At 38.1% G+C, this 133,432-nt stretch overlaps 7 protein-coding genes and 1 long non-coding RNA gene across 15 annotated transcripts in view; 3 read left to right on the forward strand and 5 right to left on the reverse strand.

Annotated features, from left to right (window-relative positions):
- Positions 1–758: 758 nt before the first annotated feature.
- LOC122072301 (alpha-glucosidase-like) lies at positions 759–6,940 on the forward strand. 2 transcript variants are annotated; one of them, XM_042636889.1, is made up of 5 exons: positions 759–1,057; positions 4,016–4,743; positions 4,876–5,106; positions 5,271–5,917; positions 5,995–6,940. In XM_042636889.1, exons 1-5 carry the CDS (start codon positions 825–827, stop codon positions 6,880–6,882), a joined length of 2,727 nt encoding a protein of 908 aa, XP_042492823.1. In that variant the 5' UTR covers positions 759–824; the 3' UTR covers positions 6,883–6,940. The 2 variants fall into 2 exon arrangements, with proteins under 2 accessions (XP_042492823.1, XP_042492824.1); XM_042636890.1 differs by lacking the exon at positions 759–1,057 and adding an exon at positions 3,487–3,766.
- Positions 6,941–9,106: 2,166 nt separating this feature from the next.
- LOC122072104 (F-box/kelch-repeat protein At5g60570-like) lies at positions 9,107–12,453 on the reverse strand. 4 transcript variants are annotated; one of them, XM_042636653.1, is made up of 3 exons: positions 12,171–12,453; positions 11,689–11,917; positions 9,107–10,771 (listed from the first exon to the last, which is right to left on the reverse strand). In XM_042636653.1, the coding sequence occupies exon 3, from the start codon at positions 10,761–10,763 to the stop codon at positions 9,417–9,419; it is 1,347 nt and encodes a 448-aa protein (XP_042492587.1). In that variant the 5' UTR covers positions 10,764–10,771; positions 11,689–11,917; positions 12,171–12,453; the 3' UTR covers positions 9,107–9,416. The 4 variants fall into 4 exon arrangements, with proteins under 4 accessions (XP_042492587.1, XP_042492588.1, XP_042492585.1 ...); XM_042636654.1 differs by having other exon boundaries at positions 9,107–10,752; positions 11,689–11,927; XM_042636651.1 differs by having other exon boundaries at positions 11,689–11,927.
- A 9,264-nt stretch (positions 12,454–21,717) lies between these two features.
- Positions 21,718–45,165, reverse strand: LOC122068616. The gene is made up of 12 exons (XM_042632491.1): positions 44,847–45,165; positions 44,289–44,703; positions 42,855–43,078; positions 39,316–39,393; positions 39,017–39,119; positions 36,090–36,178; positions 33,171–33,282; positions 23,805–23,858; positions 23,329–23,377; positions 22,655–22,749; positions 22,438–22,553; positions 21,718–22,347 (listed from the first exon to the last, which is right to left on the reverse strand). The coding sequence occupies exons 2-12, from the start codon at positions 44,691–44,693 to the stop codon at positions 22,005–22,007; spliced, it is 1,668 nt and encodes a 555-aa protein (XP_042488425.1). The 5' UTR covers positions 44,694–44,703; positions 44,847–45,165; the 3' UTR covers positions 21,718–22,004.
- Positions 45,166–47,064: 1,899 nt separating this feature from the next.
- On the reverse strand, positions 47,065–97,677 carry LOC122062955 (SART-1 family protein DOT2). The gene is made up of 13 exons (XM_042626622.1): positions 97,493–97,677; positions 96,059–97,126; positions 83,077–83,218; positions 82,914–82,968; positions 67,295–67,408; positions 67,099–67,195; positions 66,948–67,014; positions 66,286–66,345; positions 65,576–66,191; positions 64,484–64,845; positions 63,590–63,810; positions 50,859–50,943; positions 47,065–47,707 (listed from the first exon to the last, which is right to left on the reverse strand). The coding sequence occupies exons 2-13, from the start codon at positions 96,991–96,993 to the stop codon at positions 47,636–47,638; spliced, it is 2,826 nt and encodes a 941-aa protein (XP_042482556.1). The 5' UTR covers positions 96,994–97,126; positions 97,493–97,677; the 3' UTR covers positions 47,065–47,635.
- Positions 97,678–103,034: 5,357 nt separating this feature from the next.
- LOC122065539 (protein FAR1-RELATED SEQUENCE 5-like) lies at positions 103,035–106,690 on the reverse strand. The gene is made up of 2 exons (XM_042629353.1): positions 105,660–106,690; positions 103,035–103,371 (listed from the first exon to the last, which is right to left on the reverse strand). Exons 1-2 carry the CDS (start codon positions 106,688–106,690, stop codon positions 103,035–103,037), a joined length of 1,368 nt encoding a protein of 455 aa, XP_042485287.1.
- A 2,125-nt stretch (positions 106,691–108,815) lies between these two features.
- LOC122059647 lies at positions 108,816–111,112 on the forward strand. 2 transcript variants are annotated; one of them, XM_042622582.1, is made up of 2 exons: positions 109,062–109,244; positions 109,315–111,112. In XM_042622582.1, exons 1-2 carry the CDS (start codon positions 109,213–109,215, stop codon positions 110,855–110,857), a joined length of 1,575 nt encoding a protein of 524 aa, XP_042478516.1. In that variant the 5' UTR covers positions 109,062–109,212; the 3' UTR covers positions 110,858–111,112. The 2 variants fall into 2 exon arrangements, with proteins under 2 accessions (XP_042478506.1, XP_042478516.1); XM_042622572.1 differs by having other exon boundaries at positions 108,816–111,112.
- A 1,475-nt stretch (positions 111,113–112,587) lies between these two features.
- On the reverse strand, positions 112,588–120,526 carry LOC122087741. Of its 2 annotated transcripts, XR_006142822.1 has the most exons (3): positions 119,619–120,526; positions 118,177–118,243; positions 112,588–118,083 (listed from the first exon to the last, which is right to left on the reverse strand). It is a non-coding gene; the product is annotated as an uncharacterized LOC122087741 (long non-coding RNA). The 2 variants fall into 2 exon arrangements; XR_006142821.1 differs by having other exon boundaries at positions 118,177–120,526.
- A 10,974-nt stretch (positions 120,527–131,500) lies between these two features.
- Positions 131,501–133,432, forward strand: part of LOC122089818 (protein LSD1-like) — a 14,547-nt gene continuing 12,615 nt past the window's right edge. Inside the window, exon 1 of one of the 2 annotated variants that reach the window (XM_042659523.1) lies at positions 131,501–131,847. The gene's annotated coding sequence lies outside the window, so the exon portion shown is untranslated. The remainder of the gene's footprint in view (positions 131,848–133,432) is intronic. The other variant, XM_042659517.1, reaches the window with a different exon arrangement.

Here is a 133,432-nt window from a genome sequence, read left to right on the forward strand (position 1 = left end):
AATTCATTATTCTGAGGTGGTTTTTTGAATTCGTGCTTAGTGCAATGACATTTTGCTTTGTCTCTGGCTTCCTTAATAAAAACAACTCTTGAGATCTAATCCGGAATACATTAAAAAAAAAAAAACAAAACTCATAAGCTGTTAGGTTGGAAAACAGCGATATAGTCACTCTCCGTAACTTGAGAAACCTATGGTGCAAATCATGTTATTGAGATACACTTTTCAATTGCAAAATTGAAGTGAAATCTGTAAAACATCTAAATTTTTTTCTGAGATATGGAAATTATTACAATACTAATTTCTTAAGTACTACATCCTTGTTTAACTTATTGCTACTCTAATTAATTTAGACATTCACATACATATATTCATAAAATATATTTATTTATGTTAGCTTACCCCTACAAGAGCATTTAAACATTTAGTCTATTACATACATATAATTTCTCTTCCACCTAATAAATGGTCAATTGTACAGATTTGCACTCTTAAATAATAGCCTTAGCGGATGAGGCACTATCTTGAGGAAGAAATTGTTTAAAAGAATTACAAGTAAAAAATTATAACATGAAAATTTGTAAGAGTTGTTGGACAAAAGAAAAATAATTTAGATTACCAATTATAGGAAATAAATAAAAATATGGTGAATGTGCCATTTTTATCCACATACATTAGAAAAAATGTTTCTAATGTGATATATATATATATATATATATTTATATAATGTCTTCGTGAATTAATGTGTGTTGGAAGAAGTGCACTATCTATATATATAACCCTTTCTTTGTCTTCCTCTCTGACATCAATCCCAAGTGTGGAAAAAAATGAGTGAATATGCAACACCTCATCTTCTGCTTTGTTTCTTCTTCCTTCCTTTATTCTTCTTCTCATCTCATGGAGGTGGAGCTCAAGAGCAATCAGCTGGGTATGGCTATTCAATTTCAGCCCAATCTATCTCTGTCAATGCTACCACAAAGACATTGACTGCCAATCTCCAGCTTATAAAGAGTTCCTCCATTTATGGTCTAGATGTTCAGAATCTCAGCTTTGTAGCCAGGTAAAAGAAACACAAGCAGAAATATTTCAATCATTAAACCTTATTTTAGTTTCATAAAATTTGTGGCTCTTTACTTTCCAATGGATTTCCATGTTTCCTTGGAGAGCTTCAATGCTTCCTTCCTTTAGTACTACCTTTGATCTGTTAAAGGAGGCTTGCAGGACTAGCAAGTATTTCTTTCCCTTGTAAACTTTGTATTTTCAGTTTATGGAGTATTTTAAGTGTAGTGATCTATCTTTTGATGTGTGCACTTTACCCATTTCTGGAAATCTTGATTCTAGTGATGAGATCTCTTCTTGGGTTCTATAAATATCAATTGGGTAGATGGAATTTTGATGCCTTTAATCTGCCTTTGCCACACAAATCTCTGCATTCTCAAATAACATACTTAGAAGGGAACAGAAATGAAAGGATGCTGATTTCTTGATCGTACACTTGATCTATCCATATACTGGTGATTACCCAATTACATCCACAGTGCCAAGAATTGGAATCGAAATGATCGATTCTCGCCGATTCCTGCTTCAAAAAATTGGTTTTTTTCTCCAGGTTCAGGCTGATTCAGATCAATTCTGACCATGTCTAGCTAGTCTTTCTCTCTGAAATTTTCAATCATCTGCAAGAGCATCAATATAAAGAATGGGGGTGTATGGGGGTGATGGACTGAAAAGTCTTTCTCAATCATGGAGTTGCAGGTTTAGATCTGAGATCCTTTCTTAGTTCTAATACATTACCCATGTGTTAAAATTTTGATTTGAAGACATTGTTTTGAAATCCAGTTTGATTGGAGGAACCCAACTAAGTGATAGCTGACTCAATTGTCACTAGAATTGGGTATTAAAAAAAATTCTCTCACTAGCCCTCCCAGAGCACTTTCTTGGAAGTCCATGGTACTTATTTGGGGATTGAAGGTTGAAAGGTGATTGATGTTACTTTCCTTCACTTAGTGCAATTAGAGGAAGAAAATAAGTGCAGAACTCCATTTTCTCCTCTTCCTTCATCCTGTCTTCTTCTTACCACCAGCACCAACCCAATGGAGGTGGGATCTGAAGAGCACCTAGTTGGGTTTGCCCAGTCAACCTCCATCAATGCAATTGGAAAGTCAATAACTGCTGATTTGAAAGTCACAAAAAACAATTCCTCAATTCTATAGGGCCACCATCCACATGTTCAGAATCTCAACTTCACAGCCAGGTTAAAGAAAGACTGAAAAACCCATAAAGCAGATTTTCTGGGATAAGCACTAGTTAGGCTCCGTTTGGTATCGTTTCTGTTTCAGAAACGTCGTTTCGTGTCACAACTGAAATTTTCAATTTCTGTGTCAAAATGCAGTTTTTAAACGAAAAAATGGTGTTTCAAAATTTCAGATTTTTATCTGGAACTTTTTTTTTTTGTAAAATGGAACGAAACTGGAAAGACGGAACTCCATGTCCAATCTCGTTTTTTCAGTTTTTTTTTTCACTTTTTATTCCAAAAAAACAGAAACGGACCATAAGTGCACCAAACAGAAGATTTCATTTTTTCGTTCCAATAGAACGAAAAAACTCCAGAAATATTTTTTTAGAACGACACCAAACGGAGCCTTAGTTTATTTAGTCTTTCTTCCATTTTGTGGTTTTTGAAAGTGTTATGATAAGGATGTGGTCCAAGTAATTGGTCAAATCCATCAAAATCCCATATAAACAAATAGTTTAAATGCCTCGAAAGTGAATATAAACTACGAACTTATAGAAAGATTCCATTCCAAGTTTAGGGGATGGGCACTAGTTATATAATCATCAGTTTATTTCTGATGATCCAAATAAATCTCATCCAAGCTATTTTGGGGATTCGGCTCGCAACACATGGGCACATATCCTTAGATCCGCTCAACCGGTGGATGACTAATTGAGTGATCCAATAAATAAAGAGGATCAGGGATCAGTCCCCTCTTTTGGCAGGTTTAACATCCGTCAAATTGATCATGAGGATCACCCTTGGCCATGGAAACTCTTCACATATATGATATCCCCTCTTCTACTAAGCTTTTGAACTCTATTTTGGTTGTTAAGAAGATAGGTTTTGCAATTGGCACAGCCCATGATTTAGGAGGTAGAGATAGAACTACTTACTTCAATGGGACCCCTGCTGATAACCTTGTAAATATACTCTTCACATGAGCTGCATAGGAAACAACAGCACATGGAGCCAATGAGAGGATACACACCAGCATCTTCAGTGTCTCGCACAATGAGCAATGCTATCTTTTCGTGCACCCTATCTCTAAGAGTTTTCCATTTATTTTTCATAAAAAAAAAAATGAGGTCCACACTTCACCATTAAAAAAATAATAATAATAATTTAAAATAAAAAGGTCCACACTCCATGGGGTAGTGACAAGGACGTTTCTGTGGGGGTTGAGATGAACGGCTGCTTTATATTTGCCTTTTCTCTCGGCTTTCCCACTCGGCCCTCACCTTGCTCTAATTAGTGGAGAAAGAAAATGAGAGCAAAATCACTTCCTCTTCTCCTCCTCCTTTCTCTCTTCTTTCTTTTTTCCTTCTTCTGTCCATCTCATGGATATGGAGCTAAAGGAGCAGTTGGGTATGGTTATTCAGTTCAGTCGATCAACTTCAATCCCACTAGGAACTCATTGACTGCTCATCTCAGATTGATTAAGAACTCTTCTCTTTTCGGTCCAGATGTTCAGAATCTCCAGTTACTTGCCAGGTAACAAAGAATATATTCTTAGTTCAATCTTTCTCTCTTTCTTCCATTTCTGTTCTTTGATTATCCCTTTCTAGTGAGTCGTTGACTTTAGAAGAACTTACTCTCTCATCAATTTGAATATTCCAATTTAGGAACCCATCTTTTTAATCCAACAATGAACATCACAGATTAAAGATCAAAATCTAAAGAAAGCATTTTTTTTAGGTACTTTGTTTACTGAGTTTTGCTATTGTTTTAACTGTTTTGCAGCTTTGAGACTAATGATCGTTTGAGAGTCCATATCACTGACTCAAACAAACGGAGATGGGAAATCCCACAAGAAATCATCCCCCGACAACCCCTTCTCCCCCACCGATCTTTGCCGGAAAACCGCCTTTACCAATTGGAAAACAACCAATTGCCACTACAGGAAAACCACTCCTTTTCCATCCCAAGCTCCGACCTAATCCTCACCCTCCACTCCACACCATCCTTCGGATTCACCATCGCCCGTCGCTCCACCGGCGATGTACTTTTCAGCACTTCACCGGAGAAGTCAAACTCTGACACTGTGTTTGTGTTCAAGGACCAATACATACAGATCTCATCCTCATTGCCAGCAGACAGAGCATCCATCTATGGCTTAGGAGAACATACTAAGAAGACATTCCGTCTGGTCCCCAACCAGACATTTACAATGTGGAATGCTGATATTGCAAGTGCAAATCCGGATGTCAATCTCTACGGCTCCCACCCATTCTATGTGGATATCAGGTCACCTTCATCAGATGGCAAAGTTCCAGCAGGGAGTACTCATGGTGTTTTGTTGCTCAATAGTAATGGAATGGATGTAATCTATAATGGTTCTCGTATAACATATAAGGTCATTGGAGGTGTTCTTGATTTCTACTTCTTCGCGGGGCCAACACCAGAATCTGTCATTCAACAATACACAGAGCTCATCGGCCGGCCAGCCCCGATGCCATACTGGTCATTTGGTAAGCAACCAATGCTGATTCAGTGGCTAAATTCCACAGAATCTGAACTGAAAATCATCTTGGTATGCTATTAAATCAGATAATGTTAAGCAAGGAAAGAGTATTCATTTTTTGTTCTGATCTGTTGTTTAGGATTTCATCAATGTCGATATGGGTACAAGAATGTTAATGAACTTGAGGGTGTGGTTGCCGGCTACGCGAAAGCAGGAATTCCTTTAGAAGTCATGTGGACAGATATTGACTACATGGATGGCTTTAAAGATTTCACTCTTGATCCTATCAACTTCCCACCAGACCAGATGAAGCAATTTGTTGATAGGCTTCACCAAAATGGTCAGAAATATGTGGTCATAGTGGATCCAGGTGAGAAATAAAATGAAACTCCACACTCCACACCCCACACCTTTGCTGTAGAACTAAAGAAGATAACTGAACTTCCTTGGATGATCAGTTGCAGTAACATTTTTCTGTTCATGGTTCTGTAATTTTATCGTGTTATAATGAAGAATCATGCCAATTCCCTACAGGTATTGGCGTGAATGACACATATGGCACATACGTACGTGGTATGCAGGCACACGTCTTCATAATGCGCAATGGCACTGAATACCCGGGTGTGGTGTGGCCTGGTAATGTTTACTTTCCCGACTTCCTGAATCCAGCAACAGACACTTTCTGGGCAGGAGAAATTTCAGCATTCCACCAGGAACTTCCCTTTGATGGCCTCTGGATTGACATGAATGAGATATCCAACTTCATATCTTCTGCTTCTTTCCCCAGTTCTACTCTTGACGATCCTCCTTACAAGATAAACAATGCCAATATCCAGAGACCTATCAATGAAAAAACTGCCCCCGCAACATCTCTCCACTTTGGCAATATGACCGAGTATAATGTCCACAACCTATATGGCTTCTTAGAATCCAGATCCACAAATGCTGCCTTAATCAAAGCAAGGGGTAAGAGACCATTCGTACTTTCCCGATCAACTTTTGTGGGATCAGGCAAATACACAGCACATTGGACTGGTGACAATGCAGCAACATGGGATGACCTAGCATACTCAATTCCATCTGTTTTGAGCTTTGGACTCTTTGGAATTCCAATGGTTGGAGCTGATATCTGTGGGTTTATGCAAGACACCACTGAGGAGCTTTGCCGTCGTTGGATTCAGGTAATAGCACATAGACTTGCGTATAGATATGATATGTTCTCTATGGACTAAGCAATGACCAAAACTTTGTAATGCAGGTAGGAGCATTCTATCCTTTCGCCAGAGACCATGCAGAAAAGCAGAAAGCAAGTCAAGAGCTCTATCTATGGAAGTCGGTTACCATAGCAGCAAAGAAGGCACTTGGGCTCCGATACCGTCTACTCCCCTACTTCTACACATTAATGTATGAAGCACACACTAAGGGAACCCCCATAGCGAGATCTCTGTTCTTCTCATTCCCCAAAGATATCAAAACCTATGGAATTGATGCACAGTTTTTGATTGGAAAAGGTGTTATGGTCTCACCTGTATTGAAACAGGGAGCAGTTTCAGTCAATGCATACTTTGCCGCAGGCAATTGGTTTGACCTCTATAACTACTCACAGTCGGTGTCTGTAGCATCTGGGAAGTTCACCACACTTGAAGCCCCAGCAGAACATATAAATGTGCATGTCCATGAAGGTAATATTCTGGCCATGCAGGAGGAAGCCATGACAACACAAGCAGCCCGGAAGACGGGGTTCCAGCTTTTAGTGGCCATTGACAGCAGTGGTGGCAATACCACTGGAGAACTTTTCCTGGATGATGGAGAAGAGTTAGAGATGGGAGGAGAGGGAGGGAAATGGAGTTTCATGAGGTTTTATGGTAAGGTCGCCGGGAACGAGACAAGCGTAAGATCAGAAGTGGTGAATGGGGAATATGCAGTGAGTGAGAAGTGGGTTTTAACAAAGGTGAGTTTCATAGGTTTGAAGCAGACTAACAGGTTCAACAGGTATCAGCTTTATCTTAATGGGATAAAATTGAACAATAAAACAGGTGTAAGAGTGAACCTTAAGAAAAATGGAGGATTTGGAACTGCGGACATTACAGGGCTATCAGTGCTTATGGGGAAGAACTTTGAAATAAAGCTGCAATTGAGCCAATAGGCCAAATGATGAGAGAATTGTAATACACATTAATAACACAAGCAGAAAATTCAGTTTACTTACCCACTTGGGAAAATAAACATATATATAAAATAGTATGAGAAGTAGAGCTCCAACTTTTGGAAATGGGATCAAATTCAGGAGTCTAGATCAACCACTTTTCTATGAATAGTTATAAATAGGGGCAAGTAGTAAATTCCAAATATTTCTGAAACTGTGGTTTCAATAATTACATCAATGATATTCTTGGCTAAACATTCTGAGAAAAGTGAAAGGGTCTCCCCTTGTTTATGATATTGGAAGCATTTGTTATAAACAGAATAAAGCCGAGAGGGTCCTCATGCAGTTAACAACTAAAGAGTAAACATAAGTAACAAAAAATTGCCCTAGTTTCTGTGTTCTTTTTATTATTATTATTTTTGGGGGGGGGGGGTTTGGGGGGAGAGGGTTCAGGGAGGATCTCCTATGGTCCTACCATAAAATTGTTCTGCATAAAGTCTGACCCTTCTACTTAAGAGGAAGAAGAAGGAATCAACTATCCATATGCGAGATAACTAAAAAAAGTCGGCTTTTAAAGCGAAAAGTAAGCTCGCTCATGGTTAATTTTCAAATTAATTTCTCCTAGAAAAGGGAACCTGTAAGGATAAATATAGATTATCTTTCCTGAGATCACCATTCATGGCACTCTTGAGTCTGGACAAAGAGGGTAGAAATTAACAATTAGCCTTATCATGAATGAAGAAAGAAAAAAATGATAAAAAGAAAATTTTTCAAAAGGATTCTGGTACACCTAAGGGACACCAAAAAGCACTGATGGATTGAAGAACTGATAATTCCCTTAGAAATCATTTAGACCAGATCAAACATCCATTCTTGGACAAGGATATAGAGGAAGAGCAACAGTACATGCTTCAGGCTTCAAAGTTAAAAGAGTAAAGGTTACAGATAAACAGTTTGCAAGAGGAAACAAAGAAAAGCAAAACAACCCTAATGGTAGTAAGTAGCAATAGATTAATAGCCTGAGACGACCAACGGATTCACTTTAATACATACAGCTAGTGTCATTAACATATATACTATTGGATTCTCCTAGGAATTTGAGAAACACAAACATTTACCACTAAATCTAGGACAATGCTCACAATCAAGTTCCTCTTAGAATTTTGAAGGAAAATAATCAATAAGGATCAGTGATTGCAGACAAATGTGGTCACAGTATTCTTTAGCCCACTAAAATCTGGCCTAAATTGTAAGGAGAATCCAATGGCATACTTGTGACATCTAAGTTTTGCTCATAAAATGAGCAACAAGAGAGAAATCTACCAGAGATTATGGATTTGGATCTTAAAGGTTACTTCTGAATACCAAATCAACAGAATAGTGGAAGGATTGACAATACAATACACATCTTACCCCCAAAACAAGATACAGAATAACACTAAATGTAAATGAAATCACTCTGCTCTGGTCGCATATGATCACATGATTTAAAACTCATTGTTATGTGTTTATAGTCTCTCTCCTAATAACACGCCACTCGAGAAAGATCTCTCCAATAATTTGACAGAACATCCTGGTCCTCTGTGATTTGCAATCAAGGCAATGCAAAAGCTACTGGTCAGATTGGACATACCGTGCAAATCCTCCAACTACACCAGGATATTCAGATTACACACAGCTATACAACTCAATGCACCTTAACCAACATTTACCATCTAAAACATTTTCCTATTCAGGAAATGGAATTTCCTCCAGTAATCTCAATGAAAAATATTGCTGGTCAGAACTCAGAAGGTCTACTTAAAATCCTAATATCACTCGTACAAGAACCTCATTACTTTTCAATTTCAGTTTTGGGATCTGATCTGTTGTCACTCATTGGAAGCATCAAAGGATCCAATCTCTATGACCAAAGCATTATTCAAATAAGAGGTGTTTCTGACAAATGAAATACTGCCACTTCCAAATTATCCATAAAAAAAATGAAATATCACTACTTCTAAAATATCATTGAATCCAGTTTAACAGATTGATATTATAATTTACCCTCCATCGTGCTTATTACAATAAAAGGCAAAAAATCAGTGCTTCCAAGAAACTGAAAATGATTGCAAAGGACAGGAAAATGAAATATATCCATACAAATGACAATTTCCACAAATGGATGAGGATTTCAAAACAGGAAAAGTTACTACTAGCAAGGAAAAACATCATACCATAATCATACAAGCCAAAGACTTCCTCAATGATGTTGACTTTTACATGCTTTAACTTAATGAGAATTATAATAAAACAAGGAAAGAAGCCTCCATGTTAATTTAATGCCCTACTCTCTGATAAAAAAATTCATAGAGTCAATGAAGGGGCGGCGCCAGAGAACTAGAAATAAAAACATATAATATCAACATCAATTTTTTGGAGGTAAAAGAAAATTAAAAATAAGACCCAGACAACATCATGTTGCCACATAGTGAAGCATCTGAGTTTCTCGACTAGAAGGTTTAGATCCAACTCAGAAGATAGTGACGCAAGCATTAACAACCCATCACTGCACAGTTGTACACAAACCCACCTGCTCGCTCTCTGATGGAAAGCACATCCCACTCTAGTCCTTCCCTGTTCCCATCCTCCGGACGCCAAGAGTGCAGCACAATAACTTCACCATCAATCCGTCTACGTCCGCCAACCACAAGCAACTTATCACCACATGCCTTGAATGCTAAACCCCAACCATTGTTAGAGTCCGCCCTAACTGGCAACCTCTTCACAACATTCCATGTATTATTGGTTTTATCATATTTTTTTACCTCATTTGTAGTTAAATCAGCACCATAAAGCTGATTATTAACAACCGCCACCAGAGGGGGAGACTGCATGGGTCCACCCCAACCAGGGATCATGTCATTTATCCTCCTCCATGTCCTCGTTTCTATATTATATTCTTCACCACAAGTTAAACGGCCAGATTGGCTAGAAATGCCTCCAATAACATAGAATTTTCCATCCATAAAGAAGCCTGAACAAAGTTTACGAGGCAAGTTCATATCTGGCAAACTTTCCCAAGCACGCAGTTCGGAATTGTAAAGCTCAGCAGACTTCAAAATACAGCCATTCTTGTCACTTCCTCCAGCAACAATAGCAATTTCTGCAGAGCTACTTGAACCAAACAAACAACGGGGTAGGCTCATTAAGGGGCATCTAGACCATTGATGATTAAGCAAACTGTACATCCAAATTGCAAATCCAGATAACTCCCGACCAAAGACGAGCAGCTCAGTTCCTACAGCAAGAGATTCCTTGTCTGCATACGTGAAGCAATCATCACATGGCATTCTAGGTAACCTCATCCACCTATGCCTTGCAGGATCAAAAGCTTCCCAAGGCATATTACTACAAGCTAGATAAACCCACTGCTCAATGACACCCATTTGTCGCCTCAATTTGTAAAGATCCCCACTAGTAATCAATTCATGAAGCTTTTTACTCACACATGCAAGATTTGGGTAATCTGATCTACTTGCCCAAGTAAGAATATCCATTGCCATGTCATCATACAGACCAGGTATGAGACCATCACTTGATGACTGTCCAGTGGAATCTCCACCAGCTCGTGTAGAAACTGTAGGCTTCTTTTTCTTTAAGCATACGGAATCCACACCACCTGTATAGGCATACTTGTCGAATATAACTTCCCCAATATCCGTCACGTTTCTCAACATACAAGCTAGTAGCAATCGATTTTTCAGGAAAGATCTCGAGTCCAGATTGAAGGTACTAGAAATCTCTGAAATTACACATCCTTGTGCACCGACCATGGCTGGTGATTTGCAAATAGGTGTCTCCTTTCTCTTTTGCTCCTCGAGGGTATATCTACAAACCATCGATAATTCTGTAATAGATATGACAAAGAAAGTCTTTTAAAAGACAAACAAAAATTCATAAAACAATAAGAAGTTGTCAAAGGGAGTAAGAACCAAGCCAGACAACAGCTAAAACTTATGGGTTTGTAAAGCAAATATTTAAAATGTAAAAATAAATAAAGGAGTTCAAGTCATCCATCTGCATCAAGCAATGAGAAACGGAATATGTAAATATTGTCATATTAACTGAACAAAGGGCTTCCACATTTGGACGCGGAGGGGAGGACTGTGGTGACTTCAAACAAAATAAACAGAAGACAACCATGAACCAGAATTAAAATAGTTTTACATTGTAATATGTATTAACAAAAAGATTTTCATTTTTTCAACAAGAAAAAAGAATATATGGATAAACAGATAAAAAAATTTGTTTTCAAAAACTACTAATCCTTTCTTTCTTTGGCAGTGAAATGGCCTTGAAATATCAAATCAGGACTGTTGTATATCAAGACAAACAACTGATCATGGAATTAAGCACAGAACTATACATTTCGATCTAGGTGATTCTCTCTCTCTCTCTCTCTCTCTCGGAAACTAAGACAGACCAATTCCAGCAGAGCAACAGAAGTGTCAAAGCAAAGATTATGGACAAATCTAGCCTATAGGTAGCAGAGGGGCAAAAACTGATTAAAGAATCGAAAAGGAATCGCATGAATAGATCCATTTCAGACACTATCAGAACAAAAGCTCACACCAACATCAGGCTTACAAATATTTCCCCATCGCAGCAGCACAAAACTTGCTACTCAATAACAAACAACATAATCTGAACAGGATACTGAAGAAAATTCACAATAAGAACATGAACTGAATTTCATAATTTTATCTACCTCAATTGCTACAATATCCAAGTCAAGTTGCATTAAGAACTTCGAAGTCGAAATACCTGAATAAAATGAAACGGATAAATAGCTTGGATATATATGCAAGAGTATCTCAACAGAAAATCCCCTTCAACCTTCGATTGAAAGCGAGTAACCTAATCGAGACATGTTAAGAACTTGTCTAAATTCCAATGCAGCATTCCCACAGCGACCGAAACAGATCTTTCAAACTCTACAAATCGCTCTAGAGCTCAAACTTCATAAACCGCTCCGATCTCTCTAATTTTCAACCTGAAACTTGCTGAAATCCAGAAATTCTCCAGTGAGCAGATTCAGATACAAACCAAAAACCCAACTGTTACAGAGTAAAAGAAGAAGCTTTCATACCCAATAAAGCCAATAACACCGAAAACAAAGAAATACTAACAAGAGATACTCTTCAAAGTCCAATCAACCACTCAAATCAATCATCCACAACTCACAACATCAAACACCAAAACACCAAAACAAACAAACACACTTTCGTCTCTCTCCACAATCTCACCTTCACACGCTTGTAGAAACACAAAAATTCAGGGAAACCGAACTCTACAACCGATCGAACAAATCAACAACTGTGGAGAAACGGAAACTATGCATGGCAGTCCGCCGGAAACCGATCGGCAATGGAGATTTCCGGCGGATTTGTTCAACTCCGCAGCCTCACCAGATCTAATCCCTCTCAATCAATCACAGAGACAGAGTATGTGTTCAGAGCTTCTCTTCCGCAGTTTCTTTCACTTCGAGAGCTTCTTCTCACTCTCTCCCTCTCTCCCTCTCTCTTCTTCTTTATTCCCTCCCCATTTTAACGAGTGTTATTTGGACTTTTCTCTTTTTTACTTTTCTTTACTGCGCAGTCAAAAATTGTAAAAAATTTGAGAAAAGAATAAAACTGAAAAGCAAAAAAGTGATTTAAACGGACTCCGTTTTAACACGTGACGGTAGATCCCATCTTTCTCCAATAATAAACGCTTATCTCCATCTGTCGTTGTGGATAAGGATATAAATTTTTTAATAGTTTTTAAATGGGAATACTACAATCCTTCTCAGCCGACACTTCCTCATGTTCTACATCGATCCAACGACATTTATTAAGATTAAGATCTTCTATTTCACACTCGATTGGAATCTTTGATACTTTTGTGTAGCAGACAGGAAATATGTGGTGGGCTCGGAGCTTACCTTGCTTCTTCCGTCGCCACCAAGTTGCAAAGCCAGCTGTTAATAGCGAAGCTGTGAGAAATGAAAATGCCCTCCGTACCTTTATTAAATTACATAACTACCCTTTTGAGGCTTCTGTAGTTTTGCTAGCTGTCCTCGTCAGCCGATATGATCCTTCTGTTCCAAAGTCAAATTCATCCAACGATACATCATACATGTGTTAGATCCATGGAGTTGTGCAAGGTATCAGACGACATTTCGGAAACTGATACAATGCCAATATGGTTCAGCCGGTATGAGACCGTTTTGCCTCGGGCTTTACCAAATAGTTGGGTTTTTGGACAATTTTACCCTTTAGTCCAACCATTCCACCGATACAATTAGGTAACAAAATTTGTGGCTGACTATATCATGCAGTATCAGCCGATAACTGCCCTTTGAGGTTTTTTCAGTTTTATTATCTGTCCTTATATGGGATTGGGCCCTCCCTTGGGCGGTGATCGTTGTCCATATTTATTTAAGCAGTCGACACATATTTAAGTGATAATTTAATGGTTCTTAGTACAACATTTCTATTTTGATTGATAATAAAACAACCGTTGAATTACCGCTTGAACACATGTCTATCACTTAAATAACTATAGGATGACTTGATCGATTACCGTTCAAAAGAGAAGTCGATGCCAATATTATCCTCATGTTTCAAGTCATATATATCAATTATCAAACGATACATGTGTTTGATCTATGGATCAGTTGATATCAAACAAAATTTTCCCAAAATATCAGGTGGCTAGCGATACTGTGCAGTACCGCCCGATACCTTGAATCATTATTAGATCAAATCCAATCACAATAATCTAACAAATCAACGGCGTGTAAAGCGATGTTGCAGGAAACTTGTGAGCCCAGGACCAGGTCTAATTAATCGAGAACTAGCGAAGATCTGACAGATGAAAATGCCCTTTGAACCTTTTTTTAAATTACAAAAGTACCCTTTTCTTTTAAGGCTTTTGGGGCAATCGTAAACAAAAATTTTATTGACGATTTAACCCTTTTGCATGGACCGTACAACTCATTTAGTGGAGGATGACGTCAGCGAAAAGACACGAGTCGTCCCTCCACTGGCGCCGTGCTGCCCGTCAGTTACTTCGGGAAAGTAATAGATTCGAGCGGTTTTCGGACGTAAAAGTATATAGACTGTATTAGTTGAAGTTTTCAAAGTAGTTCGCTGAGATTTTAGGGTATGTTTTTATTTGACAAGAAATAAATAGAATAAGAAAACAAATTAAAAAAAAATTACTCTTTTAAAAATTATAAATCTTAGAAATTTAGAAGAAACGAAGGTGAAAATAATGTTTTTTTTGTAAAACTAGAAAATAATGCTACCTACACAACAACACATTGGTGGTAAAATGAGCCCTCTACCCTTCCATTGTCTCTATATTGGTACAAAGTCACACCACCAGATAGTATTCTTTCTCAAAATTATTTTATTAATAGTCAAATAATATAGTTTACTAATTTAGAAGAGGGTTCTATCGACAACATCGGTATAGAAGAGCACACCAATGAGGTAAAAAAAAGATGATTTTCTTACATTAGACTAATGGAGGGTAGTAAGGTCATTTCATGTGAATGAAAGTAGACAAAAAATGTGGGATTATACTCTACTTTGGCTGGCTTAGACAACGTATTAACTATCATTTTTTAAGTGACTTTTAAATATAAAAAATATATTCTTCTTTTTTTTTCATATGAGAAGAAGTTCGTGAATTGACAAATCATGGGAATTTGAGAACATGGTAGGGATAAAAAGCAAAAAAAAAAAAAAAAAAAACATAACGGTATTATTGATCCTTCATCAAATACGGGGGGAAGAAATATCTCATTGTATTCTACATCAATTATCTGATCGGTAAGGACTAGAAAAATTACCTCTTTAAAAAAAAAAAAAAAAAAATTCATTAATTTAGAAATTTTGAAAAATTGTATAGTTCCTTTGACCAGAAACTGACCAAAAACCTAGTTCTTTATGTATCACTTTAGTTATCAGAATTTCAAATTCAAACATCACCTCCTATAAAAGCATGAAACAAAAATGACTGAATTCATCAAGAGAGACACTTCAAAAAATAAAATAAAAACCTAAGACCAATTAGTTAGTTTCAGATCCATCAAGAGTTTTTGCATTCCGACCAAATCACACCAAACTTTCAAAATCCCTAATCATGATTCTTAGGGCCCATTTGATAATGTTTCTGTCGTTTCTGTTTCAAGAAACGGCAGAAACATAAATTTCAGTTTCTAGAAACAGAAACGGAATTGAAGGTGTTTGATAAATCATGTTTTTAGAAGTCGATAGTAACCAATGAAAAAATGGCCACAAGTCATTTTCAGAAACGGAGAAACTGGGTCGTTTCTTGAACCATAAATAAGTAAAAATTTATATTTCTATTTCTGAAAATAAGTGAAACGAAACAGTCTTATCAAACGCTTTTACTCCGTTTCTGCTGTTTCTGAAAACAGAAACGGCAGAAACGTGTTTCTTGAAACGTTATCAAACATGCCCTTAGTAATCTTCAGTCATTGAAGAACACTACAAAAGACCAATGTTTTCTCTTTTTTCACATTAACAAACAAAGATTTAAACAACAAAATATTTTTACCTTCTTTTCCTTTTTACTAATTTCTTCCCAAAATCACATGGCCTTAAATGCCTAATGGGACAATAGTGCAAGACATGCTTTATGTTAAAGGAAAAAAATAAAAAACACTCTAGCTTTTGTGCTGTAAGAAAAATAAGTACATGCTTTTATTTTTGGATAGAAGTACATGCTATCATTGTGTACTTCTGTTTCAAAGTCTAACTCTTTCTCTTCTTCTCTCTCATATTATTTATATATATATATATATATATATATATTGGAGACTATGCCTAAACAAAGGGGTGCAAAAAGACAACTGCACCCCTCATGGTTGATGTCTAACCGTGTGCTTTCAATGCCCGAGATATTGACACAAGGACCTCACTTCTGGATATATAACAATTTCCCTTATGTATTAGAAAAAAAAAAAAAGAGAGGAAGCTTAGACATGTCACCTGCATGTTGCAAGCTAGCGGCATTGTGTTTATCTCTCTCTTTCTCCTTCGAAATGACTCCTTACCACCTCTTGTGTGGTGTTACACATTCATTGATGCCATTACTAACATTTGATACATAGACAACATGCCTTAGCTCTCCCATATTTTAATATTGAGTAATTCTTTCTTCTCATTAAATATATTATTTTGATGCCCACTATTATAAAGATTTGAATCAAAGATTCTGAATTCACTCTTCTTTACCCTTTCATGTCACCCTTATCAAAAAAAAAAAAAAAAAAAAAGGAAAAAAGTGTGTCCCATAGTTCTCATGGGCCAGATGGGCCTAGGGTTTGTCCATGTGTGGTCTGTTGACATTTTTTGATTCTTCTAGAAAGATGCTTCTGTACAGTTGGCTGGCTCGATTTTTGGCTCAATTTGAGTTTGGACCAGGTTTGTGGTTCAAAGTCTTGGGTTGACTTTATAGGTTTGGAGTTGGGTTCTTTAATTTGAAATTTGGCGGCTAAGATTTTATGATCTGGATTCAGAATTGGATTATATTTATGGTTGTTCAAATTAGGCAAAGGTTTTTATACACGTCCGTACATGTGTATAATTGATATTACGATCATAAGTAAATTTTTATTTATATATTATTGAAATTGGTTTGTACGAACAATTCTATCAATATAGTATCAATAACTCTGGCCATTAGTACCAGTGCCAATATCTTGTTAATTCTTCAAAGCAACTAGGCTGGGGAGCCCCACATATTGAGATGCAGAAGGGTACGGTTCCTTAAATTTTCTAAAACCCTAAACCTATCTCGAACTTTATTTAGGTAAAACACCATACACACCTGCATTAGGGGTAGGGGCAAGGAGTCTCCTATGTAACCATGTAACCCTTAAGTTGTTACATATCATAAATTTGAAAATAACTTCCTACTATCAGATGTTAGATCCTACATTTATTGTGGTATGGTAAAGTTGTATATGATAATATTTTGTAAATTTTATTTCGTGTCTTTAGAATCTTGTATCATTGATGATACAATTGATATTTTTACCTAGATAGATGTTGATGTGAATATATCCACCAAATTTTGGGCTCTCATTAATTGTTTCTTTAAGGAAAATTTTATCATTTCCTACATAAATAAATGTATCTATAGAATTTTCAATCTTATGTATTAAAAATAATGAAGTTGTGCTTTGCAATGGAGACTATTAGACTTTAGGAGCTCCATAAGGTAATCTGATCACATTTTATCTATAAAATTCATGCAATTTTATATTTATCGATTGAAGGGATAAAAATAAAATTTTACCTCATGTCTACAGTAACTACAATGATGAACCTCATAGGATTGATACGAAAGATTGACCTAAGAATAAGATCAAGAAAAGATATGCCCTTAAATGATTGAATATTATAATTAATGATTTATCCAAAAAAAAAAAGACTAATCAAACCATCATGCAATCTTGTAGAATTAAATTAAAAATTGAAATCGTATGTAAATACGATGATTGTTTCATTCCCAAGAACAATCGAAAATTATTTTATTCAAATTACAAGGATGCATTGAAGTTCCAAAGTCCAAGAATTTTGAGACACCATTAAAATACCTAAAAAAAAATGTTCTAGAGTTATTGAATATTACAAATTCAAATCAATTAAGTGGTGAGTGGCCCCATGGGCTACCCTAGCATCATCTCACTAAAATTACAAGGATAATGCATCCGTGGTCCAAGGTACTAATAATGCTCTAGTTTTATTACATATATAGATGTAAATGCACATACACAAAACCCAAAAAAGATATACACTAAGGTTGAAAAGCAAAGATTGATTGCCGTACAAAAGACGTGGTTAAAATAGATCATAAGGAAAATGATATCATGTCTTAGCTCATCTTATAACGTCAGCCCTTACGTAAGATCCAATTTAATTATATTACTTAATGGTTTTTTAGGACTTAATGTTTTGTTTTTGGCGCATATATGTGTTATTAGACAGCTATCAAAGAAGAAATCGATTTAACAAATACACCTACTTTTTCCACATGAAAGAGCGATATAACAATTATAATCATTATATATCTAAAGAATGGTTCGGATTGTTCATGCAATAGATTTCAGATTCAAAACAACCATAACCTCTCATATCTATTGTATTTTGGAATCATTCATTTCGTTCTAATAATTTTTTCAGAAGTACTATTTTTCCATTTGAACTTCAAAAGTTCCTTCTTTTTTTTTTTCACTAGACTAATCATGCTTAGATTTTTAATTAAAAAAAAAAAAAGATTTTGTTTTAACTGAAACTTTACATAAGGGTATGGACCTTGGTGTCTCCTTGTCCAAAAATTTTTATATTCCATCCAACCTACCATGTGCTTGATATATGGGTCCATCCTATAAATCCTTCCTAAGTGGGTTGTGCAATATTAAAACATCCCACTCTTAATAACTGTTCCAAAATAATTAATTTAAATTTTATATACATATTATTTAAATAAAAACATGTGGGACCACCCTTAAATCATGCATTAGATACTCATAAGATGTGGATGGAATCCAATTTATGAGTGGATGTGGCTTTAGTGGACGACAAAGGCTTAGTGTTTAGTGGTATAGGACTTTAGGCTTGAAATTGTGATTCTCTTAATAAAAACTATACTCTCCATCTTTTTGTTAGAGTGAAGCTCACATGTATTGTATTAATTTAGAAAAAGGACTGCATCTATTCTTATGAAATCATTCTATCCGTACTTACTAAATATTTTTTGTTAAATAAATTAATTTGAATATAGGTTACTAAGGTACCTTAATCTAATTTAATTATTCATCAAATGAAGAGCTTCTATAGTTAAATATCCTAGTCAAGTCAGCTCCATACATCACTGATTTTGAACTTTTCGCGTAGTAATGATAGCCGTTAAAATTTCAAATTTTTTATTTAAGAAAATAAATAAATATGGCATTATTTTTCCAAATGGCACACAATTACCGGATGAAACTTATATGATAGGTGGAAGTGATAAAGATAAAAAATGTTTGAAGATTTCTTTTGTTTCTAATGTAAGATTCTTAGGTTATTTCCATTTTAGAATTAGCTTCATAAGTTTGTTTACATATTATATTTTGAAAACAAGGGGAATGGTTCTTTCTATTCTTGTTTTTTTGCTATATCCAAAGCCAAACATTCTTTTAATTTTGATACTTGCAAACTTACTTTGTTTCATAGTTGTTAGAATTATCCTGATTCCCTAATGTAACTACCAATCAGTTCCATCAAATTGATTCTCTAATCATAGTAAATTAATTCATAGAATGTGGTAAATCAAGTGAATCCAGTACACTTCCATAATTAAGACCAACTATCTGTCTCAATCATGATTGAATAGAACTAAAAAGAATTAATATATTCATGAATTATATAAAGATCAAGTTCATTAATGCATTTGATAAGAAAGACATTCATTAAACAAAGAACAAAAGCTATCAAATGAGCATCAAGTATCAAATAACCATAAACACCACAATACAAGCAGCCTCCATCAGATTAAAAACTAAGGTTCTGTTTGGTTGCAAGGAATTTAAAGGGAAGGGAAGTATTTCTAAACTTAAAAAGAAACTTTTGTAATCATTGCCCTATGTGATCCCATGTGATTATATAAAATATTTAAATATTTTTATCATTTTTTTTATGGGTATAGTTCCACAGGCCCATACTGACACTACAAACGCATAGACCGGATCATACCGTATCTAATAATGATAGATTTTATATGTAATTTTTATTTTACATTTTATGACAAGGGCTTTGGATGTAAAGTATAGTGGAATTTAGTAACTAAATATGAATGATTTGGAGTTAATTATATATTCACATGGCGTAATGATTACAAAAGTTTCTTTTTTAAGTTTGAAAATTTCACTTCCTTTACCTTTAATTCCCATTGCAACCAAATGGAGCCTTAGTATAGAAAAAGATCACAAGCATCTAGTATATATATCAAAATACAAAGTTAACTTTATTCAATTTACTTTTTTGAAACATTATAAACAGTCAAAGAGATCCCCTTAAGGGTTTTTTTCCCTCTTTGTGAAACCTAAATATTGTACTAGTTTTGATAGGTTTACCAAAATATTTTGTCAATTTTGAAATATTTGACAGAAATTTAATATAGCATCTAGGGCTGGATAGAAAGGAAAGCATATATGAACTGCAAGAGTTATTCCAATCTGGTTATATTAATAATGATTCCTTTGGTGAGGTTAATCTAATGGAAGAATAATTGTTGTCAATGGTGGATTGTACTGGAATTACAAATTTTTTTTTTATAGGACGTAATGTTTAAAAAAAAAAAAAAGGGAAAAGGGATGTAAGTATATTTTGTATCATTATAACATTGATTTGAAGTATAGATGAAGAAATTGAATACATAGCCACTATAGAGGTATCCTATCTTTTGGAAGGTATAGATAGGTCCTGTCATCTCTCCACTAGCTAAGGTGGGACCAATCTACCACTATTATTATTATTGATCTTTTTCTCCAAAATCTATATCTGCCAGCAAACAAAAATGGTGGTAGTCATTGTGAAGGGTGTATCTGATCGGTGTAAATAAATAGATAAGTGGGCTTATTGGATGCTGCATACCACATACTCTATTTTAATCTATTTTTTCTTACTTTTTCGTTAAATCTGTTTAGCCTGAATGGGTCTAAGCAATGATTATTTGATTCTTTATGTCCACCAATATAGTAAATGAACACCTTTGGTCTCCATAATCTGTAGAGGATTTTGGCTTACAATAACCCACCACATAGGATGGATGTATACATGGCCCCACCAAAAGATTTGCTTACACAGATGATAATTATATTGATAATGTCTGACCACATGATATATGCATTATTGAGCTTAAATTTTTTCATCTCTCTAATCTTTTAAAAGTTATTAAAAATATTAAAAAAAAAAAAAAAAAAAAAAAAAAAAAGAAAAAAGAGACAAAAGTTCTTTTAGATGATATCTCTTGATAGACAGAAATTTTCTGTCATTTTCTTCAATTTGATTTTATTTTGAAGTGGCATAATCCCGTCAGATTGAAATGTCAAGGAAAGGATAAGATATTCTAACAAATAGAAAAAATAAAGATGAATTTCATACATGCCATATAATGTGGTAAAGTTTGAATACCAAAATTGACATGTGACGTATCTAGTGCTTCTCTTTGTATGATTACAGTTCAAATTGGCCACACAAATGCTTTCAATGGCTTAGGGGATCCATTTCGTTACAACATGACCCTGATGTTGATGGAAAGAAATTTTATTATGTAAATTTTTTAGATGTAGTAAAAAAATATTTCATTTCATTATTCTCTCTTGCTCCCTCTCTTCTTTTTTTTTTTTGAAAGAAACTGCCAAGGGAACTTTACTCATGCACACTACAGGGAAAAGAGGATGATAGGAAAAGGGGGAAGAGAATTCATTTCATTACTTTCTCAGCATAGACAATACATTTCAAAAAAAAAAAAAAATTTATGTTTGTCAAGAAATCAACATCACCCCAACTTAGAGAGAGAGAGAGAGAGAGAGAGAGAGAGATTATTGGTGGATGTCATATCATGTTACATCATTTTTCTCTCCCATCCCAATCAAATTCTTGTTAAGTGGCTCCAGTGTAACATGGCTTTCGACGTACTAATAATTGCTCAAGGACTTTTCACGGTTATTGAAATCCTAGTAATGGGTCATTATCAATCATCATCATCATCCCTAAGAGGATCAAAGAAAAAGCAAAGCATCACATGGTTGAATACATTTACTGTCGCATTAGCAACTTCAACAATTACAATGGAAGGCCGCCAAATTCCCAGCCACCTTGATTTCTTATTTGATTTCAGGTTTATTGGAAGGCAGAGTTCATATTTCATATCATATACAACTTTTCTTCTCCATTAATTTTCATTCTCTTGGTGCTGGACTTGAGCATCCTACAGCTGTTAATTTTCATTACAAACAGCTTGAACTCATGCAATATAAATATTTAAGATAAAAAGACAACCGGCCACATGACCTAAAGGAAATTTCTTTGTATGTCTCCTGAAGAAAACCGGGAAGACAAACCCTGCATCATGTTTTCTGAATCTAATTTAACCTTCTGTCTACCAGCTGTTAGGTCATTTTCACGATCCCAAGGCTTCCATGGGTGCTTTCCCACCCACTCTTCTTTATCGGTTTGCGGCTTGATCTTTTTCCTGGAACGACTACTGGCCGACTCTTCTTGGTGCTTCTGAACCAGCGACTTTGAGCGTCTGGACTGATTATATTTGTCAACCAACTCTGCATCCGAACTTTTTCTTTTCTTCTCCTCTTCATTTGAAGCGAGTGCAGCAGCCTTATTATAAGCATCCAAGTAACTGAAAAGTAAGAAATTGTGTTATTCAATCCTTCCAACAGTAAGAAATGAAATGTCATGCAACAAACATGCTTTTTCAGATATATCATACTTCATTTTTGCTTGTTGGGCCCTGTCCATAGGAGTATCAGTCCAAACGCTGGTATCACCACGTCCTTCTTTAGTAGTCTTACTAAAAGATGTTGTCGAATGCATAGTCATACCTGGCTGAATAAAGAAAATGAAAACCATATAGTTTTTCAGAGGCCAAGCAATAGATCATAACAAACAAAGGACGTTTAACAATATTTGGTCTTTGGAGAAACTACCTTCCTTTCAGGTGGCAATGTTGTCATCCACTCATCCCTTCTCTGGGGTAGTTCGGTTACTTCTAGAAGCTCATCATCACCTGGCATCGATATACCTGCAACCATTACAATCTTCAACTAATATCATGACCGCAACAATTTACCATCACAGGGAGCATTAACCTATTTCACAGTAAGGAAAAACTTGATAGCGTCATAAAGGAGAGGAAAAACAAAGGTGTATGAGGGAACTCCCCTCACAGACCCAAGTCCAGGGTTGGTATGTCTACAACAGCGGATCATGGTGGAGTTTCTACCCTACTCTAAAGCATGGATGGACTATACATCAAACCTACATATCAATTGACTCATATTTTTTTCATTCAAAATATTCACATTCCACACCAGTCAAGCTTTGTTTTTTATTGCATGGTTGATTCATTGCACCCTGCAATTTCCCCCTCAAAGGATTCACAGTAATGTCCCATCAAGTGAACACTTCAAAAAAATATCGTCTTAGTACCATAGACCACTATTTATTATTGTTTTTAGTGAATGTGCACACCAGTTTGTAGTGAAGAAGCAATGGAAGCGCCCCCCCCCCCCCCCGGGGCGGCAGGGGCAGAGAGGAAGACCATGGAAGAACTAGAAATGGAAACCACCGACTTAATATCCCTAAGAAACAAATAGCTAACCTTGTAATCTTCGCCATTGTGCAGCTTCACGACGTGCTTTCAACTCTGCCTGCAGATGGAAATTAAAGAATATATCAAACCAGACTAACCTATTACTTGAGATCGTAACTGAAAAAGCTCTGCCAGAGAATAAAGTGGGTTACAAATGAGTAATTCAAAAACAGGTTTTGAAATGCTGAAGTTATGCCACAATCATACAACTGAAACAGAAAAGTAGAATAGACGAAATATGAAGTGAGTTATAATTTTCTTTAGAAAAAAGGAGACAGAATAATCATGTACATGGGAGAAAACAAACAGCTGGGCAGCTCAGTTAGAGCGTGTTGATGTTAAACACAAGGTCAAAGGTTCAACATTGCAAAGAAATGCAAATTGACCAAAAAGGAGAGAACAGATTTTCTGTAATGAAAAACAACCAAAAAAAAACTTTTGTTTAAGAGTGAAGACACCCGTGTGTGTTAGAAGCACATTAATACCTTGAATAACTCCTGCTCCTCCTTCAGTCTGATTTTATCATCAATCACTTTTCTCTACATGAAACAACAACATAAACACCAGATTACCAAAACCATGAAATTTTTTTACTAGAAGCAATACAAGGTAAAAATCGCAGCATGGGAACTTAACCATTAAAGAACAACATCAAACTTCTGATCATTAAATTTTCAAGCAAGTGGGGCCCGAATAAATTGAAATGGAAAAAATCCAAACAAAATGATGCAGATAATGATCCAAAAAAGGAAAAGGTTAGCTGGGGGTGGTCCACCAATTTAAGCTTTGACTCAGTGGTTCATCTAATTGTGCCATCTACAATGATGATGTGGCGATTCCAAGCATTGGATATCTTAGGAATGGTCTGTATAGACCATGTGCATAATTTCAGCCTCAAATTCAATCAATTACAAATACAAGTACGCTCATGCACCCTCCTGGTAGTCTCTGATTTTTCAATGCTTTGTTTTGCCACCTGGCAAACTCTGACTGAAACTTGACATGTAAGCAGGGGATCAGGGGATCCCCAAATTTCAGCACCATCTGACATGCCACTTGACAGAACTAGGTGAGCCACCCAACCAACCTGTGCCCAATTAGTAATACAAAAAAACTACATATTTTCTTAGAAAAAAAAAAAAAAAAAAAAAAACTGTTTCTACAAAATAAGATAGTATTTCTACCAGTTTCAGTAAAGAGTGTCTTAAGTTACACTGGATCAAATATCACTAAGCAGGCAATGTTTTACTCTCCCGAAATTGCCCACAAAACAGTAATTTATATTTTCAAGCTCAAGCAGGCACTCCAAAGTTATATAATATTATGAAAATTATTTGGAGAAAGAAAGAGACCTCAGAACAATAATCCAAATGGACTGAGAATGACCCACGCCCTTGCCCCCCTCCCCTCCCTTACCTGAGCTCCGGCCTCCATGGCTGCCCCTCTGCTGGGAGGCCTTCCCCTATTGCTACCTCTCCTTCTTTAAGCCCTGAACCTCCCCCCACCAACTCCGCCTTATCCCTTCATACCAATTCCCCCCCATAGCTAATGCTTGGAATTCTCATCACACTTTGACCGTCTCAGCTCCTGTGGATGGTCTGCCTCTTCACTTTGTGCCTCCCTATTCTCTGGGTGAATCCCTGTTAGCAAAGTGCCCGGCAGGCCTCCTTGACGATGAAGCCCCCAAATGGTCCGGCTCCCTTATTGGCCACTTCCTTGGCAATCGGCCTCCTTTTCACCTGGTTAAGCATTCTTTGATGAAGCAATGGAGGCATGCTGGCACGGTAGACACATTCTTGATGGATCACGGATCCTTTCTGTTCAAGTTTTCTAAGGAAAGCAATAAAATTCGCTGCTTGGAGGGAGGTCCATGGCTCGTGGGACGCAAACCTATTTTGCTCAGATCTTGGAACATACAACTTCTTTTGAATGCTCCACCATGCCCCTCTGGAGTTTGCCTTCCGGGTCTTCCTCTACATTTCTGGTGCAAAGATGGACTAAGCATCATCAGCTCTGTGATTGGCACCCCTATTTGTTCCGATGCTAGAACCAACAAGGACAGACTTGCATTTGCTCGAATCTGTGTTGAAGTGCCTGCTTCTGTTCCCCTCCCTTCTTCTCTCACCGTCTAGGATGGAGGTGCAGACTACTTCCAATAACCCATTCATTATGACTGGCGTCCCCCTCAATGCTTGTGTTGCAAGGTTTTTGGCCACGATACTGCGGCTTGTCTCCCCAAAGGTCCAGTGGCCTCTACCTTTGCTCTTGCCTCCCAGAGAGACCGTTCGCTCATGTCGGTTTTGGAAGATCGTCCATTTATTTCTCCTCCGGCAAGGGTAGACACCAGGCCAGGCAGCGCCGATCCCATCATTCTCCCATCGACCCATCTAGGTTGCGACCAGAGGTCTCTGAGGATGTTCTACCCATTGGACAAAATCACTTTTCGATTTTGCAGTCTGATGTGGAGTTGGAGCAGCAGCCTCCCCCTATCTGTCCTCTTGCCAAAGTTCACCCCGACGATTCCCAAGATGTCTCTTCTGGCGAATGCTCCCATACCTCATCATCCTCTGCCTCTTCGACCGCTGACGAGCTTTCCTCTTTTGCTGAAGACTCCTTTGATGGGGACTCCTCAGTGGCTGAGACCTCAGACGATGACAATCTCTCCTCTGATGATCGCTGCGACCTGCCCCTTGCTAACACTTCTTCTGGAAAGACCACTTTTGACCTAACAAAAAAACCTTTTGTCCCATCCACTTCGGTCCAATCCCCTACGGGTCCATCTTCTGAACCATTCGAACCTTCGACTGACCCTTCTGTTCCACCTTTGGATAACCAGGCCCTATTAACCCTCTCTAGCCCATCCTTTGGACGTTTCCCTTCTCGGCCCAATACCTTTTTCCACCTCATCTTCGACCCAGCCCATCACCGCCAACTTGGATCCTAACACCATGACCCGTCGGACCTCTCTTGACCCCCTCCTTCGCCCGCCTCAACCGATACCTCAACCAAGCTTGCCAAGAAGCTTGCCAGAAGCCCTGCCAAGGCTGTAAATCTGCCTCTTTGAAACCCACACCCTCTACTCCTGATGTCACCCCCTTGCATCGATCCTACCAGCAACGAAGTAAGTCTCAGACCCCCTGTGCTCCCTCTTGCACCATCCCTGTAGAGCTTGAGTTGTCTCCCTCTCCCAGTGCCTGATGACGCAGGCCTTGGTTTGGAATCTTCGAGGTCTGAACTCCCCCAATAAACAAGCTGTCATTTGCTTATCAAAGACCTTCATCCTGGATTTTGTTGCTTGCTGGAAACTCACATTAAAGAGCATTCCTTCGCTCGCATTGCCTCCTCCCTAGCCCCAAGCTGGTCTTTTCTTACCAAACATTCTCACCATCCAAATGGGAGAATCTGCATCCTCTGGGACCAAAAAAATCCAATCAATTTCCCTCATCTCTGCCTCTTCCCAGCTCCTTCACCTAACTATCTCCGACCCTGCTTGTAGCTTCTTTTTGTTCACTGTTGTCTATGCCTCCAACAATTTTGTTGTTAGAGAAGCCCTTTGGAATGACCTCCGCACTTTTGCTGGCCATGTTGGCTCTCGTCCTTAGAAATGTGGTGATTTCAATATTGTTCGACACTCTAATGAAAAACAAGGAGGCGGTCTCCAAAATTTGGCAAACATTGAGTCCTTCAATGATTGCATTGAGGACAGAGCAGTGGATGACCTCCGCTGGTTTGGTATCAAGTTCTCATGGAATAACAAGAGAACTGGCTCTTCTCGTATTGCTTGCAAGCTTGACAGGATCCTTTTCAATGAGGCCTAGCTTTCTACTTTCCCTTCATCCCATGCTTCTTTTGAGCCCCCTTTCATCTCTGACCACAGCCCCATCTACCTCTCAATTCATCCCTACACCTCCTTTGGTCCTAAACCATTTAAATTCTTTGCTATGTGGACCTCTCACCCCGACTTCCCCAAGATTGTTGAGGAAGCCTAGCTCAAACCTGTCCAAGCTTTTTCGACCCCCCTCATTGCCTTCTCCAGGAAGCTCAGAAATGTTAAAGAGGCCTTAAAGCTTTGGAATATTAACACTTTTGGGAACATCTCTTCTCTTGTTACTGATTGCAGGAACCACCAGTGGACCTCCATCCAGATCCGGCTTCAGACTGACCATCTGAATCCCTCTCTTGCTGAGGAAGGGAAATCTGAATCTGCAAATCTTTCAGCTCTTTTGGCCCAGGAAGAAAGTTTTCTTAGGCAAAAATCCAGAATCAATTGGTTAGAATTAGGAGACTTTAACTCCTCCTATTTCCACCGATCCTTGAAGGCCAGAAACAACTTCAACTCCATCACCATTCTATGGGTCCCAAGTTTCTAAAGTGAATGAGATCAAAGAGGTTGCTGTCAACCATTTCAAGCTTCTATTCAACCCGGCTGCTTCCCCAGCTTTGCCCCATTCCAAAGGGGCTCATAAACAAATTTGTCCCAGTCAATTCTGCTCCAACGCTCTGGGCCATCCCCTTTGATGATGAGATTACGGCTGCCATCCTCTCCCACAAAGCCAGCGAGGCTCCGGGTCTCGATGGATTCACTATGGGCTTCTTTACAGTTGTTTGAGACATCATTAAAGTGGATCTTATCCAAGCAGTCAGGAGTTCTTCTTCAACCCCAGCCAGATCAAGGCTATCAGTCATACCTTCCTTCGCCTTATCCCAAAGGAGGGTGCAGACACAATGCATGACTTGAGACCAATCTCTCTTTGCAATCTCCTTCACAAGTTTATTACAAAGATCCTTGCCAATTGGATCAAGATCCTCATTGACACCTTTGTTAGTGACAACCAATCTGCCTTCATTCCGGGAAGGTCCATTGAAGACAGTATTCTTCTCTATCATGAGATTGTTAGAGGATTTGACAAAAAATCTCACCCCCTTATCAGCTCTCATGAAAATTGACATATACAAGGCTTTTGACTCCTTAAGATGGGATTATATTGTTTCAGTTCTTAGCATGATGGGCTTCCCCCCTGTCTTCACCAACTGGATCTTTCACTGCATTGCCTTCCCCAAATTCTCAATGTTGGTTAATGGCAGCTCGGTAGGATACTTCTCCTCTTCTACTGGCATACGTCAGGGATGCCCTCTATCCCCTTATATATCTTGTCTTGCCATGGAGGCCCTCTCCCGCAATCTTCAAGGTGCTTCGGACCAAAGTACCATCTCCCCCATCTCCAAATACAAGACCATCAGGCTCACTCACCTTGCTTTTGCTGATAATCTTTTCTCGAGCTGAAGACTCCTCCCTTGACACTATTATGCAATGCTTGAGCCTCTTTGCTTTAATGTCCGGTCTTCGCATCAACCCTAGGAAGTATCTCATCTTCTTAACTGGGATTTCGGAAGCCTCCAAGCTCTCCCTCCTTCAGAAAACAGGTTTTGCTTTAGGCTCTATCCCGGTCAAGTATTTGGGTCTTCCGCTTATCTCCGCAAGGCTCTCTAGCCATCATTGCTCCCCCATGCTGGATATCATCAAAAAGCGTCTCCAATTATGGAAAGGAAAGCTTTTATCCTTTGCAGTCTGATTAGAGCTCCTCAGATCTATCCTTCAAGCATCCTATATCTACTAGTTTGGCATCTACGGTATGCCCAAGGCAATCATGGCCAAGCTGAAATGTTTATTTACTTCCTTCCTTCGAAAAGGATGTGAATCCTCTAGATTTCTCCACCCCCTTAGTTGGGCCGTTGTTTGCCTTCCCAAGAATGAAGGGGGTCTTGGCTTGAGACGCATCAAAGATGTCAACATGGCAAGCATCATCAAGCTTATTTGGAAGGTAGCTACCAAGAAGAAAAGCATTTGGGTGGACTGGGTGTATTCGTATCCTCTCAAGCGGGAAACCTTTTGGTCGGTCGCTCTCCTTCTGATGCCTCCTGGGTGTGGTGCAAGTTAATCTCTTTAAGATCTAAGTCTTCCAAATATTAACTTTGGCTAGACCCTTGGCACCCTAAAGGGCTCCTCTCTCAAATCCTCAGTGCTAGAAATATCTATAATTCTGGGCTCCCAAGACATTCTATGGTGGCTGATATCATCTCTGCTAGTTCATGGCTCCCCCCTGTCCCTGCCTCCAACCAATTAGCTGAAATCTGGTCCTCCCTTCCAAGCATCCCCCATCCGGGTCTAAGGAGATCTGATACTATTGTCTGGAACCATGCCTCAAATGATAAATTCACTGCAAAATCAGCTTGAGACTTCTGCAGAAATCATAGTCCTCTATCCCCTTGGCATAAGCTCATCTAGTTCAAGCACCACATCCCTCGTCAAAGCTTCACAGCCTGGCGAGTCTTTTTGAATTGCCTGCCCACGTAAGCCTTCCTCATTCAAAGAAGGATCCAAGTCTCTCCTTCATGCTACCTTTGTGGTTCCGGTCCGAAAAATAGGAATCACCTCTTTTTGGCTTGCCCTGTCTCCTCCTCCATCTGGAAGCTTGTTCTCTCCAAATGCTGGCCGGTTAATAGAAGAATTCTCCCCTTCCAAAGAGAGTGGGTTTGGGTGGATATGACCTTACAAGGGAAGACCATTTGTGACTATGTGGGAAAACTTGCCTTCTGTGCTACTTTAAATCAAATCTGGATGGAGGGAAATCATAGGAAATGGACCTCCAATTCTCGGCCACTTGGAAAGATTTGGAACTCCATCCTCTTTGACGTCAAAGCAAAGATCTCAAAAATCTCTTCCTCTTGTCCCCCCTCCCCCAAAAATTGCCACATTGTTGCTTCCTAGGAGCTCCCAAGCTTGGTACTCAGGAATCCTGTATCCCCTTGAGGGTTTTGCTTTCATTTTTTCCCCTCGCCCCTTTTTTAGGGGTTGCATATTTTTTTCGGTCTCTTTGGTAATGAATTATTTGTTCACCCCAAAAAAAAGCACTCCAAAGTTTCAAGAGCCTCAAGAGTAGATTTTTTTTTTTTTTTTTTGGTTGAATAATAATTCATTACCGATGAGGAAAGAACAACAGGGGCCCCAAAGGGAAAAGAATATACAAGAAACAAGGCCCACAAAGGAAAACAAAAACAAAACCATAAGGTAACTGTGAGGCGATTTCTGGGGGAGTAAACATATCTGAAGGGCGTTGTTGCCAGCTAACATTTGACATCAAAAGAGATGGAATCACAAATCTGTTGAAATTATCTAGAGTTGGAAGTCCATCTTCTGAGATTACACTCCAACCAAATGTGATGGACGGGAGTGGAAAAAACAAGCTTACTGACTTGTCACAAACCGAGGAGCCTCTAAAGGTCATGTCAACTCAGATCTACTGAAGAAGCAAAATTCTATGTCTAAATGGCCAACAACGAGCGTGGAGGCCAATCCAAATCATAAAGGATAATGGGCAGCTGAAAAAGAGGCGATCCACTTCTTCAATGGCATTCCAACAAAGGATGCAAAAAGGAAGGACTGAAATGTACCTCTGAATGAGAAACTACTACGTTGGAAGGCAGTAAGAGAGGGCACGTAAAGAAGAGAAGCTGTGGCAGGGGATGTGAACTCTAAACTATTCCTTGTTGTGCCAAGGAACAAGAGGGTCACAAGATATAAGAAGATCCCAAGCTGACTTGAAACTAAAAAGGCCCAAAGGAGAGGCTGTCCAAGAAACCAAATCACCCCTACCAACCGGTCTCTCAGATATGCCAAGGAGGGAAGACCAATTAGGACCCAATTGGATAAAGGAAGTGGGGGGGGGGGGCGCAGTCACCATCAACAATTATGTCAGGTCATGGCAAGCCTATTAGAACCCAAACTATAGATAACTCTCACCCCGGCCAAATGGAGGAAAGTACCAAGAGGATGCCAAGGATCAAGCCAAAGTCTTGTAGAAGAACCATCATCAATCTGAGATGAGATAAATCACAAAGAAAGGGTCCTGAGATTCAAGATCTTTCTCCAAACCCAAGAAGCATATGAGGCAATGGGGGTTGTCCAAATAGTCATATTACAGAAATGCCTAGAATAGAACCAATCAACCCAAATACTTCACTTTGGCTGCTAACTTCCAAATCCGCTTGAAAATACCCATCAAGCTGACAACTTGAATATGCCTTAGGCCCAAACCCCCCTCTTATTTGGGAAGGCAAACTGAAGACCAAGCAATGGGGTGGAAAAACCAGGAGCAATCGGATCCTTTCCAGAGGAAGGAGCACATGAGAGATTCAAGATTCAAAATAATTGCCTTAAGGAGACCGAAGACACCAGACCAATAAATATAGCATGTTTAAAGGACCGATTTGATCAACTCAAGACGACCAGCATAGGATAACAACTTCCAATTCTAAAGCTGAAGTCTCCCACGCGTAAGGTCGAGCATAGGTGTATAGCAATGGGCAGTCAATATAGAAGGAATCAAAGGCAGCTCAAGATATTTGACTAGAAGAGAACAAAGGGAGAATTCAGAAAAGACTTTGAGAATAAACTCAAACTGTCTCATACAAGATAACGAAAATTCAAGAGAAAAGGGGTCAGCCTCAGAGAAGCATAAGGTCATCAGCAAAAGCAAGACGAGAGAGCTTAAGGGCTTTCCAATTAGTAAGGGGGAAGGAAATGAGATTCTGATTAGTGGAAGTTCGAATGCCTTTGGAAAGGACTTCAAGGGCAAAGGTAATAATGTAAGGGGAAAGGGGACAACCTTGGTGGATGCCAGTGGAGGATGCAAAGAAACCAACAGGGCTCCCCATAGGAAAAACAAAGAAATAGGGGAAGAAGTACAATGGTAGACCCAATTGGTGAAGGCAGGGGGGAAGGACATCTCATTCAAAACATTGACAACAAAGTCCCACCTCAAGGAATCAAAGGCTTTATGGATGTCAATCTTCACAAGGGTAGCAGGGGAGTGGTTCTTTCATCGAAACCTCTCACAACCTCATGGCAAAGGAGGATATTGTAAGAGATGAAACACCAAAGATGAAAGTTGATTGGTTGTCACTAAAAAGGGAATCCACCACCAACTTGAGCTTTAGTAAGATTAATGTCATTGATTTGATTGGGGGGAGAAGCTCTGGAGGGCCTTGATGAGGTCCATTTTGATGATATCCCAACTAGAAGAGGTCCACTAGGGCCAGGGACTCTAGTGGCCTTACAAGAGAGGACAATGTAAGGATTTCTGACTTAGAAGGGATGGCTTGGAGGGAGGCAAAAAGGGGGGAGAATGGTTTTTTTGAGGAGGCCATCCGGAATAGGGGTACAGAGGAGGTAGTAGAAGGCCCAAAGAGGTTTCAGACTTGATTTCTTTCACTTTGGAGAGAGTGGAGCAATTAGAGGACACAAGAGACAATGAAATGGTGGATTACTTAAATCTCTAATATTTGGGGCTTATAGAATTTCCCATTACAATAGAAGAATAAAAAAAATACTAAAACCATGTCCATTACTCATTAGGCCGCTGGAAAAACCTGACTTGGCAGATAACGTCCCAGTCTGGTATCAATGTGCCAGTGGCTCTTGTGTGCCTCATTTCTGCTCGGATGAAGTAAGAAAGCAAGTTCATTCCCCCATAAAATCACTTCCAGGCTGGCATTCCATCAATCACTCTTGCCAGTGCCCTTCATGTGCCTCACTTATGCATGGATTACATATTCCTATTGGCCAGATGCGTTTTTCTTATATGATTTGAGGTGGTTTGATAAAAAGAGAAAATTTAATAAGGAAGAGAATGTGCAAGTATACTGTACATAATAGCAAAAAAAATTCTTTCGAAAACTTCCATAGAAATAGATAGGGGCCAAAGTATTTGGATGCTGATATATGACATGCAAGTACCAAAAAAACAGAATAAATGGGAAGTGCCATGCTTGAATGTTGAGTTCCAAAATACCTTATCTGGATCTTGTAAATCTTTAAATGCCCTGTTTAATTTGACGAATGATTGTTGGGCTTGTGGATGAGAGCATTTGTCCGGGTGAACCAATAAGGATAGCTTCCAATATCTGATAGAAAAAATACAAAAAGTATTTATGAAAACACACTATTAAAATATTATTTTCCAGGAAAATTATAGAATCCCATCTATTCAATAACAGCATGAAGAAAGTACTGCATTAAGTAATTATTGGAAAATTTCAACACCTACAAAAAACAACAACAACAACTACTACTACTCAGCCTTTACCCCATCTGCAACAGGGTAAAAGAGAAAAGAACAAATCTCAACAAGGAGGAAATTGACCCAAAAGGGGGGCTAACCAGGCCTGTGGTTGCTGAGATATTAAAAATCTCCAAGATTATGTCTTTTAGTGGACTGTTCAACCTGTAACTGGAATCGATTGCTGGAACCTGGTTCCTTTAGATTCCTGTGGTCTGAGTCCATGTTTTATAATCTGTTTCAGCCTCTTCTAATATCTGATTAGCCCCTCACCTCTGATCTAACTGTTCTACCTTGTTGTGGTTGTTCTTTCATTGAATCCTGCAGTACTGGGACTTGGTTGTCTTGTCAACCTAGTTCTACATTGCTTGGACTCCCAACTACAACTGCTGCTGCAATCTCCTCATACTCCCTCTGCTGTGCATGTGAGCGTGCTCAGGGTCTGGCTTGGCTGCTGGAGGCATATTGTGTCGTTGTGAACAGTGAAATGTGAACTTCCACTTTCTAAACATTTATCCGGTATTGACCCAGACCAGACCAAGAAACTGACCTACAAAACCATAACCACACCATGTTACTACGGTTTGGTTCAGTTCGGTTTTAAATGGTCGGTTCTGGTTACGGTAAACTGTTTCGGTTGCATTTTACACCCTTACCATAACCAAAAACCACCTCTATTCCACAAAAAGTGCTGTTTACATTGCTTCACGTAGACAATAACTAGAAAACTAACTCCCCACCCCAAACCCCCCCTCTTGTTCGAAAAATGAGTCTTAACTCCCCAAGTATAGCTCAGAATGGTAGGATATTGATCTCGTTTGAAAAGTATCTCAATAAGCTATCAAACAGCACCAAAACCATGTTAGAAGAATAGGTTTTCACCTTCCAAAATAGACCCAGAAAAAAGTAACGGAAATATATTATTACTAATAATCTCATATCACCAAAACAGATCTACTGGTCCCAAAAACATATCCAGGCCACTGAATTTTCATTAAGGGATGCTCCTGCATCATTTGTAGATGTGTTATAAAGACCCCAACAGCATCAGATTTAGAGCCAACAGTTAACTCTTTTCTTGTTCCAAACCGCCAACTGGTTTTCTCAAAGCAGGGTCTATAACTCAATCTCGAATACTGGTCCAGACATATAAGGACACAGATTGGTGAAAGTTACCATTTTGATCACAAAATTTCTGGATTCAATTGTGGTGAAACTATTTCTCCATAGCAAATGGGTACACTTTCAATCTAGGAGTGATGGTTAGGAGTAGGATAGAATTGATTAGGGCTGAGAAGGGTCATATGAATTAGAAGAGAATAGGGTCAACAAAAGAATTAAGCACCTATGGGACTGTAAACTGTAACCGTGAACAGTAACTTTGAAAATAATACTAACAATAAGGAGGAAAAAAGAAGAATAGCTGACCTGAATATCAGGAATTATCAGAACTATAAAGAAACCAGACAGAAAAACCCTTAAGTAGCCAATCTACATAACCAGAACTCGAATTAATTCATTCTATCTCTAACCTGTGAGTAGCCAAGTCGTATGTCCTCACTTAGAACTCTCAAGATATGATTCTTAGTATGACTAGAACTTTCCTATTCCTAAATCCTAATACAACAAAAAACACTACTTATTTGACATATAATAGACTAAAATCAGCATAAGTGGACTACTAAACTGACTAGGAATTTAAAGCTAACAACAACTTCAGAAATCCTAATGAAATTAGGATTAAACAACCTATTAGACTTTCAAACTCCTGATGCTACTAGGAAAAGGTTAAAAATCCGTACCCTCCTTGGACTATAGTTTTAGGCTTTGTAATTGAGCACATTATAACCAAAAGCATAAAAAATAAAATAAAGCACATACCCAACGACTACCAAAACAGGGACTAGTCTTAAGGTATGACTGCACTATTTTCTTCAGTTTTGAACATGAAATAAAGGTATACCAATCTACAGAAACTCAACACATTGCCACATGTATCTCTGAAATTAGAAATAAATCCAGCAATGAAGTATAACAATGATGTTCTATAAACTCCAACTAATGTCAAGGTTCCCGATATTACAAAGTATTGCCTTGTGAACCATTTCACCATTCCTTATTCTATTTAGCTTGTTTGGATTCTGGAAGGACAAAATGTGACACTTAACTTACTCTTTAAGTAAAAATTAAAGTTCATAATAAAATTCATCAAGCCATGGCTTACTGACTGCTCATACTAAAACAACATTATAGTTTATAGAAATACTAATTCCAACAACTCACTCATACAGACTTAAAGGTAAAGATAACCAAGTCTACTCTGCTTTGTTCCACATCTAGGCAACAAATTCGTTGGAGATAAGAACATTCTCTCCATCCACGAAAACTGGCCTTTTTTTGTTATTCCACTGTCCCATATTGTTTTTCAATTGTAAAATTTAAGATATGATGTTTATGTCACTTTCCCACACAATACCCCTTGCTATATTTTATATTAATTTTGTGTTTCCTCTTCTTAAAGCATTGAAATTCAACATTCAAAATACATTGAATTTGTGTTTTTCACAGAAGCCAGTCTTAGTGAGATAGAGGGAGTGAACAAGTTAAAGCGAGAAAAGGTCGCATTGCAAAGATTAACTCATACTCAATTACCTTTTCTTCATGTTATCAGTCGACATATTCATGTTCACTCCAAGCACATCGTATGGAGAATCAACCTCAGCTGCCATTATTCTTGTCACCTGTTCAAAGTAAGAAAACCAAGTAGGATAAGAAGAATATTTATGCAAGCACCATTAAATTGAATTTCCTATTACTACTAGAGGACAAATCTTATAGAAGAAGATTTTTTCTTTTTGTTGGGGGGCGTGGAGGGTTTACTCAATTTAAAAGTTAGATGAAGATATAGATTACACCTAAACCCATCCTAACCCTTTCCCCCAATGTAGAATAAGACCATAAAACTAATTAAGAACATCAATGGAATAACATTTAACCACCAACCTGCTTTCCAGAAACAAATTAGACAGAAAACCAAAGTATGACTCAAAGTGAACTTTTCATCGCAATTAGAGACCAAATAGACAAAAGAATTAATCAAGTTCTTTAGGGCGCAAGGAGTACTTGAGGCACAAAGGCCTCTTGGCATCTAAGGTGCGAGGCACAAGGCAACATTCTCAACTGAGGGACAAGACAACACTACTTTTCAGATAAACTTGTATAGAAACACTCTATACCATATACAACAACAACATCCAAAACCTAATCCCAACTTAATGGGGATGACTACATGGAGATTCCAAGCACGAACAAGCGCAAGGATCCATGCAAAAAGATTGACGGGTTATAGCTAATTACCTCCGTTTCCCAAAAAAGGCTGTTTTCCGACTTGAACCCAGGACCAATAGATTGCAATGGAGAAACATTTAACGTTGCACTGAGGACGGCCCTCTATGTTCTGCGTAAATATTAAATAAATTCATGGATTATTTGATATCTATATCATATATATTTTCCTGTGTTCAAGTCAGAAAACAGCCTTTTCTGGGAAACAGAGGTAAGGCTGCATGCATTATGACACTCCCTAGACCCCGCGGTGGCGGGAGCCTTGTGCACTGGTTTACACCCTTTACTGGCGCAAAAATATGGCCTAAGAACAAATAAATTTGCTAAAAGTCTACAGAACATAAATATCTCACATTCTTATTGATTTAAGAACTAAGCAGGGAAAGGACCATTGTTTAAACAGATCATGGCAATTGAGTCATATTAATAAATACGCTAAATACTTGAACTCTTGGAAGTAATACATAGTACACATGAATGACAAAGAAAGAAGAAAATAACTTAAAAACTAATAAAATATGGCAATAACATCAAAAAATTTATTCAAAATTGTGAGTACAAGGAATAAACGTTAACCAATACAATGATAAAAAATCCTAGTTCCATAAACTAACAAATTTGCAGAAATCAAAGCAAACTTTCTTTACTCAACTACGTCCCTAAAGCTGGTTGAACAAAAAAGTGGATATGTTTTGGTCAAGTAGAACAACCAAATCAATAAAGGTGCACCAAGACACGAAGCATGGAAAATGACTAGGGGAAAAAAAATGCACAAAGTAGTGTGCCTCAATGGATAGTACAAGGCACAAGGGGTAATAACACTGTGCAACTCTAAGGAAACTACTAATAGCATGATGGCACAATGAATATTAATATAATCTCTAGAAACACCCAGTTGAACCACCAAGTTGCAAAATACATATAAAACATTACATATGAAAACTAATGCCAAATATTGTGACTCCAGTGTCACATGGAAGGACCCAGATTTTTTTGGATCACTTCATCCTTATTGATTGTGGCTGGCCCTGGATAAAGCTTAGCTCAATCTGCCTAAGATAAAGGCTGAATAAGAAAAGCTCGAGTCTTTGTCAACCCATTCCCCCTGCCCCCCAACAATCAAATCTTCCATCCCCAAGATGGGTGAAAAAAGAAAAAAAGGCAAGAAACTTTGCTTATGTTCTTATTTTCAGTCAACATTCTAATATGCAATTATTCAGTAAGATAATACACGCATGGGGCAGTGTCAAACTAGCTAAACAATTCCAAAATCTAATGCAATTTCACTTCATAGAACAAAATGAATCCATTGATATGAATTATTTAAATCAAACTACAAAAAAGTGCCTCAAAGAAACAGTTGATTGGATTGCATTTCAATTTTATGAATCAAAAATAGGTTGTAGTCAGAAAAAACTCACATAAACTTCAAATTCAATAAGTTGTGCAGAAATTATATATAAATCTATGAGCCCAACCCCAATTAGTTTTCTTGATCAATCTTGCAGGCCTGAAAACTCAAGTGCCTGCTGATAAAATGATTCAAGAACAAAAAAATGGAGAAGTAACTTACAGTTGTAGTTGAATGTTCCCTCAACACAATTAACAAGAGAACCAACAAAAAGGACAAAGCGTGGATTCAATGGGGATATGGGTGTTTTGACAGCAGGTAAGACTGTTAGGGAACTCAACGTGGAGTCACCCAAGATCTTAGCTGCCAGGTCACTCTAGTCAATCAGATCTAAATAGGACTCAAATGCAAGGCAAAAATAAAAACCTAGTAATGAAAATAAATGAAGGGAATGTTTCGCAAAAAGTGTCACGCAACTAAGACAATTAATGGGGACATCTGAATTTTACTTAATGAAATGGATGACTAATAATTTTCTCCAAAAATGATCAGTTAACCAAGGTCTCAAAGTGTGCATCCAAAAGGCCTAACAAGCAGGGTACAGGTGGGAGGGGGAAATGGAAGTAGTATTCTCTTCCCTTGTAAGATCAGAGTTCTTTAAATAAAGAATTCATAAATATCCAAAGCTAATATCTCAACAATAAGAGGTTCAATTTGATGTACACTATAAATGTAGAAATTAGTACGCAATAGTTCTGTGGTAAGCGTTATACCAATAATAATGCAATAAAGATTCAGTTACAAAAATTTTTTACTGGAAAACACAAGAAAATATCAGGTTGAACAATTTGATCAACAATGTATAACAGATAGATTGTCGAACCTCTTCAAAGCGTTCAGCCTCATTTGCTGATGCAGCTTCAGCAGCCACAGCAGGAGGTGGAGGGCCTATGAACAAACTAGTGTCATCCTCCAACTCAGCATCCCTGGATATTGCAAATATTAGTGAAAACAAACTCAAAGAAATCTTTTTACATGCAAAAAGAAGGGTAAGTTATAAGCTTAAATATTCATCATTGTTAACTCAAAACTGCATATGATAGATTTATGAACCCCAAGGGCAATTCTAAGACCTCCACAAAGTAGAAAACCTAATGAAGAACTGGTCTTATCGGTGAGTACCTAAGCACAGCCTCAGCTTCTGTTAATTTGGCTGCTGCAGCTAGTAACTCAGAAGATGGCATTTCAGGTCCAATCACGCTGCACAAGCCACCAATCATGCATCATTAGCATAAACCATAGTTTCTACAAGATAAAGAAAAGGATTCCACACATTTTTATCCATAACCAAGCGGTCCAAGCCATCAATTATGCATCATAAGCATAAACCATAGAAAGAAATGTTTTATGATTTTCAAGATCAAGCTTGGAGGGGTAAACAAAAGAGAAGGGATCACATGATGCCAAGGCTAGTTTACACATTCAATTCTCCCTGCTTTCTCACTCAACCCCCCCCCCCCAAAAAAAAAAAAACCTTTGGGATTAATCCGTTAGAGCGTCCTTCAAGGAGAAAACCTAGTTGTAGTGATATAGTCTTCTTCCTCTTGATGCCGTATGAAGGAGAGATGAAGTGGCCGTCCTCAGCCAATGACTCAGTCTTCTCCGGCAAAAGCTTCTGCTATTCATCTAGTGTTCTCTTTCCAAAAAATAAGGGGTGTACCCATGGTTTTAAGTATCGGTACGTATCGGCCCTTACCGATACGATACATGAAATTTTTAAAATCCTTTTATATCGATATGTATCCTACGATACATACCGATACACACCGATATGATACGATACGAATCAATACGTACCTATATTATGGAAAATATAAAATCGAGGTGAAATGTACATTTCGGTATGTATCAGTATGTATCGAACAATACATATTGAAACGGTACGATACATACCGATACAGTGCGCTACGGCCATATAATGGCTAAGATGGGTCATTTTTTAAAAAAACACAACTTTTTGAGGGGTTTTTGTTCCAAAGTTGCTGCCAGCCATATTTCTCTCTAACTAAAGTGGAAATCAAAGTTAGGAACAAGGATTTTACATTTATGGGACAACTACAAACCTTGAATTTTTAATGCCATACCCTCAATTTAATGTTTATGCATAATATATGTTATCAGTAGCTTTTTTTAACAATTTTTTTATGCAAAAATGTATAAAAAAGTGTTTCTTATCCATTTATGCGCGCATATCTTTAACGAATCTCCGACACAATACGATACGATACCCTCCGATACGTATCTTAATTTTGGCCATAATTGTCACGACACCAAGGCTGTGGAGGGTTTTCTAAGCGCTTAAGCGAGAAGGGGCCCGCCTTACGGCAAACAAGGCGACCAAGTGTTATTTTTTATTTTCCCTATTTTCTAACATTATATAGTAAGTTATATATACATTGTATCATAAAAAAATCAAGTTTAAGCCACATCAAGTCATTAAAAATCAACATTTAGCCACATCAAATCATAAAAAATTAACATTAAGTCATATTAAGTAATAAAAAATCAACATTTAGAGAAATGCTCTTGTTCTATAATAAGTTTGACTGGTCAAATGATTTTATTTTCACATGAGACTTTTTGTATTAGTTATAATATAAAACCAGCTATCTAACAAGTCTAACATTACTTAAATCGGAGTTGCAATGACAAAGTTATGCTCCAGTCAAACTTATTTTTAAGTGCGCGAATACTGTTAAAATCGCCTGAATGAAAATAATTTATGGATATCAAAATAAAAGATTATTTTACCAAACTTTTGGCCTTTAAAAATGTTTTAACATGATAGAATTTATAAAATTTTCATAATTGAGAAAAAATCCCAGCATTTAAAAGTTGAAAATCACCCCTATAACCAAAGTCCAATTTTTGTTCTGGGACCGGGGGGTTGACTTTTTATCCTTTTGGAATTTAATCTTTAAACTATTTTTATTGGATTCAAATACGGGGTATTTTCTTATTTATGAATAATATATTAATAATAAATATAAAAAAATTTACTTAAATGATATTTGGCATATATAAGTGTCAAAACACAAGGCGACATACAGTGCAACAAGGCGACTATCGCCTAGGCCCCAGGCAAACCACCCGGATGCCTAGTTGTCGCCTAGGCCCCAGGAAAACCACCTGGACGCCTAGTTGTCGCCTAGAAGACGCCTTGACAAGTATGATTTTGGCCGACAGACACAGCGACCGATACTGATACTTTAATCCTTGGGTGTACCCAATGCACGAGGCTCCCTCCTGATGCAGTTGGGCGAAGGACATTTAGTTACCTTTTTAGTTTGATTTATTTCTTTCTTCTTCTTTTTTTTTAAGTAACTTGGGAATCAAGCTTTATTTGATTTAGATTCCATATTTGTTTCAGTTTTAGAATAGGAAAGTAGTTATTTCTAAGTCTTTATGTGGAGTTTTGTACCTAATGATGGGACTAGATTTTGGGAATGGAAAATTGATTGAATAACTTAGTTTGGAACCATGGCTGGCTTGTGTAACTCTCTCCTTCTCTTCTCTTTTCAATTCCTTTGATCTTCTTTTTTTTCCCCTCTTGTTATTCATTCTTTCTTCCCTTCTGCTGTCAATACCCTGTTCTGGGCCGAAATATCAGGTTTAAGAAAGCTTGGCTGAAGGTTTACTTCCAATTGGTTGAACAGAGATTGTGGGCGAAGGTTGCTACCTCCCAGGCGATCCTAACCCTAGAACAGCTCATCCAAAACTTGCTTCTGCTGGTGAGAAAACAAACCAGACTCAGATCTGAGTTTTGCCACCGCCAAACCTAGTTGCAGGCTCAAAACACTTCAGATCTGGGATGTCGAGACCTTGTGGTGCTGGATTCATAGAAGACGTGCTGCTGTGACCCATCGTTTGAAGTTCCCGGCCAAACTGAGTCGTGGTGAAGAAGCTCTGTCGCACTGGAACTCTCCCCATTCGTCTGCCCTGTTTTGGTCCCAAGGAAGAAGACAATACTTCCATCATGAGTTATTTTTCTTATCCTAGCTTCTCTTTTCCCATTTATACCCCCTTTTATACCTTTTATTCCCTCATGTGCCATACTCCTAATTTGCTTCCTAGTTTACCCCTACCAATAAATACTAATCACCTTTGTGTCCTTCTCATAGTTAACCATCTAGAACCTTACACATTCTGTGTATTTACAAGTCTGCCACTCCTTATAGAAACTTCACGTTATTTACAGAACTGCCTTTATTCTTGATATTTGTTATTTCACTTTTGAGGCGCCCATCAGCCTTCACGAGAGGTTCGTACTCTTATTATTTATTTTCCTTTTTTCCCTGTTTTAAACACATTCCCTACTGTTTCCTTTACCCAATTGGAACCCACTATTTGGATAAGCTTATCTAAGTAAACTAAAAACAAAATAAAATAATACCTCACGTTTACATCTAACCATTGAGCCCCATAAAAAAATTAAAACTAATCTACTTCTAGTTAAAAAATTATCCTATAATTTGGGCCCATGGTATTACAATGCTCCCAGTTAACATATCCGTATCCTAGACATTGAAAATTCTTTATTAGATAGTCCTAGTTCAAGTAGGATATGAACATGAGTCTTTCTGTGGAGTGTACATATAATGTTCAACAGCTTGTGATCAACCCATCCATAGAAATAAACAAAAATGAAATTAAGTTATTACCTTCTTCTAGGAACAGGAGATTCATCCTTCACAGTCGAATGAGAAGCAATTACGGAACCAACAACTTCCATTGTAGGACGCTGAGTTGTTGGCAAAAAGAAAAGCCCCGAACCGTTTTCTTGTAGATTTAACGAAGAAAATAACTTCTTCAGAAGCTTCACCAAAGATCTGTCTGACATACAACTTGTATCAACAGCCTGCCCATCATCAATCACTTGAAGAAGCTGCAGCAACAAGAGACAATTGTTTCAGAAAAGTATGGTTAAAACCTATGGGCTATTGAACAGATAATGAGGACCCCATGAGGATCCAAAGATGGAACAGAATCAATCAAGGAAAGGGAACAAGCAAGGCATCTACCTGTGTCATGATACAGCAACCCTAAAACCCAAACATATACACATTACTAAAATTATATTAAAGTTCCCTTCTTCTTCCAAATCATCTAGGTGCGACTGTAATTATTTTTCTGCTTCATGCAATAATATAATTACTTGTTTATGCAGGCAAAGACTTCAATAAGAACTAGTATACATAAACAGAGAATATTTGGCAAAAATGGTGATACAATAGTGCCATAATCAAATAAGAATAAGTCTTGAACCAACCATTTTTATACAAAAGCAGATCCAGGTTTAGAACAGAAGGCAAGTGCTTCTTTAATTAAAAAATTAAAGAATTTAAACAAGACGATTGTTAGTCACATCCAATCATAATGTTATTTCAAAAGTTTTACCCAAGATTGTTAAATAGTTGTTGGGTCAGTATCAGCAGGTAGCCAAGAGTTAACTAGTCATCTACTTGAATTGCGTGGACTAGTTACCAACTCTACCAATCATTCCTCAGTAAGCCATTAGGCATAAGCAAACCAAATATGCTACCTACCTTTATTATCTAAAAATTTACTATGGGTTAGCATGAAACAGATCATTTATTTTAAGCTTTGGCATCACAAAGGTCCTGGGAATACAAAATGTCTCTTTAGTTGTCTTTTCACATCAAACTGTCAGCCTTCACTCACCCCCAAGATACAAATTGACCTTAGTAAATGCAAAACACAGCAGCTCCAGGTGGACCAAAAGCAATTCACTAGCTGATGCAAACCAACTATTCCAACCCCACATTATTAAAAAAATAAGGCTTTGTGGAGTCGGGTATGCAAGTTAACAAATTCTCTAGAGAGAGAGAGAGAGAGAGAGAGAGAGAGTTTTATACGGACATGCTTAAAAATTACCCTTTCTGTTTTATCAATGTTATCAGGAAAAAAAAAAAAAAGTTCTTTTGATAGATTCACCAATCCAAAACTAACATTTTGAAATAATACTATAAGTAAGGTAATGTAAGCCAAAAGCCTCTATTAATCAATGGCAGAACAAACAAGAGAAAGTGAGATCAACTCAAATGCCCAGTGAAGAAAAATTGAAAAATGGGTACCTGTTTCAGTTCATCACCAGCATAAGGGAACTCCTTCAGAATGGACCGAAGAACGGTTTCTGGGTCCTCCCTAGGAACTTCAGGCTCTGATGCTTCGCCACCAGACAGTCTGGAATCATCATCATCATCACTATCAACTTCAGCCCTCCTTTTTGATCTTCGTTTCTCTTCTCTCCTTCGCTCCCTCTTCTTCTCCCTTCTTTCCCTTCTTCTTCGAAGATGTCTCTCAACTCTTTCACGTTTCTTCTCTTTATCCCTTTTGCTTGTTCTGCTTCCCTTATGGCGACGACTACTCGATCTTTTACTGCGAGGACTGCTTTCGCTGTCGGAAGAGATTGAAGGTGAGGATGAATCTTCTGCTGCTTCCTCCAAACGCTTCTTATGGCTTTTCGAATCTGCTCCCATCTTACAAAACCTAAACCAATGTATGTTTTACTTAACAAAGTGATTGCACGGGGTGGAGGGTAAGAGGAAGAACACAAGATGGGGTGAGCAGGGAAGAGGAGGGTGAGGGGAGAGGTTGCAGGGGGTGGTGCGGGATGGAGATACGAAAATTACGCTGCGCGTGTGTCTGATCGTGCAAATCAGAAATCAGTCACTTCGGCGTTTTTCCAGAAAGCATCAAGAACCAAATTCCATCTTGGAAGTAAGTACTCGGCTTCCAATTTCAACGAACTGTTCAAATCTCTCCTTTCACAATCCACAGCCAAAAATATCCCTGAAGATAACAGCAAAATCCCAAATCCCCCAACAATAAGACGGATTTGCTATAGGAAGTCGGCGTCTCTGATCAAACAGAACCGAAAGAGTGAATAGGATCCTCTCTCCTTGGAAGTCGGCGTCACTGCTCAAACAGAACCCAGTTTTTATTATGATTTGACCCTTCCACGATACATGTGTATGAGGATCGAAAAAGTTTCAATCGAGGATCAAAGTCAGAAAGATCCAATCCGGTCCGTTTGATAACGTTTATGCAAAAAATGATAGAAAGATCAATTTTAGTTTTTAAAAATAGAAACAAAATTGAAGATATTTGATAAGTCATGTTTTTAAAAGTTGATGGTAACCAGTGAAAGAATTGTCACAAATCATTTTTAGAAATGGCGAAACAAGTTGAGTCGTTTCTTGAATCATAAATAAGTAAAAATTTCTATTTCTATTTCTAAAGATAAGTGAAACGAAACAATTTTATCAAACGCTTTTTGCTCCATTTCTACTGTTTCTGGAAACAGAAACGACAGAAACTTGTTTCTTGAAACGTTATCAAACGGTATTTTTGTTAACTGATAACAATTTCCGCACTTTGTTTGGTAGTCAAGGGAGAGTAAAAAAAAAAAAGATTTTTTCTTTGCACTTGCTATTTCTTCATTGAACATAAAAGATTCCTCTTTCTAAATTCAAAATTCTTTTTAGGAATTGTGAAATTTTTTTTTGTTTTTCCAAAATTTTTCTTATCAAAAACAAAAGAAAACATAAAAAATTATGAAAACATAATAAGACAAAAATGAATGATTATACAATGATTTCCTATATGTCTATCTCTCTCCTAAAATTCAAAATTTTTTGAATTTTTTTCTTTTCTTTTCTTTTATCCTCCCCTTTTGGTAACCAAACATACATAGTCTTTTTATTTTCTCACCATTTCTCTTTTTCCTTTTCTTCTCTAGGTTCTTTTTTCTTTTCTTTTCTTCCCTTGGCTACCAAACATAGCCTCAATTCCTTATTCCAGGTGGAATTGAAAAGTAGTGTTATAGTTTTAAACATCCAGCCCATTAGGGCCAGTCACCTAGCAATAAATCGGGAAGAAAGACCATAATCCCCTCATAAGCCCATCCAATCAGATCATGCCACATGACATTAGCACAAAATTCTTACTTCCACTTCCCTCTATTGGTATATATAAGGAAGCAGGTAGACACTGGACTCTCTCTCTCTCTCTCTCTCTTTCTCTCACAGAGGCTGTGTTTGGTAGTCATTTAGTTCTAGAAACGACGTTTTGTGTCAAAAATAAAATTTTCAATTTTTATATCAAAATGTCATTTCAAAACCAAAACAAAAAATGATGTTTGGTGAACTTGTTTTAGGATCGATTACCCCTTTTCTTTTTTTTAGAATGAAACCGAAATGAAAGTCGTAGTCGTTGTTCCAGGTACACTTCTGACTTGGTATCAACTACAATTGGTCTACATCATTAACACATCAATAAAGTCGAAATATAATTGGATCAATAACTTATAACAATGAATTTGAATCGGATGGTCATTTCAATGCCCCATGCGAGAGGGCGTGGAGGACACATTCTTTTTCCTTCATTAAAAAAATAAAAATCCTCAACAACACTGAACTATTAAAATACAAAAAAATATTTGTAATACAATGTGAATCATACAATTAAAATTCTCTCCAGAGTCACAATGAGTCAAGTTAATCAACAATTGGATAGGCAACTTGGATGGAAGTACACAAGTGCATTATGGCCAGTGTGTCGCCACATTCTAATCTACATTTTAACATCTCACTATGCATATTTGAGGAAGACTGATCATCCAGAAAAACCATATAAGAAAATGGGAAAAAGATTCTCAGAGCCACCTGGGGCAGGGTATGTTAGTACATATGTGTCTTATCCCTCCCCTCCTCACATGAAATGACCTCGTAGTCCTCCAATGTACAATGCCATTTTTTTTGCACTTCATTGATGTGCTCTGCTATTCTACTTGCTCAGAGAACCCTTTCCCTAAAATGGAAAAAAAGAAATGGCTAGTGCTTCAAATCATGATCAGCTGATTTGCTAGATATTACATTAATAATGTAGAAAAGGCCAGTGCTTCAAATAAGAGGAGAATCCTCCATTCCCCCCCAGTCCAAATCCAACAACTTTTAACATCCATACAAGGAAATGGGGTTAAAATTTTGAACTCCGATCTCATGAAGCACATAATGACTAGATGATTACAATTTTCCAGCAGTGGATCAAATTTGGACTGTTGGTTCGGATTCCTTTTATCTTTTTGCTCCAAAAACAGGAAGCTGCTCCATCATACAATTTCTTAATAACTGTATTCTACAGTTTAAGGATCTGTACAAAGTAAATAAAAAAGAATGATGATACTCAGGAAGCTTAGACAAGATCGCCATTTCAGCTCTCAATTCATAGCGAAGGCTCTGGGGATTAGATGATATCATACTGTTATTTGCTTCTTACCTTGAAGGTAGAACCTTTAGTTCTTTGTGCACACTGAACGATATCATACTTTCAAAATCAAATTCCAAAGTTTTCTGGTGAGCTCAAATCTTCAAAACTGCAGGCATAAATGCCTTCACACTTTCCGGGACAGATAGAACCTTTAGTTCTTTGGCTTCTTTGATGCACCTCCACCAGGTTCAGCCTTTCGTTTGATCCCCAAGAAATGCTCAACCTGAAATCAGCGAATATTAGATACTGTATCTGACAGAGCCGAAATCATGATAATAAAATCATGTGCTTTTATGCATGACAAAGGAGATTGCTGAAATTTCACTTGGGTTCAACCAGTTTCTGATATTAAAAAAATTAAGGCAGTTAAGATACAAATAGCAACAAAGGAATCGAGAATATTAAATGATTGGTTCCAGGTACCCACATGCCCAACCCATCTATTCATTAGATCTCCATATAGTAGTTTTTAGCATGGAAATCAGGAATGTTCCAAATACACAGCCTTTCTGTTATTAACCAGGGGCTCCATTAACAACAAACCAGGACAATTCTAAATATGCCAAAGAAACACAATTCTGAGGATTGAACCAAGTACAACTATAGTTAAGTACATTGAAGGCTCGACCTCCATGTCTACATAGTAAAAATACAGGAATTATTTACCAAAAAAAAAAAAAACAAAATACAGGAGCTCTAAATTGTCAATAGATATAACTAAACCAATTTTTTCGATAAGTATTACTCGTTTCCATTATCCTCACTTCCTACTGGACATTTCTGAATTGATCTTCATCTCTCTCCACATAATTTATTTCACTCCAGCCAAGGAATATGCCTAGAAGATCCTTTGTCAACTCACACTTTACTAGAATGGAAGCACTTTTGACTAATCGAAAATAATGAAACCTCTACCTGTCTGGACGGAACAAATGCATTCCAATTCCCATCACCCGAAATATCCATCCAGTCATTGCAAATGAATGCTTATTTTCATAGTTCAAACTTTAATGGAAATCAAGGAATTACTTTGCCATTATATATATTTGTTTTTCAGACCAATCAACAAATGTCCACAAATCAGCAACAACACCAGCAGCAATACTCATCTATTTGGAAGAAACAATTCCATGGACTTTTTAATCAAATTAGTTTTTTTCTTTTAATAATGTATTTTAAAAACGGAAAAAATTTCCTGGAACTGACATGTTTAACTGTGAATAAGATCGCTAATATCACTGCGTTGGAAAATAAAATATCAGACCTGAAGCAGGTTGATGTCTATTACCATATCAACCAAATTCTATCCACCATCCCTCAACTTTGGTTTCTTGTTTATAACTGTTTTGCCATAACATCCAAAATAGATGCTTTTGAGTATAGGCTTTGGTGCAGTCAACCCTCTCAAGAAGAAAATGCATCCAAAACACTGCCCAAGTCAATAAGGGCCCAGGAATCATAAAAGACCACTAAGGGTCCATCTGGTTGCCAGAGATTTGAAAAAGAGTAAAAGTGGACAGTTTTTGATGGATCTCATTTTGATTTGTCTGGATGGCCAAGAAAAATAATTAAATAAATAAATTTACATCATAAAGTTTTCCTCAAAAACAATATTGTAGAAAATCTTAACATCTGATGCAGAATCTTATATTGACTTGTTCCAGTTCAACTAAACTTTGGGCGAAGATCATCGGACTCGATGGTAGTGAGTGAAGACCACTGGAATCAGAACAAAAACAATGGTGATGTGATCACCAAGAGGATCTGATCACTGGAATCTGCATAAACGAAGAGGACTGCTTCTAATTTCTCATAATACATAAAGCTCCCAAACTGGGTGATCACAGAGGACCTAAGAGATCTGCTCAAAGAAAAGCAAAAACAGGCACTTAACAGGACGGATAGAGGTCAAACTGAGAAACCAACAGGACGGATAGAGGTCAAAACGAGAAACCAAGGGGTTGGTTTGCCAGTAAGAATCCTTACCCATGATTCTTCTATGGCTGTTGTAATTAAGATCCTCCTGTGTCACACACACACACAGGGGGAGAGAGAGAGAGAGAGAGAGAGGCTGAATAAATCCAAATGAGTAATCTTTGGTAAGTTTTGGTTGATTGCAGATTACCGTAGCAGGTGCTCATTACAGTCCCTCTTTTACTGGCATTTTTGTTTTAAATGCATAACCCAATATCATGACAGAAAACAGAGCGATTTGCTCTGCAGCACCACTGGTGAGATCCGCCCACCCCTCATCCTTTGGTTTGAGATTGGGAGGTTATATAGTGTCAGCGTTGGAGAAGAACATCTACTCAACTTAACTGGGCAGAATTTACAAATTACAGTAATTTTTCAGTTATCTACTTGATTTTGTTTCCTTGGTTTTTCAAAGACTTTTCATCCTTTATTCATCCAACTAGACAGGACTAACGACTTTCCTCGCACCCAGACAACTTAGAGGGAGAAAAGCTTCTATTCATTCCCCTCATACTCCTTCACCGTCCCTGAAACCAGATGGAGCCTAAGGTTAAACTCACTAACAAACTTAGGATTTAGGTCAACTTCTGCACGCCGAAAGATCAAGCTCTCTATGGACTCCAAAGCCCAAATATCCCTAGACACATCTTTCCTTCAAGTACACATTTGATATTACACATCTTGGGCCATGCAATCTATCTACAAGGAACACATCACAAAGAACTCGAGTGTTGGGCTGTAAGGGTTGGAGTATGGTTAACAAACTCAGTGACATATTCTTTGTTAGTTGATGCTGGAAGTCATTTTTCCTTGTCAAAGCAAATTGTTGGCTAATTGACGACTAGGCTTTGCCTAAGTGAAAAAATTTTAATAACTCATCAAATAAATATGAAAGTATCTATGGATCAATAATTTTACAAGTACTTTACGTTATGTAACAATGGACTTTCGAATATCATTTCCTTCAAGTTCTATATGTCTTGTTATATTCTCTCTACATTCAGTGGATTTGGGGAAACAATGACAAACAAAGGTCATAGAATAACAAGAAACATAATACATCCAACAATTATTACCCCAAGACAAAAGCATATGCAAAATAGCTGATCCGCATCAACTTACAATAATATGAAGCATAACATTTACCTCAAGACAAAACCATATTCAAAATAGTTGATCTGCATCAACTTACATTAACATGAAGCATAATATCAAGCTATTACCTCAGGTTAAAAACATATGCAAATTAGTTCATGACTGATGACAAATTACTGCCTAGATAGCTAATCAATATCACCTGACTGACCAGTCAACGTTTTAACGATAATTTAGTTGTCTATTTATCACTCTCTATTACACAATGACAGAACAAAATAAACACACACTAGAGAATGACTAACCTTCTTATCGCCAAGCATGGGTGTCAATCCCCCAGGAAAGTCCTTCTCAACAGTAGCAAAACCACTTCTAGGGTCACTAGTTTGCCTGGAAATTCATGTCACATAACAAAAATGAGAAAAAGATAAACAAAAGAGGGGGGAAAAAATGGGTCAACCATTTAGCTGTCCAGAACATAATTGCCAAGCAGTATAGTCAATGTCATAACCTTTAGAGGTCATGTTCTAGGACAATGCTCTATGTCTAAGAAATGGGAAGTGTCATCAAACTGTAACCTAGGAATTTTATGAACCGACTGAATCATGCACTAATCAAGAACTGCCAGCAAATTGGCCACTTAGGTGGGACCATTTAAAGACTCAAGTCACTAGATGCAACTAGAAGACAACTCTCAGTGCATTACTGTTTGGGGTTCCAACTTTTTTATCAAGACTTTAAATAGAAGATAGTAGCTGTTTTTCATTTTCTTTTTGGCATTTATTACTTAGGTACACTGATATCATGTCCTCTGTTTATGATTGTGCTTAGCATCTTACATCATTGCATTTTGTAGTCTTTACTTCTGTACTACACCTTAATTTAACACAACTATTAGGGATTTTTTTTTACCTGTGTGTGGGATTGATTTGTGGGTTGGGAGGGGGGGGGGGGGGGGGGGGGGGGAGGCAGGTGACGCCTACTAGTCAATGATTCACCTTTAGATGGTCCAAATTCCTACACATAATCGCACCCTTGGAGTAAACTGGGATACTAAAGGGACTTGGTTTCTTAATTCATTAGTTTGAAGCAAGAAGACTAGGGCTTCTAGTCCCAAATGTTGAATTGTTTGGAACATGCTAGCAGCAGGACAATCAGGTGTTGGATCATCATTTGGAACTGCTTATTAAGTAGCAGGTATTTTGGGGCTTCTCAACCCGTATTGAGATCAGAGATATTAATTGACAATTTGACATAATTTTGGAGAAGATGGGATCAAATTATTAATGACCTCCAGCCCCCTCATATCCCCCCCCCCCTTCACTACATGGGGTTTTCTTAGCCTTGTCTTCTTCCTTCTATAGTGTAGTGAGGCTCCTCTATATAGGGATACAACTCTCACCAATAAATGTTTTATTAATTTCCCCCACCTCCCACTTCAAAGAAAAAGATATTGATGTATACTCTTGTGTGGTTAAATACATCTATTTGTGCAGTTAAAATTATTCTTAAATTAAAAATTATGATAAGGTTGTCTTAATTACAACAACTCATCCTTATCCCAACTAAATGAGGTCGGCTACATGGATCTTTGCCCTCCAATCAGCTCTATTTAATGTCATACTTGATCCAAGGCCTAAGCTATGCATGTCTTTCCTCACCACTTCTCCTAAGGTCATTTTAGGTCTGCCCCTACTCTTTAAATACTTCAATATGGATCAAACCATTCCACCGTACTGGAGCATCTAAAGGCATCCATTGAACATGACCACACCACCTCAAACGACTTTCTCGTAGCTTATCATGTATGGGAGTTACTCCCAAACCAACTTTGATATGATCATTCCTTACTTTATTCTCCCAGTTTTATCACTTATCCATCTTAGCATCCACATCTCCGCTACATTGAATTCATCTACATGACGTTTTTTAACTGCCCAACATTCCACACCATACATCATAGTTGGACGTATGACTGTCAAACTAAATTTTCCATTAAGTTCTAAAGGAATATGTCTCACACAATTAGAGCGTATGTGTCGATTGGAGGTCTATGGACACCATGGGATGGTATTTGTTACAACTTATCTTTGTTAGTTAGACTTCCTATTAGGCTTTAGAGTCCTACTCAGAGTATGTAATTGTTTCAGGTTTAACATCACCGATCACACAAGCCTTCCTCCCCCAATCTCTTTGTCTCTCCCTCAATTCTCTTCTTCACATGTTCAGGTTTAGCTCTCTTTACATGGTATCATAGCAGGTTGCCAGTAACTGATTCTCTCCATGATTGCCGGTTTGAGAGTCGTTTCAAGGTTCTACGATTTATGGTGAAACCCTAGGTCATAGAAAGAGAAGAACTAGGGTTTCCTTGAAGATTTAATGAAAATCATACTTGAATGTTTCATTACTGCTATATGCAAAAAAGCTCTTTTTCCTCTGGTTTGACTGTTACCGATGGTTTATTCGAAATTTTGGAGGTGATCAATCGATTTTCTTGGGATCATTTTTTTTCCTTTTTTGATCGATTTTCTTGTGATTTTTATTGAAAGCGATTTTCTTGGGATCCATTATTTCTTGGGGGAGATCGATTTGTGTTGGAAGGGTTGCTGTTTGGATTGATCAACATGTTGGATCAATTCTTCCTATCAAGATTTTCAATCGATTCCTCTTAAGATTGAAGGAAGACCAAGCCAGTGAAGACATTGATTTCTTTTAGGTTTTTTGGGATCGATTTTTTGGGAGAAGGTTCTTGAGATCATAGTTGTCACGGCGTCGCCTAAGCGGCGATTTGGCATCCCGACGAAAATCCGAGGACATGGCAGTACACCGATTTATGTGAGTCACGATTGGCGGTCACCAAGGTCGTATAGGCGTCGCCAAGGCAACGCCATGGACGCCATCGCACGCCTATTATACTAATCGATCGCTTTTTGCTTTCTTTTTTTACTTGCTATTAGGTGAAATACAAAAGAGAGAAAGTCGAAAACCCTCAAGTCTCAATTTCTCAAATTGAAAGTTGAAAACCCTCGAAGCTGACCTGCCGCCTGCGACTGCTAACCTTCTCCTTCTCCTTCTCCAACACCGGCAGTGAACCTGAACCCTCGAAGTTGACCTGCGACTGTTGACCTTCTCCTTCTCCAACACCGGCAGTGAACCTGAACCCTCGAAGCTAACCTAAAACTGTTGACCTTCTCCTTCTCCGACACCGACAGTGAACCTGAACCCTCGAAGCTGACCTGCGACTGCTGACCTTCTCCTTCTCCAACACCGGCAGTGAACCTAAACCCTCGAAGCTGACCTACACCTGTTGACCTTCTCCTTCTCCGACACCGACAGTGAACCTGAACCCTCGAAGATAACCTGCGACTGCTGACCTTCTCCTTCTTCGGCGACTAACGTCCTCCTCCTTCTCCGGCAGAAAAACCAAGGTAAGGGGCCGCCTGCGAAGTCTTTCTCCTTCTCCTTCTTCGTCTTCTTCATCTTATTCTTCTCTGCTTCTCTTTCTTCTTCTTCTTCTTCTTCTTCTTCTTCTTGTTCAGTCCTTCTCTCCTCCTCCTTCGTCTTCTGCTTCTTATTCTTCTTCTCTGCTACTCTGCTTCTCTGCTTCTCTTTCTCCTTATCTGTTCCTAACGAGTGACTTCCTTCTTCTCTTCTCTTCTCTTCTTCTCTCCTTCTCTCCTTCTCTCCTCCTACGTCTTCTGATTCTTCTTCTTCTTCTCCTTCTTCTTCCCTGCTTCCCTTTCTCCTTCTTCTTCAGATCTTCCCCTTCTCTATTCCTTCTTCTCTTGTTCGCTCCTTCTCATTTCTCTCCTTCTTCGTCTTCTGCTGCTTCTCTTTCTCCTTCTTCTTCTTCGGTTCTTCTCCTTCTCTGTTCCTCCTTCTATGATTAATGTTTCATAACAGCATAAATAGAATTATAGAAATATAGAATTAGTTCTTAATCGAAGTATTGGATTGCTTGTTTTACTGCCTTATTTTAATCCTTTCTTGGATCACTTGTTAAGTTGCTTCTGACTACATATTTGAATTTTTTTTGGATTTTGATGTTGTTCTAATGGTTTTTGGTTAACATATATGTTAATGTTACTATTTAACAAGTGTTTATATCTTTACAACTTGTATAGTTGTATACTTAAATACTTAATGTTAATGTTACTGTTTAACATACTTTGTTACCCTGTTTTATAAATTATAACTTGAATACTTGATGAGTTGATGTTATCATGTTAATGTTATAGGTTAACACTTAACCAAACTTTGTTACTCTGTTTTGTAACTTGTAGGATAATAGGACTATAGGAGTTCATAATGGATGGTACTGTTGGTGGTAGTAGTGGGGGTGATAATATAAGCACGACTGCATATGATCCATCCAAAGACCCAACCAGGAAGGCCAAATCAAATGACCCTGGGTAGAAGTATGGGTATTGGCCTGACCTTTCAGACAAGAACCTTGTTAAGTGCACTCTTTGTGGAAAAAACCTCAAGTGTGGAATTAAAAGGTTAAAGCAACATTTGGTGGGTGGATATGGAGATATTGCTAAGTGTACCAAGACAACTATAGTGATTGCTACAGAGATGAATGCAGCTCTTATGCGCAATAAGAAGAAAAGGATGCAAGACATTTTGGATGATGATGTTGATGTTGATGTTGATGCTGGTGCTGGTGCTGGTGCTGGTGCTGGTGCTAGTGCTGATGTGGATGTTGATATAGAAGTTGAAGGTCATAGACAGTCTAGTAGAACTCCTTCTTCTACAACCTTGGGACTTATTCCTAGCTCTGGGACAGCTGCTAAGAGAAAGAAAGTAGTCATTCAGCCACAAGTAAGGGGCCCCATGGATACTCATGTTAGACGGACTCCTAAGCAAGTGGTTGCTGAGAGGCATCTTAAAGGTAGTACCAGACTACTATAGAGAACCGGTTTAGATCAGCGGAAGAAAAAAAGAGAGTTGATAATCACATTGTTGACTGGGTTTATCAGTGTGGTATTCCATTCAATGCTCTAAAGTCAAGGAGGTTTGAGGTGATGGTGAAATCTATTGCACAGTACGAGTTAGGATATAAGCCCCCAAGTTATCATGAAGTGAGAGTGCCATTGTTAAAGGCAGCAAAGGATAGAACTGCAGAGATGAAGAATAAATATGAAGAGTATTGGAAGCAGTATGAGTGCACTCTAATGACTGATGGGTGGATGGATAAAAGAGAAAGGCATTTAATTAATTTCCACGTTAACTATCCAGAGGGGACTTATTTTATGGAATCTATTGATGCATCTAGTATATCTCAAACTGCAAAGAAGTTGTTTGAATTGATTGACAACAAAGTTCAAGAAATTGGTGAGGACTATGTTGTGCAAGTTGTGTCAGATAATGCATCGGCTTATAAATTAGCCAGTACAATGCTGATGCAGAAGAGGACAAAGCTATATTGGACTCCTTGTGCAGCGCATTGCATTGACCTGATGTTGAAGGAAATAGGATTCTTGAAATCTAATAGGAATGTGATAAGGCAAAAAAAGTAACCAACTTCATCTACAGGCACACACGCATTCTTGATGCAATGAGGGCTAGAACAAATGGGAGGGATCTTGTGAGGACAGCAGCTACTAGATTTGCAACTGCATTTCTGACTTCAAAGCTTGTTAAAACATAAAGAAGACTTAAGACATTTGTTTATTTCTGAAGAATGAACTAGTTCTAATTTGGCAAAGACCGAGGCTGGAAAGAAAGTGGTTGAGACGGTGTTTGCTGTAGCATTTTAGAATGGTGTGAAAAATTGTCTTAGAGCTTCAAAGCCACTTCTTACTGTCTTGAGTATTGTAGATGGTGATGAGAGGTCTTTTATGCCTGAGGTTCAATTTTCCATGGATGAGGCAAAAAAGAAGATAAAAGAAAATTTTGGGGATAGAGAAAGGCAATACAAGAAAGTGTTATATATTGTTAACAGGCATTGGGAGATTCAGATGGGGCGTCCTTTGTATGGAGCAGCACTATTTCTTAATCCTGGCAAATTTTTTTCTTATAAGGAAGGTGATGATGGTGGCTACCAAATTATATCTTCTCTACAGCTTGCATTTAATGAAGTCATTGAAAGAATGATACATGAACTAGCTTTACAAGACAAGATAAATACTCAAGCCACTTTGTATAGATATTCTTGAGGTGGTTTTGCCTCGGATATGGTGATTAGATCACAGGCAACCATGAGTCCTAACAAGTAGAGTACATTGTTTAGTTGTTTTGTTTGTGTGATATATTAAATATTAATCTAGCTATTTTTATATATATTTATTTTTTATAGTTACTTGGTGGAGTTCATTTGGAGGTCATGCTTTTGAGCTTTCAAAGGTTGCAAGAGGTATTTTAAGGCTTTGTTGCTCCTCTTCTGGTTGCGAGCGCAACTGGAGCACATTTAAGTTTGTAAGTAGCTGGGTATTACATCTATTTCATATTTTAGACTTTTTATTTTTGGAAAAATAACTTTGTTTGTTGTTCTCTATTGTTTATAAATTCATATTCATACCAAGAAGAGGAATAGGCTGGAACATCAACGTTTGAATGATCTAGTCTATGTTTAATACAATCGCTGCCCAGAAGAAAGGTTTCAACAAAGGTGTCTCGATAACAGAAATTATGATCCACTTGTGCTTGACGAACTGGATTGGAGTAGTGAGTGGATGATTGACAAGCAAGTGGATGATGTAGTCCATCCCGATGTTGATCTCACATGGGACGTTGCTGGTAGAGCAATGGGGGCAACAATGGAGGGGCTAAATCGACCCAGGAGAGCTCAATCATCAACCTCTAGAGGAAATATGTGCTACACACGCCGTGGTAGAGGAAGGGTTGCTAGGGAGTCATCAGAATCAGATGGGGAAGAAGATTTGGAAGAAGAGGATGATGTGAATGATGATTTGGATGTCATAGATAACTTTGGTGAAAATGCAAATGCTTCTAGTGGACAACAAAGGAATCTGCCATCCGCTGATTTGTTGGATGATTATGATGATTAAGTTATTTGTGTTTGACTGTTTGGATTTTATGTATTGTTTAAACTTTAAACTTTAAACTTGAACTTTGAACTTGGACGATTAGTTAAGTTTTCTTTTTTTATTTTATGTTGAGTTCATTTGCTATCAAGCGTCATTGCTTCAATAAGTCATTAATAGCTTAACAGGTTAGCCACTTGTCTTATCATTTGATCTATTCTTAGGTTTCCAAATATATATCTCTGATTCATATATGATATATTGACATATATACATTTTACTTTGTTCAGGTTGCTCACTCACTTCCAATCATTGTTTTCAAGCTTCAGTCACAGGTTAGCCTTTTACTTTTTACTTTTGTGTGATGTACATGTTGATTTTTTATGACTTGATGAGTGATGACTTGATGTATAACTGTATAAGTCAATAATTTATGTTGATTTTTGATGACATGATATGGCTATGTTGATTTTTTGATGATTTGATGTTACTTAATGTTTGTTTTATATGTTATAGGGTATATATTATAGGCTTGTAGCATGCTAAATAACTTTAAAAAATAGGGAAAATAAAAAAGTAACACACTAAATAATTTTAGAAAATAGAAAAAATAAAAAATGACTCACGGGCGATTTGACTGCCATGGCAACGCCAAATCAGGTGATTCATCGCCAAATCGATTAGCCACCCCTCCACCGCCTTGGATCGATTTGACGCCGTGACAACTATGCTTGAGATCGATTTTTTTGGGAGAGTTGTTTTTTGTGGATCGATTATGTTATTCTTGATTATGAGATTATTTGGGATGCTGCTCATTTGTCCATGTGTAATGCTACACATGAGAAGGAGATTAGAGTAATTATCTACTCAATTAAAGTTGGAGTTATTATTTGCTAAGTTGGAGATTATTATCAGTTTGAGATTTATTATCTACTCAATTCAAGTCTTAATGGTTAGAGTTATTGTCTGCTCAAGATTATTTTCGTCGAAAGATTGATTTACTATTACGCATCTCCTCGTGTGTCATCAACAACTATTTTATCAAGCGACTAGACGTTGTTTGGTATATTTTAGCAACTCGATTAACCAGTGGACTTTTATATGAGACCTCTGTTTGAGGCTCGTGAGGGTTTTTGATGTAGTATTTGGATGCTACACTTTTGTTGGAGTGCCTCCTTTGAGAAAGTCTTTTGATGTAGCTATTGGGTGTAACAGTTTTGTTGGAGTACCTTCTTTGGGAAAGACTTTTGATGTAGTTGTTGGATGCTATAATTCTATTAGAATGCCTTCTTGGGTTAATTCATCCATGATAACCATAAATAAATAGGGGCTAAAAACTGATCCTTGATGTAACTCAATTGTAATTGGGAATTCACTACCTTAACCCCCCACAGTTCTTACACTAGTCACGACACCATCATACATATCTTTGATTATGCCCACATATTTAATTGAAACATTCCTCTTCTCTAGTACTTGCCAGATTAGCTCTCTAGGGACTCTGTCATAAGCTTTTTCTAGGTCAACAAAAATCATATGGAGATCCTTCTTGCAATCTCTAGATATTTCTATGAGTCACCTAAGTATGTAGCTTCTACCATAGATCTTCATGGCATAAAACCAAATTGGTTCTTTGTAGGGAGGGGAAGTAGATAACAACCAGGAGGCTCGAACTCGAGACCTCTTGGTGAGCATAGGCTTTTTGCGCTCTGCAGCTCACCAATTGCGGTAGGCAACTGTCGTTAACCAAATTGGTTCTCTGTAATAGTAGTTTCTTTTATTAGGTGGGTTTCACTAACCCCATCCTATAATTTCATAGTATGACTCATTAGTTTTATGCCTCTATAGTTATTGCAATCTTGATATCACTTATATTTTTTTAAATCGGAACCACAATGCTTCTTCTCCATACATATAACATTTTCTTAGTGCACATAATCGTATAAAACAGCTTAGGTAGCCAAGATAAATCACAGATTCCTAAGCTCTTCCACACTTTTATTGGGACCTCATCCGGGCCTTGTGCCTTGCCTACTTTCATTCTCTTTAAAGCTTCTTTCACTCCAAATGCCCCGATTTTTCATATATATCTACGACATGTGGTGTCTTGAAGGGTAACGCAACCTCCTTGAACACTATTACTTGAAGTGTTTCCATTTAGTAGGCTGCAGAAATAAATTTTCCAACACTCCTAAATGCCTCATCCCTTATTAGTACTTTAACCTCTTTACTTTTAATGAATCTAACATGGTCGAGATCTCTACTCTTCCTTTCCCTCATTTTAGCTATTTTATAGATAGCTTTTTCCCCTTCCCTTGTACTCAGATTGTTATAAAGATCTTCATATTTCTTCACCCTTGCTTTTCTCACAATCTTCTTAGCTTCATTTCTGGAAAATTTATATACATTTGCAGATCCTATTAAGTTGGTTTACACAAGGTAAGCTAATGGAACATCCAAGTACACCAGAGACGCCGCCGCAAGAACCAGCCACATTCACTATGGCTGGGAGACAATTTCATGGAAGGAAGCTAGAAGAGGAGGAAAGAAGGAAAAACTGCAGCTGTCGACCCTCCCCTGTTCTGGTGTGAGAAAGGAGAGAGAAGAGACTGCCGCTAGTCTCTTCCCTCTCTCCCCTGTCATCCTGATTGGCCAACCAGCGCGGGCCCCACGATTTATTAGTTAGCTATTTTATTTTTACTAGTCTCTTTATTTGTTTTATAGGTCTTTGAGATGAATTAGGAAACTAAATAATACCCTCTTATTTGCCCCAAGTTGTTGGATTGAATTAGGAGATTTCTTTTTATGCTGGATTACTTCCTAGTTGGCACTTTTTATTTTGAGTATTTCTTTTCCTATATATGTAAGGCCAAGGGCCACAATTAGTTTTTAGTGAATGAAAAAATAAAAAAAGTCGATCCTTGATACCTTGTGTGTCTCTCTCTCTCTCTCTCTCTCTCTCTCTCTCTCTCTCTCTCTCTCTCTCCTCTACTGTCTAACATGAATGCAGGGTTCTCCTTCTCTCGGTGGACCTGGTTTCTTCTCCCCCTCCTCTGATTTGGACATCAGGTAAAGAACTAAGTACTAACTCTCATCTACTTCTCCCCTCCCTCCTACCTCCCCTGGTTTTCCATCTCCCCCCCCCCCCCAATCTCTGTCCTGCTGAGTTTACAGTCAGCTACTGATGTTCACATATTTAGTTGTGATTAAAAATTCCGTTGATCTCTTTAATAGTTGAATGAATGGAGGAAAGCATGATACCTACTCTTTAATTCTTGAACTGATTTGTGCTTGAACTACAGTATGCTGCCATGTTCCCTTCCCCATGTTTCCCACTTGAGATTTATGTAGCTTAATTGCTTTTCCTTTTAGATTATTATTGGCTGTTGCTGCATTGCTTTCTATTTCGAATATATAAGCATGTTGGTCATTGTATTGTGCTGCCCTACCAATCCCAGTCCCAACCTAGGTCTTGGTGAGTCAATATTGTCCACTTGGACAGCACCTGTAGGAAGTCCTGTTGTCTAGCTTTTCTCCTACATCATAAGCAAACCCAGTTGATTATCACTCCAAACCAAGACTCAGGTCTGATGTACGGATCAAGGTACCAAAAGGGTGCTGTCCAGGTTAGGGTTTTGAAAGGAAAAGGGGAGAAAACTGCGGCTCTCAATTGGCTGCCCAGGTGCGGCAGCAAAGCTGCTCGAGTGGTCCCTTTGATGTGCTGATCAAACCCTCCAAAGGGCCTTGTGGCCTGATCTCAGGTTTGGGAGATCTGAGAACAGGTCCCCAATTAGGAAACTTATGTTAGTCTCCAAACATAACAGCTAGGAAGCTCAGTAGCCCCCCAAGTCTGGATCAAGGGGTCCTCTTGAAGGTTAGAATAACACCCCAAAAGGTCTTTGGAAATTGGGCAGCAGGATGGGAGATATGGCCAATCAATTTCTGATCCTTGGCTGGCTACTGGTCTTCAATCTGGCTTGATGTAATAATTGTCTTCAGTACTCAAGAAATAAAAGGGAAAACAAACAAAGGAAAAGAATTCGATCAAGGGGTTGAGAAGGGGAGAAGAAGAATTAGGTTTTGGGCATCTCACTTCTCAAGTTTGCAGCTATCCCAGCCATGAGTTAACTCTCAAGTTCAATCTTCAGAGAGGGGGGGGGGAAGAAAACTCAGCCTACAATTCAATCTTCAATTCTTCATTGACTCCAATCGATTACAGCAACTCCATATATATATATAGGAGGGTATTCAGCTTATAATCAAAAAGTAACTAAAAAAGGAAACTAACATAACAATAGAAACTAAAAACTACTTGTTAACCAAGCAAGTGTAAAATAGAATGACTTGTACTAACTTGTCAACAAGACAAAATAGAAACTAAACCCAGACTACTTGCTTAATTCGATGGGCAGCTGCTGGACTCCTTGAAGCTTCTACTTTCCAATTTGTGGGACAGTTGGATGGTATCTAGAAGGCTTTCTCAACACTCAACTGGTAGCTGACTGGTCAAAGCACTAAAACAAAAGGGACAGCAGTGTGACAGCTCGCAGGAGAAGAAATAGAAACTTATGCTGCTGTAGCTGGCTGGATCAATGGAGGCTTGCTGTAGGCTTCTAGAAGTCTTCATATGGGACAAAAATACATCAACCAAACAAGCCTCCTATGCTGGTTCGATTTCCCAAAAGGGGCTGGTACTCTTGCTGCAAAGCTGGCCCAGAATAGGCCAAAACTGGGCTGCTCGATGAGGCTAAACCTGGCCCCGACTTGGAACAGAACTGAACTATGGTTTGGTCAGTATGAGCTCTCCTTTTGATCACCCTATCTACATCCGATCATATACATGTTTAGTCATTTGCCATGTCTTAAAACTAGTTTTCTTAATCTTAATGGCTGCTTGAACTTCATCACCCCACCACCAAGTCTCCCAACAGGAATGACCGAATGACGTTTTCCTTTCGATTCAACTAGGACATTTTGAGCAACATTTTTAATACAAGAAGTCATCCCATTCCACATCATTTAGTGTCTCCCTCAAAGTCCCATTTTTCCTGTTTGACCACTTTATTAGTAAATGATTTCAAAGGTCATCTTCATTACAAAATGTTTAGAAGTACTTGTTAAGGAAGAAGAGAATCTTACCATAACATAGTCGCTACCAGCATTTGAAACACGTTAAATCATATATAGTAATTATTTTTTTAGATAACTATCTCAAATAAAAAATAACAAAGGTCTATGGATTTGGTAGACATTTAAAAGTGGCCTAGTCCTCAACATTCCCACGAAAATATGTGAAAATATTTTTCAAGTTTCCCAATTACCCAGTAATGTATAGTAAGATCATGTCAAATGTCACTCGTGTGATCAGAGATCTAAAAAATTGATGGATCTTCTTTAGGTCGATAATATTATGTATCTTTCAAGTGCATACAAGTGGGGAAAAAAATTTTGAATTCATAGCAACTAAAGCTTGCCAAGAAAGGTGGAAATAAAGGCTCAATTTTCAACTATCAATTCCACTGTTTAGTTAGTGTGGAACCATTGGCTCTGCTGGGGTTGGTACTTCTTTCAAAGCAAAACAATAAAGGTCTCTTCACACATATCCATTGGCATAAGTGTCCAAGTTGTTAGGTTGTGGTCCTTCTTGACTGTTACTACTCTATTTTCTCCTTTCTAATCAACTGATCATTCATCGAAAAAGGAAAAATACAATTAGAAAGGCTTCTTCCCTCAAAAGGGGGCAGAAAAAAAAGACATACCCAATGCACAAAGGCTCCCACCACTGTGGGGCCTGGCAAGGGTCATAATGTACGCAGCCTTACCCCCGCTTTGCGGAAAGGTTGTTTCCTGACCCGAACCCATGACCACTTGGTTACAATGGAGCAACCTTACCGTTGCACCAAGTTCCACAGAGGGAAAAAAATGTAAACCACTTAAATAGGGGTTGTGAAGATTTCTTCGTTTCTCTTGTTTAGTTAATTTTTTCCATTCATCAAAACAAATAAATATTAAATATCTAAAAAATATAAGGATATTAGAAAACATACCCAGGTTTTACATTCCCACTAAGCACAAGATAGGGTGTCTTTAGTTGAGCTTGAGCCTCCCTCATTCTCTCCACTGACAGTGATGGTGTGTCAGAATTCTTCATCTGCTTTAACTTCAACTCTTCATAGTATTGCTTCATGCGCTTTTCTTGCTTTGATTTGCCAGGTCCCTTCCCATGAAATTTATGAGAAATCAACCGAAAGGCCTCCTTAGGGGTCATCTGATGAAAGCATCGAACATAAAGCTCAGAAAACATGGAATGGTTTATGAACAACAAAAGCCTTTGTAACAAGGACAAGCTACTTTATCATTTTTTGTTCATGTCAACAGAGTTCAGGTCTCTTTCATTCATATGAATGTCAGCAATGCTGGACATATCACACATATGTTTTCCTAGGAGGGGAAAACATAGGTGAGAGAGAGAGAGAGAAAGAACCCAACAATATATTTGTATTTCGAGTTCTTCTCTGAGGGTTGCCATGTCAGACAATTAGGATCTGTTAGAACACCAAAAAACGAGAACAAATTTCAGTTCCCAAAGCATAACCCCAAAAAGGTTACTTTCAGGAACATGAGGGAACAAGAAAACAGAAACTATAGTCCAAACACTACCACGCTCATAAGACAAGTATAAGTTGCACTCAATCACCAATGCCTCATATTCTTGCCACTCATGTATCTCAACATCTAAGAAAAAGGAGACGTACATAAAATAAGTTAAGAGTATCCAATGAGACCTACAGCTGCCACGTTGATTACTTAGACTACTGCTATCACCCATGATTTCTCATCCCCAGCATAGACCTCTTTTCTGACGCTATACCACTTATAGTTATAGCCCATGACAATCATATTAAACAGGTTGGTTAATTTAAAAGGAAATCAGCACTTACAATCCGACCAAATTCATCTGTCCTCTCAATACGTATTTCCTTAGTTCCATCATTATCATAGATGCCAACAAGTTTGCTCTTTTTCTTGTCCATGTTTCTGCCACCCAATACTATACTCTCCTTTAGTGTTCCTCGTTCCTTAAGTAGCTTCAGTGCTCCTGATAACCCTTTACCAACCGGAGCTTCATGAATGGTCTCATCTGGGACTATATCTTCTTTTTCTTCATCGATGGGATGTTCATCTTCACCAGTATCTTTGACCTCCATCCAACCACCAGCTTCATCTTTTCTTTCCTGAGCAGAGGATTTTGGAACTTCATCTTCATCCATGAAAACATCTCGATCATCAGGCTTATGGTCTTCTGAGAAAGCAGAATCAATGAGAGATGACGTCAATGCTAAAACAAATCGAAACAAATGAATCCAAAAACTATAAAATCCAGTAAGCCAATATTACACTAGCCATGAATTGAAGAGTTGAAGTCCAGCACTGTTAGAAAACAATGTATGGTAAAAAGTTACACATAAATCTACAAATATTTTTTTTAAATGAACATAGACATTATGCTAAAATGTTCATGTTTAGTATGCTTTCGCAACGAAAAAGTAGAGTAACAAGAAATGATCAAAAAAGGAAGATAAACAGTAACTTGGATCAAAATACATCAATCCAAAAATGTGTTTACACTGGAACCATGAAAGATTAGTAGGTTTTTTTCTCCTTTGTTTTGGCAACTGGGGGAGGCTCAAAAACATTAGTAAACCAACATACAATCTGCCAATAGCATGCCAGTGCATGGAGTGCAAATTCTGTAAGTGATCTATGGATAAACAAGACCAAAAATAACCCAAATTTGATTGTGCTGACAGTTCAATAAGCTAAATTTCTTTCGACAGTTTAAGAAACTAGACCATGTTGCCCAAATAAAGTAAATAAAACAGTTGTCTCAAATTTCAGAAGAGGCAACATTTGGCTTATGACATCTCCTAGGAAGATCCCATTCATCTGTCTGCATATGTTCCCCATTTAATGGTGTCCTTTCGGTTTACTTTATGATTCTTCCAAGTCAAAATCAGAAAAACCACAGTTACCTTCATCAAGTTGGAGACCCCATACAAACTCTTCCATCTCTGTGAATACAACCTTGTTTTCTTGTGGTTCTCCAGATGCAGAGATTTGATCATCACTGGATTGATTGTTTGCAGCACTAGCTAGAAATGCAACTGCTTGAGGACCAGATGCCACTATCTCATTCTGTTTCTTAAGAGCCGACTTTCTTGCTTTTTCTAAAGATTTATAGAGATCCTCACCATCATCACCAAAAACAGGATTTTCATCTTCTTCAACTTTAACCGTTAGAGTCTGCTCCTGTCGGAGTGCTTTAGATGCCTGTTCTGCTTTAGCATAAGCTGATTGGTATGCATCATTCCTCAGTTCAGCCTCAGATCTCTGCTGCTCATCCTTGGCAGTCTGCCTCTTCCCATTATTCCTGGATCCAAGATCACCCATGCCCAATCCTGCAGAGATAGCCTCAGCTTCAAGGGCATCATAATCCAGCTTTTCCTTCTTCCTCAGGGATTTCTTTTTCTTTGGCTTTTTAAACTGGATCATTTCTTCCTGAGTATAGTAATCTGATGAAATTTTTCCAGATGAATTGAGATCTTCGATGTGATTGCTTGCAGATGCTCCCTGTATCCTTTTACGGAGCTGGCATGGAAAAAGTATCCTAGTCAGGAAAAATCAGCAGATACTTGACTTTTTTTTGCTCTTAAAATACCTAATGGTAATGGCTGAAAGTTACCTCTTCTATCTTCTTCTCTGCTTCACCATTAAAGCGTCCACTTTCATCCAAAGTCACACCCTAAAATGAAAACAAAGTTATGAAAGAAAACCAGTAACCATACTAAACAACTATATCTACTTGAACCCCAAGAATGTGTGAACCGTCTTTTTTTTTTTTTGCATATATAAAATAGACTCCGTTTCCAACCCTATTATTGGTTTGTGTACAGGATTATGAAGAAGCTGTGTGTGTTTTGAGATAAACAGTAGCTGCATCATATAAAATTCTCGAGTATATAGATGATTACCTCTACTATTGTTCAACTGCCCATTTTCTGGTGTTATTGGGTAAGCCAATTCACTGAGGAACATTCAATGAACATGTTTATATTGTATAATTTTTTTGACACAAGAAGTTCATTTTGTTTATTTCTTTGTTTTGATGAATGTCTTTCTAATATCCTATGCTTTGTTTTTATATGTTGGCTTTCTCGTATTCGGCCATTATTAGCATAATTATATCATATTGTATTAATATGGCTTCTACGGTGATATTAGCATAATTTATATAATTATATACAAAAAATATCTGTAAAATGTATGTCTAGGCAGGTGCCTAGGCGCCCTTCCACCGCCTTGGGTCGACTAGGCACCTTAACAAGTAACGACTATGGTGCTAACCTCATCTTCAACAGGATCATCATACTGCGGAAGCAATTTCTTTTGCGAACCATCCTCATTGCTAAACCTACACATAAATAAATGCAAAGCAATAATTAATCACTTAAAGTGATTTCTTGAGACAGCACGTCAACAGTAATGTCAATCTTACTTGTCTTCATATATCCCAGTCTTTTTTTTCGCAGCCTTGTAAGCCTCATCTCTCTGCTTCTGCTCTCCAATCTCTATGTTTACTAGAACGTCAGCCTCTGTTGAATACATGTCATGTCAGCTGCAAAGAACATGGGAACCAAGAGAAAACCACATCACCAAGATCAAACACAGGCAAAATCACCAAGCCAAACTACCTTCATTGATATCATCATTGGCAAGTATGTTTTGATCTTTAAGAGTCAACACAACAGCTCCACCTTCAATTACTTTATCAAGACCGTGAAGAACTTTAACTCCGGCTAGATCCTCTGTTAGAAGTGTACCAAAAATAAACAAAAGCAGTAACAAGAAAAAATGTTATATAAAGCTATTCAGTTAAGGTGGCAAAAGTTCCAAGAAAACTTCTAGTCATGCTCCTTGAATACTATACCCACAAAAGAACTGTAGAGAAAGCATACAGTGGAACTGCATTCCATAATCCATGTTTCACAACCACTCACTCTCATCTAAATCATACTCTCCTTAAGTGCAACAAAATTGCCTAAGTGCAGTCTAGACATAACATGCTTCCTGCAGCCAAGAACAAGCAGACATCAAACTGGAAATCCTGACCCATAATGGTTATTTGGGTCCTTTCCCCAGATTCACCTAACCCCACATGGTCCCTTGCTGCTGGAGACCTTTGTTCAAGAAGAAAAGAGGCAGATATTGAATGTTGATGGCACCAACCCTAAATCTTGCAAGGCAACAAGCAAAGACCCACAAAGTGAGCTCAAGCCCATCCAACCATCGGTCACATCAATTAAACCCTTAACCATTAAAACATCAATAAATAAGGATTTAGAGATGTATACAAAGTTTTCTAGTCTTTAATTGTTAGAAACAAAAGAGAATGACAACGATATGGTTCAAAAATCTCAAGAGGATCAATTAATCAGGAAGGATTTTAGTTGAAGAGTTTTTAACTTTCTCAATTAATAAAATATTTTGTGAAGCAAATCGATCAAGATCAATCTGCTGGTGATAGGTTCCAATGTCCAATCTCTAAATCATTCTATTACAAGGACTCGCATATTGCCCAGATTTACCAAGCATATCTGACAGTTAGGATTACTTAGATCTGATCTCATATCCAATGGCCAGAACTTAAGGGGATATTTACCAGACGTCAATGACTAATTTCCAGGAACCAAAATTAGAGAAGATATCCCAAGATATAGAAGTCAATGAACTGGAATGGTGGAGAAAGGGTGGTTGAAGGTTATGGGAGAGAATATTGAAGGTTGGCATTTGTTGGAGATGAGAGGAATAAAATAGTATAAATATATAATTCTAAAAGGTAGGAACAAAGGGGAAAGAAAGGGGGGGAGAGAGAGAGAGAAGAAAGCTTGCAAGTGAGAAAGCAAGGAAGAAATTTCATAACCGACAAGAGAGGAGAAGCCAGCAAGGCCATTATCAAATAAACCAAAACAAAATAATTATATTCCATCATATGGAGGAGGGGGAGGGAGGTCACATATTTTTTAATTTTAATATTCTTAACTGATTCTCGTAAGGAACTCCTTACTCTAAATCAATAAACAAGTCAAAATAGAACTTACTACCTACTAGACTTTTATAACTAACAATAGAACTCTTGGAAAACTAAGGGCCCGTTTGATAACGTTTTAAGAAACGTGTTTCTGTTGTTTCAGAAACGAAACAAAAAGAGTTTGATAAACTATTTCGTTTCACTTGTTTTCAGAAATTGAAATTGAAATTTTTACCTATTTATGGTTCAAGAAACTACCCAGTGATGCAGTACCAACAAGGGTTTACACAAGGAGAACCAAGACCAAGGTCTACCCAAGTGGCTGACTGGGTCGACCCAGATCTGGTCCAAGTTAGCCCACGATTTGGGCTGCTAATGGGGTTACTAATTAGTTATTTAGTTTCTATTTGAAGTCCTAAATTAGTTTCTAATTTCAAGTCATTGTTAGTTTCTAATTTCTGTCAAGACTAGTTTCTATTTTCATTAAATTTCAATTTCCAGTTTTTAGTAATTTCTTGTAATCAGTTTTTAGTAACTCAGATTTAGTAACTCTGAGTTACTATTATTTATAAACCCTCCCCATCATTATAAATAAAGAAGAGGGCTCTTTTATGAGCCACGATTTTCATTATTAAGAAAACAACTCTCTTGTTGCTGCCGCTGGGTATCCCTGGCCAGTTCCTTGTGTTAGATCGAGGAAGAAGGACTTGGTGTGCGATCCGAGTGACTCCTTGCGACGTGAAGTCCAAGAGGTCTGCTACAAGTAATCTTTTCTTTAAGTTCTACTGTAATTTCAAGGTTTACTAGAGCTGCAAATTCCAGGTACGATTCCTTCTATTTCTGCCAGAATTTTCTGCAAAAACAAAGCATCCGCCCCTCACTGGAAGCATCAGCTCTGGTTATCGGATTACTCCAAATTTCTGGTCGATGGTTCACCTATACCTTACTAGGGATCAACCCTACTTTGAGGCCTTTCTGACCTATGGTTGTTGAGTTATTTAAAATCTCTCCAGTTTTGTCTTTTAGTGGACTGAAGTTTCTATTTTCTGGATTCTGGTTCAGCTCATCTGAATAGTGTTTTCTGGACTGCTGAATATGTGTTCTGATTATTGAAGACTGTTAGTACATCAAACGGTTTCTGATTTAATTCTAAAACTGCTACTGGGTTGGTTTATTCAGTGTTACTGTCCTGACAGATCGATACTATTTCTGTGATCTGGGGTGACTAATTGTGACCTATTTTCTGTCCTAACTCATTTGTTAATTGATTATGCTTACTAGTATAATTTCTGCTAGTCGATATTCCAGAATTCTGTGTTTGTTACTTCTGGTTTTCAAATTCTGATTACTGGTTAAATTCTGGTTTATTGCTGCTATCTCCTTTTGGGTGAATTTTGGTTGTTCTTGGTTTAAAAGTTCCTGCAGTTTGGGTCTGGTTTGGTTGTCAAATCCATCCCTACATTAAGTGGTATCAGAGCATGGCTAGGAACAACACCCCCACCCTAGCTTCTCTTATGGAGATGCTACAGACCATAGTTTTTAAGGCGCCTTGGCGCTGATGCGGTCAAGAGATGGTAAGGCAGTGCTCCACCTTATTGAAGTGGCGTCTTATGGGTTTTTTTTTTTTTAAACACGTTTTAAAATTACTTGATGAAGATTCCAAATATAGATTTTTTTGTTGGTAGGCATATGGTTTTGTTAACACTTGAGATGTATGGGATCAGCTTTACTCCACAAAAAATAACCAAAACAAACAAAACAAAAACCCGATTCACAAACAGGGTTTGGATTTTGTCAAGGGTTTTAAGAAAGAGCTTTGAGAAGGAATCAAGGAACAAAGAAGAACCACTGATCCAAGCGACCATTTTGCTCCGGCAGCGGTGAGCTTCATTCTTCTTTGACAGGAGTAGAAATATAGTGGATGACCTAAGGACTTAGGCATTCATTTTGGCATCATAGAGGTAAGTATAATAAATACTTGTATTTTTTATGTCTTCTTTTCTTTATATTTATAATTTTGTTTCATAATTATGTATTTATATTATATGTTAATATATTATGATGATTGATGATTGATGATTGATGACGATGAACTTAGTTTATTCACTTTATTGATTTGTTTTCTTGATGAATATCTTATATTGGTATAAATATGAACCTTTAATATTTATTTAACATATGAGTAATAGGATTTAACTAGGATTTAAACCAAATACATTGGTTTTATAAAAAAAAATTACACAGGAACGCTTTAGTCGATAAGGCGACGCTTTATGCCCGCCTTATCACTAAGGCGCTCCGAAAGACCCTCAAACGTTTCCATCGCCTTACCGCCTTAAAAACTATGCTACAGACTATGAGGACTGAGATGAAGGCTGAACAGCAAGCCTTACGGACTGAATTGAAGGTTGAATTGGATGCCAAGTTGTTGAATGAAGAGACCCCACCACAACAGCCTACTGGCGATTCACGTACAACACCCGAAGTAGAAATCCCATTGAATGTAGTTGCTCAGTTGACTAACATGAGAGCAAACCCTAATCTGAGAGCACCACAGAGGGTTCCGATAGCACAACCTACTTTTGAAGAGCATGCAAGAGGATATTTTGAGACTGAGCGTCTCGTACAACAGAGGTATTCTGAAGATTCACAGAAGGTCAAGCTCGATCTGAAGGAGTTTGATAGGAGATATGACCCCCAATTGTTCTAATGATTGGGTGGTGGCACTGGACGACTATTTTGACTATTATAAGTTACCTGAGGAAGGGAAGATGAAACTAGCTCGAGCAAAGCTAGTTGGGGCTGCTCGTGAGTGGTGGAGGACCTATGAGCTAGAGTTAGAAGACCATGGTAGAGAACCTACTAGTTGGGAGGAGATGAAGCTTGAGCTATCAGATAAATACTTGCCACGCAACTTCAGAGCTCGCATACAAGACCAACTGAACTCTCTTCGTCAAGGGTCTATGACTGTTGCCAAGTACATGAACAAGTTTGATGCACTATATTCTCGTACAGGCATAAAGAAGAATGAAAGGCAACTGTTATCTCGGTTTCGACTAGGATTGCGAGCTGAAATCAACAGGGGTATTAGAGTTGTTGATGTGCACTCAGTGAGGGATTGTTTTGACAAGGCTCTACGAGCAGAGAAGCTTCTAGCACAGCCAATTAGAAGTTTTGGTTTCCAAGCTAGGGAGGCAAAGAAGAATTTTCCAGCCACTAAACCTAGTAGCTCAGCATCTCCAAAGTCCACTTTTCCTCCACGAGCTGATTATAAAGGAAAGGCACCCATGACAGGTGGTAATAAGGTACAGTGTTTCCATTGCCAAGAGGTAGGACATTTTGCTAAGTCATATCCACATAAGCAGAGGGTTAATGCAGCAGCTGAGGTTGAAGACTCCAATGAGGAGGATAAGTAAACTCTTTACCCCTATCCTTTAGATGATGATGATGATGGTGGATATGACTATGATATGGAAAACACTAATGAGGATGATATTCAAGAAATAAATATTGTTACTCGCATATTGGTGGCTGAAATCAAAGGAGATGATTGGCGATGTAACTGCATATTCTACAGCCGTATGAAGTCAGATAAGCATACTTGTCAGATTATCATTGATAGTGGCAGCTGTGTCAACGTTGTTTCTGAAGCCTTTGTGAAGAAAGCAGCCTTGAAAGCTGACCCACATCCTCAGCCTTATAAGGTATCCTTGCTGAATGGTAATACTCTAGAGGTGAATAAGAGGTGCTCAGTTCCTTTGAAACTTTACCGATATGAAGAGAAAATTTGGTGTGATGTGATCCCAATGAAACTCACAGATGTATTGTTTGGTCGTCCCTGGATGTATGACAATGATGCCATGGTTGGAGGGAGGGAAGAAGAATATGTGTACTTTCATGTGGAAGGGTGTTCCTACAACTTTCTATCCGGTAAATGTGCCGGCTGAAATACGGCGAAAGAGATCCCTAAGGTCAAATCAGAAGGATATTGACAATGAGAAGAAGATAGTAGCTATGCCCACAAAGGAGTTGCTAGCTATTCCCCACAAATAGTTCTTACGCACAAGTCATGAGACTGGAATGGTTATGGAACTTGTTACTAAGGAAGTCACTCCCCAACCTGAGGTAACGCATAGTGCCGATTTTTCTTAGTCCCTGATGATCTCCCAGATGAGTTGCCTCCCATGAGAGACATACAGCATGCTATTGAATTGGTACCTGGTTCGGTTTTACCCAACCTTCCTGCTTACAGACTTAGTCCTACTGAGCATGCCGAGCTGAAACGGCAAGTGGATGGGTTACTACAGAAGGGCTTCATTAAGGAGAGCTTAAGTCCTTGTGCAGTACCAGCTTTACTCACACTAAAGAAGGATGGTTCTTGGCGCATGTGTGTGGACAACCGTGCTATCAACAAGATAACAGTCAAGTATAGGTTTCCTATACCACGACTGGATGATATGTTGGATATATTATCCGGGGCAAAGGTCTTTTCCAAGTTAGATCTGAGGAGTGGCTATCATCAGATTCGCATCCATTCTGGGGATGAGGGGAAGACAGCCTTTAAGACCAAGGATGGCTTATATGAGTGGAAAATTATGCCTTTCGGTCTGACAAATGCACCTAATACTTTTATGAGTGTGATGACACAGGTCCTTCGTCCCTTCATTGGTCGCTTTTTGGTTGTTTATTTTGATGACATTCTGGTATACAGTAAGAACCACGAAAAGCATATGGATCACTTGAGGCAAGTCTTGAGAGTACTCCGTGCTGAGAAGTTATACATTAATCTCAAAAAGTGTTCCTTCATGCTGCCCAAGGTTGTATTCTTTGGATTTATAGTGTCATAAAAGGGGATTGAAGCTGATCCGGAGAAGATCAAGAGCATCACTGACTGGCCCACACCTAAGACACTAATAGAAGTCCGTAGCTTCCATGGGTTGGCTTCCTCCTACAAGAGATTTGTTCGGAACTTCAATGCAGTTATAGCACCCATCACTAAATGTATGAAGTCGATTAAAAGGAAGTTTCGCCTACCAGATTTTGATAGAGTATTTGAGGTAGCTACAGATGCTTCACATGTTGGGCTAGGAGGAGTGATAATGCAAGGATGACACCTCATTGCTTTTTATAGCGAGAAATTGAATGAGGCCAAGAAGCGCTATTCGACTTATGATCTGGAGTTGTATGCAGTCGTCCAAATGCTATGCCATTGGAGGCACTACCTCATTGGTAAGAAGTTCATTTTGTACATTGATCATGAGGCCTTGAAGCACCTTCACTCACAGAAGTCGATTAGCCACAGACATACCAAATGGGTAGCCTACTTGCAGGAATTTGTATTTGCTATGAAGTACAAGGTGAGAAAAGAGAATACAGTGGTTGATGCCGGAATGTGCTCACCCTTAACACATTTTCAGCACATGTTATTAATATAGATCAGATACGAGGTGAGTACGCATCTGATTCTGATTTCAGCATTGTCTTTATGGAGTTACAACAAGGTGGGCAGCACCTAAAGTGCTCTATTCATGATGGGTACTTGTTCTTTGGCACACGGTTTTGTATCCTAAACTCTTCCCTACGTCATCACATCATACGAGAGTTACATAGAGGAGGATAATGACATTTTGGGAAAGATAAGACTCTTGCACAGGTGACTGACTGATATTATTGGCCATGCATTGCAAAGGATGTCGATCATGTGATCAAGAGATGCCGTGTATGTCAGTTGGGGAAAGGTGGAAAACAGAACACAGGTTTATACTCTCCACTACCTGTTCCTCATGCACCATGGCTTGATGTTAGCATGGATTTTGTTCTTGGACTACCCCCTACTAGAGAGCAATACGATTCCGTTATGGTGGTTGTGGATCATTTCTCTAAGATGGCACATTTTATACCTTGTCGTAAGACTTTTGATACTTATCAGGTTGCAAAGCTCTTCTTCAAGGAAGTAGTACGACTACATGGGCTGCCATCTAGCATTGTGTATGACCGTGACGTTAAGTTCATGAGTTATTTTTGGAAGACATTGTGGTTGAAGAAAAATATAAACCTGAACTTTTCAACTGCATTTCATCCCCAGACAGACGGACAGACAGAGGCGGTGAACCGTAGCTTGGGAAACTTGTTGAGGTGTTTGGTTCGAGACTATGAGAAGACATGGCCTTCGATTCTTAACATTGCAGAATTTGCCTACAACAGCTCAGTGAATAGGACAACAGGTCGTACTCCTTTTGAGATCTTGCTTGGAGTTCAACCTAAGCGGCCTATTGACCTTATGTCACTTCCACCCCAGGCTCGAGTTAGTATTGAAGCTGATGAGTTCTTGCGTCATATCACTGAGGTGCATGCCAACGTCCAACGGCGTATTGCCTTGAACAATGAGGTGTATAAGGCTTCAGCTGCTCATCATCGGCGTTATGTGGAGTTCAAACCCGGGGACATGGTGATGATTCGAGTAAATCCTGAACGATTTCAGACAGGTGTCAATACCAAGTTACATCCACGAAAGATGGGTCCCTACAAGGTACTGAAACGTATAGGACCTAATGCTTATATGCTTGAGCTACCTGATGACATGACCATAAGCAACGTGTTTAATGTGGCTGATCTTCACCTTTATGTTGGGCATCATTCGGATGATGGAGACACGGAGCAAATGCTAAGGTTGCCCCAACCTAAGCCACCGACTTCTGAAGTTATTGAAGACGTCTTGGATGATAATTACAAGACCTCCAACCGTACCATCGGTTATCACACTTTTCTTGTCAAGTGGAAAGGCCCATGGTTTTAAGTATCGGTGCGTATCGTGCCGTATCAGTCGATACGTATCGGTATCGGTAGGCATCGGCACGATACATACCGATACGCTACAGGGAATTTTGGGCCATTCTGTGTATCGGTGTATCATGCCGTACCGATATGTACGATACTCCACGATACGAACTTTTGAAAACATGGAAATTCCTATGAGTACCGGTACGTATCGTACTGTATCATACAATATTGAACCGATACGGCACTATACAGCTACTTAAGTGTGAATGTGCCCTTTGTTGTTTGGAACAAACACTTCAAACTCTCACCAACAGTTTTCTATATTTCTCTTCTTTCTTCCCCTTTGATTCACACACCTTTTTGGAGACTCAAATGGTAGACTGAAAGAAACATAGTGGATATAAATGATTGAAACAAGGAGAAAAGCATAGTCCAAGAAGAACCTTGAGCTTGAAAGTTGAAAGTCTTGAATAGTAAGTTCTTGAATCTTTACTCACTTTTTTCAACTTTAACCTTAGATTTTCAATTTTTTTTACAAATCTAAGGTTCATCATACTTAGAATCACATTTTGTGCATCATTATTACATGAAATCATTGGATTTATAAGGATTCACACACTTTTTTCAAAAAAAAATGAGGGTTTCAATTTTTTTCAAATTTCTTAGATCTACTCATGCTCAATGGTTAAAAATGTTTAGATTTTTTATATGTTATGTAAAAACAAGTGTTCTACAACTTCCATGGAAAATTTTAATTTTTCTCAAAAAAATGTATTTCCGTAAATTTTTTTATTCCGAAATTAATTAAAAAAAGAGAAAAAAAAATTGAAAATTTAGTTCATTCAACTCTTAAAAATAATGTCATAACTTATAATTACTAAATACATGATTTCAAATGAAACCCACATTTTTTCCCCAAAAAAGTGAGGGTTTCAAATTTTTTTTATTTCTTAGATCTACTCAAATATATTGATCCACACTTTGTTGATTTTTTATATGTTCTTTAAAAACAATTAATCTACAACTTCTATAAAAAAATGTAATTTTCCTAAATAGTTTGTATTTTTTTATTTTTTTATTTCAAAATTTTATTAAAAAATAAGAAAAATATTAAAAAAATACAATTTTTTTAGAAAATACAGTTCATTTTAGTTTAAAAAATATATATAATTTACTTGGCCAATGACCATGATGTGAAATTAGATGCACAATTTTTTCCAAAAAAAATGTGCATTTCAAGTTTATGTAAATTTGGAAAAATATTTTTTTTTTTTTTTTTTTTTTTTTTTTTTTGCTTTGGATGCATCTCATTTTCGTTTCTAAAAAAATGCTATTATGTACTGAATACTAAATCAATAAATATGCATATTAATATTCATTATGTATCTTTGTAGGAAGATGGCGCCTAAAGAACGAACTAGGGATATTGGATGGGCTACAGCCGAGAAAGTACAAGGCAATTGGTTGTGTACAAAATGCAATTACTGTGATACTATCCACCTAGGAGGTGGAATTACCAGACATAAACAACATTTGGCTGGAGGATTTTCTAATGTTGCCAAATGTACCAAGTGCCCAGATGAAATAAGCAAAGCAATGAGGAAGCACTTAAGGGGAAGTAGAGATAAAGCAAAAAAAGCTGTTGAAGAAGATGATAGATTGGTTGAGAATCTAAGGGATCATGAGGATTATAAAGGATCTGATATGGAGGCAGAGGATGAAGATCAACAGTTTGCACGAGCGATGCATATTTCAAGGGAGGAAGCAAAAGAAAAACAATGAATAGCAAAACAGCTGAGAAGAAGTCAATCTATAGGACATAGGCATGGTGGCCTGATGATTTATGAACAAGGTTCTGGCTCTAGAAGTCGTCCAAGTGTAGATATTGGAGGCAAGGTGAAGGGCATGTTTGACAAATTTGCCTCCAATGGTAAAGGTAAGGGGAAAAGGAGCCCAGAAATTAGAGATATGAGAGATGCACCATATAAACATTATGATGAAGGGCAACAAATGATTGAAGAGGCTTTCCAACCAAAAACATTGAGTAAGAAAATTGAGAAAACAATCTCTAGGTGGTTCCACAGTTCTATGATTCCACCTCACAAAGCTAAAGATCCGTACTTCAAGGCTATGGTCAAGGAGATTCAGACATGTGGGAAAAATGTGAAGCCACCCACACCCCATGAAATTGCAGGTTCATACTTAGATGCTATTGTGAAAGAGGTGGATGAATACATTGAAGAGTTTAAATACAAGTGGCCTGAATATGGAGTGACCATCATGTGTGATGGGTGGAGTGGACCGACGAAGATGTCCATCATCAATTTTCTGATATATTGTGATGGGAAAACAATATTCCATAAGTCTTTCAACGCATCCTCAGATATCAAGGACTCAATGTATGTGTTTAAATTAATGGATGAAGTTGTTCAGGAAGTTGGGCCAGATAATGTTATCCAGGTTATGACTGATAATGCCTCCAATTTCAAAAAGGCTGGTACTTTACTTATGGTGAAGTATCCCACTTTATATTGGACACCTTGTGCAGCCCATTGTATTCATTTGATGTTCAAGGACATTGGTGAAATGAACAAAGTGCAGACATTGGTTTCTGATGCCAAAATGATCACCAACTTCATCTACAATCACAGTTGGGTGTTGGTATTGGTGAGAAAGTACACAAAAGGTGACTTGGTGACGCCCGTAGCAACAAGGTTTGCAACAAATAATATTGCACTTGATAGTATTCAAAAACGGAAGGAAGGGCTAAGTTAAGTCATTCACCTCTAATGAGTGGTTCAGTAGTAGATATGCAACCACTGAAATTGAAAAAACTATTCAAGACCTAATCACCTCAACAAAGTTTTGGGAAAGGATATACCGATTTACTAAGATTATGCAACCACTATTTGTGATACTTAAAATAGTTGATGGTGATAAGGCACAGACGATGGGAAATATAGTGCATTGTACGGAATTTGTCAAGCAAAATATAGAAGAGGAGAACCCAAAGTCATTTAAGGCATTTTTGAAGATTATAAATCGTCGATGGGAAAATAATTTGGTTCAAGACCTTCATCGGACAGGTATTTTCTCAATTAAATTTATAAGAGACTTTATTAGTAATTTAATATACTTAATCATTAACAATAAGTAATATGTAACAATGTCAATGTGCAGTCTATTATTTGAATCCGGATCTGCACTACAAGAACAATTTAAGGTTTAGGAAAGATTTGATGGAATCTTTGAAGGATGTTATCAACAAGTTAGCTCCTAATATTGATTCGGCCAAAGATGCAGTTGAAGAGGTTAGTACTCTACTAAACTTACATATTGAATCATTGATTAATATTTAATACATTGAGTGGCATATTAATATGTTAATACATGTATAGGTGAAGTACTTCCGAGAGGCCACTCAAAGGTTTGCTGATCATTTAGCTATCCGTGCTAGAGGAACACAACGCCCCGGTAATTTAGGCTTAATCAGCTATCCTTGTATTTCACATTTATTTTAAACTCCTAATGTTGCAATTATCTTTGTACAGCTGATTGGTGGATGAACTATGGATGAAGTGCTCCAAACTTGAGGCCAATCGCAATGAAAATATTATCATGCACGGCATCCTCAAGTGGTTGCGAACGTAAATGGAGTACATTCGGATTGATACACACCAAACCTCGGAATCGTCTGAGATATGAGAAGCTGGAGAAGCTAGTATATGTGCACTACAACATGAAATTGAAGATGAAATATTTAGAATTGGAGAAATCAGGGGATGATATTGATGTCAACCCAATTGACATCACCCACATACTCGACGAGGAAGATCCAGTTAAGGGATGGATTGAGGAGACTGAGAATGTTTTAGTGTTGGACAGATTATTTGAAGATCGACGAGAAACCACACCTGATCCCATTATAGAGGACCTGATTAGAGATATAAATGAAGATTTTAAAAATATTGTTGATGATGAAACCCAAACACCATCAGCTATGGAAGAGGATGATGATAGCTCCAATGATGGCGATATTAGAAGGACGAGATCAGGTGCTACATATAGTGTAACTCAACCAGATAGTGATGATGATGATCAAGACAAGGATGGTGTTGTTGCTGATGATGATGATGATTATAATGATGATGATGATGATGACGATGATGATGATGGTAATGATGATGATGATGGTGGTGATGGTGGTGGCAGTGGTGGTGATGGTGGTAGTGGTGGTGGTGGTGGTGGTGGTGGCCAAACTTATGTACCATTACATTTCACAGAGGAGGCTGCATTTACACATGCAACCCAAGATAGTCATCATGGTGCTCGCATATAACCAAAGTCTTATAGTCGGAGGGGTAGGCGATCCCACAATCCGAGTGCTACTGATGCATTGATGAGTAGCATGGAGTCAATGTGCATTAGTTCAGATCCCGCTGGTTCCTCATTCGGACATGGACACTATGTATCTTCAAATGCATCTTCAGGCTATGGATATGGGACTTATGCAGGACAATCATTTGCCAATCCAAAGTAGTACAGAAGTTCAAATCATGCTGGTTCCTCATCCGAACATGGACACCATGTATCTTCAGGTGCTTCTTCAGGCTATGGATATGGGACTTATGCAAGACCAACATTAGCCACTCCTGAGCAGTACAGAAGATTCTACAATGAATGGGAGACCCACTACCATAAATATTTCGACTGGGGTAAATATTGCGCCTATATTCGACAAGTGCAGAACATCATCGTAGTTGCTCCTATTGAAGAAGGTCCTAGACAAGGATTTGAACCACGACACTCTTCATGGCACTCATCACAGTGGCAATGGCAATGAGGAAGGAAAAAACTGTAAGAAACCTCATCATTTTGAACATTTTCAACTCAATATATTTGTCTATCAATACGATACCCTCTATTTAAGTATTTATGCATTCTACATGTTATATATTGCTTTTTTTAACTATTTTTTTATGCAAAAGTGTATAAAAATGTATTCCCTATCCATTTATGTGTGTATCTTTAGCGTATCTTAGCGTATCTCTGATATGATATGATACCCCCCGATACGTATCTTAATTTTGACCACCCGATACGGCGACCGATACCGATACTTTAATCCTTGACTGTACTTGGATTCATGCTGATGATTTCAAGAGGCTTGATCCCGACTTGTATAAGCGCTACATGTCCCTTATCCATTCGTCGAAGTCGAATGTTTTCAAGCCAAGGAGAGCTGATGCAGTACCAACAAGGGTTTACACAAGGAGAACCAAGACCAAGGTCGACACAAGTGGCTGACTGGGTCGACCCAGATCTGGTCCAAGTCAGCCCACGATTTGGGCTGCTGATGGGGTTACTAATTAGTCATTTAGTTTCTATTTTGAAGTCCTAAATTAGTTCCTAATTTCAAGTCATTGTTAGTTTCTAATTTCTGTCAAGACTAGTTCTATTTTCATTATATTCCAATTTCCAGTTTTTAGTAATTTCTTGTAATCAGTTTTTAGTAACTCAGATTTAGTAACTCTGAGTTACTATTATTTGTAAACCCTCCCCATCATTATAAATAAAGAAGAGGGCTCTTTTATGAGCCACGATTTTCATTATTAAGAAAACAACTCTCTTGTTGTTGCCGCTGGGTATCCCTGGCTAGTTCCTTGTGTTAGATCAAGGAAGAAGGACTTGTGTGCGACCCGAGTGACACCTTGCGGCGTGAAGTCCAAGAGATCTGCTACAAGTAATCTTTTCTTTAATTTCTACTATAATTTCAAGGTTTACTAGAGCTGCAAATTCCAGGTACGATTCCTTCTATTTCTGCCAGAATTTTCTGCAAAAACAAAGCATCCGCCCCTCACTGGAAGTATCAGCTCTGGTTATCGGATTACTCCAAATTTCTGGTCGATGGTTCACCTATACCTTACTAGGGATCGACCCTACTTTGAGGCCTTTCTGACCTATGGTTGTTGAGTTATTTAAAATCTCCCTAGTTTTGTCTTTTAGTGGACTGAAGTTTCTATTTTCTGGATTCTGGTTCTGCTGATATGAATAGTGTTTTCTAGACTGCTGAATATGTGTTCTGATTATTGAAAACTGTAGTACATCAAACGGTTTCTTTAATTCTAAAACTGCTACTGGGTTGGTTTATTCACAGTGTTACTATCCTGACAGATCGATACTATTTCTGTGATCTGGGGTGACTAATTGTGACCTATTTTCTGTCCTAACTCTGTTGTTAATTGATTCTGCTTACTGGTATAATTTCTGCTAGTTGATATTCCAGAATTCTGTGTTTGTTACTTCTGGTTTTCAAATTCTGACTACTGGTTAAATTCTGGATTATAGCTGCTGTCTCCTTTCGGGTGAATTTTGGTTGTTCTTGGTTTAAAAGTTCCTACAGTTTGGGTCTGGTTTGGTTGTCAAATCCATCCCTACATTACCCAAGCAAAACAAGTAGACTTGTTTCACTATTTCTGAAAACGACTCGTGGCCATTCTTTCGTTGGTTACTATCGACTTCTAGAAACATGACTCATCAAACACCTTCAGTTCCGTTTCTGTTTCTAGAAACGGAAATTTATGTTTCTGCAATTTCTTTAAACAGAAACAGCAGAAACGTTATCAAACGGGCCCTAAGATAATTTTGTAAACTTGACTCTAGACATGGGACCCACTAATGAAATATTAATATCGAGCAGTCCCTTTACATATAGTTTTGGGCTTTATCTCATTACAATGAAAAACACAAAAAACTAAGGCCCAATCCAAACAACCGATAAAGTCATAAAACCAAGCCCAATTTTAAAACAGGTCTGCATTTTTTAGTCTCTAGATGTAATTAACCAGGAAGCTTGATCTTCAAGAGTCCTCTGTTTCAATTTACCACTGGAATTCTATTTGTTCCAATGTATATCCCCAATAGGACAGTTTCTGAAGTCTGTCTAGAGGGCTCCATCCTAATCCACAATAGATAACTTGATTAATTGTATAAAGCAATTTTTCTTGCCAGTGGATCTCCAAGGGCACTGAGTCCCTCTTCTCTCTCTTTCCGGTGGATCTCCCATAAGGGGTCATATTATTCTCCCTTTCTCATTATCATCTCTGAGTTCTACTTCATACCATTTATCTTTCTTTCCCAACAAGATTACAAAATTCATGAACCCATATATGCAATCCCTGACCATAAACCTTTCTAGAGTTAAACCCATACCACCAACGTTTATCCCTTCTCTCAGGCAGCCAACCCTACACCCAACCCTGTGCTGCACAGGACGCACATAACAGCCCAAAAAGAAATTAAGGAAAAAAAGTCTAGCAGCCCAAAAAGAAATTAAGGAAAAAAAGTCTAGCAGCCTAAAGGACAACAAAGAAAAGTAAGGTGCCATACTTGCAGTATGCCAAACTGTATCGGTACGGACTACAGAGTGCACATAACAGTCCATAAAGAATATGGGAAAATTTTTGACAGCCTAAAATGGAAAAAAAGGTAAGAGCCCATACTGGCAGTGTGCCGAACTGCATCCTCGTCGTCACTTTCCCCTTGATTGATATTGTCCTGGGAAAGTTTCAATAGTAAACTTGATTAAGCATAGATAATAAGGAAGATTACCAAGAAAAAAGAGCCACTATAAGGAAAAAAAGCAAGAAGTATGGACAAACTGACCTGCTCTTCGAAAACCTTAGAGAGATGCAAAGCTTTCTCTTTTTCAGTATACCGTTTCTCCTCCAGCTTACGGCTCTTATTAATCCAGGATAAAACCTCTGAAGCACCTTCAGACTTTTTTTTCGATCTTTCTTCTTTCATTCTATTGCAAAAGATCTTATTAGTAACTCAATATGTGAGGGGGAAAAAAATAGTCATACATAATAACCCAACAACTCACATCAAATAGAGAGAAAAAAAGGAAGATTCTGTACAAAAGACAATAACTGTTAAATCGCAAAAAATTTAAATAACCTACAAGCAATTCAAAATCAAATATCTCAACATGCAATCCAATCCTTAAGAAATATATACTTGAGACTGAAGATTTACCCCATTGAAAAAAGAAAATAAAAACCTATTGACTTCAGACCATGCATAACACAATGTCTGAGTAAGCCTATTATCGATCCATGCAGAAATGTCTTTCAGAAAGTCAGCCTTAAACAAAATATTAGTGCTCTTTGAATATTGGCACAATTGAGCTTTTCTAGGAACATGTGTCAAACCATGCCAATCAGAATGCTTTCAGCATTAGGATGTGCTTGACAACGGTTTGCCAGGAAGTCTTGCTAGGAAACTCAAGCCCATTATATATTTACAAGTTGGGATATTTAAGAAATGAAACAAAAAAGAGAGGATGAAATATGTACTAAGAAAAGTACTAAAGAAAAAGAAGGTTGGGTGGGTTTGGTTATGACATTGCTCTCATGGTTTAATGAAAGGGAGAGGGGTTTGGTTACAAGAACTTGTTTAAAGAGTCAAAAAGACCCTTTTATAGCCTTAAAAGGGCCGCATAAACCCCTGCCGGGAATGGTTTTCAACAAACTGGAAAAGTGCCAGCACAGATTTGCAGCAAATTGGAATAGATACAAGGGGATTTTCTTTCACAACCACACAGGAAAGAGAGCACTTGGAGAACTAGAAATTGCTGTCAGGAACAACAGAACAAAGGTTAGATGTGCGTAGTGTCACCAGATGAAATGATGCTTTACTGGAAAGAAAGCACTTGTAGGCTCAATGTGTTTAGACTATAAGTCAAAGGTTTGGATGTTTTAGAGAGGCTATAAATAAGTGTAATGGTCATAGGCCAAAATAACAATTTGAAATAGATGCGTGAAGTTGGCTTTGGCCTCCATTTTTCTGTGAGATTCAGAATAGTTTGCTGTGAGATGCTGTGACAATCTTTGGTGGGATTCCTTCTCCATAGTTAGGTGGGAGGCCTAACTTAACATCTTCTTCTTCCTTCTTCGGTTATCTAAAGGTCAGTTCTTGGGCTAATTTCCAACAGTTGGAAAGAACAAATCTCCATTCTGTTTTGAATAGAATCTTTTGTTATAGATAGAGCTTCATTAATTTCTCTCTATACCTATGGTAGAACCTGGTTCCAGATCTGCTACCAAACTTGTCTTCATACAGGTTTTGAGATTTATTGCCTACAGTTCTCACTAGTATCCTTTCCGTTCAAGTGTGCAGTTCCTACAGCCCTCAAGCTTCAGTTCAGTTGTAGAAACAAAGAGTTTCAATTTTCCAGATCCCACCTACCTGTGGTTTCTAATTCTGTTTTGGAAGTTTCCTTCCTTTTACTGGCCTGCATGTACTGCCCACAGGAACTGAAGACAAGCCTCAACAGATCCTATCAAGTCCTTAATCCAGCCTCCAATTCTGAGTTTCTAATTCTGTCCCCATCAGGTTGACCAGCTTTTTGAGTTAATAGATAATCAACGATTCCCGGTTCATTTTCAGCCCTGCAGTTCTGGGTTTCCTTGGGCATCCTAGCCTCAGTCCTAAAGGTCTAGGATCTCATTATTTTGGTATCAGAGCCATGGCCAACAGTAGCCCAAAGAATCCTGACAACCTACAAGACTCATATGCACAGTTGGTTGCTATGATCAGAGGTAACAACCCTTCAACAAGTGGATGAGACTTCTCGATCCTATGCAACAGAAAATTTGATGACCATAAAGTGGAAGAGTATTACCAGCCCCACTCCACTACAAATAATGCTTCTAGAGTGCTAGGGAGAGGACCACAGAGGACCCATACACCTCAACCCTGACAAGAGGATACCTTGCACAACATTCTTAGCACTGGTTTGACTAGCTGCTCTATTGACAATACATAGAAGATAAACCTTGAGTTAAAGAGTACAATGGGAAGCTTGATTCCCAGGTATTCTAAGACCGGCTCATTTGTCTGGAGGATTGTTTTGACTGGTTTGACATTCCAAAGCCTCAGAAGTTGAAGCTTGCAAGAGCCTAGTTGGCGGGACTGGCTAGAGAATAGTGGAAGCACTATGGGCGGCAGCTAAAGACACGTGGTATAGTTGTCACAATGTCAAGGCGAACCAAGGCGTTGGAGGGCTGCCTAAGCGCTTAGGCGATAAGTCGCTCGCCTTAAGGAGAACAAGGCAGTCAAGTGTTATTTTCTATTTTCCCTTTTGCTAACATTATAATACACCACATATACCTTGTATCATAAAAAAATCAACATTAAACCACATTAAGTCATCAAAAATCAATCACCAAAAAAAAATCAAAAATCAACATTAAGCCACATTAAATCATCAAAAATCAACATTAAGCCAAATCAAATCATCAAAAATCAACATTAAGCCACATTAAATCATAAAAAATCAACATTTAGAAAAATGCTCTTGTTCTATAATAAGTTTGATTGGTCAAATGATTTATTTTTACATGAGACTTTTTGTATTAGGTATAACACGAAACCAGCTTTCCAACGAGTCCAATAATACTTAAATCTGAGTTGTAATGACAAAGTAATTGTCCGGTCAATCTTATTTTAAAGTGCGCAAATGCTGTTAAAATCGCCTGAATGAAAATAATTTTATGGACATCAAAACAAAGGATTATTTTACCGGACCTTTGATTTTTTAGCAATGTTTTTACCATGATAAGATTTATAAAATTTTTAGAATCGAGAAAAACTCCGGCATTTGAAAGTTGAAAATCGCCCCTACAACCAATTATCCAATTTTTGTTTTTGGACTGGGGGTTGACTTTTATCCTTTTGGAATTTGATTTTTAAACCATTTTTATTGGATTCAAATAGGGATTGTTTGCTTATTTATGAATAATATCTTAAGTAAAATGGTATTGGCATAAACAAGGGCCAAAACATAAGGCGACATGTAGTGCAATAAGGCAACAGTCACTCAGGCCCCAGGCAAACCACTAAGGCGTCAACAACGCCTTGACGACTATGTGTGGTACAATACCTACCACATGGACCAAGATGAGGGATGAGCTAGTGAGCAAGTATTTGCCCCATACTTTCAAAGCTCGTTTGCATGACAAGCTCAACACTCTACATCAGGGTAGTCTCTTAGTTACCGGCTACATGGGGCAGTTTGATGTGCTTCTTTCACGCACTGGACTTGATGAGGATGATATTCAACTTGTCTCTGGATTCAAGTTTGACCTAAATCCTAAGATACGGAGGGAACTCAATGTACATGATATGTATGGTTTGCACGATTGTTTTCAGAAGGAGCTAAAGGTAAAGGAGAATGCAAGAGAACCACACAAGGTTTAGCTTGGTCTAGTCTTGGTATGGTCTGAACTAGTTTTTTGGCTCTCTTCAAATCATATCGTGGGTCTTATGTTGATGCATTTCTTTCTTTTTTTGTTTCTAGAAGCCTGGACAGTTGTCCTTAAGCAGCCCAAAAGTCAATTGTGGGAACCTACATCTGTTGAGGCTTGTTTTCAATTCTTGTGAACACTGAACATTACAAGTTGGCCAGGATTTAAAAGTAAATAGAAGGTAAGTTCCAAATAAGAATTAGAAACCAGAGGTCGGTAGGATCTGATAATGTAGGAATGGATTTGACAACCAAACCAGACCCAAGACTGCAGGAAATTATAAACCAGAGAACGACCAATAATCACCCAACAGTGAACAGCAATAACAGTCCAATATTAACTACTCAACAGTCCTTAACAATCAGATTTGTCAAACCAAAAATTGGGACTCTATGACCAGATGTTAGCACCAAACAAAAGGACTAATCAGCAACCAGACTATAGTATCAACAGTCCACAACCATAACAGAACAGTAGCAATTTCAGCCGTCGACAGATTTCAGATTACCAATATAGATTAGGACAGGGCATCAGTAGACTGAATAAACACAACCAGAAACTCCAGAGACCTTTTGGAGGTTCAAACCAACAGCAATATTGATCCACAATATTAAGGAAACAACATAAAACCAGTCACAGTAATCGATCTCAGGTTAGGACACAACAGGTCACTAAAAGACAAAAATCGAGAGATTTTTAATATCTTTATACAGACTCATTAGAAACAGTCCATACTAGGGTCGATCCTTAGTAGTATAAGGACAACCAATCGACCAAAATCTGAGCTCAAACCGACCCTCAGATCTGGGTATTCCATAGGGGCGGATGCTCTGTTTTGCCGAGTTTTCTGGGCAGCAGAAATTTTAAAATATAAATACCTAGATCGATGAGCAACAGTAGAATACTTAAGGAAGCTCGGAAAGAAGATAATACTTGAAGAAAGAAGATCCTCCTGAGCTTCACACCGCAAGGAGTCGTTGGATCGAACACCAATCCATCATTGTGATCAGACACACAAAAGTTCTCTCATAAAGAAAGCAGCACAACAGCCATATATTTTGTCAAAATCGTGGCTCATAAAAGAGCCATCTTCTTTATTTATAATGATGGGGAGGGTTTACAAATAATAACAACTCAGAGTTACTAAAAACTGATTACAAGAAGTTACTAAATCTAATGAAAATAGAAACTAGTCTTGACAGAAATTAGAAACTAACAATGACTTGAAATTAGAAACTAATTTAGGACTTCAAAATAGAAACTAAATGACTAATTAGTAACCCCATCAGCATCCCAAATCGTGGACTGACTTGGACCAGATCTGGGTCAACCCAGTCAGCCACTTGGGTCGACCTTGGTCATGGTTCTCCTTGTGTAAACCCTTGTCGGTACTGCATCATCTGAACTCTGAAAAATATAAACTCTGTATCTGCAACTGAGCTGAAACATTACACATTAGGGCTGTAGGAAGTAGGAACTGTACAAGTGAATAACAAGCTACTAGTGAGTACTACAGAGATTAGATCTCGAATCTTGTAAGAAGAAAAGTCTTATGGCAGGTCTACAACCAGCTTCTAACACAGGTGTAAAGAGAAGAAGTTAATGAAGCTTTAAGGCAGAAACTCAAACCATAATGGAGATTTGTTCTTACCAATTGTAGGAAATTAACCCAACTACCGACCTTTAGATAACTCGAGTAGAATATGGAAGAAGAAAACGAAATGTAGGCCTCCAACCTAACTGTGGAGAAGAAATCCCACCAACTCCTTCCTTGGCATCCCACCAAAGGTTTGCAACTGCATCTCACAACAAACTATTCAGAATCTCACAGAAAAATGAAGGCCAAAGCCAACTTCAATCATCTATTCTAAATTTTATTTTGGACTATGGCCATTACAATTATTTATAGCCTCGCAACCAAAAAAAAAACTTTTGACTCATAGTTTAAACACATTATGCCTACAAATTACACTTGGAATGTGAACACATCCAGACACAATTGACTTTTGGACTGCTTAACAACAGTAGTTCAGCCTTCTAGAAACAAAAGAAGCAAAAAAACACATCAACATAAGAACCACGATCTGGATTCGGAGAGAACCAAAAAACTGATTCAGACCATACCAAGACTAGACTAATCTGAACCGCTGGCCTGTTCTTCATTCTCCAGCGAGCATACTTGTGAAGGAACCGATATTCTACATCAGCTCTCCCCAGCTTGAAATCATTCACCCTTGACGAATACATGAAGGACATTTAGTGCACATACAACTATACAAGTCATGGTTCATGAGTTTGAAGTCATCCACATGTTTCCAACTACACTCCGTTCTCAGATGGTTCTTCCACTTGACATAAAAGGAGTGGAATCCACCTTCTTTGTGAAAAAAAAAAATTATCATCCATGATGATCCTTGATCTCATCGTCAACATGCGTAGCAAACTGGGGCATCACGAAGCATACTCAGTGTCACCTTCATCTCAATGATGGCCCAAGTAGAGAGTAAGGTCGGCCATGTTGAACACATTGCATATGGCCATGTCATGTGGAAGCTCAAGCACTATTGGGTCCAATTTTCCTCTACACCTTATATGGACCCATCTTACATGGATACACCTTTGTGTTGGCGTTCAAAGATTTTTTCGAAACAATACGAGCCAACTCCATGTTACCTGCTAAAATTCCACATGTCGACGATGCCGATCGGTTGTAACTTAACACGCTTCATTGTAGAGAGCTAGCCATTGGCGTACATATGGTTTAAAGTTCTCCGATACGATACGATACCCTCTGATACGTATCTTAAATTTGCCATACCAATATGGCAACCGATACTAATACTTTAATTCTTGATCTTTAGCATATCTTAGTGTATCTCCGATACGATACCATACCCTTCAATACGTATCTTAAATTTAGCCAACCAATAGAGTGACTGATATCGATACTTTAATCCTAGGGCATACGTCTTCATGTACCTCAGTTATATATCCCAAAAACTCATCATCTTCAATGATGATACGTGTCTCAGGTGGTAAGAACAAGGTCAATAGGTTGCTTAGGCTGAACTCCAACCACTACCTCAAATGGAGTACGACCCATTGTCTTGTTCATGGAGCCATTATATCCAAGCTCAGCCACATCTAGTATAGAACTATAGAAGGCCATTTTTTTCTCGTAGTCATGAACAAGGCATAACAAAACAATCTCTATTTGGTCATCAGTTTGAGGATGAAAGCTAGGTTTTTTTAAGTACCGTATCAAATCCACAGTTACTAACTGATACGTATCGTATTTTTAAGGCACCAAGACAATGCATAAAAATTGTATCGATTGTACTTGGTACTGACCCAATATGGTCAATACATGGTAGATACCTATATGTAAGGGTGTAAATCGGTCTGGAACTGGGTATTTGGTTTGGTTTTGGTTTAGTTCCAAGGAGTGTTGGTGTGATCCAGAACCAGACCAAGTCCTACCTCCAATCTGACAATTGGTCCTCATATCGAACTTGTTCGCTTCTGGTTTGGTTCTGGTTCCTATTTGGTTCCCACACGATTAGGTTCCAGTTCCGGTTCATGTACTCGGTTTGTACTATCTAGTATAAAATTATTATAACATAGTAGTACTATAAAATATAATAATAATACAACTACTCAGCCTTATCCCAACTAAATGGGTCGGCTACATGGATCCTTGCTCTTCAATCAGCTCTATTCGATGTCATACTTGATACAAGGCCTAAGCTATGCATGTCTTTTCTCACCACTTCTCCTAATGTCATTTTAGGACTACCCCTAGCTCTTTTAGATCCTTCAAAGTTCAATCTAAATCAAATCATTCATCCATATTGGATCATCCAAAGGCCTCTATTGAACATGGTCATGCCACTTCAAACGACTTTCTTATAGCTTATTATGTATCAGAGTTGCTCCTAAACCAGCTCTAATATCATGATATCATTCTTTACTTTATATTTCCTAATAAAATCTAATATTAATATTAGTAATATATATTATAATACATTAATATTATTATATTAATATACTATAATATATTTAGTATTATACTATATTAATATACTATAATATATTGGTACCCAAATTCAGTTTGATTCTGGTTCTAACAGTCGGAACTGGCAAGTAACCAAGTCTCGCCTCGATTTTGTTCACCGGTTCCGGATTGCAACCAAATTATATTTGATTCAGGCCCGATTATTATTTTCGAATCCTGTTTTGGATTTTGGTTCCGGTTCCGTTTCCAATTTGACACCCTTACCTATATTGTTAATATTCGATAAGCATTTTAATCTTTTTTTTCTTTCACAAAATCAACTTGATTTTGAATACAACTGCTAGCACAGTTGGTTGGAGCTTACCCATAGTTGTCACGGCGTCAAATCGATTCAAGGCAGTGGAGGGGTGGCTAATCGATTTGGCGATGAATCGCCCGTTATGGCGTTGCCATGGTGGTCAAATCGCCCATGTGTCATTTTTTATTTTCCCTATTTTCTAAAGTTATTTAGCATGCTACAAGCCTACAATATATACCCTATAACATATAAAACCAACATTAAGCAATATCAAATCATCAAATATCAACATAGCCATATCAAAATCACCCTGCATTTTACAAAAAATCGACCGCCTAGTGAATCAAGCGTGACATTGCGTCCATGGCGACGCCTATCAGCCAATGGCGATCGTCATTTGTGAGTCACGTAAATCGTAGTACTGCCATGAACTTCTTTTTCCGTCGGGAAGCCAAATCGCCGCCTAGGTGACGCCATGACAACTATAAGCTTACTAGTAGAGAGCAGGTTCCTAGGAGTTCTCAAGTCCGAGTTTTCCTATCTTCACCTTGTGTGCCCCCTTGTGTCCCTCTCTCCTCATTTAAATAAAAAAATAAATAAAATAAAAACTTTATTCTTTGCTTCAACTGGCAAACGAGATTCTTGTAATGTTGATTTCATCATCATTTGTGGTTCAACAACTTGCAACCAAGGATCAAAACCAACTTTGCACAAGAACAATTATGTATCAAAACTTTGAATTTCTTGCTCAAACATTGATTTTTAGTGTTGTTTTGTAGCAATAGATCACTAGATTAGTGAAAAAACAACCTAAATAGTTGCATTAAATTAGGCTTCTTTTTCTTTTCCTTTTTTGCAATAATGTGCAAGAATTTCCATACGTTTCTGGACCACTTCCATGTGTATCTTTAGCTTATCGTGCGTCTCTCTAATATGATAGATACGTCTCTTACAATCACCCTTCCAATATGATACCTGATACCGATACTTTAAACCTTGGATGGAAGGTTGTCAAAAACTGCAACTTAGTATTGGTCTTCATCCATAGAGTTTTCGAAAAATAACTCATGAAATTGACATCTAAATAAAAAAAATGGACTCAAATAAAACCATGCAAGCATATGACTTCCTTGAAGAAGATAGTAACCATTTGATAGGAATCATAAGTTTTTTAGCATGGTATGAAATGTACCATCTTAAAGAGAGTCGACCACAACAAATATAGAATCACGTCTTTCCTGAGTAAATGAGTAATAGGTAGTCCAAGTACAAAATCCATGTTGATGGATCCAAGGTGCATGTGGAACAGGGAAAGGGGATTATAAACTTGTGTTTTGCTTAAATCCTTTGGCAAGTTGACATACACGACACCTTTTGGTCACATGATCGATGCCCCTCAACATGTGTGGCTAATACTAATGATCAGACATCAGTGACCTACAGAAGGGTTTTAATTTTCTACCAAAGTGACCTCCTAACCCTTCTCCATGCAACTCCTTAATAAGATGTAGTGTAAGGACGAGTCAAGGAAGCGCAATCAGGTTCCAAAGCAGAGATACTAGTCATGAACAATATTGTGGATGCCGACCTACTCGCTATTGTTTCACCTAAATGCTCGAACTATAAATAAGGGAAGGGCAGCATCAATGTATACATCAACACTCCCCTGCACATGCAAGCCAAGATCCCATGGTCCTTGCACGTGGAGAGGCATTTCCTTCACACACACACCAAGGGAGAATAAACGTAGGAAAAACTCTTTTGATGCACTTCCCAGGCGTTTGAACACTTGACCTCCCTTGTATGATACCACATTCGCTACCGTTTTACCTAAAAGATCGAACTGTTAGGGAAGGCAGCGTCAATGTATACATCAGTACGGCCACCTTGCTGTAACTCCTAAAAGCCCTTGCCTATAGCATACTCATCTAAGACTTGGTCAATACAGAGAACATGAGCTGAAAAGGTACGAAGGTTAACACTTAATGGTTCAAAGCATTAACTACAGTGTTTTCCTTACCAGTCTTATACCTCAACACAAAAAAAAAAAACACTCCTGGAGGGTAAGCTATCCACTAGGCGTGCCAGTTGCTAACTGCCTTCTGGGAAGGGAGGTGTTTATGGGCCTCATAGTCTGTGTAGATTATGAACTCCTTGCTGATTACGTAATGTCACCAAAGGCTTAAAAACTTGTACCACAGTATAGAGCTCTAGGTCATAAGTGGAGTATCGTCACTTCACTTCATTGAGCTTCTCACAATAGAAAGCTATGGGATGCCCCCCCCCCCTTGCATAAGAACTCCGAGACCAATTGTGTGAGGCATCAGTGGCAACCTTGAACATTTGATCAAAATCCAGCAAGTGCAACATAGGGGTCTCAGTCATCATTCTCTTGATGAGTACGAATGCCTTGCTATCCGTAGGTGTCCATTCAAACCTCCCCTGAGCTTGGCTCCATGCACTAAGTGAACAATGACATGATAGTGCTGAAATTCTAAATAAACCTCCGGTAGAGAGAAGCTAGGCCATGGAAGCTACAAACTTCTCTGACAGTCTTTGGTGTTGGCTAATTGAGTATGATCTTAACCTTTTCCAGGTCAACCTCAACTCCCCTCGAATAGACAATGGATCCAAGGAACACCACCTTTGGTAACATAAACAAGCAGTTCTTGAGGTTGACATAGAGATTTTCATAGCAAAGTACCATCAAAACTCGCCTCAAATAGTCTGGATGGTCGTCCCATTTGTTTGTCATAAATAAAAATGTCGTCAAAGTAAACAACCAAAAATCGACCGATAAAAGATGTCATATTGTCAATTTGTCATCACACTCATGAAAATACTAGGTGTGTTGGTCAAAAGGCATTACTCTCCACTCAAATAGTCCATCCTTGGTTTAAAGGCAGTCATCGGAAATAGATTTGGTGGTACGCTTATGAGGCCTATCTTGGAGAAAATCCTAGCACCAGATAACATGTCCAACATATCGTCCAGTCTTGGGATTGGAAACTGGTACTTTATTGTGATTTCATCAATAGCCCTATTGTCAATGCACATACGCAAAGAGCCATCCTTCTTTGAGGTGTTTGTATTGCACACAGACTCAATCTTTCTTGTATAAATCCTTTTTGCAACAAATCGTACACTTGCCGCTTCAATTCTACATGCTTGGTCGGACTAAAGAGATACACAAGAAAGTTGAGTAATACTAAGCCCGGTATCAAATCAATAATGTACTGAATATCACACATCGATGGTAACTCATCTGACAAGTCGTCAGGCACTAAATCTAAAAAAAATCAGAAGCTTGGAAAGTTTGACCTACGGCTGAGGGGCTACGTCCTGTGCGACGAGATAAAATATAAGACCTGAATCCTTGCTACATTCAATGAACTTAATCTGTTGCAAGGCTAACAATTTTGTGCCACTTGGCTGCCCTTTATTTTTGTGCTTCACCACCTTCTTACAGCTGCGGGTTTCCACATTCTGCTATGCTTTCTTAACTCGAATGTCAGTAGGACGGAAGATGATTGCCCTTCTTTTGAAAGTGAAGATGCAATGGCTCTTTTTCCTCCAACCAATATATCACTGTCAAACAGCCAAGGTAGTCCAAGTAGTACATCCGTCAACTGCATGGGAATGAGATCACACCAAACATCCTCCTCATATGCTCCCAACTTGAGAGGGACTGAACACCGCTCATTGACTTCAAGGGTGTTGCCATTAAGAAGGGACTCGGTAACACTTAGGATGCTTCTCGATACAAGGACTGGCCTAGTTGACAAAGGCACTAGACACCAAATTCACACAACTGCCGCTGTCCACTATAACTTGAGCCACTTTAGGCCCCCAGACCCCATTTCATAGGAGTGCTTATGATACATTGGAGTCACCAATCCTCACCTTTAGATTCAGCAACCAGAATACGGCTCATGAGATTAACATCATAGGTATCTTTCATCACCATCATCAAATGGCTACTCCTCAACTTCCTCCTCAGGAGGAACCCCATCATAGAACTATATCCCCCCAATAGCTTCCATTGCTGATACAATAGCATTGGTACACCTTTGTACCTCAGGGCAGAAATTCGCACAGTTCCCATATTGATTGCAATGGTAGATTCTAATCTAGTTCAGACCACAGTTGGCCCTAAGTTCAACCGTTTTTGTCTTTCAATTGCTGTGATCTCTTAATCTGGTTTAGTTTGGACCAAACATGCATAGCTAAACCCAATGCGAGAGCATCTACAAGAGGATTTTCTATGGTTTCATTTCCCAGCAACTGTCATTGGATTGGCATATGGTGCTTGGGAGCAATAAACATAGTAGGCTGGGCTACATAGCACAGTTTCTAAATTTGAAAGGGACTTCTAGTAGAGAACGTTTTGGGGTAATGTCAGGTCATTATTATTATATCCCATATGTCCGAATTGGTGGGGGCCAATCAAATAGATCCAAGCTCTGCCAAACAAGTTAAATGAAGTTCGTAATGTAAGCTCTGAATGTTCATGTTTTGCGCATCTCAAATAACACTAATGAGCTTTGTAATTAACTTCTAAAAGATTCTAAATGGGTGTCAATATTATAAAGCGAGTTCAAAGCCATGTTCCCTAAGCACCAATGATTTCTTGCTTGGAGTGGTTATTCCAGACAAAGATTTGAATAAGGAGGATCACACTTAAGGTAATGATATGGCTGATTTGCTGTTCTTTTAACAGTAAAATTTTAAAGTCTAGTGTTTAGCTGTGAGGGAGCAAGGGGAATGTGGCACCAACTTAAATATCCCAACCAATAAAGCAGCTACAAATTAAATCAATGCATATTGCACAAAAGTAAAAGAGTGGCAAAGTCCTGCAAAAACCACAAGAGAATGTGGGTAATATAATAGCAATTACTATTGAGAAGGACGAACACTGATGTGATAAATAGCAGTGTCAGCATAGCAGTATAAGTTAAGCAATAAAAACCAGTCTAAAGAAACTATTGATGCAGCATCTAGAGATGATTATGGAGGCTAACTTACTTCAATATCCGCTCCTCAAGCTCTGTTGTCAATGGGCCTGAAGCCCCCTCGGTCTTTTGTTTATGCACCATGCCACTGATATCTTCATGCTCAATTTCCTTCCATTGCATAATGACATCCCTATTCACACCATCTATTTTAAGTTTCTCATCTTTTCCACCATCTTTAACCCTACCTTGACCTTCATCACGAATTTTTCCGTTCATTTTGTCTCCTTCTTTATCTTTAGACCTGTCTTTGTTTTGGTCCTTCTCCCTATCTTTCTCCCTTTCCTTCTCCCTATTCTTGTCTTTTACCTTATCTCTATCATGTTTATCATGTTCTTTTTCCTTTTCCCTTTCCCTCTCTCGGTCTTTATGTTTATCTCTATCCCTATCCTTTGCCCTATGCCGTTCCTTATCTCTCTCCCTGTCCCTGTCCCTTTCCTTGTCCTTCTCTTTTCCCCTCTCCTTCTCTCTACCTCGATCATGTTCTATCTCCATCTCTCTCTCCCTCTCCCTCTCCCTCTCATGGTCTTTATCTATCCTATCTTTATCCTTTTCACGGTCCTTGTCTTTGTACTTATCAAGGTTATAATCTCTCTCCTTCACCTTATCCTTGTGCCTATCCTTCTCACGGTCCTCCCTATCCTCCTTTCTCCTCTCCCTACTTGAAACCCGATCTTTTTCTGAATCTTTAGCTTCTTTATCCCTCTCCTTTGAAACATCGCTGGTCTTCGCACGTTCTCGGTCTCTACTTCCATGATCCTTCTCTTCTTTCCGACTCTTCTTCTTGTCCTTGCTCCCGTGCTTGCTCGATTCCCTCGGTTTCTCCCCATCATCTCCTTCAAAACCATCAAACTGTTCACCATTTTTGTAGTCCTCACTAGCAGAGCCCTTTTGATCCCTACTGTCATTGTACTGCTCCAGCCTCGATTCAGTCCAGTCCATCTCCATTGTACACAATCAAATTCAACTTCAAGAGAAATTACAACACGTCTTTCCTCATTATTGTCTATCTGAATTTGACAAATAGAAATAAATGAGATGGAAACGGAACATTGCACCTTCAATACTCGAATTGGTTCACCTGGAATCCAATTAAAAATAACGAATCTAAGTTTCAGTAACTCAGTAGTCATACATTTACTGGAAAACAAGATTTTCATTTACACAATATTACAATTTCATAAAGGAAAAATGACACAACTGAAAATAAACTCGCCAAACATGAAAGCCACCAAATTTCCCAAAACCCCACCCTAAAATCTTCTGCAAACAGCGACAACAGCTATGTAAACAAACAGCAAAACCCACATTACAGGAAATGTATATATTCCTTAAGAAAAAACGGAAAAAATTACACCCGTACCAAAACGATTGCTAAAAATAATTTGGAACAAAAATTGATTAACAATAACAAAACAAGAGAAGAGGGAAGAGATTCAAGAGTCACCTCGACGAACTGTTTCTCCTCTACTAGCTACTTCTCGTTGCTCTTCGCCCTAATCTGAAGCGACACAAGAGAACCCAAATGGAAGCCCGATGAAAATTATTGATGGGATTTGGAACTGGGAACGTGTCGGGTGACTCGGGTCTGGGGTCTGGGCGTCTGAGACTTAGAAAACCTTCGTTTTCTCTATTTTTTTCTCTGTCCTTCTTTTTCTTAATTCGGATTGGGTTTCTTTACACTTCCACGTGTCACTTACTTAGAGGTCTGGAGCAGGGTAATCATAGAATGGGCCCCACTTAAAACTAGACTGTCTTAATATCGCTTGGTATCACACCCTTTTACTATAAATTATAAATTTCACTACCTATTTAAGAGAGAGAGGGAAGGAAGATGAGGGAGAACCGGAGAAGAGAGGAAGGATTCGCACCAGCTGAAGGGAGACGAAGAGGGGAGGCAAGAGTTAAAATTACATTGTCTACATTAGCAGAAGAGTGGCTGGGTATCCTAGGAGTTCTAGTATTAGCCACCCCCATACATTTTCCATTGCAAAGTTACTAAGTCCTTTGTACACAAAAGTAACAAACCGAGAGAGTTCATATATTTTACAAAAAGTATCATAGTGAATGAGTGGCCATGCTCCCTTGGCTGGGTATGAAAGAAGGTTTTGGAGGTGTTTGTTTGAAAATCACACTTCTTTGATCTCCCACTGTTTCGCCTTTGCCATCAGCAGCCCGTGGAGAATTCCTTATGCTTCCACTACTTCTTGGTTATCAGTCTTGGTAACACCTGGCTCCATGAACATAAACTCTCCTTGTGAAAGGATTCCACATGCCCATCCTAGATCTGACTGCAAAAGATTAGATGTATCAACACAAACTAAAATTGTACATGTCAAAAAAGGAAGAGTAGAGGTTTGATTCAGGCTTGCTGGACCATCTGTATGCATAAGAATAGAAAATTTTAGTACCTCATTATTTAAATGAAGATCAATAACCCACCATTGAACATTTGTTAAAATACTGTTTGGGTTAGGTGGCACATGAGAGAGCAAAGTATCATTCCGATGCTTCTAGATGAAATATATGTGATTGCAAAAATTGAGAACACCCATGAACGATTGGAATTTGATATATTTTTCTGGAAGAAGAAATATTGTATCATCTGTTTAAATGATAAATTTTCCAGATTTTGTAAGCGGAGCCCAAATGGGCTAGCCATCCAAATGTGTGAAGTGAAATCACAATATAGAAAGAGGTGTTATAGAGATTCAGGGTGATGGTTGCAAAATGGACACTCAGCAGTGATATCAAGTCATTTCCCTAACGGATCTTTGGTTGGAAGTCCTTTATGTAGGGTACACCAAAAAAACATAGTGAATTTGGGGTGGATCTTTAGTTTCCATAGAAATTTCCACCATCTTCTAGGGATAGGTCGCAAAGATCGAGTGCTCGGTTGGTCAGAACTTGTTTGGAGAAAGCAGGGCCCATAATGAGTTGAGAAGCAACCACTGATTGTTAGAGACCATTTCCATTTATCATCTCGGTCTGAAGGGGAAATTCTGCCAATGTTCTAGAAGAAAATATAATGTAGGGAATGGTTGAGTGGAGCTATGTTCCAAGATATACCCTGTATTAACAAGTTTACTTTATCTAATGGGTTGATCTCGATAAGGGTTTTCGTTTGACCTGACTCTTGACCTGTTGAGAGCTCTTTTCCGTCTTTCATCCTCAGTCATTGGATCGTTTTCTGCCACATATCAACAAATAAAGTTGTTTCCACCATTCTCTGCCAGATCAAGTCTCCATAGACGATTTTTATCTACATAGAAGAAGAGCTAATTTTCCTAGACGATATTGTGCTTGTGGAACTCAAGGCAATTGCTCTCCCTTTCTAATGAATGGAAAGTTTTGATAAATCATAGGAGATTAGTCTCATTAAATTTAATTTTTTGGGTTTTTTGCTCCTACTCTTACATCTCTTTCAGGCCATAGAGCCTTATCGACCCTCATAAAGATACCACGTTGTTGCCCTCTCTTCCTCTTTCTTTTAATTAAGGTCTCAAGTAGACTGAACTTACCATCATAGTGTAACAGTCCATCGACCCTCTCCTTCTCTTTTTTTTTTTTTTTTTTTTTTTGGTGGAACCTTCTTCTCATGTCTTTTTTTTGTTTTGGTAAATATCTTCTTCTCATGTCTATGATGACTAGAGAGGAGAGGTAGAGGCACTAAAGGGTAAAAATGCCAAAAAGTGTTGAAAGGTGTGGGAAGGGATCTTTTTTTTTTTGTTGGATAAAACGAGAAGGGATCATTTTGGATAGTTGTAACTTGCAATTTGATCTTTACCCAAAAAAAAAAAAAATTTGTAACAGTACTACAATATTTATTTCAGGTAAAAATGAAGCGAAATGAACACTCCCTTGTTATGCGACCTAATGCCTAGACATAGGCTGCATTTGGTAACCTTTTTGTTCTAGAAATGACGTTTCGTGTCAAAAACAAGAATTTCAATTTTTGTGTCAAAATACCCTTTTTTAATTTTTTATTTTATTTTTTGGAACGAAACTGGAATGAGTGAATGACAGAACTACCTTTTGTCGTTCTGTCAATTCTCATTTCCACCCTTTTTTTTGTTTTTAACTTTTTGTTCAAAAAATAAATAAACACACCATAAATGCACCAAACGCTTTATTCCGTTTTTTCATTCCAGTAGAACGAAAAAAAAAAAAACTCCAAAAATGTTTTTTTGGAACGATACCAAACACAGCCATATAGTGTGGTGAAATAATTTCCCTCTCCTTTTAAAACCCAAGAAAACCCACCCATATTAATGGCCATGTCCGCCTCAATGTTGGTGTAGGGACCACGTGAACAAGGACATTTTTTCCCTTTAGATAATTTGATAAAGGGAGAGGGTTCCCTAAAGGCAATGTGACCCCTAAACTAGAACTTGGGGGGAAAGAAATCGTCTGAAATTCGGATCTCGTACAATTCTGTACAATGCCACCCTAGGCGGCCGACACGTGTAATATTCCATATTCACGGCTCAGATTAATCTACCATTACACAATCTTAAACCAGTGAAAAAACCATCTTGAATCAAACCATTGGAGAACAAATCGGAACAAACCGGGTGGTTCATCTTTTTTAAATAAAAGCTGAAATATTTTCCGTCTATCCTCTTTCAACTCTCTCTCTCTCTCGATCTCTACTCTCCCTCTTAGTTCTCTGTAAGCCCTAACCTTGAAATCTCGACACTCCCTCTGTTCGTCGCTCCCTGCTAGTTGCTCTCTCGATCTATTCCACACTCTTGACTCTCTCTCTCTGTTCGTCGCTCGACTCCGGTAGCTCTCCCTCTTGGTTACTAGAAGCCCTAACCCTCTCTGTAACAAAAAACTTGGACTTGCTCTCTCAACTCTCCCTCTATTTGTCGCTCCCTGCTCTCTCGATCTATTCCACACTCTCGACTCTCTCTATGTTCGTCGCTCGACTCCGGTAGCTCTCCCTCTCTGCCCTAACTCTCCCTCTCGGTTACTAGAAGCCCTAACCATCTCTGTGACCAAAAACTCAGACCTGCTCTCTCGACTCTCCCTCTGTTCATCGCTCCCTGCTCTCTCGATCTGTTCTATGCTCTTGACTCTCTCTCTGTTCGTTGCTCCCTACTACACCAACATTTCTTCTTCATTGCAAAGGTATGAAGAACAGTTCCTTCATTTTTATGCAATCTTGTGGATGCATTTGTTATGTCAATCTTTTTTTTTTTTTTTAATTAAGTGTACGATTAAATCCCCACCAAAACCATACCAAGTATTGCTTTACCTGGATCACCAATTTTTAATAGAATTTTTTGATTGCATCCTTTGCTCTGTGGTTTTGACTGCTAAAATATTAGGGGAAAAGGGTTGTTCTTCCCCATTGATTTGTCACATGTCCAAAGTTGTGTCAGACATTCCTGAGGAGAGTTAGGGACCAATGTGGACATGGCTAAGCATCTCTTACATTGAAGTGAAAGAGAGTTTATTTTTATTTTTAATGAAAGACTCAACATATGCCTTTCACTTGATACCATACCTTGATGTTTGCTTTCTGCCTTTAATTTTTTTTTTTTTAATAGTTTCCTTTTGGCATCTTCTCTTATATCATACTAATTTAAGCATTACATACTTTGTAACTGTAAGTTGTCCATCAAATATCCATGTCAGTTAGATTTTTTTTTGTCACTATTAGAGCCTTTTTTTTACGTAAGCTTCTCTTAGGGGTATTGCATTTTACACAGAAATGGATGCACAACAGCGGATGTGTAGCTGTGGTGAAGGGGTGATGGTTATCCGGACTTCTCGAACATTGAAGAATCCTGGATGACAATTTTACAGATGTCTGTTAGGTGAAAAACATCCGGACTCTTTCATTTGGTTGGACCCAGCGTTGAGGAACTACATAGACACTATAGACATAGGAGCATGTAATTCAAATGAAAGTATTAATAGGAACACACGGGTCATCTCGACTATTCATCAACCACCCTATAGTTCAAAAGTGCGGAACCAAGTAGTAGTGGATCAGTCATTACTCAACCATTATTATGGTTTAACAATCTTCCTCTATATTTAGGTGTTAATTCTTTCATGCTATGTCTTCTATATAATGTCCTTGTAAATAGAACTACAGTTTCGTTAATGAAGTTGGTTCTGTCATGTAACAATCAGATATCGGGTTATTATTATGATTATTTCCTTGTTACTATAATGTACTAACAATCTTTTTTGTAGGTAAAACGTCTTTAGCTCAAAATGGTAGAGCACCTGGGCTAATGCCCAAGTTATGGTGGTTCAAATCCACCAAGACTTTGAAAGTGAACGAATGTGTTCTACCTTACTGCCATCATATGCTTCTGCTGGTTTACCAAGAGTTGAGATTTTTTTTAATAGTTTATATTGATGAAATTGCATTTTTAAGGTCCAGTTCTGGATTTGAGAATGTTTGGATGGAATCCTTTTTGGTGAGACTGGTTCTGGCACTTTACTCTCCCTAGGCAACTGGCGGTGTACAATGTTGTCAATGGGTTTTTTTTTGTCATTTTTATGTTCATCAAGTTTCACTAGTAAGCTTATGGAAGCATGTTTTTGTATATTTCATTATGTTTCATTGGTCTATGCCATCTGATGGATTACAACTTATACAAATCCTTTCAGGGAGCTTGCCACATATGTACTATTGTTACCAAGATCTTTTTTCACTCTAATTTCTTGAGTTTGGACTTGAGGGTGACATGAAACTCCAACTCTTTGGGAAAAGTCCACTTTGTCCAAGTTGTACACTTCTTTTTTGGAAACTGAAGCTACCTAATTCTGAATATCATGTTATTAGCATGTCTTCTTTATTTAATCCATCCCAAATAGGAAACAATGTCAGATTGTGGGAAATTGGGGAAATTGGTGGTAATGTAAATTATGAATCTTTCGATTAATTTTATGGCAGATTTGGTGATTCCCCTTGTGAATTATTTTGAAATGAAAGATCTGCAGCTTCAACGTTTGTTGAGTGAGTTTTAAAATGGATTAATCTTAGGACATTCTGAATTAAGAAGCAGAAGAGCCTTAGCATTTACCATCGATTTCAGGGGTTTACCATCTTCTATATAGGCTAAAAACTCCCAAGAAGTGAGATAAGAAAGATGGATGCTGAGGATTGGCGAAATTTCAAAACCAGCATGATTTGCTCCATCTGACTTTTCTCTAACTGAACTTGAAGCAGCAGTACAAACCTCAAGAGATGTCTCGTCCATTTCATGGTCACTATTCAAACTGGACAGAGATTTTTTAGCCGAAGATTCCAAATACAAGTCATTTGCATAATTATCCATTGCTCCACTTCCATCCTCAAAACTGGATTCATAAATAGAATACAAGCTGGATGACTCACATTCCTTACTTTGAACCATAACTGAAATTGAGTCATTAGAATAAGGCAAGTCAAGGAAGTTCTGTTGTTTTCACTTTTTCAGTTTTGTTTGGCTTTTGTGCAAAGTTCAGACCCAACAATATTGGCAGCAATGGTCTAGAGCCACAGCTGAAAAAATCTTCTAAACGGCTTCTCAAGCACAGACATGCTCTGCTAGATGAGCTTCTTAAGTAAATACACTGTGGCCTGTAGGTATTGATTCTTGATGGAGCTCAAATGGTTTGCCATGCTGGTTAGCAGATTTGAAAATGAAAAATAAAGGATGAGGTAAGGGCCATTATGCAACCATGTGGTCACACTGGGCATTGGTGGGTTAGTCTCTGTATGGGCTGGTTGGTATAGAAACTAGCCTTCATGAAGTAACCCACTAGTCTTGACATGATGAAGTGAGGGCCTGAGGCTAAAGGAGAGAAATCTGAAGCATCTACCAAAGCAATTGTTCCATAAGGAAACAAATTACACTGAATATTATTTCGAAATCAACATTCTTAGGGTTGAACTTCAGCATCTGTTAAGTTACTTTATATTATTAAGAAGGAAAATTTTTTAATCTATAGCTTCAAGCAAAGCTTGCATTTACTTCAATATTGAAATACATTACCAATGAAGCCAATCTCTTCAGCTCTTCTATCTGCCTTACAAGTCCTACCTCAATATTGAGATACATTACCAATGAGATACATATTGTATTCCTTTAGAACTACCCTGTATTACTTAAATTTATTTTTGAACTTGATTCCGCTCCATTTCTAAAAATTGGCTCAATGACCCAACTCAACGAAGCCTTGTCCCAACTATTTCAGAGCATTTTGCAGGAATTTTCTCTACAAAGATTTATGTTGAATTTGGATGAAACATACTCATTGAGTAATGGACAATTTAATCAAGGTAAAGTGCCATAACCAATTTCTATCATAATTATATAGATTGGAACTTGGCTGAACAGGTCGGACATTCTTTACAAGAAAGTACAGAGTCTATCCTACAAATGGACACCAAACCTTTACCAGAAACTCAACTGGCCTTTATAAGGTTTGGACCTCATTAAGACTAGTTGTATCCTAGTATCTGTCCATAAACTCTATATCAAAACAAATCACACTTTATCACTATTGTTGATTAAACTAACTGAGAGCAAAACTAACTTGCTATAACTGTTGAAACAGCTATGAATATAGCTAATTAAACTATGATTGTACATGGCTAATCCAAACAATGTGTCATTCTAGAGAGAATTCCCGATATTATTCGGCTAAAGAACCTAACCAGTCGGCTTCCAGAGAGAATATACCTAATCCAATCTGCAAAGAGAATATGCCTAATCATTGTTAACTCCATAATGTTGTTAAGATTGTACATGGCTAACTCCATATGTTGCTGTATGATGTATCTCTTACGAACATGTCAATCTTATGAGTGGAGTTTCCAATACAAACATGCAAGCACATGACATCAAAGTATGATGTTGTTGTATGGAGTTTTATACACAGCAATTATATAGTACTCATGATATAAAGTATGATGCAAGCACATGACATCATGGTTAGTGAGAACTAAAACACATGAGGCCAAATCTCAGATAATGATAAACTAGCAGAAGCACATGACAACAATAAGGTAAAACACATTCGTTCACTTTCGAAGTCTTGGTGGATTCAAACCACCATAACCTGGGCATTAACCCAGGTGCTCTACCATTTTGAGCTAAAGACTCCTTACCTATAAAAAAAGATTGTTAGTACAGTAGAGACTAAAAATCAATAGAAATAATTAGAATCCTGAATGTATTGGCAAGCACAAAAATAAAGATCCAATAAAACTTTGTGTTTTAATATCACAAAAATAAGCCATGACATTAACTGGATGTGTTTAATAGCAAAAAAACAATAGTCCTCATTAGTTGAATCTAAATATAATCTTCATCCAGTGATTGATGAGCTACAGATGCTTGAGATGATATGTGGGAATAGAATCCTGCAAGTGACATTGAATATTAGACAATCTAGATTGACTAAGAAAATAAAAAAATACAACAAACAACATAACAAACCAAATCTACTCACCATAAGTGACATATAACTGGAATATGTATTATCCATCAGTTTTGTAGGAGTTGGTGCATGTGTTGGTTATTGTTCTTGTAATCATTGACTGTTACTTGGCCCTCCACTTTTTTTTTTTTTTTCCTTGTTTTTCAACCCAACTCTTTAACCGTCTACCACCTCTTGTACTTTTCTCTTTATGCTTCAAATGTAATCCATTGTATACATCATCGGAGAAATCAGGCAATATTGGCATATTAGGGCAATCAATTGTGTTGATTCTAATATTACCAAGCTTCAACCTTAATTCATTCGCAACATGTTTCACCAAATTGTATCCCTCAATTGTATTTGAAGCTTCTGATGCTATTTGAATAAGTTCAGGACAAATACGCTTATACCGTTGCGTACAATCCAAGTTGACATCTTGTTCAACTTCTTTCCCTCTACTGTCATTGACCACCATAGTTCTTGCTCCCCGTGTCCATCTCTTCAAAATATAGTGTTCAGGAATACGCTTTATATCTAACACATCAAAAACTTTCAAACAATGGCAACACAGAATACCATTTGCCTCAAATTTCATGCAACTACATGCTACAATTCCTTGAAGTGGGTTACAACATACTTTATACTCATAGTTTGCTTCAAAAATCCCAAGCCGAAAATTTAAGAAGGGCATTCCATCAGTTTGGCCTATGATGGTGCAAACATTTATCCAATTATATTCCTCTTGAAATAATTGAAAAATTACAGGAGTGTAGAGTTCCCCAACTTGTTTCTGTACAATTGACATTGAATTTGCAAGTCGTGGCATCTTGTTTCGTGCATTAAATTCAGCTTTTAATTCATTACCACGCTTCTGGTTAAGAACTCTCTCAAAATGTTTAAAAAATTGCACAACATCCAAAGTTGACTTCAAATAGTCCTTTAAGTCACTGTTCAGACTCTCACTGAGCTGTGTACTTTGAATGCCTATTGTGAATGAGTTTTTCATATAGCACTTCGCCCATTGACTTTTAAGACCATAAATGCGCTGCAACCATGCATTATCCTTGATATCATACTCATTCAACAAATTATACCACGTTGTCTCGAATTCATCTTCCACATCGTATTGGTATATGCATTTCTTTAAAGCTATATGAAACTTGGAGCCATCTTTCATCATAAGACCCAAATGTGTAATGCTATTCTGCATTGAGTACCAAGTACACAATCCATGCCATGTCTGAGCCACATTTCTTTTAATACTCTAGCTACAGCTTTGTCTTGGTCCATAAATATAGTTATAGGTTTCTTTCCACCATGTGTTTCAGTGAATACCTCAAACAGCCATTCGAAAGATTCCACTGTCTCATCATATAAAAGTGAGTGCACATTCTATGATGATTGAATCCAGCAAACAACCCAAACGACCTACACTCTTTGTTGGTGCGAAATGTAGTGTCAAAGCTGACTACATCTCTAAATTGTGCATAGTCAATGATCATCTTTGGATCAGTCCAAAATATGTTAGTTATTTATTCTTCACTGTCCAGTTGAAACGAGTATGTGAAAGATGGGTTGTTCATAGTTTGGTTAACAAATTACTTCATCAGACTACCTGCTTCACCATATGTCAAGGCACACTGTCTTTTAGTGCGGAGATAGTTCCTAACATCTTGGGTCAAACAACTCAGGTTTTCGATCCGACCAGCCTGCCTATCCATCAACTCAACTGTGGATCTAGGCCTGATCCCTGAGTCATCTGCCAAATCAATTTCCTGCCTATGTATGTCTAACATATTCCTCTGTGAACGCATCATATGAACTGTTGATGTAACATGAAGCTTATGATTATGTTCCCTCACAAAGTCAGAGCATTTGTATTTTCCATCATCAACCAAACATATGTTCATTCGTTCCTGACAATTTGTTCTTATCTCAGCTCGAGGGTTAACAGTATTGATGTCTCGCTTGTCACTCAACCGATAACCAGCTTTTGAATAGACAAATCCCCTAGATGTTATGGTCATCTTGTCTTTCTTGCTCTTACTCCGAAAGTGCTTCCTAACTCTAAACCCCATTGCCCATCCATAACTGTTGTAATAATCATATGCATCATGTTCTGAATTGAATAACATCCTAAAAGTCGGTTCACTCACATCATTCATGCTAACATTCTTCATACTAGACAAAACAAACAAAAAACATTAAAGTAACAGTACTTCAACAGAATTTAACAAAGCAAGAGCAAGAGTGGAATTAAAAAAAATTTTAAATACTCTAACTCGAATACAAGGATAGTGACAACAAATCTCTTAGGTTTTGACAGAGTCAGCAAGCAAATAAAAAATAATGGAATTGAATATTTTTTGAAAAGAAACTCAAATCAACCAAGGAAAATAACCCCAAATCTCTTAGGTTTTGAGAGAGACAACAAGCAAACACAAATATGAATTTGGAATTTTAAAGATAAGTAAGCTCAAATCAGCCAATGAAAATAACCCTAAATCAGCATTCCTGTTCTCAAAACCCTAAATCACAGATCTAGACATATTGATGCCTTTTGAGAGAGAGATATATAGAATGATAGAGATTTAATCAACAATTTGTTCAACAAGGTAAGCTGTTAAGATAAAAAAGAAAACATGACATTAACAAAAGAATACGTTGGTGCAGAGAAAACGTTGGTGTAACATACCTTTGCACAGAGCTTTGTAACAAAGAGAGAGCGAGTCGATAGTGAAGTCAAGCGCCGAACCAAGAGAGAGAGGAGTCGAGCAACGAACAGAGGGAGAGTCAAGACAGCAGGGAGAGTCGAGGGAAAGAGCAGGTCCGAGCTTTTGGTTACAGAGAACCGAGAGGGAAAGTCGAGATCGAGAGAGAGTCGAAAGAGGATATAGGGAAAATATTTCAGCTTTTATTTCAAAAAGATGAACCGACCCGGTTTGTTCCAGTTTGTTCTCCAATGGTTTGATTCAAGACGGTTTTTTCACTGGTTTAAGATTGTGTAATGATAGATTAATCTGAGCCGTGAATATGGAATATTACACGTGTCGACCGCCTGGGGTGGCATCGTACAGAATTGTACGAGATTCGAATTTCAGACGGTTTCTTCCCAACTTAGGGACAATGGAAACACTAAGATGGATGGGATGGTCATTTCGTCCCTACCCACTGTGTCTAGGTGTAGGGGCCATGATGGCGTCAAGCCGCCTTTTAGGTAAAACTAAAGAGTACTTTGGTATTTTTCTTTTCAAATGGTCAAATTTTTTGTTTTTTGTTTTTTTTAAGGGGGTGCAAGTAATTTGGTAAAGTGTAATTTGGTAAACTGAGACTAGGCAATCTTGTAATTCTAACAAGAAAATATCAACAATGCCTTTTCCCGCCTTTTCTCATTTTTGATTTGTGAATTTTCTTTCCTTCTCTAGAGGCTGCGAGCTCGAAACCACAAACCTTCCCGAGGAATGTCTCCAAATCCCTACATACTTTCATCTCGTCTCCTCCAGGATCCTTCAATTCTGCTTTCTAGGGTTCCATTTCAACTTTTAACCTCGTCAACATGGAAGGACATACCTTAAAATTGATACTAGAGAAGGGTCCTCGAGAGGGGGAAACCCTAGATTGCAAAGATAGATCTGTGGTTCGAATCGGTAGAGTCGTCAAAGGCAACACCTACTGCATCAAAGACGCAGGAATTTCATCGAAGCACCTGTTGATCGAGTTCACAGAAGCAAAATGGATGGTTTCGGACCTCGAGAGCTCAAACGGTACTTTTCTGAACGAAGTTAATTTGCAAGCTTTGTTAACTTACGATCTGAGGGACGGGGACATGATCAGGATTGGGGAGTGCACATCTATTAGGGTGAAGATTGGAGAGGAAGTCAAGGTTGACAATGGTTCCAAAAGGGGTCGAAGAGGAGCTTCTGTGGAAGATGTAAATGGGGTAGGTGCAGAGAATGCAGAGATTCAAGTGAGGAGAAATCCCAAGCGAGGAGTGGCTTCAAAGAAGGTTCCCAAGGAGGATCCTCTAGCAAATGGCTCTGAAGTTCGAATTGCTCCTGTTAAATCGAATTTAGAAGTAGAAGATCGTGGGGTAGCAAACATCTTGCCTCCTTTACCAAAGGCGAAGGGGCGGGGTCGCGGTCGAGGTCGAGGTCGAGGAGCTGCAGGGAGGAGGATTGAGATACATGAAAATTCTAATTTAGGACCAGAAAACAATAGAGAACAGGAGAATGTAGTCACTGTTGGTGAGAATTGGACTGGACAAGGGGCTTTGGAGAATGAACCTGCTGGGTCTGTTTCTGAGGTTCATAAGATTACTGAGAGTTCCAATTTGGATCAAGAGGGCTGCAAAGAGCCAGAGGATTCAGCTCCAGTTGTTGAACAGAAACCAAGTCTGAGAGTGCTGAAAAGGACTAGATCTTCTAAGGATGTTGATGATGATGAACCTCCAGTTTCTGTTTCAGAGGTTTTAAAAATTCCTAAAATTTCAGGTTTACGCCAAGAGAGTTGTAGAGAACCAGGGAACGAGGCTCATGTAGGAAGGAAGCAGGGGGGAAGAATGGCACTTAAAAGGACCAAGGCCTCAGAGAATGAAACTTCAGCCCCTGTATCAATTCATGTTGCTGATGCTACGCTGGGTGGATCAAATTTAGAGGATACTTGTAAGGAAAGCAGCAGAGAATCAGAGAATGTGATCGATGTTGAAGAGAATTTGACTTGGCGAGGGGCTTCAAAGAGGACGAGGGCATCAAAGATTAAACCTGGAGAATCTATTTCTGAGGTTCATGACATTACTAAAAGCCCCAACACAATTCAAGATAGCTTCAGAGAACAAGAAAACGCAGCTCCTGTTGAACAGAAGTCAAGACGGGGAGCGACTCTAAGAAGGACTAGATCTTCACAGCATGACGAAGCTTCAGTTTCTGTTTCTGTTTCTGTTTCAGGGCTTCCAAAGATTTCTGCAAGTAAAAATTTAGGTCGAGAGAGTTGTGGAGAACTAGAGACTGTGGTTCATGTAGAAGAGAAGCATGCAGGAGTGGTGCCTGAAAGGACCAAGGCTTCTGAAGAAGAGACTTCAGCCCATGTGTCGATACCTGTTGATGGGGCTCAGCTGGATGGATCAAATTCACAGAAGAATACTGGTACGGATCCGGTGAGTACAGCTGTAGTTAAAGAGAATTCTGTAAAGGTTGATGATGGAAAGGGGTTGGAGAAGATGACACTAGGAGAGTGGTTTGACAATTTGGAGGTTAACTTACCAAAGCAGATATATGACATTACTGAGGAGATGATTTTGAGTATGAGGCAGAAAGCTAAGCAGTTCAATGAGTTTATTTCACAGCAGCAAAATGTGAAGGCTAAGCATCCTGCAGTTTGATTTGTTAGACAACCTAAGCCTATAAAGTTCTTTGTTGAAGGGTCAGGCTAATCAACACATCTGTTAGTGTCAAAGTTGTAACCCACTTTTTTTTTTTTTTTTTTTTCGGGGGCTCTGTACTGTAACGTTCTAAAAAATGGATTCTGTTGTTTTTTCATTTTTTTGGAACAGAAATGGGGTAAAAACTGTATGGTAAACCGGTTCAGTTTCTTAATTTTTTGAAATGAACCAAGCACTTTTAAGGCTTTGGAGTCATTTTTCTGGAGCATGAAAAGCAAGCTTTTTATTCTCAGAATCGATTATGAGCAAAAGGAGGACAAACAATGGGTGCTTTTAAGAGACGAGGGGCATAAGTGGTATTTTCCATTTAAAACATAAACTTGCCCTACAATCGTTGAATGATCTTCATCTTCTTCAATCACACAAAACCCTAGCCTCTTGTGACATCCCATCATTTGACGTTTAGGAGAAGGAAATCTCAGGTACCTTCTTCTGCTTCTTCTTCCTCCTCTTCTTCTTATCTTCTCTCTCTCTCTCTCTCTCTCTCTCAACTGGAAGAAGAAACTTCAGGAACCAGAAAGGGGCGAAGGAAAGAATTGAAATCAAGCAAAGCCTTACTCCAAAGAATTCGAGCTCGATTTTAGGCTTTTCAGGTACGGACGTCAACGGTACCAATTATGATGGATTTATGGAGCAAGAAAGCAAGATGGATTTTTTTAAGGAGGGAAACGAGATGGGTTTTTGGTATTTCAATTGAACCGCAGAGATTTATTCAGGTTTGAAGGATAGAAAGGTGAAATATTGCAAGGCAGGGCAACCAATTTCCTTCTCTGATTTCCTTTTTCTCTATTCTTTTCTCTCAACTCTCAAGCATTTGAGAAAATGGTCATAATTAGATAGAGCAAGTTGGGTAGTTTCTAGAAAAGTGTAATTTCATCCTTCACATATAAAATTTGTGTGTTCAAAAGATGAAGCTTTGCTGCTTTGTTATCCTTTTGGAGTTAAATGATATGGGATGTTGTTGTTTCTGGAGAGGGTAATTAATTTCATCCTTCTGGTTTTGTATTTGTTCAGTGTTGGTTTTTGAAAACACTTGCAGATTGCAAATTCAGAAATCTTTCTGAATTTGAGATTAAAATATGAAATCCAACCTAAACCTGAACACCATCTTATCTAATTAGATAAGAAATTGCTGGTTACAGAAAATGGTATCCATGGTTTGGAAAACTCTTTTAGCCTTAACTATCATTTAGTCTATCATGGTTTTATCTAAGAGTTGGTGGCTTTGAGTTGACCACTATCTAAGTTGAGAAACAAGATCTTTTTGAAATCCTAGCCCCTCTCAAAACTCAAACCCATGACTTAGATTGAACATATAGTAAGTACAGAATTTGCCTTAAGAAGCCATTTATATTGAGGGGAGGAATGACTAGATAGTATTTGATGTTCCCACTTGCACCCTATTGTTGAAGGATAGTGAAGAGATAGATGGTCATTTCCTTAAGAAGATCAATAATCGTAATAAGAATGATGGAGAATGGTGTAGGTGGCATTTTATGTAATTATTGTTTTCACAACAAAAAATGTTTCTGTTAAGTACGAACCATACAAGTTCTTGTTTCTTCTTAGTTACAGAAACTTTTTTTTTTTAGCGTTACCATATAAGTTCTGGTTGTCTTGTTTGGCTAATGTAGATGATAAAATTGGAATGTGGTTTGAGTCATCAATTATGGCCTAATTTGAACTTTGATACAAATTATAAGGCATTATCATAATTTTTGAAGTAAAGCAAATGGCAAAATTGGAACATGGTTCGATGCGAGTGGGTATATATTGTGATCAATATGAGTAAAGAGAAAATAGAACAACCACCAGAACACAAATTCTCCCACCATCACTTCTCCACTCCCGTCCGTAACCTCCATCACTTTCCCATTGTGACTGGTAGCTACGTGATCACACTGGCATCTCCAATTGTCTTCTTGGTGGAAGGGTTCAGGTTTGGTGAACTGAATGACCAAGAGCCGCTTAAGAAAGAGGCAAAACATCACTCTCCCACCACCACTTCAGCGAATGCTTTTGAATGAAGCTGTAAAATATTGCTACCATTCTAACGATTGAACAGAGAGATAGCAGAGGAGCCAACTGTTGCAGTCACACAGGCAGAAAAGCAGCGGTGCCAATCCGTAGTGCGCGCTTGACCTTCTTAAAGCTCTCCATCACGGTGGTTGGCCTTCCGAAGTTGGGTTCCAGATAGAGATGCAGGTTCTATCTGTGTATTGTGGTGGAAGACATTTATCCTGCCATCATAACCGAGCACCGGGAAGAAGTTTGTGAATTTATCATTGACAATGATGGTCTCCTATATGGAAACAATGGCAGGAAGAAGATTGAACCATGTAGGATTTTGTCCTGTCACCATCTTAGTGCATCAAAATGACATAAACAACGAATCTCATCAACTGATTGGACAGAAAAACAATTTCTGAAACACTTCAAAAGCATATTTTTTTAACACTTTGGAAACTATAAGAAGTGGTTCTTATTGAGCATACCTTTTATTCACAAGTAAATACCATGAGCCTATGCACTGATATCTAACTTGCCAACGTCAACCAATAGAACTTCAAAACCCATAATACCTAACATGAAGAATAAGGACCTCCCAAGTCTGGGCATGAATTGCAATATTCAAAATCTTGTTCATTATACAACTGAGAACTGAATCATCAGAAAAAAAAAAAAAAGAAGTATTCTCAGATGATCCAGTTCAATAAACAAATATATGTATATCCACGCTTGAGTTTAGAATCACCATTCCTAATATTGCACGATACGACAATAATTCGGTCCTTAGTTTTGAACCATCTAAGATATAAATCATCCATCAATTTTAACAGCAATAATATCCAATCCCTTCAATTAGCAGCAATGTAATGCTGCCGAGGTTTAGAAACTCGGAATTGGGTTTAGGGTCAGTCTCAATCAATTACAATTTGAATCCCATGTCAGCAAAGATGGCCAAATGGGTGCTAAGACCTTGCAATTATGGATGAAACACTAGTAAGGATGATCACAGTTTTCTGTTAAACATACAAGTGGTTTCTGTATTATGAGCTCATCCATCGAAAATTTCTTTGTAGACACTTTTTTTAGTCGATTGTTAAACAGAAATGTTAGTGATCCAAATTAAGCCTGCTGGAAACTTGCACAAGTGGTTTCTGTATTATGAGCACATCCATTGAAACTAATTGTGGACAATCCAGTGACAAATAGATGTCACTCCACTCCAATAATGGATTTTGTTATGTGAATGAAATCCAAGTTTAGAGATACTCTACTAAAATAGGACCCTCAAATGTCTTATTTGTATATACAACACATCTGCCAAGATGGCTAGCCAAGGGGCAGACCCTAGACTAAAGAAACAAAACAAGCATTAAATAGAGATACAACAAACATGGGGAGGGGAAGTAGCAACCAACAAAGAGGAGGATACATAAAAAACCAGGGGAGAAGAAACAAAATCAAAAGGTTGATACACCCAAAAACCCTGACGGGGAAGAAACAAAATCAAAAGGATGATAAATCAAAAGCCAGGGGAAAACGAGAGGAAGATCCCAAGAATAGCCAAGATGCCTATTTCTTAAGTTTCTGAGCTCAAAAAATGATGGAAAGACCATCTTCTTTTATTCCTTTTCCACCAAACATGATAAATTGCAGCACCAAAAGCCAACTTATCAATGATGTCACAAGGAGATTTTCCATTCATTTTTTTTTTCAAGATCCACTCTATTCTATGACAAAATAATCACTCTAGGATAGGACCAACACTTTATAAGAATGTCTTTCCAAACATATTTGGAAAAATGACAGGAAAAGAAAAATGTGGTCAACACTTTCCAAGGAGTTCCAACAAAGGGAACAAATACGAATAAACAAATTTCTCTGAAGGAGAAACTCCTGAGTAGGAAGTGAATTGGTAATAGCTCTCCAAACAATAAAACAATGTCTAGGAATATTGAAGTTAAATCAAACCATCTTACACCAAGGAACTCTAGGGGTTGAATTCGTCATAGCTCTCCAAACAATAAAACAAGGGAAAATTACGCCCCTCCCTTGTATTTTCTAAGATTCTTACAATTTGGTCCAATCCATTAGTCTCCGTGAAATTGGGACTGTTAGTTGGTGACGTCACCTAATATCATACATTCTAGTACCAAAAATGCCTATATGCACATCAACTTACGTATATACCCTTCCATTCGAAAACAACTAAAAAGAGCTGAATTTCGTTCAACTTGCTTCATTCTTTTCAACCTGCTTCAGCTAACTTGGAACGATTCCAACGAAGTTGAGAAGATCAGAGAGCAACATCAAACACCACACAACAGAGAATAGTAGAGAGCACCGCAGCCTCGACGAAGCTCCACACTTTGTGAAGTCCTTGCGCCAGCAAACTTCTCCACTCTATCAAGGCACCAAAGCTTCGGTTGAAGCTACAACTGAACAACTATTGGCTTCAACGGCAAGTATCTCCTTTTTTTTTTTTGTGTTCTTTGGTATAAATCACTTTTTTATGGTTTTAAGGGACATAAATTAGGATGAACATAGCATATAAATTAGGGGATCTCCACCTCTTCTTCCTTCTTCCTATTTCCTTTGTGGGGGTGGTATGAATCACTTTTTAAGGCTTTCAAGAGATATAAATTAGGATGAACAGAGCATATAAATTAGGGGATTTCCACCTCTTCTTCCTTCAGCCTATTTCCTTTGTGGGGGTCTCCACCTCTTCTTCCTTCTTCCTATTTCCTTTGTGGGGGTGGCATGAATCACTTTTTTAGGGTTTTAAAGGATAAAAATTAGGATGAACAGAGCATATAAATTAGGGGATTTCCAACTCTTCTTCCTTCTCCCTACTTCCTTTGTGGGGTGGTGGATCTAAATTAGATTTTTAGGAATTCTTGACTATAACTGGGTTTCACATTCCAGTGAATGAACTTTGAGTACAACAGACCCAGAGTCATGTGTGACTGATACAAACTCTTCAGTGACTCCAAAAAACTTTCCTTCATTGACAAAGTGAAACACTACTAAAATCTATTATCAACTTACATTCCGAGCTGTCAAAGTACTCAAGCCATGGTAGTCAAAACTGAGCTGTTTCAAGGTAGACCTCTTACTAAATCTGCATTGCTGAGACTAGAAATCAGAATGGACCTACAAAGACAGCAACCCATTGACGGAGTGGTGTTTGTAGGGATGGAAATTTTTTATTTTTTATTTTTTTTTTCTCAGTCCCTACAAATGGTATTCTTCTATATAAAACATGGATTATTGCATCACTGCTAGTGGAATTAGATGAAATTCTTTTAATTTAGTCCCATTGAGCATCCTTTACATGCTGCATAGATTCTGGATTTCAATTGAAGCAATTCAAGCAAACAATCTTCTCTAAGCTAAAGAATCAATACATGTAGTTATTGGCTTGGGGCTTCAGTAAGTAACAAAATACACCTTGAAACAATTTGCAGAGACTCAAAAACAATAAGTAACAATCTTCTGCATGATTTCAGTATGCTAACATACAAGACATTGCGTTTAATGGCCACCAGAAAATGTATGATGTATTCTAAGTTTGATTTTGTATCATCTATATTTGTAATGCATCCAATCATTTGTTCGTTGTCACTTGTATAGCAATGGACTTGAGATGTAAAGTTGAGTTTAATTGGCGGGATAGATATGCACAGAAGATTGTAGACTTAGATAGGTACAACTATTTGGATATTATGTGAAGTCTACAACACAATAATTGATCATGTCCCAACAGGCCATTCAATTACTTTCAAACTGAAATCTACACTCCCAAACAATGAAGAGGTAGTTTTGGAAGATGATAACTCTATGTATGGATTGTTTTTTTTTCGAATTCACATATAGATTTAATAAGAGTGACTATGTCTAATCTTCAATGGACTGATGAGGAAGCTTCTAAATATACCATCAATTTACACTCCAAAGAAGTTGTTACCAGAGACAACACTGCATATGATGATTGTTCAGCAATGGATGGTGGTAATTATGGAGGCCAGTCAATGGGAACCAATATGGCAAAGCACACAGTCAGAAGAGGTGGTTTTAGTGTATGGCTCGTAGTAATGCTTTTGCTGATAGAAAGGCTAGCGGGAATACAACATCTTCAAGGGCTATCGGCAATTCAAGTGCCACTGGAAATGCAAACAATGTACCCAATGCAAGGGCTAGGACTATGTCTACTGGAAGGGCTAGTGGAGGAACTGATGGTGTAACTGCTAGGACATTCTGAGGGTAATTCACATAATGCAACTGCTAGGAGTAGGTTTCAATCAACTGCCTGTGCAAGTGACAACTCTCAGGGCAGTTCACCAACAGTGTTGAAACAAGGGAGCTAGCAAGCCTGGTAAGGGTGAAGCAAATAAGGAAGCTAGAGATACTGGTAAGGGTGCAATAAGCAAGGGAGGAAATTAAAGTGACATGTGTGACATTATATCAGTTGATGATTCAGATGCTAGTGATGAGGACGTTGTGTATCATTCTGATGACCATGGTGACTTAAATGAGAGTGAAATTGATGCTGAATTTTCTGATATTGTGACAGGGTTTAAGAGAGTGGCCATGGTAATGAAGCAGATAGTCATTATGAGCTAGATGACTATGATCCATATTGGTTTAGGATGTTTTGTTTAAGGGTAAAATGGTCTTTTACATTTCAAAACTAATACTAGACTGACACCGTCAGTCTTAGGGGAAGGGGTGTAATTTCTGAAAACACGTGTATATACGTAATAAGGCCATACATAGTATAGGGGAGGGGGCCGTAATTGCCCAAGAGAAAAATTTGTAATTAATTACAACCAACTGGTTAGATTGATCAACTGATACAACATAAATTCTTTTAACTCCATCCAAATAGAAAGTAGATAATTGTTCAAAATTTAATGTTTGTCTGATTTTAAATCCTCCATTGAGCATTTTAAGTCTTTGGATGCAGATAATTCGAGTTGAAGTAGATCAATAGGAAGTGATTCAGCACGAACAATTTTCTAAATTGTCACTCTTTAGGCAAAAGATGAACAATGATTGATTGGACTGATGCTGTATCAAGTTTGTGGTCCACGAACAGATTAACTCACCTCATTGCCAGTCTTAGCAGTGTTCTTGATCTCTATCACTAATATCTTCTCCTGTCAATTTTGTACCAAGTTGAAGTTATGAAAGCATTAAAAGAAAAAAAATGAGTTCTCATCAAATAAAAGTTATTTCTCATAGTTACATACCTCTAACTGAAGAGATGCAAATATGCAATCTCATGTTCAATAACTACAAGGGAAAGAAAAAGGACATCTGAAATGTCCTAAGTGGTCAGACAAGGATTATAACAAGATGGAAACACAAGAGGTGATAAAAATTTATATCTACAATGTCATTTTATAAACTCAAGAACTGAAAAGAAACACTTCAATATACAAAGCCTTCACTTTGCACTGATAGGGAATGATCATACGGATGCACGTCCTAATAAACCAAGATCCTACTGTTTCCCACCTCAATGACATCAGCATTCCCCAGGTGCTAGTAAGATAAAAAGATGCAATTGTGGTCTAAATTGTCCAAATTATGATCCCAACCTCAGATAACTCCAAGCTCATCATGTCCACAGTTGAAACCACCATAAGGATGGTAATAATGCTATGTGGTCTGGTTAGATAAGAAGCAAGTATAATGGTTTCTCGATAATGATTTCTGATAGAAGTAGCCATGAGAGAGTTAATAGGTGTAACTATTATGTGTCTATGTATTCCATCTATTTCAGGGACCTAAAGATCAAAATTGGACACCTTTTAGTGAAAGAAAAGACTTCTTTTGGTGGCTTCCACTAATGTGGCTTAGTTCTAGCTATCCTTCACGTACAGGGTAAAAGAGAAGTTGGGTTAAAGGACTCCAATTTCACAAAAAAGTATGATTAGTAAGAATCCTTTGACCAAATCCCTAGTTGAAAGCAGAAAAACACAAGAGAAAGATCAACCACGGCACAAAGACACCCAAAAAAAAAAAAAAAAAGAAACGAAATTGAAAATGAAAGCCACAAGAAACCAATTTAGGATTCAAACTCAATGTCAACTTAAAACCTAAAATATGTGTTAGTTATGTGATTAGTTAGGTGGTTAACAGTTAGAGGTCAACATCTTGAAACATAGGAGAGTGTCGATCCCTCTCTCTTCTTGTATATAATTCATCTCAACTAATGAAATCGGACTGGAGTTTTAAACTTAGAATTACAGTCTTCAACATGGTATCAGACGCCATGTCTGGGCAACCATCTTCACCTTCAACACCTTTTTCTTTCACCCCTTCTCCATCAAATTTTCAGCATTTCCTGTCAGTTAAACTTGATTGGCACAATTATCTACTATGGAAGTCACAATTTCTGCCATTATTGTGAGGTCACGATCATCTTGGCTATGTAGATGGCTCTTTTCCATGTCCAGAGGCGACAAACCCTTCATATGCCTCCTGGATCAAGCAAGATCACCTTATCTTAAGTTGGCTTTTGTCTTTTCTCTCTGAGGCCATTCTGGTTCATGTTGTTGGCTTATCTTCCTCAAAGGGCAAACCCTTGAGCGGCAATTTTCCTCCCAATCCAAGGCTTGTTTTATGCAACTTCATCTCCAACTTCAGACAATCAAAAAGAAAAACCTTTCTATGGAAGAGTACTTACAGAAGATTAAGACTCTTGCTGACAATCTAGCAGGTGCAGGTCAGCCAATTTCTTCCGATGATCTTGTTCTATACGTTCTTGGAGGATTGGGTCCTGATTATGAATCACTGGTTACAGCAATCTCCACTCGAGATGATCCAATTCTTCTCGATGACCTATATGGTTATCTGTACAGTATGAAATTGCGGATTACAGAAGTTAATATTCCCCAAATTGAGAGTGCACCATTGTCTGCAAATCTGTCTCACACTCGCACATCCAACAAAGATCATCCAAATTCCGATAGTTCAAATTCTTTCAATAGAGGCGTTTTCTCTCGGGGTTCTGATTATCGATCTAACCAAACTTTATCGTGGTCGAGGCCGACGTCGATCCTTCAACAAAGGTGGAACATATCAGGGTTCGGGTTGTCGCCCTCCTCATTTCAATTCAAATGCCCCAGAGCAACCTAGGATAACTTGTCAAATCTATGGGAAAGTAAATCATTCTGCCTCTAGCTGCTGGCATCACTATGAAAGCCAAGGCACTGGTTCATCCTCTTCACTGTAGGGTCTTCTTGTTCAACCTAACAATCCCTTTTATGCTGCTGATCAAGGATGGTATCCAGACTCTGCTGCAACACATCACATCACTTCTGATCTAGCAAATCTTGAGCTTCAAGTTGCTTGTCATGGTACAGCTCAGTTACATGTTGGTAATAACATGTAACTGAGTTGGTTTGTCTATTCATCACACCGGTTCTGCTCTTCTTCCTACTACTCAAACTCCTTTAGCACTCGATGATATGCTTCATGTTCCTCTTATTTCCAAAAATTTATTGCTTGTATATCAATTGACTAGAGACAATGATGTATTTTGTGAACTCCATTCCAATTATTTCTTCATCAAGGATTCCATCACAAAGAAGATCCTTCTACAAGGTCGAATGTATAATGGGCTCTATCAACTTCTACCTGCTTCCTCTTCTTCTTCATCCAAATCAGCTCACATTGGCTTAGGGGTGTCAACCGATCGGGCTGGTCCAGTCTCAATCAGGCCTAATCGCGCTTGAAGAATTTCAAGGGCTGTATCGTGTCCGCCCATTTAACTAATCAGGCTTAATTAGTGAGGGCATGGTACACTTTATATTCGGTCAGTCAGCCTAGGGTTATAATCGGGCTACTAAAATTAAGCCTTAATCGGGCTTTAGTAGGGCCTTAACCAGGCTGCAGACATGTTTAATGTTAAACGGGCTTTAACTGGTTTTTAAACGGGTCTCTTTAAAATGTGCTCTTATATTCTAGCCCACTTAATTCTGATCATGCAAGCCAAAAAATATGACAAGAAATCAGGAGTATACAGACCAACCATTTCATTTTAATATAACATTAAGAAAACGCATTCACCATTAATTAATCCCAACGCATGCACCATTAATTAATCCAAATATGTTAGAAGCAGGAGAAGAGGACATATCTATCATAAATTATTTAATATAAATATCCAGTATGAATATAATAATGCTAGATTATTAATATATTATTACTTTACAAATAGGTCAGTGCACAATAGGCCGGTCTCGGTTGTGTCTCATTCAATCGGTCTTGGGCGGGCGCCCGAAGGGCCTAGCAGCAAAACCCAAACTGACTGTTTGTAAACGGGCCGGGCTCAAGCCTGAAACGTTTAATAAACGGGCTAGGCCTGGCCTAGCCGGTCTATAAACGGTCGGTTTAGTCGGGTCGGTCTTGGGTTTGACACCCCTACATTGGGGAATAGGTACCTTTATTTGTTTGGCACAGTCGCCTTGGAAATCCCACACCAAAGATGGTTCGAAGCATTGTTTCTCGTCATCATCTCTCGTTTCACAGTCAACCTCAAAACAGTAGCATTTGCTCTTCGTGTCAACTTGGCAAATCTCACAAACTTCCTTTTAAAAGGTCCTCACACTGCAGCAAACAACCTCTGGATCTTGTATTTTCAGACATTTGGGGGCCTGCTTTAGTAACATCTAATGGTTTTCGATACTTTGTACATTTTTTTAGATGATTACACCAAGTTGACATGGATTTTTCCTATCACAAATAAATCTGTTGTTGCCTCTGTTTTCATTCATTTTAATACTCAAATTGAAAATCTACTTGGTTGCAAAATTAAAGTTCTTCAAATGGGTTAGAATATGCTAAACTTAACCGAATGCACACACATGTTCTTCAACATATTTCTCCTTTCGAAAAATTGTTTCACTGACCTCCTGATTACACTATTCTTCGTTTTTTTGTGTATAAGTGTTACCCCCTGCTCCGCCCATATAATCAACATAAGCTTGACTTTTGTTCTCGACCTTACATGTTCCTTGGCTATAGCTCCTCTCATCGTGGTTACAATTGTTTTGACCCATCCATTGGCAAGACTTATGTCTACAGGCATGTAGTATTTGATGAAACTTTTTATCCTTGTTCCTCTATGTCTGTTCTTGATACTTCACTTTCTTTGATCCCTACTTCTTCTCCTGTTTTGTCCCATCCCCCAATTATTTTCCTTGTTGGTTTTGCTGCACCCATTTCTCCTTCATATTTTGTTCTTTCCTCTTACTCATCATATTCAAATTCTTCTCCCTTGAACTTGGTTCCATAACAAATTCCTACATCAACTTCTTTTGATTCTATACCTCCTCCTACCACTGTTTCAGTCCCTACACCTTCATTACCTTCCCATCCAATGCAAACTCGCTTGAAGAGCGGTATTCGAAAGCCAAAAGCACTACTTTCTTCTCGTCACCCTCTTCCATTAGCACTTCTCAGCAATGTCAGCACAGATGTTTATGAGCCTACGTGCTTTACCCAAGCCTTTAAACATCCTCAACGGCGAAATGCATTGAATGAGGAGTACAATGCATTGATACGAATGGAACTTCGGTACTCTGTCTTCCTTCACCCAAACAGAATATTGTGGGCTGCAAATGGATTTACAAAGTCAAGCGACATGCCAATAGTTCCATTCAAAGGTACAAGGCATGACTCGTTGCTAAAGGATTCACTCAACAAGAAGGACTTGACTATGGTGAGACATTTAGTCCAGTTGTCAAACCCATTACTATACTGACAATCCTCTCTCTCTCTCATTAATGCACAATTGGCCTATTCGATAGTTAGATGTCAACAATGCCTTCTTACATGGCACTCTTGATGAACCAATCTACATGGCTCAACCTCAAGCGTTCATTGATCCTACATTTTCAAATCATGTATGTTTACTTCAAAAATACCTATATGGGTTGGTTTGGTTTCAAAGGCTGAGTTTTTATTTGCTGAAATTGGGGTTTCAAGCATCTTAATCTAATGCTTTGCTGTTTATCATGCATCTCCATGGAGAAACAATTTTGCTTCTGATATATGTCGATGATATATCGATTACTGGCTCTAATTCAACCTCTATTACATCTCTCATTCAGCAGCTGGCTAATGAATTTGCCCTTAAGGACCTAGGGCCCAATCCACTATTTTCTTGGACTTGAAGTTCATGAGCTTGGTTCTAATTTACATCTCTCAGTGCAAGTATATACATGATCTCCTTTAAAAGACAGATATGTTGGGAGCCAAGCCCACCACTTCACCAATGGCCACTAAGGTTTCCTTAACAAGTCTTCAAGAACACCTCTTCTTGATGGTACCGAGAATCGAAGTGTGGTTGGTGCATTACAATATCTCACGTTAATTGCCTTTACGGTGAACAAATTGTGCCAATTTATGCATTGCCCTTCCATTGAGCATTGGAAAGCAGTTAAAAGAGTTCTTCGTTACTTGAAGAACACTATCACTAAGGGTCTTCTTCTTCGCCCCTTCAATTGTGCTATCCTCATAGCATTTTCTGATGCTGATTGGGCAGGAAATGTGGATGACCAACGCTCTACATGTGGATATGGTATCTATCTTGGACCTAAACTTGTGTCTTAGAGCTCAAAAAAACAAGCCACAATTGCTCGCCCAAGTACAAAAGCGGAGTATGGAGGTCTTGCTCATGCTACTTCTGAAATTCTTTGGATTCGTTGCCTGCTGTCTGAACTTTGTGTACCTCTTTCAGCCATACCTGTCCTCTGGTGTGACAATCTCAGGCTACATATCTAGCAGCAAATCTAGTATTGCATACTGGTATCAAGCATGTAGCAATTGATTTTCATTTTGTTCGGGAACTAGTGACCAGCAAACAACTATCTGTTCAGTACATGTCTACTGTCGATCAGCTGGCTGATGTACTTCCAAACTCACCGTCACTGCTCTGACGCTGCCTTTGAGGGGGTGATGTAAGAGAGTAATGCTCTCTATTATTCTGTTGTAACAAGCTAGCTGAGTCAGTTCAAGATTCATTGTCTTTATTGGTTAGTTAGTTATCTGATTAGTTAGGTGGTTAACAGTTAGAGGTCAGCATCTTGTAACAGAGGAGAGTGTCAATCCCTCTCCCTTCTTGTATATAATTCATCTTGACTAAATGAAAGTTTCGATAAGAACAAAAATCATACAAGAAGTCCAAACTCCCAGACTCAAAAATAAAACAAAACAAAAGTTTCTGAAGGAACTGAAAATGGTCAAAAAGCAAAAACGATATACCTTTCGGAGAGGTTTTCTTCTATTTTCATGGTTACCGTACACCTCCTACAGATGAAAACCCCGAGCTTGAAACTTCAAATGGAGAGCAACGAAACCATAATAGTTTCAGATCAGCAAGGCCTCTCTTAAACTTCAAATGGGTTTTGTCTCTCTTTCTCTCCCCCTCTATGTAGATGGATGGGAGGGGGCGGAGCCTTGGAAGGCATGCACAAGCAACAGTATCTTTCCATATTTAAGGATGATCTTCCAACTAGCCGTTGTAAATAGTGAGTGACGTAAATGCCCATAATGTTTTTGTTGCATGTTGAACAACTCCCAAAAGGATTTCTTACTTCGTGGGCCACATTGATGGTAGTGTCAAGAGTCTCTGTTAGCAAAAACACGTTTAAAACTCCGTTTTAAACACGTTCTCATTTTTTACCGTTTAAAACACGTTTTTTTGTATGCTTCCCAAAGATACTTAGAAAAACTTCAAACGGCAAGTATTCCCGTTCTAAACATGTTTAAAACGCGTTTAAACACGTTCCCCTTTTTTGGTCTTTTTTAAGACTTAACTTGTTAAACATAATGTCTACTTAATTGACTATATCTCTCTCTCCCGAACTCTGATCGACTTGATTCTTTCGCCGACTTGAAGCTAACTCAATGGCTTATATTTCTCATGATATCACTTTCAACTCAATATCAATGTATTGATCCTAAAATTAAGATACAAACTAATGCATTTACTGAAATGTGTTTATAAAGTGATGACTCCCAACTCAAACTGAACATACATTACTCCAAGAGTGTGTTGGCTATGTTGACAACAATGAATAATATCATAGCCAAACCACATTGTTCAATAAAACTTGGACATGTGTGGTGTATGAATCTAGAATTGGTGTTGGATGATATTCAATTAAGGGTGTCAATATATAACCGAAACCATTTATCGGAATTGAAACCGATCGGTTATAACCAAACCGAATCGTACCATTATAAATTGATCCGGTTTTGATTTTATAGGCCATAATTCAGGTTTCGAGCTAAATGGAACCGAAAAATCGATGGTTAATCGGCACCTAGTATTAAAGACTTAAAATGTTTTGAATTTCAATGGGTCTTTACAAAAAAAAAGGGAGAAAAAAAAAAAAAGAAACAAAGTACTAACCGAGAAGGGAGCTTCACTTTCACACAATCACACTTCTTGATTTTTTAATTTCTATGATTATAGTTAATCAGTTATAATATGTGTAGTCTTTTATATAGAAAGTATATTGTCCTTGGCAAAATAAATGTATGTTGTCTTAAATCTTTAGAAAATTTAGTATATGTAGCATTCACACTAGTTGTAGGATGCAAACCATTTTCTAAAACGACACTATTAACCCCATGTAAATCAGTTGTGAACCGAATAATAAAAACCGATTAAAAACCGTTAAAATCGAAACCAGATTAAAACGATTATGATTTTACTTTATTCCTATCCGGTGCGATTTTGGTTTTACCTTATCAAAATGTAAACCGAACTAGAATCAAACCGAATAACCAAAACTGCACCGTTTGACAGCCCTATATTCAATTATATGTCATAAAACTTATAATAAGACATGAGATATATATGCAATAGTGTTGGATACTGTAGTTGTTTTGAACATTAGATGCAAGTATTCATGTAATAATTCCTTAATTTATACGAGTATACTACCGTTTTTTTAGTCTTGTTTGTTTGAAATCTACATGTTTAAAACGTGTACCGTTCATTTTCTCTTTTTTGTTGTTCTTTGTTGTTTTGACTATTTATTTGATCGTATTGTTTGAAGAATTTTACTGTTTAAAACCCGTACCGTCTATTTTTGTTTTTTAGCCATTCCCCTTTTTGCTAACCGGGGACTCAAGACTCAAGAGTCCAGACAAGTTTTGAGATGAAGATCTCTCTAAGACTCAAATGAATCTTCAGTGGCTGATCTAGATTCCGGTCGATGCAATGAACCGTTCAGGTCGATCACTATTTTTTTTTGGTAAATGGTCAATTACTACTTAAACCATTATATATATATATATATATAGAGAGAGAGAGAGAGAGAGAGAGAGAGAGTTAAATAATGTTAATTATGTGTAAAAGTAAAGGCATGGAGAGACAAGAAACCAGCAGCTTCTATTCTCCAGTTTTTTTTTTTTTTTTTTTTTTTTGGTTCGTTTCTAGCTAATGTTTTCATAAAGGTGGAAGGGGACCTATGAGTCCACGAGAGCCAATCGGAATGCACAAAGAAGCATTGACAGGGATGTTATTTTTGTATTATATGGGGAGCGGGATGATCATTTCACGCGTGCCCCCATATGATTGGGTGCAAAAATCACATTCCTCCACACAAGTCATTTTCCCTTATAAAAAAAAGGGTAATTTACAACGCCACCCCCTGGAGAATGCCAATATTAGAGGGATACCCCCTCTCTTTCACCAAATTGGACTTGGACCCCTTGCCATCAGTCTCAGTTAAGGAATATACCTTCTATGCTGATGTCAGCTACTATATTTTATTTTAAATACGAAAATACCCTTACTAAATGTGAAGTCTCTAAAATGCCTATGTAATGAGTCTCATCCTCAAATCAATAGTTCTTATACCTTTCTCCCAAATCAAGCACCAGTGATCACGGCGGTGGGGGCAGTGGCGTCAGTGACAACGGTGATCAGCACAAACTCATAGTAGTGGCAGGCAACGGCAACGGTAACAACGACGATCAGCATGAACTCACGGTCACATTAAATCTAATCAAATGTTGTCGTAAATAATTACATTTAGAAAGGAATCTGCTCGTTGAGTCTTTTATAAACAGAGTACAAGGCTAGTAACAAACAAGAACACATATAACAACGAATGCAAAGGGAAAGAGAAAAAGAGAGAGAGATGTTGGGATGTTACATTGCAACTCAACTCTAATGAAATCAATCATAGTCAGGAGAGGTAAGAACGGAAGAAAATGAACAGATCACTTCCGTATTGAGAAACAGAGAGCTGAGATCGCCTTCTTCAAGATCCCCTTGAGAACTCTACCCCTCTTTGGAGGCAAGCAAGCTACTCGTGACACCACTCCTCCACCACGTTGACACCCCTCCCCTTCTCTACTTCTCAAGCACCAGCGATCACGGTGGTGGGGGTAGTGGCGTCGGCGACAGCGGCGATCAACACGAACTCACAGCGGTGGCGGGCAACGGCAACGGTGACAGTGGCAATCAACACGAACTCACAGCGGTGGCGGGGCAGCGGCATTGGTGACAGTGGCGATCAGCACAAACTCACGGTGGTGACGGCAGCGGCATCGGCGACAGCGGCAATCAACATGAACTCCCTCTCTATGGTTCTTGATTCTACACCGGAGGTTCGACGGCTGAGTTTTCCAGACCACTGCCGCTGACACCACTCCTCCACCACGCTGACACCCCTCCCCTTCTCTACTTCTCAAGTTCCCTAATATGGCCGATCGCATGAGTCACCGAGTTAGAGAAGAAGATCCCTTATACCTGATCGATCGGTGACTGCAACCCCTTTCGGCGAAGGCGCCAAACCTTCTCCCTCACCTCCTCCTTCTCCACCGTCGTCGCTGCCTCTGTCTCCATGTCTTTGTCTGCCATGGCCTCTGCCTCCATGTCCGCCACCGACAGATCCGGCCTCATTGGACCTGAATCAGAGAGGTCGCAGAGAGGTAAAGGTTCTGAAACAATCATGGCCGTGAATAGGAATGGGAGGAGGAAGAAGATGAAACTGAGTCCGGTGAAATCATTTATTTTGATCCAAATATTGGCGATGGAGACTTGCATGGGCACCATCAGAGGCAGCACCACTCGCCATCGACGAAATGAGCACAACTCGCCGTCGACAGAATGAACACAACTTGCCGGCGACAGTAACTCGGGTAGTCTGGATCTCGCCGAACTCATAGGTTGAGGTAAGGAAAAAGGAAAGAGGGAGAGAGTGTGATAAGTCATAAATGTGATTAAAGGGTATTTTTGGAATAGTATAATAATGGTGTTTTCCTCATAAAGGCGAAATTGTCATTTCACAACTTCACTTAACATAAACTGATGGCAAGGGGTCCAAGTCCAATTTGGTGAAAGAGAGGGGGTATCCCTCTAATATTGGCATTCTCCAAGGGGTGGCGCTGTAAATTACCCTAAAAAAAATTGGATCGGAAATTGGAATCGGATCAGATAGTGCCAATTATGATCAAAAATCACATTCCTCCACACAAGTCATTTTCCCTTATAAAAAAAATTGGATTGGGAATTGGAATCGGATCAGACAGTGCCAATTATGATCTAAGTCGGCCAAAATCGATAAAAAACGAAGTAGAATTTGTGGTAATCGTTAAGAATCGTCTGGATCAATCAAAATCAATCAATTTACAGACTTGATTCCTTATTCTTTAAACCATGTCTCTAACCTAAAGATAGGAAAAAAATGTTTTTATTTCACTCATCTTCAGCAAAACTTGGTGAAGTCGATGAGGAAAAGATAATTAGGGCGAGTCATGTTTTCAAAAATAAAAAAATAAAGTGAGAGACTAGTAAGGGTGTCAAACGAGAGGGTTTTGAGTGATTCATCCACACTGTTCTTATTGAAAATAATATTAAATAAATGAGAATGTAGAATTTATCTCAATGGCTTAAAATATAGTTTAACTTATGCAACCACATAATGTAAGAGCCCTTTATATGTGAATCAAATTACAATCATGAATATTTGGTGGGGTTTAAGTCTTATAACTGGACACTCTTGTCGCCCTATAAATGCAATATGAGTTCTTGCGAATAGACCTTCGAGATGAAACAATCCCTTAGGCTTACTAACAGTTGTTGCACTCACTTACTGGGCCATGTCAGGAGACTCTAAGATTGTGATTAATCAACCAAATGAATGAAACTCAGAAAACTCTCAAAACGTACAGTAAACAAGAGGCAAAACACATACATACAAAGAGAGAGAGAGAGAGAGAGAGAGAGAGAGAGAGAGAGAGAGAGAGAGAGAGAGAACACTTATAACATCTTCTTAAGCGCCTATAGCATACTTATTCATAAAGGAGAGACGTCCCTTTTGAACACGTCTAAATGGCCCAAAAGATATCTCTTTAAGAGAAGAGATTTAAACTTAAGACACCTTAGGGCTCGTTTGATAACGTTTCTGTCGTTTCTGTTTCAAGAAACGGCAGAAACATAAATTTCCGTTTCTAGAAACAGAAACGGAATTGAAGGTGTTTGATAAGTCATGTTTTCAGAAGTCGATAGTAACCAATGAAAGAATGGCCACAAGTCGTTTCTAGAAACAGCGAAACAAATTCAACTTGTTTCACCTGGGTCGTTTCTTGAACCATAAATAAGTAAAAGTTTATATTTCTATTTCTGAAAATAAGTGAAATGGAACAGTTTTATCAAACGCTTTTTATTCCGTTTCTGCTATTTCTGGAAACAGAAACGGCAAAAACGCGTTTTTGAAACGTTATCAAACGGGCCCTTAGTCTAGCACCATTTTGTATATTAGAAGCACAACTATTTATACAACAATTTATTAGGGAAAATTAATTTGAATGGTCTGACCAATGAATATATCAAGACCGACCATCTCCTTGTGCTACATGGAATGATATATGACAATTTTGAGCTAGTTCCTAACCACTTGAGTTTAATTCAACTAAATATCATCTCCTGTACTATCATGCATCCATGTATGTTAATGCACGCTTACGATACTCCAACCTATATTGTACACTCTCTTGTACTCTTGATTTTTAAACCTCTATTTTGTTACTTGATAAACTTTGTTTCGATTTGAAAAATTTTATGAGAAAAAAATAAATTAGAGTAAATCTTCTACAAAATTTGGGCCCAATACCTACTATACGACAAATATTTAAGGGAGAGTGATAGGTAAGTTGCCGATGTACGATAAGTTAACAGATAACACCAATGGGGGCACATGATGGGGTATCATTGAGGAAGGATATGGGTCATTTAAAAAAAAAGAAAAAAAGAGATAAACACAATGGATGCTATTTAAATTGCAGTAATAAATTTATCGAGTGAGACGTTAGTTGGCCATTTACTTTATACTATGCTAATTCTTTCTTCTTTTTTTTTTGGAAATTATTGGCTGTAAAAAGCGCATATAAGTTGAAAATCAGTGCACTTTTTAAAATGAAATAACCATGAGCATTGTTTGAATGACTTGACAATACAATAATTCGTTAGATTACTTATTTTGGGCTCCAACCCCTGTTTTACAGCGGTGTCATAAGTTGAAATTTTAGATGTAGTTAACGCATTTGTCTGGCAATGACTATTAATCTAGTGAAGTCCATTTTTTAAAACAATGCCTATTTCGAAGAAAACAAATGGAGATAGATAGATGGGGTAAAATTTTGCTCCGCTCCGTCATTCCCCTACAAAAAGAAAGGGTAGGGATTGTAACTAGTGGCGTGTCACTTTGCCAATGCGGGGATTAATTAGAGGAGGTGCACATGCATCAAGCGTTTCACCCCAATACAATTAGGTAGATTGATACACATTATTTATTTATTTATTTTTTATGATTTAATAATTTGACGGTTGAATATGTAGAAAACATTATTAATTGATTACTTATGAAATTTTAAAGTCAAATTCAATTATACCATTTCTTACAATAACATATTGTCCCGAATAAATCCACGTATCTTTTAGTAGTCTACATTCTCTTGATAATTCTTAAATTTTTAAGGGGAAAATGGTTTTTGCGGGGGAGTGTTGCCCTTGCCCCTAGACACCTTAGGGGTAGTGGGCAAAATGATCAATATGCCCCCTATGAAATGAAAAAAATGACGTTTCTATTAATGTTTCCTCGTAAATTCTCATTGGTTTTCACACACACGTAAGAGTCGTACTCTCCCACGGAAATGCTTTTCCTTTTTAAGGGCAATGTAAGAAAGAATATACATCCTACACCAATGAGGTTCTGGCTCCTTTATTGTACAATAGAGGTGGAAACTCATATCCAATGCCCCTGGAGCGCCCGACATGACACCCAACACACAGACATGCGCCTCGCCCCACCAATAAAAGTTGGAGAATAGTATCGTCCGTATGGACTCCACATGGTCATGATAGAATAAAAGAGTGAAAAAAACATATTTTACAAAACCAAATTTCTACGTTTCTTTAAAAAGAGAGAAATGAAAAACCGTTTTACCACATGGAACGGGCCATTTTGTCTTAGGCACAGCACAGGAACTGCGTTGACAGCATGGACTATATTAATTAGATTGGTATTTAAAGGAGGCGAAGATTACGTTCTGATCTAAATTATTCTAATCCGCGTTATCCCTTTCGGTGGATACTCGATTTGGAATTTTCGGTTAGAAGCTGACGAGGTTTCTTTTTTCTCCTCTTTCATTGGAAGCTTCATTTCTTCGCCTTAGAAATCATAAATCCCACCTCAACAGCTCTGATTTCTAGGGTTCCTATTCACTTTGAGCAACGCAAGGAGATATTTGTTGTTTAAACTCGAATTTTAAGCTCTGGGTTGATAGAGTCTTGAGATTTCGGTAGGGATTCTATCGGATCCCCCGAAATCCAGATATTGTTCGGGGAATTTTGATCGTCTCTCGGTGAATTTCTCTTGGTTCTGGAGGTAATTCTATAATTTAATCTTGTTTCCCAATCGATTTGTTTACTGTCTCGCAATCCGAAACCTTTTAGTGGTTTTGCTCTGTCGTTTTGATATGCATCTTTTAGAACTTAGGGAAATTATAATTTTAGCTTAGTTTCGTTTTGAAAATTTTTAAATTTTCTGATCGTTTGGTCTCCTGTTATGTCTGTCGTCAAATTTATTAGTCTTTGTATAGAACGAAATGCTTTCAATGGATAGGATAAGTATATTATAATTGAACTTCTAAGATTTTGGATGTTGGAAGAACATCGAAAAGTCTTGGGGGATGGTTACATGCAGCTAATTCGTTTGCATGTGTATCTTTTCATCATTTTTCCTTGTAACCATTTTGTTAACATTGAAAACTATGAAAGAGTGTTGAGTAGAGTAATGAACAGAATGTGGAATGACGGCATGCATTTGGGGACAGCCACCCTTGCAATATCCCGTTGGAGAGAATCTTGAAATTTCTTTAATGGTTAATGGATTAGACTATACCCAGTAATCCAACTCACTAGGCAATTCCCAATTTTTATGGAAATAAATAATACCTTCCCATGTACTTTTTGTCAACAACGGGCTCAATCATATGGGATTGTGGGATTGCATTCAGGTGTTCTCATATAGGCAGGAGTTTCGGGACTTTTAACTACACATTTATCTGTTGTTTTATCTTGAATTGTTTTCTATATCAAAAGCTTTGCTTGGAATTTGATGATGAAATGGTGTCACATCACATAATCTCATAATTTTACCCTCTAATTTTTGTGGAAGTTTGTTTCTTTTCATTGAAATGGTACTATTTGTTGGTTGTGTGACAAATTAAAGTGAAGATAACATTGAATTGATTAATAACTTTCTCTTGCATAAAACCTTGATTTGCATTTCAATGAGCATGTGTGAAGCTGCACACTTCATAGGAAGAACGTCTCATGAGACACATTTACATGATTAGATAGGCTACTAACTCTCAAGAAATCATTTCCCAAGATTAAGTTGTGGGACCTCTTGATGCAGATACACACCCATGGATCGATCCATATCCATCTAGGTTTCTAGACATAAATGAATCAGATCCATATTGGTTTTGGGTCTAGTAGGAATTTAGGAATTTACTCTATTTAAGAAGAATGTCTTTGATTTTATTTTATTCACTTTTAGCAAGTTGGGTTCACGTAGGATTTAGAGAGTCGGTTTGTAATTTGTTTCCTTGCTTAGGGTAGTTTCTTATTTCATTTGAGCTTCTATTTTTATGTTTTTATTTTTCCTATAAATTTGGTTGTAACCGATAGACAAAATCAGATTTAGAAGATGAATTCAGTTTGATTTTGGTGAAGAGCCTATGGGCATTGTGTGCTATCCTCTTCCCCCCTTCTTTGTGCGATTCCTCCCTTTCCCTACAAGTTTGAGCATCTCAGGGATTTCTTCCCTTCCCCTACTGACCCTCAATCAAGTGGTATCAGAGCCGCAAGGTCCCATCCTTCCTCCACATCAGTCTCTTCTTCCCTCTGTTATGTTTCTTTCACTCGGCGTGCCTAGTTCTGCCGATAACTAAGAACCAAAAAAA

Source organism: Macadamia integrifolia, chromosome 2 (genome assembly GCF_013358625.1).
Source record: "Macadamia integrifolia cultivar HAES 741 chromosome 2, SCU_Mint_v3, whole genome shotgun sequence".
Lineage (NCBI taxonomy): Eukaryota > Viridiplantae > Streptophyta > Magnoliopsida > Proteales > Proteaceae > Macadamia > Macadamia integrifolia.

Coding starts and splice junctions, on each gene's coding strand:
- LOC122072301 (XM_042636889.1), top strand. CDS start 825: ATGAGTGAATATGCAACACCTCATCTTCTGCTTTGTTTCTTCTTCCTT. Junction 5,107..5,270: donor TGTGGTCATAGTGGATCCAG/GTGAGAAATAAA, acceptor AATTCCCTACAG/GTATTGGCGTGAATGACACA. Junction 5,918..5,994: donor TTTGCCGTCGTTGGATTCAG/GTAATAGCACAT, acceptor TTTGTAATGCAG/GTAGGAGCATTCTATCCTTT.
- LOC122072104 (XM_042636653.1), bottom strand. CDS start 10,763: ATGGTTTGTAGATATACCCTCGAGGAGCAAAAGAGAAAGGAGACACCT.
- LOC122068616 (XM_042632491.1), bottom strand. CDS start 44,693: ATGGGAGCAGATTCGAAAAGCCATAAGAAGCGTTTGGAGGAAGCAGCA. Junction 36,179..39,016: donor AGGCTGAACGCTTTGAAGAG/GTTCGACAATCT, acceptor TACTTTGAACAG/GTGACAAGAATAATGGCAGC. Junction 33,283..36,089: donor ACTGATAACATGAAGAAAAG/GTAATTGAGTAT, acceptor TTTTTCTATCAG/ATATTGGAAGCTATCCTTAT.
- LOC122062955 (XM_042626622.1), bottom strand. CDS start 96,993: ATGGAGATGGACTGGACTGAATCGAGGCTGGAGCAGTACAATGACAGT. Junction 66,346..66,947: donor ATGATCCTGTTGAAGATGAG/GTTAGCACCATA, acceptor TTTTCATTTTAG/GGTGTGACTTTGGATGAAAG. Junction 50,944..63,589: donor AGTGGGAATGTAAAACCTGG/GTATGTTTTCTA, acceptor ATGAATTTCCAG/GCAAACTAGTGACCCTAGAA.
- LOC122065539 (XM_042629353.1), bottom strand. CDS start 106,690: ATGCAGAATAGCATTACACATTTGGGTCTTATGATGAAAGATGGCTCC. Junction 103,372..105,659: donor AGTACAAGAGGTGGTAGACG/GTTAAAGAGTTG, acceptor TTATGAATCCAG/TTTTGAGGATGGAAGTGGAG.
- LOC122059647 (XM_042622572.1), top strand. CDS start 109,037: ATGGAAGGACATACCTTAAAATTGATACTAGAGAAGGGTCCTCGAGAG.